At 37.4% G+C, this 144179-nt stretch overlaps 3 protein-coding genes across 10 annotated transcripts; 2 read left to right on the top strand and 1 right to left on the bottom strand.

The window, feature by feature from the left end:
• The first annotated feature begins 21194 nt into the window (after nt 1–21194).
• On the top strand, nt 21195–55398 carry LOC110800468 (uncharacterized). Its single transcript, XM_022005771.2, has 4 exons — nt 21195–21206; nt 22005–22428; nt 22524–22747; nt 53656–55398. Exons 1-4 carry the CDS (start codon nt 21195–21197, stop codon nt 55396–55398), a joined length of 2403 nt encoding a protein of 800 aa, XP_021861463.2.
• Nucleotides 55399–71944: 16546 nt separating this feature from the next.
• On the top strand, nt 71945–93547 carry LOC110800469 (pre-mRNA-processing factor 39-2). 2 transcript variants are annotated; one of them, XM_022005772.2, is made up of 12 exons: nt 71945–72136; nt 72303–72403; nt 72764–72993; nt 73717–73884; nt 74803–75157; nt 75247–75390; nt 80292–80444; nt 80530–80643; nt 84924–85019; nt 85262–85405; nt 87289–89241; nt 93060–93547. In XM_022005772.2, the coding sequence occupies exons 1-12, from the start codon at nt 72118–72120 to the stop codon at nt 93144–93146; spliced, it is 3564 nt and encodes a 1187-aa protein (XP_021861464.1). In that variant the 5' UTR covers nt 71945–72117; the 3' UTR covers nt 93147–93547. The 2 variants fall into 2 exon arrangements, with proteins under 2 accessions (XP_021861464.1, XP_056685299.1); XM_056829321.1 differs by lacking the exons at nt 71945–72136; nt 72303–72403 and having other exon boundaries at nt 72855–72993; nt 73664–73884.
• Nucleotides 93548–93995: 448 nt separating this feature from the next.
• Nucleotides 93996–107261, bottom strand: LOC110800470 (uncharacterized). Of its 7 annotated transcripts, XR_008921739.1 has the most exons (9): nt 104704–104838; nt 102517–102770; nt 101281–101417; nt 100182–100284; nt 99120–99665; nt 98349–98686; nt 96129–97941; nt 94496–94548; nt 93996–94368 (listed from the first exon to the last, which is right to left on the bottom strand). XR_008921739.1 is itself a non-coding variant. In XM_056829324.1 (8 exons), exons 3-8 carry the CDS (start codon nt 102677–102679, stop codon nt 97783–97785), a joined length of 1446 nt encoding a protein of 481 aa, XP_056685302.1. In that variant the 5' UTR covers nt 102680–102770; nt 105229–105325; nt 107127–107261; the 3' UTR covers nt 93996–97782. The 7 variants fall into 7 exon arrangements, 4 of the variants coding, with proteins under 4 accessions (XP_056685302.1, XP_056685301.1, XP_056685303.1 ...); XR_008921738.1 differs by having other exon boundaries at nt 93996–94548; XR_008921737.1 differs by having other exon boundaries at nt 94496–97941.
• Nucleotides 107262–144179: the final 36918 nt, after the last annotated feature.

Raw genomic sequence — 144179 nt, forward strand, 5'->3', positions numbered from 1 at the left:
TGAGCCTTCCTAACCCATACATTGTTCCGGCGATGATCTCCGCGAGAGCTTGCATTTCTTTTAACAACAGCAGGCCCCTTCATGTTAGGCATCTTTTTAGGCCTGAAACTGGAACGGGGAGGAACTTCCTTTCGCTTTCGATCAGGACGAGCTTTCACAGTCTTAAAACTATAGGTACGAGGTCTGGCAGAATCAGGACCCTCATACTTAACACGAATACGAGGTATCAAAAGCTCAGCCGGCTCCCCATTTCGAGCCTCGGTCCTCACATCTTTGTCATCGGAGCTCATCCACAACTTGTAGTTTTCAGAAAGACCCACAAAGCCATTTGTAGCTACGACCCAACGCGGGAGGCCATCATAATACTTGGCCCACGCTAGGACCCGTGTTTGTGCAAAGGCCGCTACCTTAGGTGGTACCGTATCAGAAAAGGGGATAGTCTGCCTTAAACCATATTGACGCATGACTCGGTAAGGGAAAATATAAATGGGACGAGATAGCCCCAACAAAGAAACATAAACCGATACATCAGACCCCCCCTGTCATGGTAGTCAAACCCCACCATGGTACCACCCACTTAATAGAACAAATGCCATAAGTAAAAAAGGAGGTCCATTCGGCCTCGTCCTGGCCTTGGTGCAAGTATTTTCGGTTACCCAAAGCTATAGGGCGATAATGTTTAGGATCGGCAGGAGCTTCCAAAAGTCTAAGTCGTTCCGCAAGCCAAATCTGCAAAAACAGGTACGATCAAATCAAAAGAATGAAAAGAAAGAAAAAAAAGGTTCCTGGGGCGCAGTTTCAACGCCCAGGACCAGGCGCCGAATATTCCAGCGCCCAGCACTGGGCGCTGAAACTCAGCCCCAGGCAGAAAGAAATATGTGCAAAAAAAATACATGTGCGCAAGGAAAAGATCGATTACCTGCAGCAATAGGGGGCTCCCCTTAAAATATTCAGATTTGGAGCCCTTCTTCAGTTCATCCGCACTCAGCAAAGTCTCAGCGACAACCAACGGCATAATAGAATAGCAACTTTCCATCTGGCTAATCAAGGGGATCAACCTTATGTCACCGAACTCACCATTATTATTCGACAGCAAATAATGATTCAACAAGCAAAATACAAGGGCTCGAATGTTCAATTTTTGTTCGGTCATATTTTTACTAGGCCTAAAGTGATGTTTTACAAGTTTTACCAAATTAACTTTATCATCTACAACAATCTCAGCAAACATGTTATCATCTAGCCCTAGGAAAGCACTTATGGTTGTTTTACCCTCTTCAACAGTGCCAGGGGTAACAGGAGTAGCATTAGTAGGATAACCAAGGATCGCAGCAAATTCATCAGGCAAAGGACATATTTCATTGCCCCGAAAGGCAAAAACATGATGATCGGAGTCCCAAAAGTCAAGGGCAGCATGCAGAAAATTATAATCAATATTAATTTGTTGTAAGCCTAAAAGTGCCTCTAAGTGGTATTCTTTTAACAAAGTTTTTTCTGTGGGAGTAAGGGACCGTAGCCAACGCCTAACAGTTCGTTGGAGTGAGAAAGTAGGGATCGACATGGCAAAAGCAGTAAATAATTAGAGCACAGCAAAAAGAGAGAAAGAATTTGAGAGTGATGGAAAATAAGGACGTATCTAGCCCCTATATATAGCTGAACGCACCCCATGAAATCCTGATCCCATTCGAAAACGTGTTAGGAAATCCGAAAGTCAAATATTACCAGGAAAGGACTTTCAGCGCCCACCCCTGGGCGCCGAAATGTTTAACGCCTGAACTTGGGCGCTGAAAATGCAGCACAAGGCCCAGATTTCACAAAACACGGAATAGGAAAGGACTTAAGACCGTGTTTCTAAAACACGAGGCCCTATTGCAAGTAAGATCAAGCCCAAAGCACCTTTAGCTCCCAAATAAGCAAAAAAAAATAATAACATTAAAACTTGGTCGAAACTTAGACTCGTCTCAGAAAGCGCTCATGTACACTTTTCAAAAAAAGCAAGTTAAATATCATGGTCATTCTTCGAAACACCAAAAATATGTGTCGTCAAGTCATTGGTTTTCCAAATAGAAAATGTCTGTCTGTTAAAGGGATAATCCGGGCCAAGCCAAAACCGGATGTCGCCTGAAAACTAAAGTCGCACTCCACTGCTTCGCTAAAATAGCACACTACTATAGGAGGTCGCTCGCACATACGAGCGTGACCCCAAACATGATTACAAGATACAAAAACAACCGACGAGCCCCAACGCTTGGGGGCTCGCAAAATATGGACTCCAACAAGGAGCGCGCAATCAAAATCACATTCCCGGACTGCGCCACACACCATATCATGTTTGGATATCTCAAAAAAAAATATTGTTAAACAAAAATATACACAGTGTGGACCCACTTATAGGACACATCTAATCAGGAAATATTACGACCCACCAACAGGTTGTAATCACAAAAGCCCTTCTACATAGGCAAAATAAGAAATTCAAAATGGGCTCGCCCACCCTCAGCGGGCGGGGTCTGCGTCACTAAGCCGCGTAGGTCCTCAGTTTTCGAAAGAAATAAAATCTTCAAATTTAAAATAGGCTCGCCATCTTCAGCCGGCGGGGTCTACGGCGCAAACCACGTAGGTCCTTATTTTCAAAAAAAAAAAAACAAAATAAATTTCAAAACAGATTCGTCCACTTCTATCGGACGGGGCGTCCACCCTCAGCGGACAGGCTCGCCCACCTTCAGCGGGCGGGGTCTGCGTCACTAACCGCGCAGGTCCTTAGTCGCTGCAGCGATAACTTTTTTCGGTTTTCCCTTTTTCCAAAAATTAAAGGATTGGTTTTCCCTTTTTTCCAAAAATTAAAGGATTGGTTTTCCGTTTTTCCAAAAAAGAACGATGTGCTGGATTTTCCTTCGTTTTACGTCCTATAAAAACAAGGGGGTTTTCTCGTTTAGCTAGCCTTGAAAATGAGAATCTTTAAAAACGTTTTACCTCGTGATTGGGCTTGGCCAGGCCCAATTACACTTTACAACTTTAATTTCGAAAACATCTGTAGCTACTCCCAATGACAATGTGAGGGAGTTTCTACGCACCTTTAGATCCTTCCAATGACAAAGTGAGGAAGTTTCTATACTATCAGTTGACAAATCCCAATGACACGTGAGGGATGTGTCGACCCTTCAAGTGATGACCCTTAAGTCAAATGTTATCACTCGGGGAATCGTGAGACCCTCGCGAAACAGGTCACATACACCATGGCTTGTGTGACGCACTCCGTCTAAAACTTTGACCATCGTCTTACTCCCAGACTCAGTCAAAGTGGGGGCTAACTGTAGACACCTACTTTTGTCCCCATTCCCGCAAGGGAAAGGTTCGATGATGAAAGCATAAAAACTCCACTTGACAACGCGTCTCCTATAAAATAAACGAATCTCGATTCCCCATTTCATTTCACCCGTAACCTGCTATTTATGGAAACCTGCTAAAAATAGTACCTGCCGTAAAAGGTAGTTTCTAAAAGTGACAAATCATAAAAGATAGAAACCTGTCAGAATTAGGTGTTGCATTCCAACATAAATCCTAAATGAGATAGAAAACTGCGAGAATCCTATTCCTAATATGATTCAGAAATAAGAGTTACGTATTAATTAAAATCCTAACGAGCCTAGAGTTCGTAACGGGCCCAGACGCATTCCGTCATAAAATTGATACGCGCTAAAAGACTAGAATTAATCTCAAACTCTACGGATTTTAGGAATCCGAATCTGACTAAACAAAACTGCCCAGACCCTATTTTCAACGCCTGGCTCTGGGCGCCGAAATCTTCGGCGCCCAGGCCTGGGCGCTGAAAATACCTGGGTACGTCTCTTTTCCTAATTCTTTGTGGATTAGAACTCTGCAATTCTATCTTTCCACGAACTCTTCCCTATAAATAGGCCCCTAGTTTTGCGTGAAACACACAACAACACATAATTATATTCTGAGTATTGACTCCCACCCTTAACCTAAGCCTCTCGCTGCGAAACTGTTCACGCGTTCTGTCACAATCGATCCATAAATCGAACAGAACGTATCCTGTCCCATAATTGAGATTCGTTAAATAAAAAGGAGAAATAGCAAAGTCAAAGTGGTTAGTTTTCTGAGAACCGTGACGCACCTCTCAAGGGTGCGTCGTAATGTGTCCCTTTTCGATGATTTAACTGCTTTCCTCGCCCTTTTTATGAACTGTTAAACTAACCTAATCTGATTTTTCTATCACGCCTAACAAATATAATATTTTAGGGAAATCGGATTATCATGCTAGGTCCCTTAATGCTACTTAAAACAGATAATCACGATCGAATTAGTATTATATGTTGCATATTGCTAAAATCAACTCAGATTAGTTTAATAGTTAACGCATGTCCCTTCAATTATTTATGCTGAGCTAGTAAGGATATCCTGCCTCTGGAGTTATCGACGAGCGAATTACTCCTCTCGGTAGTTACAGTCCCCCGAACCCTCAATCTCTACCTTGCGGGTGTATGTTGAGAGATCCCCACACCAGGGATCACAAGGGAACCTACGGCTGTCGTGGTCAAACATAATTGCACTCCCTTTATGTCACGATAACCGGGTTTTTTCAGTTTTTCTCATTGTCGTTAAAAACTGAATGACGACTCCTATATTACTAGTCAATTGGGTGTATACTCACAGGAAATCCAATTACACTTGATTGAATAAAAAAAATCGTCACACCCACGAGGGACAAGGTCACGCATTAGCCTCGCGCTTTTTCGACCCCCTCACACTTGTCATTAGGTGTGTTCCTGACATTGTGGAGAGATCTTGCTCGGTCTCACATTATCCTCGTTAGTCGAGGGCATGTTTAGCAATACCTGTCATCTGGCTCTCCTCTCCTCTCGTCGTGCTGCTGCCTGGGCTTGTTCTTTCTCGTTGAAGAGGAAGTTCAGCATGATGGTCATGGCCGCGGCGAGCTCTTCTCGAGAGGGGAGTGGTCTGCTAGTCGTGGCGGTTTCCCTTGTTGGCTGCGACCTCGCCACTAAGTAAGAACGATGCTCGGATTCTAGAGAGAGAAGTTCTCTAGAAGAGTGGTCTTAAGGCGTGAAATGGACGTACCTTGGTATGTGAGCCATGACGGCTTATTTATAGTGTTCGTGCAATGATTGCCCTTAGGTCATTTATTGCAAGTGGGCCTTGGGCCTTGATTGGTGGCTGAATAGCCTTTTGGACTGTAGTGCATGTGGGTTTGATGTTGCTATATTGAGCCTTTGGGCTTTGGACTTAGTGGCCCAATTGATGGTCAATTGGGAGCCCAAACAGAACTTATTAGGTAATCCTATCTTATTTGCCACGACATAGACTCCTTACTTATATCGTTGAGTTTCACCAAAACTAACATGTACTCACAATTATTTGTGTACCTTACCCCTTTAGGATCAATAAGTAACACCTCGCTATGGCGGAAAACTATTACTAAGATTGATGTAAAGGTTATCCAAGTAAGTGTTATTTTGGCATGGCACCTTTTAACTCAATTTTTAAAGTTTGGAACTTAAGGCTCTTACTATGGTGGTTAGATTTTAAGTGAACTAAAATCCTTAATCATGCAACATAATCAAGCCATAATCTCATGCATATTTAAGACATATTTAAAAGCAATAAATAACTTAAAGCATGCATAAGATATAAATGTGATCTAGTATGGCCCGACTTTATCTTGAAGCTTCAACTTCATGTTAGGTTATGATACATATGACAATTCATAAATCATGCGGAAAAACCATAAACCCAGGAAAACATATTATTTACACATAATCATTTAGCATAGATTAGATGCATACTCTTTGTTGCGTGCCTTCCCTAGCTGCGCCCGAACCGAACAAGAACAAGTCTTTAGGACTCCAAGTGTCGTCCCTCCGTAGATAGTCCACAGCACGTCCGGATCCGCCTTAAGATTGACCAACTAGAATCGCCCTTAAGGTACTATTATTTTCGGCACTTTATAGGCAAATGTGTGACTGAATTTTTCTCTCAAAAACTCACTTTGAATACTTTGAAACTTGTGTTAAATTGTGAACCCAGGCCACATATTTATAGGGTTATGGAAAGGGAATTGGAATCCTATTCAGATACAAATTAATTAAACCTAGAATCCTACAAGAACTCTAATTTAATTATTTTATCAAATAGAATTAGGAATTTAATCATTAACCGAACTCTGCACGATTTAGGAAACGTGCACGAACACAAACACTTACACACACACGCACGGCAGCCACGATGGGCCCCATGCGTGCGCGCGAGCAGCAGCCCACTCAGCGCCCGCGCGCGCTGCGCGCTACGCGTGCTGTGCGCGCTGTGCGCGCTGCGCGCAGCCTGCTGGGCCTGGCCTTGCGCTGGGCCTGGCGTTGCTGTTTGTGCGGCGCGCTTGGCTTGCTGGGCGATGGCCTGGCTTCGTGCTGGGCCTCGTCCGGCAGGCCTCGTCCGATGCTTATTCGTACGATGCGCTTCCGATTAAATTTTCCGATTCCGGAATTTATTTCCGATACGAACAATATTTAATATTTCCGATTCCGGAATTAATTTCCGTTTCAAACAAATATTTAATATTTCCGTTTCCGGAATTATTTTCCGATTCCGGTAATATTTCCGATTCTGACAATATTTCCGTTTCCGGCAATATTTCCGATTCTGGTAATATTTCCATTTCCGATAATATTTTCCGATACGTAGCATGTTTCCGTTTCCGGCAACATCTACGACTTGGATAATATTTATATTTCCGATATGATCCATATTTCCGTTTCCGGCAAATATCATCGTTTCCGGAGTATTCATTCCTTGCCTGTGACGATCTTAGCTCCTACTGAAACCAAGATCCGTCGGTTCCGAATATTCATAGATGGAGTATTTAATGCTATTAAATACTTGATCCGTTTACGTACTATTTGTGTGACCTTACGGGTTCAGTCAAGAGTAAGCTGTGGATTAATATCATTAATTCCACTTGAACTGAAGCGGCCTCTAGCTAGGCATTCAGCTCATTTGATTTCACTGAATTATTAACGTGTTAATTAATACTGAACCGCATTTATTAGACTTAACATAGAATGCATACTTGGACCAAGGGCATTATTTCCTTCAGTCTCCCACTTGTCCTTAGGGACAAGTGTGCATTTCCTAATTCCTTTGTCGCTCGATGCTTGCTCTTGAACATAAGGTAAGAGTTGTCATCCTTATTATGTCCAGAGGTGTTCCTCGGTTTCAGAGTTCAACTGATCAAATAAACAGATAATCATAGCCTATGATTCATCCGAGCACGGCCATGCATTTCACAGTTTCTAGCTCTCCGAGTGGCCTTGTACAACTTTTAAGCATCTCATCCCGATTTATGGGAGGACAATCCCAATCTTGCGATCTTGAGATTAGACTTCGTTTGATAGGTGATTACCTGAGCGTTGCCTTTATAGCCTCCTTTTACGGTGCGACGGTTGGTCAACGTCAAAGTAACCAGTTCTCAAACAAGTAATCTCAAATCACTCAGGTATTGAGGATTTAGTGTCTAATAATTTTAATGAAATTTACTTATGACAGATTTTCATCTCTTACAGTAAAGTTTCATAGGTCTTGTCCGATACTAGTCTTCCCAAAGTAAGTATCTATGCAAATGATTATGACATTGCCATGTCCACATAGTTCAAGAAACAGAACTACTAGTCATCTTGCATTCTAGTCGTCTAACGTTTTCTATGCGTCCAATTTTATAGAAAACTCCGACTAGGGACCATTTTCAACTTTTGACATTCAAGTTCACTTGATAGACATTTCTTAGTCACAGGACTGGTCCTGACAGTCTATCTTGAATATATTGTCAAATTGAAGGGACTCATCATTTAATACTAAACCAAGATTAAATGGAATATGAAAACTCATTTCATATATGATAAATGTTCAACCCCAATGTTTTACAACCATGGGCCTCTAACCCATCTTTAAAACATTTCATGGAATTCAAAGCTATGTTTGATTTCCAGTGCTACAACGTGAGTGTTGCTTCTCACTTGTTGCATAGGTTTAGTTATCATGCTTTGCCAATCTTAATATCCTTTTCATCGAATGTTCTTCGAGATATGATGATAAGATCTTTTGAGTTTGTTTATTATGTGATCTAGTCTTTCTTACTTCGATAGTGGTTCTACGCATTTTGCAATGAAGAATCATCAAGTTAGCAGACGTTTTTCTTGCTTCAAGAGTGGTTCTACGCATTTTTCAATGAAGAACCATCAAGCCAGCAGATAGGTGATCTACCCAAGTTCAGTGAAGAACTTTAAACAACCCTGTTTTATTGCTTCTTAGGCAATAATCACTTTTACTTCAACTGTATAGGTTGCTAGTGATGCTTTGTTTGGATTTACCTATCCAAGCAGTTCATAGATATGTGGAAGACTCTCCAACTATATCTTAGAACATAGAAATTATTATTTTAATTTCCCACGCAACAACTCATGGTCTCCAATCCATGTTGCCATTTCAAAACACGATGCTCTATAGCTCGTCCTTATTAATGGTTAACTCCAAAGGGTCTTGCTTGATCCTTTGCCAGTGTTTATGCGTGTAGCATCAATATTTAGCATATCTTTATTTCCTTGAATCAAGAACTATTCCTATGTACCTTTTCAAGTACCATAAGTATTCTTGATCTCAATCTAGTTGATCTTTACTTAGATCAATAGAGATTGGTATATGTTCGTCATGCCTAAAGTCATACGATACGTTTTTGGCGATCCTCATATTATATCATACATGATAAATTCTTTTGCAGAATATTTCCCAATTGAATTCTATTCATGTAACTTTAGCTTATCTAGTTTCAGTAGATACTAAATTCAGCTAAATTCTTTGACATATAATATAGGTTAAGAATCTCATTTAGACTCTTTGATGTTTAACTTAGTAAATGCTTATACATAGTTCAAAACATCCTTTACTTAGATTTATTCATATGGGTCGAATATCTCCAATGGAGTCTTTCGTGTTTGATTTAGTAAATGCCATTACTTAATCCAAAACAATATCATAAGATCTTTGTAAATAGATCTTAATACCCAGTATGTACTAAGTTTCGCCTTGATCCATCATTGATGAATAATTTCAAATCTAAGTCATTAGCATTTGAATGTTATTTCACAATAGAGAGATATGTGTGATATACATAGGACCAAATAAGTTTTACGTACTCCCACTAAACTTCTTATATATCTATAAGAATCATGTATATTTTATGAAACTAAAATACTTATTAGTTTCACTAAAATACAGTTCCAATTCCCAATTGCTTGCTTAAATCTGTACTTAGATTTTATAAGCTAGCTTTCCTTTTCAAGCATTTATTTGGATCCACAAACTCTATGACATACCATGTACATATTGTATTCCATCATTTGATTGAGGAATACGTTTTGTCATCCAATTGCCATATGTACCAATATGCAATCATTGCTTGAATTATAGACTTAAGCATTACGATTTTGCATGAGGTTTTAACACAATCCATGCCATGAATTTGCTTGTAACCTTTAGCAACTAATCTAGCTTTGTGTGTGAACACAATTCCATATTTGATGGTTTTTATCCTTAAAACAAACTTGCAACCAATAGGTGTGAAACTATTCTTGCAAATCAACAAAATTTCAATTTTGTCATCAAAACATTGAGTATGTTTTATGGCCTCTAACCATTTAAAACATTTGAGTCTATATATGGCCTCTAACCATTTTAGGGAATCTGGGTTTCGTCATAGCTTTCTTACAAGTCACAAACTCATTAATCTACATGATAATAGTTTGACTGCAAGTTGTAGGTTTCTTCACTATTTAATAGAAGAATCTCATAGTTTCATTGACCTGATCTCTATGTTTCTTCACTATCTAATAGAAGAATCTCATAGTTTCAGTGACTTGAATTCTATGCCTACTTGGGTATAGAACATCAAACAATAGAATATCAATAGCCACTTGAAAGTCCTTTGAATATTCTGTTCTCCTTGAAGCACTTGTAAAGTCTTCTAAGAGATATCTATTCTTTAAAGCCACTTCTAAAGTCCTTAAAGAATAAGTTCGGATTTTCTGAAGCACTTCGAAAAGCCTCCGGAATGTCCGTTTATGTTTGTTGTTCGCCTCGAAAACTTTCGAGGTCTATTTTCTCCCACTTCTCATTTTGGAAACGAATCTCCAAAAGGACATTATTTCGAGCAAACAAACATTATGTTCTCAAAAATTCGTGGTAGAAACAATACCCTTGTGTCTCATTTGAATAAATCACAATGAAACATATATCTATACTTGGACCTTAGTTTGTTGAATAACAAACACTAAGCTCCCACTGAGTTTAAGAACTCTTTAGATATATTATGAAAAGATATTCTGAAATTACTTTTCAATAGCTTTGACGAATTTGGTTTAGTTTGGTGGTAGTTGAGCATTTTGTTTTAGAAATTATAGGAAAAGTCTTTATGATCCATCATTGATTGAATCAAGTACTAATCGACTTCGATCATTCCAACTTAGATATGCCATATCTTATGGAGCTAGATTGTGAAATTACAACACACAATCATTGATGATCATATTTGGTCTCAAGTAATCATCAACATGATCTAACCTAGATCTTTATGATTTCTTGCCAAGTGGATTTTATACTTCTGAATCTTTGAACTAGCCAAACAGATTCAACTTATATCACATTTGAGTAAATAAACCTATATTCACTCAAATCCATGTGAAATAATAAAGTCATTAAATCTTTCTTTAGCTTTGAACTCTATCGTCTAGGTTTTCTAACAATAGTTCATATCTTTTGTTACTTTCAACAAGTAAGACTAGCTTGTCTTAAGTTGATCTAGAAATCAACCAACTTTCAAAAGTCCATTAAAATAGAGCTTTTGAATGTTAACTTGTTGATATGGTCTAAGCAACAATGCCAAAGATTAGTGGAACTCAAATCAAGGGGTTGATTTGAACCTAGTAAAGTTCTTTAAAGAGTTGTTTGTTTTAATCAAGCATATTGACTCATTCTGTAAATGACCATTTCATTCAAATGAACAAACAATCAAGCATTGTTTTTGTTCTTCTGAATGTGAGTCTTTCTGTGTTTGAAGCAGAAATTTAGGTATGCTGATTATGGAACAAAATAGCCATTAAGTTCCAGCCTTTGAAAGGACTTAAAACAAACTAGATGACCCTACAACTAATGTAGCATTGCCATGCTTCATTTCCCACTTGTAGGCCATTAGTGTATCCTAGCTTCCATTGTTTGAGTTATTATCGAAGTAAGAACCTCAAGCGGTATATGATACCAAGGAAGTTTGATTGCTAGGTTACTTCTCTTTAAACATAAACTTATAGGTAGAAACGGAATCGTAAATTCCTTTCATGTGTTCCTTTGTTTTCCTATTTCTTGTACCCTTTCTTATAGTCTTAAGAATTGAATTCTTTAGTGTTGACTTTTATACTTTGTTAGACATGTCCAATGTCACCAACAAGGTTCTTTACCATTTTAATTTATGTTGAATATTTTGTTTCAACTAGATGATCTTACCAGAAGCTTCTAAAGTTCTCTAAGCATCGATCTATTCGAATGTCTAGGGACTAGACTCATTCGAGAATTAAATGGACAAAGATATTAGGTTGTTAACCATTGGTAAAGCTGAGCGTATTAAACTCAATGCTTTATGATCTCAAAACTACATTGCATTTTGAATTCACAATCACCAATCGGTTTGCCATTCGATTTTGATTCTCGAAAACAACCATAAAAGTCGATATAAGAAACGTACATTTTAAATTGCTCATTTTCTCTCATTTCCGTGAATCGTTCTTGGATTCACTACCAATCGAGGAAATTTACTGTTACCTTTCTAAAAGGATTTATTGCAGTGCAAGATATTTAATTATAAACAATAATTAAAACATACATTGAAGCATGCAAAGTCTAAACATTTATCATGAATAATAACTTGAAATTAAAGCAACCATGCAATTCAAACAAGTTATTAGCATTTTATTCGATTTTATTGTTCCGGCAGGTGTGAATAAAATGATTCCAAGACCCTAAAATCATTGAAGAACTAAGCACAGTTTGTCGACTTAATCCTAAAACATCTTAGGTAAGCAAAAGCCTTTTGCTAATAGTCTAGAAACTACTCTTGGTTGATAGGTACGTCTAAGAACTTGTTAGGTAAACCTATCGATTTTGCCACGACATAAAAGGACTCCTTACTTATATCGTTGAGTTTCACCAAAACTAACATGTACTCACAATTATTTGTGTACCTTGCCCCTTTAGGACCAATAAGTAACACCTCGCTGAGCGAAAACTATTACTAGATTGATGTAAAGGATATCCAAGCAAGTGTATATTTTGGCATGGCACCTTTTAACTCAATTTTTAAGTTTGGAACTTAAGGCTCTTACTATGTTGGTTAGATTTTAAGTGAACTAAAATCCTTAATCATGCAACATAATCAAGCTTTTGATCTCATGCATTTTAAGACATATTTAAAAGCAATAAATAACTTAAAACATGCATAAGATATTTGTGATCTAGTATGGCCCGACTTCATCTTGAAGCTTTAACTTCAAAGTCCGTCTTGAAAATCTCCGTGGGAGGCACCATTTTCTTCAAATAGGATAAGCTATAACTAATTACAACTATTTGATGGTACGCAGACCATATTTGAATTGAAAAATAACTTTGGTACTTTAGACCAATTACATTCAAATTAATGGTACGCAGACCATATTTTCTATCCTATTTGGGCCATACTAGTCACTTCATAACCTGCAAAACAGTACATATACAATATATACCTTCACCCATTCATTATCATGAATGGCCCACTTAGCTGGTTAGTAAAACACATTATGCATCACGTAAATATTTGCAGCAATTAATCAAGGGCACCAATAATCTACCAATTATTCAGTCCTTATTAATTCTAATCAAGTTGTTTTAACCTTAAGGATTTGTAGACCTAATCAAGAGTTTATGACTAAAAAGCGCTCCCACTTAAACCAATAAATTCATATGCTTTACCAATTTTAAACATAAAAATGTATTTCTAGTCTAACCGGAAACATACAAATTTAATTAAAATTTAAAGCTCATATAAATTTATAATTGAATCCAAAAAGTTTAATTTAATTTCAGTCGTATTTAAATTAATTCATGATTTTAATTTTAGTAAAATAATTAGAATAAATAACATTTATTATAATTATAATATTCAAAATTAAAATCCAAGAAAATAATTTAAATTATTAATTTTAAAATTAATTAAAATTACGTGAACTGAAATTTTCAAATTAAACATTCAAAACGATCTAATCGTAACGCAAACACCCTACGCGTTGCACGCCCATGGGCCGCACGCACACAGCCATTGCTGGCCATGTGCGCGCAGCCCATGCGCTCGTCGCATAGCTGCTGCATCCCTATCGCAAGCCTCCGCACGCATTGGTGCTCGCTGCGCGCGCCAGCGCTCATCGCACGCGGGCTATCGCTCGCAATGCGCGCGCGACATCGCTCGCTGGGCGCGCGACATCGCTCGCTGGGCGCGCGACATCGCTCGCTGGGCGCGCGAGCCATCGCTCGCTGGGCGCGCAACATCGCTCGCTGGGCGGGCGACATCGCTCGCTGTGCGCGCGAGCAATGCTAGGCGCAGCGCTCGTGGCACGCCAGCTTGCGCTCGCTGCGCGCGAGGCTGCGCGCTCTTGTGCGAGGTAGCGCGCGTTGTGGCGCAGCTCGCTTGCTGCCCACACGCGACTGCCTTGGCTCGCCCTACGCCCATGCCCATTCGTTCATTGGTCGTGGCACACGACACAAGGCAGGGCTGCTGCCTTGTGCTCGTGCACTACGCCCTTGCTCATTGCATTCGTGCCGCATGGGCGACGAGCTCCCTTGCTCGTCGTCGCATGCCCGCATTATACAACACCCCTTAAGGGTAACACGAAGCGTCCATTGCTTCGTGCGTGCAAGTTATATGAACGAATCGCATAAAAATTTAAAATTTATATTTAAAATTAATGACAAATTAATAAATAATATTAATTTCATAATTTTAGGGCGAAAAATCGAAAATTTATTATCCAATTGATTTCCGATTGTTGTGGATTCAAGTCTAGGTCATAAAAATTTAAAATTTATCGTAAATTTACAATTTTTATGGTGGTTTTTAATCATAGGTTTCTAATTAAATTACAATTAATTATGAAAATCAAATTAATTCTAAATTATTCTAATTTTCAACAAATTAATCATAATTACAAATTAGATTGCATAATTAACAAGACTAGGCATTCAAACTTGTTAAATATATGCAGTAGGTCAATAAAAAATTCAAGATTTATCAACAAGAATCGCAAATATTTAATTTAACATCTTAAATTTACGAAATTTTGCATTCGAAAAACTAAAACCTTCGAAAAGTCATAGTTAGGCTTCGAATTTGAGAATTCTGGGTTCGGCAGAAAAATATTATTTTTGTCAAAATTTTAGAATGCCTTTTACATGCGGAATTGACACAAAAATCACTCAATTCGGATGAGTAACGAAGAAACTGCCGAAAAACTGCGTACGTATAATTAAATAAACGCAATTTGCAATTAATTAACAATTACGAAAATTAATCACCCCTTTTAATTCTTGCAAATTTGTAATATTTAACCATGTTCATGCAATTTAGATTATGAAAATAATAAGGGGCTCGTGATACCACTGTTAGGTTATGATACATATGACAATTCATAAATCATGCGGAAAAACCATAAACCCAGGAAAACATATTATTTACACATAATCATTTAGCATAGATTAGATGCATACTCTTTGTTGCGTGCCTTCCCTAGCTGCGCCCGAACCGAACAAGAACAAGTCTTTAGGACTCCAAGTGTCGTCCCTCCGTAGATAGTCCACAGCACGTCCGGATCCGCCTTAAGATTGACCAACTAGAATCGCCCTTAAGGTACTATTATTTTCGGCACTTTATAGGCAAATGTGTGACTGAATTTTTCTCTCAAAAACTCACTTTGAATACTTTGAAACTTGTGTTAAATTGTGAACCCAGGCCACATATTTATAGGGTTATGGAAAGGGAATTGGAATCCTATTCAGATACAAATTAATTAAACCTAGAATCCTACAAGAACTCTAATTTAATTATTTTATCAAATAGAATTAGGAATTTAATCATTAACCGAACTCTGCACGTTTTAGGAAACGTGCACGAACACAAACACTTACACACACACGCACGGCAGCCACGATGGGCCCCATGCGTGCGCGCGAGCAGCAGCCCACTCAGCGCCCGCGCGCGCTGCGCGCTGCGCGTGCTGTGCGCGCTGTGCGCGCTGCGCGCGCTGCGCGCGCTGCGCGCAGCCTGCTGGGCCTGGCCTTGCGCTGGGCCTGGCGTTGCTGTTTGTGCGGCGCGCTTGGCTTGCTGGGCGATGGCCTGGCTTCGTGCTGGGCCTCGTCCGGCAGGCCTCGTCCGATGCTTATTCGTACGATGCGCTTCCGATTAAATTTTCCGATTCCGGAATTTATTTCCGATACGAACAATATTTAATATTTCCGATTCCGGAATTAATTTCCGTTTCGAACAAATATTTAATATTTCCGTTTCCGGAATTATTTTCCGATTCCGGTAATATTTCCGATTCTGACAATATTTCCGTTTCCGGCAATATTTCCGATTCTGGTAATATTTCCATTTCCGATAATATTTTCCGATACGTACCATGTTTCCGTTTCCGGCAACATCTACGACTTGGATAATATTTATATTTCCGATATGATCCATATTTCCGTTTCCGGCAAATATCATCGTTTCCGGAGTATTCATTCCTTGCCTGTGACGATCTTAGCTCCTACTGAAACCAAGATCCGTCGGTTCCGAATATTCATAGATGGAGTATTTAATGCTATTAAATACTTGATCCGTTTACGTACTATTTGTGTGACCCTACGGGTTCAGTCAAGAGTAAGCTGTGGATTAATATCATTAATTCCACTTGAACTGAAGCGGCCTCTAGCTAGGCATTCAGCTCACTTGATCTCACTGAATTATTAACTTGTTAATTAATACTGAACCGCATTTATTAGACTTAACATAGAATGCATACTTGGACCAAGGGCATTATTTCCTTCACTTCAAACTCCGTCTTGAAAATGGATTGGAAACTTCGTCTTGAATTTCACCATGGGAGGCGCCATTTTCTTAAAATAGGATAAGCTATAATTTAAACTAATTACAACTATTTGATGGTACGCAAACCATATTTAAATTAAAACTTTGGTGCATTAGACCAATTTTACATTCAAATTAATGGTACGCATACCATATTTTCTATCCTATTTGGGCCATACTAGTCACTTTCTTTAACCTGCAAAACAGTACATATACAATGTATACCATTCACCCATTCATTTATCAATGAATGGCCCACATAGCTGGTTAGTAGAACATATTATGCATCACATAAATATTTGCAGCAATTAATCAAGGCTTCCAATAATCTACCAATTATTCAATCCTTATTAATTCTAATCGAGTTGTTTTAACCTTACAGGAATGTAGACCTAATCAAGAGTTTATGACTAAAACGCTCCCACTTAAACCAAGAAATTTACATGCTTTATAATTTTAAACATAAAATTGTATTTCCTAGTTTAACCGGAAACATACAAATTTAATTAAAATTTAAAGCTCATATAAATTATTATTTGAATCCTTTAATTTATTTTCAGTTAATTAAATTAATTAATTTAAATTTAATCAAGGTTTTAATTTTAGTAAAATAATTAGTATAAATAAAATTTATAATAATTAAATTATTCAAAATTAAATTTCGAGAAAAAATTAAATTACGAATTTTAAAATTAATTAAAATTGTTTTTCCAACTGAAAATCAAAATTAAATTAAAAAGAATCAATCGGGTCAAGACGAGTCGCCCATGCCCCGTCGAGTCCACGAGGCAGCATCGCCCCACTCGAATGATCGTACAGCAAGGCACGAGCAGCCACGTGCAAATGCAGCAAGCCAAGCAAGCCACGCTTGCGCGCAGCAGCATGCTCGTTGTGGCGCAGCATCGCTCGCTGGGCGAGGCAGCGCTCGCTGGCGCGGAGCAGCGCTCGCTAGTCGAGCCAGCTCTCGCTCTCGCGCGCGCACGCCTCGTCTTGCTTGTGCCTTTCCTCTCACCCCATCCGCCCATGCACGTCGCAACACTCGACGCAGGGCGGGGCTGCTGCCTTGTGCTCTCGTGCCACACGCTTGCTCGCTGCATACGTACCGCATGGGCGACGAGCTCCCTTGCTCGTCGTCGCATGCCCGCACTATACAACACCCCTTAAGGGTAACACTTAGCGTCCATTGCTTTGTGCGTGCAAGATTCTTGAGCGGATTTTCTAAAAATCAAAACTTTTTAATTTAAATTTATAGACGAATTAATAAATCATATTAATTTCATAAATTTAGGGCGAAAAATCGAAAATTTATTATTCAAATTAATTTCCGATCAAGTTTATTTCAAATCTAGGTCATAAAATTTTAAAAATTTTCAAATTTAACAAATTTTATGGTGGTTTTAATCATGGATTCCTAATTAAATTGCTAATTAATTATGAAAATCAAATCAAATTCTAAATTATTCGAATTTCAACAAATTAATTACAATTACAAATTAGATTGTATAATTAACAAGCTTAGGCATTAAATTTGTTAAACATATACAGTAGGTCAATCATAGATTCAAGATTTACAAACAAGAATCGCAAATATTTAATTTAACATCTTAAAAATTACAAATTTTGCGTTCGAAAAACTAAAACCTCTTAAAAGTCATAGTTAGGCTTCGAATTTGGGAATTCTGGGTTCGGCATCAAATCCCTGATTTTAGTCAAAATTTTAAAACGCCGTTTACATGCGAAATTCACTATAAAATTATACGATTCCGACCATTATTGACTAAAGTGCCGAAAATTCTGCGAACATATAATTAAATAATCGCACGAATTTGCAATTAATTACAAAAAAAACGAAATTAATCACCCCTTTAATTTATTGCAAATTTATAAAATTTAACCATGTTAACTATAATTGATTATGGAATTAATTAGAGGCTCGTGATACCACTGTTAGGTTATGACAAATATAAAGCATTTATATTTCATGCGGAAAAACCATAAAGCCAGGAATCCAAATTAATTGCCACATAACAATTAGCATAATTTAGGATACATACTTAAGAAGCGTGCCTTCCCTAGCTGCTCCCGAACCAAACAAGAACAAGTTTAGGACTCCAAGTGTCGTCCCTCCGTAGATAGTCCACAGCACGTTCGGATCCGCCTTAGATTTAATTAACTAGAATTCAACCTAAGGTTTTAAGTTATTCGAATATAATTTTTGGCAAATTAACTTTAGTTTTAACCTTAAAAACTATATGAATACTTGAATTGGGTGATAATAAATTGTGAATGCCATCACCTATTTATAGGGTTGGAATAATGGAATTAGAAGTCTACTAGGTTTCAATTAATCTAATCCTATTAGAATTAGACATTAATTAAAACTAATAAGTTAATGTTTGATTCAACAACTAACTCTAGTAGTTTTAGGAAATTAATCTTTAATCTAATCCTAATCTCTTAAGGATTCGATGCATGCACGAACTCAACGTACACACGCACACACAGCTCACAAGGGGCGCTGGGCGCGCGTGCGCGCGGAGTCTGCTCGGCCCACAGCGCTGCTCGCACCCCATTGCTTGGGCGCGCCAGCCTTGCCTTGCTCACTGGGCCTGGCCTTGCGTGCTGCTTGGCTGGGCCTGCGTGCCTTGGCGGGCTGCTGTGTTGCCTTGCGCGCATGGGCTTGCTAGGCGCAGGCCTGGCTTTGTGCTGGGCCTTGCGTCTAGCAAGCTCGTCTCATGTTTATTTCGTACGACGCGATTTCGATTAATTTTCCAATTCCGGAATTCATTTCCGATTCGAACAATATTTAATATCTCCGATTCCAGAATAATTTCCGTTTCGAACAAATATTTAATATTTACGATTCCGGAAATATTTTCCGATTCCAATAATATTTCCGATTCTGACAATATTTTCGTTTCCGGCAATATTTCCGATTCCGGCAATATTTCCATTTCCGATAATATTTTCCGATACGTACCATGTTTCCGTTTCAGGCAACATCTACGACTTGGATAATATTTATATTTCCGATACGATCCATATTTCCGTTTCCGGCAATATCATCGTTCCCGGAGTATTCATAATTTTCCTTTTGACGATTTCAGCTCCCACTGGAACCGAGATCCGTCGATTCCGAATATCCATAAATGGAGTATTTAATTCACTTAAATACTTGATCCCTTCACGTACTATTTGTGTGACCCTACGGGTTTAGTCAAGAGTAAGCTGTGGATTAATATTATTAAATCCACTTGAACTGAAGCGGCCTCTAGCTAGGCATACAGTTCACTTGATCTCACTGAATTATTAACTTGTATAATTAATTAATTAATACTGAAACGCATTTATTAGACTTAGCATTGAATGCATAATTGGACCAAGGGCATTATTTCCTTCAGCAGGCAGTGGCGTCTGGCGCAGGGGCCTGCGCCTGGCGCCAGAGCTGGCATCCAAAACTTAAGCAGATCAGTGGCTTGTTGCTCAAAGCAAGCTCGTATTTTCGAAGTTGAAATAAGGAACTCCCTAGTGGAGTCGCCAGAATTGTAGGGGTTTTTTTCGTACTTCTCGTAGTGTATTTCCCCTACGAGGGCGGTTTTAGAACCTTTGTATTTTTGGATTTTGAAGGACTCGCCACCAAACATTTTTAAGGGTCCCGTTTGGAAAGACCAAAAAATGACTCTATTAGGATAATGCATTGAATCTTAGAAACGGATGGGTGAGATCTGGGCAAGGGAACGAGATGTTTATTCCGCGAGCTTTAGAAATTATTCAAATGCATGGCACAAAACATATTCGAAATACCCTAGTTATGAAACTATGTGGGTTTGGATTTAGTACTTGAACAAATAGAATTTCTATTTTAATTTGTATCGTGACCACTTTGCTTTAAAGTTAATTTAAGGGAACCTAAGATCGGTTTGTCCAATAAAATATCTTCGTTAAGCGTGGTGTAACCTTGTATTTTATTATATTTAGCATGTGAGGTGATGAAAGCAATAAACAAGTAAAGCAACATCACAATAGAAAATAAGTGCGGAATTAGTAAAATACATCACCACCTAGAAATGGACTAGGTAGGAAACCACATTGCCTAGAAGGACTAGGCAAGTAAAATTGCGTAATTGCAAGTGCGGAATTGAAAGGTGCAATATTTAAATGCGTTATTGAAATTGCGGAATTGAAGTGCGTTATTGAAATGCATTATTGAAATTGCGGAATTGAAATGCGTTATTGAAATTGCGGAATTGAAATGCATAATTGAAAGGTGCGGTATTGCAATTGAACTTTAGCACATGAGATCCGAACGCCAAATGACTCCTTAAGAATAAGTGCGTCCGACACAGATTCAAAGCAAAAATCTCAACTTTAGGATTAGTTGCTCATCCCAAAGTGTCCTAGATTTTGAACATAGAAATTGAACTTGAAGCATTGAACTTGCAATATAGAACTTGAATATTGAACTTGAATATTGAACTTGAAATATAGAACTTGAATATTGAACTTGAAATATTGAACTTAGGAGTTTTGAATCTCAAAGATTGGACCTTTTAATGTTGAAAAGGCTTTATCTTTGATTATTCTCCTATTTTGATGTTGTTCTAGTTTAAGGGAGTGATTATGAACAACCTTAAACATCATTGAACTTGGATACTTGAACTTGAAATTTGAAAAGTGGAGTCTTGAATCTCAAAGATCATGGCCGGTTTTGGGGCGGCGCGGGGTGAGCGACGGAACAGGGCCCCCAAATTTTAAAATCGTACATAGTGTAAATAGTCTGCTTATTAACACAAAAACTGAGCTGGAGCATTGGTTAAGGCAATCTGACTATACACTAGAGGTCCCGGGTTCGATTCCTATCACAACGAAATTATCTTTTGTTTGACTTTGTCAAGTGACAGCTGTACTTTATTTTTTTATTATTTTTTTTCGGAAAGTTCAGTTATGGCATCGTATTTCGGAGATTACAATGTCGTTCCTGGTTCCCAAACAAAATCCTTCAAATCTTGTTAATTTTATCCTTCTTCAGTTCTTCCCCAAATTGAAATCTCATTTTTTTTTCCGGAAATTACCATCCTTCAATTACGGGAACGAGAAATTGACTGGGTCTCTGGGAAACAAAAAGTCATCCGTTCCTCCCCAAATTTCGTTCATATCCTTCAACTTACTCTCATCCTTATCAAATCTCAACGGAAAAATCAATAAGTCATGTTGAAATTGATAATCAACCCGTTATTTCTCACCCTAATTTTCCTATATATGCACTGCTACGGATTACAAAATCATTCACATCAACATCATCCTTTAATTTCTGGTAAGTTTTGATACTCTCATTCATTGTATTTTTAATTTAATTTTTCCAATTATTTTAATCAAATTATTCGATTTTGATTTGCGAAATTATTGGATTCTGATTTGCCGTTTGCGATAATGAAAATTTAATTAACTGTTTGAGTGTTTGAAATTTTGATTTTTTTGGTATAGAGGTAGATAAATGGATTATTCTTAGAGATCCCGGAAATCAACGAGTCGATCAACAATCAAACATATAGTCATACCTCAGACGATTAATCTGATTGTTGCACATCAACCCCTGCCTTTCTGAGTTTCTGGTGATATTTTTCCTTTCTCCCATCTTATTTATTTAATGTTTATATTTTTATTTTGTATTTAAGATGGTTTGAAATTATCCATCCGGACATGAAAAACGCACTAAAAAAGGAAAGAAGAACAATTAGAAATTTCTCAAATAGGTGCTTTAGATAAGTATTTTTTAAAGAAGCCCCAATCAAGTGAAAACGTTGTTAATTCTGATTTGCTGGACTCAAATAATGTTAATGGTGAGAATGCTGAAAATGTGGTTAATGAGAATGGTGTTAATGACAATGTTGATAATGAGAATGTTGAACAAGAAGCTGTGAATGATGACACTAATAGGGTGAATTCGAATTATTTAGATGATTCTGCACAAAACGTAGAACAAAACTCAGAAAATATTAATCAAAATGTTGAAGAAAATGAGTCTGTTTTTGTTGATATATATGATCCAAGGATATGGGAAGCTCTTGATCAGAAATCAATTGATATTTTGGCAGTCAATGGTCCTAAAAGAGACTTAACCATAATGAAAGGCCCTAAAGACAAATTGTCTAGGAGATTCTCTTCTATTTTATATACTAGATATTTGCCCAATGGTGAAGCTTGTGATAGAGATTGGCTTGTTTATTCAAAAGAACTTGACAAAGTATTTTGTTTTTGTTGTAAAATTTTCAAAAGGGTATCGGAAAAGGTAATTTAGTTAATGAAGGCTATAATTATTGGTCACATATTTGTGTTAGACTTAAAGAACATGAAACAAGTGTTGGTCATGTTTTGAATATGACAATTTGGTGTGAACTAAGACATAGATTGCAAAATAATGAAACAATTGACAAAGTTGCTCAAGAGCAATTTGGGAAAGAAAATGAGCATTGGAGAAATTTAATCGTTAGAATTATTTCCATTTTGAAGTATTGTGAGGGGGTCGAAAAAGCACGAGGCTAATGCGTGACCTCGTCCCTCGTGGGCGTGACGTTGTCAGATCAAGTGTAATTGGATTTCCTGTGAGTTTACACCCAATCGACTAGTAATATAGGAGTCGTCATTCAGTTTTTAACGACAATGAGAAAAACTGACAAAACCCGGTTATCGTGACATAAAGGGAGTGGCATTATGTTCGACCACGACGGCCATAGGTTCCCTTGTGATCCCTGGTGTGGGGATCGCTCAACGTACACCCGCAGGGCAGAGATTGAGAGTTCGGGGGACTGTAACTACCGAGAGGAGTGCTCATCGATAATACTCCAGAGGCAGGTTATCCTTACTAGCTCAGCATAAATAATTGAAGGGACATGCGTTAAACTATTAAACTACTCTGAATTGATTTTAGCAATATGCAACACATAATACTAAATCGATCGTGATTATCTTATTTAGATTGATTTAAGGTACCTAGCATGATAATTCAATTGTCCAGGTTATTATCTTATTAGGCGTGATAGATCAATCAAATTAATAGTTTGACAATTTTATAAAAGGGTGATGAAAGCGATTAAATCATATGAGGGACACATTACAACGCACCCTTGAGAGGTGCGTTGTGGTTCTCAGAAAACTAACCACTTGGCTTTGCTATTTCTCCTTTTATTTAGCGAATCTCGGGTTTCCAAGAAATGTTCCAGTATTTAGGCTTAATTCATCAAACTACAAGGGGCAGGATGCGTTCTGTTCGACTTTTAGGTCGATTGCGACAGAACGCCGGATCAATTTCGCAGCGTGAGGCTTAGGCTTAAGGCTAGAGTCAATACTCAGATTATGGAATTGTGTGTTATTTTCACGTCAGTTTTAGGCTGTATTTATAGGAAAAGAGTGTGTGGAAAGATAGATTTTAAGATACGAATCCAAAAAGAATCCGGAGATAAAACGGCCCCAGGCACTTTCAGCGCCCAGGGTTGGGCGCCGAAGATTTCGGCGCCCAGATACAGGCGTTGAAAATGGGATCTGGGCCGAGTTTTTGTCAGATTTGGACTCTTAGAACACGGAGCTTTTGGGAGATTTATCCGAGTCTTTTAGTGCGTATTAACTTATGACGGAATGCGTTTGGGCCCGTTACGAACTCTAGGTTCGTTAGGAATTTAATTAATACGTAACTCTTATTTTCGAATTATACCAGGAATGGAATTCCTTTGTAAATTCTATCTCTTTTAGGATTTATGTTGGAGTGCAACACCTAATTCTGACAGGTTTCTATCTTTTATGATTTTGCCACTTTTAACAACTACCTTTTACGGCATTTACTATTCTTAGCAGGTTTCTATAAATAGCAGCTTTGGCTGAACTGAAAGGTGAATGAGATTCGTTATTTATAGGAGATGCGTTGCCAAGTGGAGATTTATATTCTGATCATCGAACCTTCCCTTTCGGGAATGGGGACAAAAGTAGGCGTCTAAAGTTAGCCCCCACTTTGACTGAGTCTCGAGATGAGACGATGGTCAAAGTACTAGACGGAGTGCGTCATACAAGCCATGGAGTATGTGACCTATTTTGCGAGGGTCTCACGAGCCCCTGAGTGATAACATTTGACTTAAGGGTCATCACTTGAAGTGTTAACACATTCCTCACGCGTCATTGGAATTTGTTAACTGATAGTATACAAACTCCCTCACTTTGTCATTGGAAGTATCTAAAGATGTTTTTGAAATCAAAGCTATAAAGTGTAACTAGGCCTGGCCAGGCCCAATCACGAGGTAAAACGTTTTTAAAGATTCTCATTTTCAGGGTTAGCTAAACGAGAAAACCCCCTTGTTTTTATAGGACGTAAAACGAAGGAAAATCCAGCACGTCGCTCTTTTTTGGAAAAGCGGAAAACCAATCCTTTGATTTTTGGAAAAGAGAAACCATCCTTTGATTTTTGGAAAAGGGAAACCATCCTTTGATTTTTGGAAAAGGGATACCGTCCTTTGATTTTCGGAAAAGGGAAACCATCCTTTGACTTTTGGAAAAGGGAAACCAGGAAAAGTTATCGCTGCAGCGACTAAGGACCTGCGCAGTTAGTGACGCAGACCCCGCCCGCTGAAGGTGGGCGAGCCTGTCCGCTGAGGGTGGACACCCCGTCCGATAGAAGTGGACGGATCTGTTTTGATGTTTTGAAAATAAGGACCTACGCGGTTTGTGACGTAGACCCCGCCGGCTGAAGATGGCGAGCCTGTTTTTGTTTTGAAGATTTTATTTTCTTTTTATTATCGAAAACTTAGGACCTGCGCGGTTAGTGACGCAGACCCTGCCCGCTGAAGGTGGGCGAGCCCTGTCCGCTAAGGGTGGACGCCCCGCCCGCTGGAGGTGACCGAACCTGAATTCGTCTTTTCGATTTGGGACTCGCGTGGTTCGTGGCGCGATCTTGCCCGATCGAGGTGGGCCAGTCCCTATTTCATTTGTTCTTGGGATTTCTTTTGAGAATTTTTTTATTCACTCCTGTAAGAGCGAATTCTTTCGAGGGATGCTCGGATTTAGCTGCAACCTGAATGTGGGTTGGCAACGTGTCTAAACGGACCATTGTTTCGTGGTCGTCTGCCTTTCGTGGTTTTGAACAACTTTTTACGGCTCATAGGATGTATGTCGCCGTTTAGAACTGGCCTAGTTATGCCATTACTTGGGTCCTTGTGAAATGACCGGTGGGACCATATGTGAATGTTAATGGAGACCTTTTGCTTTGAGGTCGAGTTCATTTTTGAATTTGTCCAAGCACGGGACGTAGCTTGGAAACGTTGTTTCAACTTGCATCCCTTTTTTGAAAGGCATATTTTCTTTCTTTCGAGCCCCCGAGCATTTGTACTTGGTGGTCGTTCTTTACCAAGAGAAGTACGTATTTTATAACGTCCTTAATCGTGTTTAGGATCGTGCTCGTAAGTGCGAGCGATCTTTGTAGTGGTATGCTACTTTGATGAAGTCTTGGAGTGCGACTTCATTTTCCGGGCGACAAAGTTTGCTTCATTTTTCAATAATTAATACATCGAGCTTACTTTGGCCCGGATTGATCTTTTTGACAAATAAACGCTTTTTAATTTGAGAAACCAACGACTTGATTTTTTTTTTCTTTTTGTGTTTCGAAGAATGACCTTGATTTTTTTTTTATATATATATATTGCCTTGAAAAATGTACACATATTTTTTCTTGAGATGAGTCTAAGTTTCGACAAGCTTTAACATTTGTTTTCACTATTCGGGCTCTAAAGGTACTTTGGGCTTGATCTTGATTACAACAGGGCCTCGTGTCTACTAACACGGTTTTAAGTCCTTTCCTACTCCGCGTTTTGAAGGATACGGGCCTTGGGCTACCTTTCCGGCGCCCCTGGCCAAGCGTTAAAAATTTCGGCGCCCAGCCTTGGGCGCTGGAAATTCTATTTTGGCAGTTTTTTCTTAGTTCCGGATTTCTTAACGCGTTTCTGAATGGGATTAGGATGTCACTTGATGATTTTGTGTATATATAGGGGTTAAGTACGTCTTTCTTTTTCACCACTCTTAATCTTCCTCTCTTTTGCAATTGCTTAGCTTTTATTCTTCCCTACTCTTGCCATGTCGATTCCTCCCTTCTCCCTCCAACGAGTTGTTAGGCGCTGGCTAAGAGCCATTAATCCCACAGAAAAGGCTTTGTTGAAAGGATACCACTTAGAGGAATTCTTAGGATTACAACAAATTAATATTGATTATAATTTTCTGTATGCGGCCCTAAACTTTTGGGATTCTGATCACCATGTTTTTGTCTTTCGGGGCAATGAAGTATGCCCTTTGCCAGATGAATTTTCCGCGATCCTTGGTTATCCTACCAATGCTACTCCTGCTACCCCTGGCACTGTTGAAGAGGGTAAAACAACTATAGGGGCTTTCCTAGGACTAGATGCTAACATGCTCGCTGAGATCGTTGTGGGTGATAAGGTTAATTTGGCAAAGCTTGTAAAACATCACTTTAGACCTAGTAAAAATATGACCGAACATAAATTGAATATTCGAGCACTTGTATTTTGCTTGTTGAACCACTATTTACTGTCGAATAACAATGGCGAGTTCTGTGACATAAGGTTGATCCCCTTGATCAGCCAGATAGAGAGTTGCTATTCCCTTATGCCGTTGGTTGTTGCCGAGACCTTACTGAGTGCGGATGAGTTAAAAAAGGATGCCAAGTCAGAAATTTTTAAGGGGAGCCCCCTATTGCTGCAGGTAATCGATCGTTTATTCGCGCACATATTTTTTCTTTTTCTTTTCTTTTTTCGTTTTCCTCGACAGTCCCCTGCCTGGAGCTGATTTTCAGCGCCCAGAGCTGGGCGTCGGAATTTCTGGCGCCTGGTCCTGGGCATTGAAAGTGCGTCCCAGGCAGGACTTTCGTTTATTATTATTTTTCTGATCGTACCCGTTTTTGCAGATTTGGCTCATGGAACGACTTAGACTTTTAGAAGCTCCTGCCGATCCTAAACATTATCGCCCTATAGCCTTGGGTAACCGAAAGTATTTGCACCAAGGCCAGGACGAGGCCGAGTGGGCCTCCTATTTCACTCATGGCATATGCTCTATTAAGTGGGTGGTACCGTGGTGGGGTTTGACTAATATGACGGGGGGTTCCGAGGTGTTAGTTTATGTTTCTTTGTTGGGGCCATCTCGACCTGTTTACATCTTTCCTTACCGAGTCATGCGACAATACGGCTTAAGGCAGACTATCCCGTTTTCCGATACGGTACCACCTAAAGTAGCGGTCTTTTCACAAGCACGGGTTCAAGCGTGGGCTAAGTATTATGGTGGCCTCCCGCGTTGGACCGTGGCTATATATGGCTTTGTGGGTCTTTTCGAAAACTACAAGTTGTGGATGAGTTTCGATGATAAGGCTGTGAGAACTAAGGCTCGAAATGAAGAGCCGGCTAAGCTTTTGATACCTCGAGGTAGGGCTAAGTATGAGAGCCGTGATCCTGCTAATCCTCGCGACCATGGTATTAAGACTGTAAAAGCCCGTCCTGATCGAAAGCGAAAGGAAGTTCCTCCCTGTTCCAGTTCTAGGCCTAAAAAGGTGCCTAACATGAAGGGGCCTGCCGTTCACAAAAGAAATGCAAGCTCTCGCGAAGATCGTCGCCGGAATAATGTATGGGTTAGGAACGTTCAGCCCCTAGTAGAACCAGTGGCTAATCCAATTGATGTTGATAATCCTTCCCCTACCATTGTTTGTGCCCTTGAGGCTGAGCGGGCTATAGCTGTTCAAACTGAAAATGTTTCTGAGGCCTTGGCATCCTTGGAAGTTAGTGTCAATGAGCCTGTTCTTATGGAGATTGATATAGGGGAAGCGCAGAAGCCTGTGGGGGTGGACCCTGCGAATATTGCCCTCTACAAAACTTTATTTGATGATCCGGAAGAACTCGAGTAGTGTAGTTCTTGTTAGGGTGTAGGTGCCTTTTATTTATTTTAGTTGTGTTTGTTTTTCATTCCTTAGCACTTTTTGTTTTCCTTCTTATTATTTTTAAATATTAATAAAGGCGTGATATTATTTTTCTTGTTTTCGTTTTGCTTCTCTTTTTTTTATTTGCTCATTTCCAACACTTGTATATGCACATTATATTTTTTATTTGATTGGACCGAATCCATAAATAGGATTGCCTACGTATCCTTGTTAAATAACTTTAACTTAGAATCAGGTCGCGCGTAGTTCTAGCTAGAATAAATTCTAGGATGCCGAATTCGATAAGTATGTTCTGAGATGGAAACATATTATTTGAAACGGTAGAATAAGTGAAGTTTATTATTATTTTAATCTGCTGCTTTGCCGTAAGCCATGTATTTTGCACAAAAATCTTTTCATGTGTTTTTTTTTGGTACGTATATCTGAATTTTTGGTACGTATATCTGAATACTTGCTGTACCCCCCAAGTGTTCGTTATTTTTCCGTGTATGTGCGGATAAAATGACGAGCACTTCTGGCCAAAATTTGGCAAGCAGAGAGAGATTCAGCGCCCAGGCTGGGGCGTTAAAGATTTTGGCGCCCAGCTCTGGGCGCTGAAAATGATTTCTGGGCAGATTTCTTGGCGCGTTGCTTCTTTTCCTTCACATGTTCTTGCGTTTATTTCTTTCTTTTTATTCGTCAAAAATCAATTTTGACGCTATTTCGGAAGCTTTTTGGACTGTTAGCGTTTAGACGCATTTTCGTCCGGATTAATTTTTTCTATTCGTGACTCGAAACGGTTTTGAAAATGGAGTTAGGGTGCGGAAGATATGAAGATATTTGCGTAGGATTTTTGGGTGGGTTGAGGTGCGTTGTTGTTAATGATGAGAATGATAGGATTATGTTTTATGATTTTTTTTTTTGAGCAACATTTGCATTGCTTGGATTTGATTTCTTTGGTTTCTTTGGGTTGCACGGGTTTGACCCTTATGTCGTGGAAATATGAAGGGGATGGTATGGTTTATTTTGTGGATTTTCGGGAATTGGTTTCGATGTCACGATTCAAGACCGAGTGGGCCTTGCTATTGGGCCTAAAGTGGGCCGCTTCCTTACATTTTTTTGATTTTTTATATTTGCAAGTATGATTAGTGCTTATTTAGTGTTAGAATAATATTTTAGGAGAAATTTTACGCCTTTATTAATTTGGAAAGTAAGGAAAACACACTGAAATAAATTAATCAATATTTTAAGGGTTCTTAGGACCATATCTAGAGCTTTATTCTTTCTATCATCTAAAGAACTACTAGGCGTTTTGCTAAAGTGCTCTCTACGGCTCAAGCCTTGGGTTTAGTCTCGTAGAACCTTGGTCCTTCGCCTGTACTCATCTTGAACTCTATTCCCTTTGCGTTGACCCACTGACATGTCTTCACCCATCCGTTCTCTGCCTCTTCTACTGTGGATGTAGGAGCGATTAACCGAGTTGGATTGAAACCTTCATCTTGTAGAGCTAAGGTAGTCATCACAGTCTCGTCCTCCATAGGCCTCGATTCGTTAAACAATGTCCATAGAGCTTGGTTGTCCACTATTTCAGCTGTTTCAGTCTTGGTGAGGTGGGGTGCCTCATCCAAAGTATGACAGTCATGGAAAATTTCAAATCCGGGCTTTAGCAGGCCATCCTGAACGAAGGGTTCAGGGAAGTCACAGCATGGGTGTGTTAGGTTATGATTCATATGACAAAACATAAATCATGCGGAAAAACCATAAAGCCAGGAAAGCATATTATTTACACATAATCATTTAGCATAGTTTAGATGCATACACTTTGTTGCGTGCCCTCCCTAGCTGCGGCCGAACCGAACAAGAACAAGTCTTTAGGACTCCAAGTGTCGTCCCTCCGTAGATAGTCCACAGCACGTCCGGATCCGCCTTAAGCTTGACCAACTAGGATCGCCCTTAGGGTACTTAGAATTTTCGGCTATTGTAGGCAATTATGTGACTGATTTTTTGCTCTCAAAAATCACTTTGAATACTTGAATACTTCAATTGTATCTATAAATTATGACCCTAGGCACCTATTTATAGAGGTATGGAAAAGGAACTAGAATCCTATTAGGATACGAATTAATTAAACTAGAATCCTAATAGAATTCTTATTTAATTAATTCATCCTTTTAGGTTTAGGAATTTAATCATATGTCGAAACCTGATAGCTTTAGGATTCGTATAGCACACAAACACACACACACGCACGCACAGCAGCCCACGAGGGGCGCCATGCGCGCGCGCGCAGCCCGCGAGCTCGCAGCCCATTGCCACGAGGCCCACACGCTGCCGCAGCCTTGGCGCGCGCTGGGCCTGCCTTGCGGTGGGCCTGGCGCAGCCTTGGCTGGTGCGTTGTGGCGCGCTGGCTTGCTGGGCGATGGCTCGGCTTCGTGCTAGGCCTTCGTCTGGCAGGCCTCGTCCGATGCTAATTCGTACGATACGCTTCCGATTAATTTCCCGATTCCGGAATTCATTTCCGATACGAACAATATTTAATATTTCCGATTCCGGAATTAATTTCCGTTTCGAACAAATATTTAATATTTCCATTTCCGGAATTATTTTCCGATTCCGATAATATTTCCGATTCTGACAATATTTCCGTTTCCGGCAATATTTCCGATTCTGGCAATATTTCCATTTCCGATAATATTTTCCGATACGTACCATGTTTCCGTTTCCGGCAACATCTACGACTTGGATAATATTTATATTTCCGATACGATCCATATTTCCGTTTCCGGCAATATCATCGTTTACGGAGTATTCATTTCTTGCCTGTGACGATCTCAGCTCCCACTGAAACCAGGATCCGTCGATTCCGAATATCCATAGATGGAGTATTTAATGCCATTAAATACTTGATCCGTTTACGTACTATTTGTGTGACCCTACGGGTTCAGTCAAGAGTAAGATGTGGATTAATATCATTAATTCCACTTGAACTGAAACGGCCTCTAGCTAGGCATTCAGCTCACTTGATCTCACTAAATTATTAACTTGTTAATTAATACTGAACCGCACTTATTAGACTTAACATAGAATGCATACTTGGACCAAGGGCATTATTTCCTTCAGTCTCCCACTTGTCCTTAGGGACATGTGTGCATTTCCTAATTCCTTTGTCCCTCGATGCTTGCTCTTGAACATAAGGTAAGAGTTGTCATCCTTATTATGTCCAGAGGTGTTCCTCGGTTTCAGAGTTCAACTGATCAAATAGACAGATAATCATAGCCTATGATTCATCCGAGCACGACCATGCATTTCACAGTTTCTAGCTCTCCGAGTGGCCTTGTACAACTTTTAAGCATCTCATCCCGATTTATGGGAGGACAATCCCAATCTTGCGATCTTGAGATTAGACTTCGTTTGATAGGTGATTACCTGAGCGTTGCCTTTATAGCCTCCTTTTACGGTGCGACGGTTGGTCAACGTCAAAGCAACCAGTTCTCAAACAAGTAATCTCAAATCACTCAGGTATTGAGGATTTAGTGTCTAATAATTTTAATGAAATTTACTTATGACAGATTTTCATCTCTTACAGTAAAGTTTCATAGGTCTTGTCCGATACTAGTCTTCCCAAAGTAAGTATCTATGCAAATGATTATGACATTGCCATGTCCACATAGTTTAAGAAACAGAACTACTAGTCATCTTGCATTCTAATCGTCTAACGTTTTCTATGCGTCCAATTTTATAGAAAACTCCGACTAGGGACCATTTTCAACCTTTGACATTCAAGTTCACTTGATAGACATTTCTTAGTCACAGGACTGGTCCTGACAGTCTATCTTGAATATATCGCCAAATTGAAGGGACTCATCATTTAATAAACCACAAATTAATGGAAAAATGAATTCTCTTCATTTATTGTGAATGATTAACCAATAATGTTTTACAAAGATTTAAACTCTAAAACTTTAAAACATTAAACAGGGATATCAAAGCCATTCTCCAATATGCTTGATTCCCATAGATGCAGTGTGCGAGTTGTGCTTCGCCTGCGGCAGAGGTTTAGTCAATGGATCTGATATGTTGTCATCAGTTCCAATCTTGTTTATCTCGACTTCTTTTCTTTCAACGAACTCTCGTAGAAGGTGAAATCTACGAAGTACATGCTTGACTCTCTGGTGGTGTCTAGGCTCCTTTGCCTGTGCAATAGCTCCGTTATTATCACAATACAGGGCTATTGGTCCTTTAATGGAGGGGACTACACCAAGTTCACCTATGAACTTCCTTAGCCATATAGCTTCCTTTGCTGCTTCATGTGCAGCAATGTACTCCGCTTCAGTTGTAGAATCCGCAATGGTGCTTTGCTTAGCACTTTTCCAGCTTACTGCACCTCTGTTGAGGCAGAAGACAAACCCAGACTGTGATCTGAAATCATCTTTGTCGTTTTGGAAACTTGCGTCCGTATAGCCTTTAACAATTAATTCATCATCTCCACCATAGACCAGGAAGTCATCTTTGTGCCTTTTCAGGTACTTCAGAATACTCTTGGCAGCAGTCCAATGCGCCTCTCCTGGGTCTGACTGGTAAATGCTCGTAGCACTGAGTGCGTACGCAACATCCGGGCGTGTACATATCATAGCATACATTATTGAACCAATCAATGATGCATATGGAATCCCATTCATTCGTCTACTCTCATCAAGTGTTTTTGGGCACTGAGTCTTGCTTAGAGTTATTCCATGAGACATGGGTAGGTAGCCTCGCTTGGAGTCTGCCATCTTGAACCTATCAAGCACCTTATTGATATAAGTTCTTTGACTAAGTCCAATCATCTTTTTAGATCTATCTCTGTAAATCTTGATGCCCAATATGTACTTTGCTTCTCCTAGATCTTTCATCGAAAAACATTTCCCAAGCCAAATCTTGACAGAGTTCAACATAGGAATGTCATTTCCGATAAGTAATATGTCGTCGACATATAATACTAGGAAAGCAATTTTGCTCCCACTGACCTTCTTGTATACACAAGATTCGTCTGCGTTCTTGATGAAACCAAAGTCACTGACTGCTTCATCAAAACGTATATTCCAGCTCCTGGATGCCTGCTTCAATCCGTAGATTGATTTCTTTAGCTTGCATACCTTTTTAGCAGTCTTTGGATCCTCAAAACCCTCAGGTTGTGTCATAAACACAGTTTCTGTTAAAACGCCATTTAAGAAAGCGGTTTTGACATCCATCTGCCATATTTCGTAATCGTAATATGCAGCGATTGCTAACATTATCCGAATAGACTTTAGCATTGCAACTGGTGAAAAGGTTTCATCGCAATCCACACCGTGGACTTGCCTGTAACCTTTTGCAACCAATCTAGCTTTGAAAACTTCAAGTTTCCCGTCCTTGTCCTTTTTCAGTTTGAAAACCCATTTGCTTCCAATGGCTTGGTAGCCATCTGGCAAATTGACCAAATCCCATACTTGGTTTTCAGACATGGAGTCTAATTCAGATTGCATGGCTTCATGCCATTACTTGGAGCTAGGGCTCGTCATAGCTTGTTTGTAAGTCGCAGGTTCATCACTTTCAAGTAATAGAACGTCATAGCTCTCGTTCGTCAAAATACCTAAGTACCTTTCCGGTTGAGATCTATATCTCTGCGATCTACGCGGGGTTACATCTCTAGATTGACCATGATTCTCACCAGATACTTCTAAAGATCTCTGAGTTTCATCTTGAATGTCATCTTGAGCATTCTCTAGAGTTTGTTGTTCGACTCAATTTCGTCGAGGTCTACATTTCTCCCACTTGTCATTTTGGAAATGTGATTTTTTTCCAAAAAGATACCATCTCGAGCAACAAACACCTTGTTCTCAGATGTATTGTAGAAGTAAGACCCCTTTGTTTCCTTTGGATAGCCCACAAGGATACATTTGTCAGATTTTGGATGAAGTTTGTTTGAAATTAATCGCTTGACGTATACTTCACATCCCCAAATCTTAAGAAAAGACACTTTTGGAGGCTTTCCAAACCATAACTCATATGGAGTCTTTTCAACAGCTTTAGACGGAGCTCTATTTATAGTGAGTGCAGCTGTATTTAGTGCATGTCCCCAAAATTCTATTGGAAGTTCGGCCTGACCCATCATTGACCTAACCATGTCTAGCAAGGTTCTGTTCCTCCGTTCCGACACACCGTTCCATTGTGGTGTTCCAGGAGGAGTCAATTCTAATAGAATTCCACATTCTTTCAGATGGTCATCAAATTCATAGCTCAGATATTCACCGCCTCTATCAGACCGCAGTGCTTTAATCTTCTTGCCTAATTGATTCTCTACTTCACTCTGAAATTCCTTGAATTTGTCAAAGGATTCAGACTTATGCTTCATTAGGTAGACATAACCATATCTACTGAAGTCATCAGTGAAAGTGATAAAGTAGCTGAAACCACCTCTAGCATTTGTACTCATTGGTCCACATACATCTGTATGGATTAAACCCAATAGTTCATTTTCTCTTTCAACAACTTTAGAGAAAGGTTGCTTTGTCATTTTGCCAAGTAAACATGATTCGCATTTACCATAATCCTCTAAGTCAAATGGTTCTAGAATTCCTTCCTTTTGAAGTCTTTCTAAGCGTTTCAAGTTTATATGGCCTAATCGACAATGCCACAGATAGGTGAGATCTGAATCATCCTTTTTGGCTATGTTATATACTTGTTTGTCGTGATCTAAAAAATAAAGTCCATTGACTAATCTAGCAGATCCATAAAACATCTCTTTAAAATAAAACGAACAACTATTGTCTTTAATTAAAAAGGAAAATCCCTTAGCATCTAAGCAAGAAACTGAAATGATGTTTTTAGTAAGACTTGGAACATGGAAACACTCTTCTAGTTCCAAAACTAGCCCAGAGGGCAACGACAAATAATAAGTTCCTACAGCTAATGCAGCAATCCGTGCTCCATTTCCCACTCGTAGGTCGAATTCACCCTTGCTTAACTTTCTACTTCTTCTTAGTCCCTGTGGATTGGAACATAAGTGTGAGCCACAACCTGTATCTAATACCCAAGAAGTTGAATTAGCAAGTATACAGTCTATAACGAAAATACCTGAAGATGGAACGACTGTTCCGTTCTTCTGATCTTCCTTTGGCTTCAAGCAATCTCTCTTCCAATGCCCCTTATTCTTGCAGTAGAAGCATTCGGATTCAGAAGTGGGTTGACTGACCTTCCTCTTTACAGATTTGGCACCAGTTTGCTTAGTTGGGCTGGCCTTGTTGCCACCTTTCTTAGCATTCCTCTTCTTTCCAGATTTCTTGAACTTGCCCCCACGCACAATAAGCACATCCTGCTTATCACTTTTGAGCGTCTTTTCAGCGGGCTTCTGCATACCGTGAAGCTTAGTGAGCGTTTTGTCCAGACTATTCATACTGTAGTTCAGTTTGAACTGATCATACCCGCTATGAAGAGAATGGAGGATGATGTCTATAGCCATTTCCTGAGAAAATTGCTGATCCAGCCGACTCATATTCTCAATGAGTCCAATCATTTTGAGAACATGTGGACTTACGGGCTCGCCTTTCTTAAGCTTGGTCTCAAGAATTTGCCTATGAGTCTCGAATCTTTCGACTCGAGCCAGATCTTGGAACATGTTCTTCAACTCACTGATGATTGTGAAAGCATCTGAGTTGATGAACGTTTTCTGCAGATCTGCACTCATGGTGGCGAGCATTAGACATTTCACATCCTTGTTGGCATCAATCCAACGATTGAGGGCTGCCTGAGTGACCCCGTCGCCTGCGGCTTCGGGCATCGCCTCTTCTAGGACATACTCCTTTTCTTCCTGCATAAGAACTATTTGCAAGTTCCTTTGCCAGTCAAGGAAGTTTTTCCCGTTCAACTTCACCTTTTAGAGAATTGATCGAATGTTGAATGAATTGTTGTTTGCCATATTTAAAACTACAATTGAAAAGAATAAACAAATAAATAACCATTCACAGCATGGGATGTGACAGTACATACTCAAGTCCATTGAGTTTGACTATTTCAACTAGCTTAGCTTCCCATTCAAGAAAATTTGCCAGGTTCAGCTTGACCATAAGCTCAGAACCTATGATGATGTTTTGATTGTTGTTGGCCATATTTAAAACTACAATTGAAAAACAATAAACAAATAAATAACCATTCACAGTTTCTCTTAATAAACTTAAATTCTAGCATACATGCATAATTCAATGTTTATTAAGCATTTTATTCAAGTTATGTGTTCCGGCAGGTGTGAATAAAATGATTCCAAGATCCTAAAATCATTGAAGAACTAAGCACAGTTTGTCGACTTAATCTTAAAACATCTTAGGTAAGCAAAAGCCTTTGGCTAATAGTCTAGAAACTATTCTTGGTTGATAGGTACGTCTAAGAACTTATTAGGTAAACCTATCGATTTTGCCACGACATAAAAGGACTCCTTACTTATATCGTTGAGTTTCACCAAAACTAACATGTACTCACAATTATTTGTGTACCTTGCCCCTTTAGGACCAATAAGTAACACCTCGCTGAGCGAAAACTATTACTAGATTGATGTAAAGGATATCCAAGCAAGTGTATATTTTGGCATGGCACCTTTTAACTCAATTTTTAAGTTTGGAACTTAAGGCTCTTACTATGTTGGTTAGATTTTAAGTGAACTAAAATCCTTAATCATGTAACATAATCAAGCTTTTGATCTCATGCATTTTAAGACATATTTAAAAGCAATAAATAACTTAAAACATGCGTAAGATAAATGTGATCTAGTATGGCCCGACTTCATCTTGAAGCTTTTACTTCAAAGTCCGTCTTGAAAATCTCCGTGTGAGGCACCATTTTCTTCAAATAGGATAAGCTATAATTAAGACTAATTACAACTATTTGATGGTACGCAGACCATATTTGAATTGAAAAACAACTTTGGTACTTTAGACCAATTACATTCAAATTAATGGTACGCAGACCATATTTTCTATCCTATTTGGGCCATACTAGTCACTTCATAACCTGCAAAACAGTACATATACAATATATACCATTCACCCATTCATTATCATGAATGGCCCACATAGCTGGTTAGTAAAACACATTATGCATCACATAAACATTTGCAGCAATTAATCAAGGGCACCAATAATCTACAAATTATTCAGTCCTTATTAATTCTAATCAAGTTGTTTTAACCTTAAGGATTAGTAGACCTAATCAAGAGTTTATGACTAAAAAGGGCTCCCACTTAAACCAATAAATTCATATGCTTTACTAATTTTAAACATAAAAATGTATTTCTAGTCTAACAGGAAACATACAAATTTAATTAAAATTTAAAGCTCATATAAATTTATAATTGAATCCAAAAAGTTTAATTTAATTTCATTCGTATTTAAATTAATTCATGATTTTAATTTTAGTAAAATAATTAGAATAAATAAAATTTATTATAATTACAATATTCAAAATTAAAATCCAAGAAAATAATTTAAATTATTAATTTTAAAAATTAATTAAAATTACGTAAACTGAAAATTTCAAATTAAAATTTCAAAACGATCTAATCGCAACGCAACAATCCCACGCAACGCACGCCCATGGGCCACACGCACACAGCCATCGCTGGCCATGTGCGCGCAACCCATGCGATGCGTCGCATCGATCCATGCGAGCCATCGCTCGCTGCGCGCCTGCCTTTCCCGCACGCGAGCTTGCGCTCATCGCACGAGGCAGCAGTATGCGAGCTGGCGCTCGCTGCGCGCGAGGCATCGACGCTGTGCGTAGCGCTCGTGGCACGCGAGCTTGCGCTCGCTGCGCGCGAGGCTCCGCATGCTTGCGCGAGGCAGTGCGTGCTGTGGCGCAGCACGCTTGCTGCCCACACGCGACTGCTCGTGCCTTGCTCTCGCCCCTGCCCACACGCCCATTGCTCACAGCCCACGACACAAGGCAGGGCTGTTGCCTTGTGCTCGTGCACCATGCCCTTGCTCGCTGCATTCGTACCGCATGGGCGACGAGCTCCCTTGCTCGTCGTCGCATGCCCGCACTATACAACACCCCTTAAGGGTAACACGTAGCGTCCATTGCTTTGTGCGTGCAAGTTATATGAGCGAGTCGCATAAAAATTAAAATTTTATATTCAAAATTAATGACAAATTAATAAATAATATTAATTTCATAATTTTAGGGCGAAAAAATCGAAAATTTATTATTTAATTGATTTCCGGTTAACATGGATTCAAGTCTAGGTCATAAAAATTTAAAATTTAACATAAATTTACAATTTTTATGGTGGTTTTTAATCATAGGTATCTAATTAAATTATAACTAATTATGAAAATCAAATTAATTCTAAATTATTCCAATTTTCAACAAATTAATCATAATTACAAATTAGATTGCATAATTAACAAGGCTAGGCATTCAAACTTGTTAAACATATACAGTAGGTCAATCAAAATTCAAGATTTATCAACAAGAATCGCAAATATTTAATTTAACATCTTAAATTTACGAAATTTTGCATTCGAAAAACTAAAACCTCCGAAAAGTCATAGTTAGGCTTCGAATTTGAGAATTCTGGATTCGGCCGAAAAACACTATTTTTTTCAAAATTTTAGAATGCCTTTTACATGCGGAATTGACACAAAAATCACTCGATTTGGATGAGTAACGAAGAAACTGCCGAAAAACTGCGTACGTATAATTAAATAAACGCAATTTGCAATTAATTAACAATTACGAAAATTAATCACCCCTTTTAATTCTTGCAAATTTGTAATATTTAACCATGTTCATGCAATTTAGATTATGAAAATAATAAGAGGCTCGTGATACCACTGTTAGGTTATGATTCATATGACAAAACATAAATCATGCGGAAAAACCATAAAGCCAGGAAAGCATATTATTTACACATAATCATTTAGCATAGTTTAGATGCATACACTTTGTTGCGTGCCCTCCCTAGCTGCGCCCGAACCGAACAAGAACAAGTCTTTAGGACTCCAAGTGTCGTCCCTCCGTAGATAGTCCACAGCACGTCCGGATCCGCCTTAAGCTTGACCAACTAGGATCGCCCTTAGGGTACTTAGAATTTTCGGCTATTGTAGGCAATTATATGACTGAATTTTTGCTCTCAAAAATCACTTTGAATACTTGAATACTTCAATTGTATCTATAAATTATGACCCTAGGCACCTATTTATAGAGGTATGGAAAAGGAACTAGAATCCTATTAGGATACGAATTAATTAAACTAGAATCCTAATAGAATTCTTATTTAATTAATTCATCCTTTTAGGTTTAGGAATTTAATCATATGTCGAAACCTGATAGCTTTAGGATTCGTATAGCACACAAACACACACACGCACGCACAACAGCCCACGAGGGGCGCCATGCGCGCGCGCGCAGCCCGCGAGCTCGCAGCCCATTGCCACGAGGCCCACACGCTGCCGCAGCCTTGGCGCGCGCTGGGCCTGCCTTGCGGTGGGCCTGGCGCAGCCTTGGCTGGTGCGTTGTGGCGCGCTGGCTTGCTGGGCGATGGCCCGGCTTCGTGCTGGGCCTTCGTCTGGCAGGCCTCGTCCGATGCTAATTCGTACGATACGCTTCCGATTAATTTCCCGATTCCGGAATTCATTTCCGATACGAACAATATTTAATATTTCCGATTCCGGAATTAATTTCCGTTTCGAACCAATATTTAATATTTCCGTTTCTGGAATTATTTTCCGATTCCGATAATATTTCCGATTCTGACAATATTTCCGTTTCCGGCAATATTTCCGATTCTGGCAATATTTCCATTTCCGATAATATTTTCCGATACGTACCATGTTTCCGTTTCCGGCAACATCTACGACTTGGATAATATTTATATTTCCGATACGATCCATATTTCCGTTTCCGGCAATATCATCGTTTCCGGAGTATTCATTTCTTGCCTGTGACGATCTCAGCTCCCACTGAAACTAAGATCCGTCGATTCCGAATATCCATAGATGGAGTATTTAATGCCATTAAATACTTGATCCGTTTACGTACTATTTGTGTGACCCTACGGGTTCAGTCAAGAGTAAGCTGTGGATTAATATCATTAATTCCACTTGAACTGAAGCGGCCTCTAGCTAGGCATTCAGCTCACTTGATCTCACTGAATTATTAACTTGTTAATTAATACTGAACCACACTTATTAAACTTAACATAGAATGCATACTTGGACCAAGGGCATTATTTCCTTCAGGGTGTTCTTCTCCTTCCCGGACAAACATACCGTTAAGGGTTCTTTGATATGGGGGAAGAAGGGTGGAGCATGGAGTTACTAGACCTTGTGTTGGTGATGTAGCTTCGAGACGCACTAACCTTTGGTTTTCAGATCGACACCAAGTGGCAGAACCAGCCCTATGCATAAGACAAGCTAAAGTTTAGGCCCAAAGTTAAGCATTACTTAGTTTAGACTTTTGACTCTTTCTATTGGTTTTCTATTCTCACTCTTGTTGGTACACTTTTGGCTCTTCTTTTGGTCATTCTTTGGATTTTTGAAACATTTGCGGCGTGTGACATTCAAGGTTATTTTAATTAGCATGCTCGGTTTTGGTGCCGAACATTGTCGTCATAGAAGGCCTAATGACGACACAAGGAGTTGTTTAGTTTGTAAGTCGTTTTTAGAATCGAGTGCCTTTTTCATATGTCCTTGCAGCAAATCCGTTACGAATTTTTTTATTGCTACATATACTTTGTGCTCGGGTACCGAGGCTGCCGTGCCTGACCAAAAGGCCAGGCAGCAACTTCAGCGCCCAGCACGGGCGTTGAAAATGATTGGCGCCCAGCCAGGGGCGCTGAAAATGCGTCCCTGACTGGTACTCGTATTCTGTTTGCGTATCCTTTTATCGTATATACGACTTGATTTAGCGTGCTTGCCTAATAACGTCCTTTACGCGTTGTGCGGCGTTGTGGGATCCGTTACAGGCTGTCCTGGGCGTCGCTTATTTTTGTGGCGATCGCCCGGGGTTGCGGAACACGTATTTTGGTACAACTCTTTGGCCAATTGGTGTTTATGAATGTTTGGGCAATTTTTAGGGTCGTTGGTTTTCTAGTGTTATTTGTCACACACAACCACATAATTCGCTACACATAACTAACATTACAACATGAAGAAAAATAATATGTCACGTAGTTTATGATAGGCTTCTCTGGGTAATATTTGTGCCGGCTTGGTACCTCCTCTATCGTCGATCCAACACATGCCCCGGTCGGGGAAGTGCATTCACGAGCGAATTTCGTCCCAAGAGGCCAATCACGATGTAAGCCAAGGGGGCATGCACCAATGAGAGGGACCTAGTGGGCGAGCGATTTGGTTTGGGATAGGTGTACTACTAGCGAAAGTTCCGAGTGGACAACATTCGAAGCGTATGCACCCCCCGGGTGGCGATGGGTATCCTTATTCCCAACTCCTGAGATGAAACATGCCAAGGGAGCCAAGATTCGTTATGCGGTTCTGTCCGTTCACATTAATATGCTGATTTTCAGGTCGTCCCAACTTGATAGGGAAATAAACACGGGGTAGGATCGTTTCACCCTTCAGCTACTTTGATTACCTACGAGCACGAGTATTTCATTAACTTCCCCAGCGGAGTCGCCACTGTGAGGGGGTCGAAAAAGCACGAGGCTAATGCGTGACCTCGTCCCTCGTGGGCGTGACGTTGTCAGATCAAGTGTAATTAGATTTCCTGTGAGTTTACACCCAATCGACTAGTAATATAGGAGTCGCTATTCCGTTTTTAAAGACAATGAGAAAAACTGACAAAACCCAGCTATCGTGACATAAAGGAAATGCCATTATGTTCGACCACGACGGCCATAAGTTCCCTTGTGATCCCTGGTGTGGGGATCGCTCAACGTACACCCGCAGGGCAGAGATTGAGAGTTCGGGGGACTGTAACTACCGAGAGGAGTGCTCATCGATAATACTCCAGAGGCAGGTTATCCTTACTAGCTCAGCATAAATAATTGAAGGGACATGCGTTAAACTATTAAACTATTCTGAATTTATTTTAGCAATATGCAACACATAATACTAAATCGATCGTGATTATCTTATTTAGATTGATTTAAGGTACCTAGCATGATAATTCAATTGTCGAGGGTATTATCTTATTAGGCGTGATAGATCAATCAAATTAATAGTTTGAAAATTTTATAAAAGGGTGATGAAAGCGATTAAATCATATGAGGGACACATTACAACGCACCTTTGAGAGGTGCGTTGTGGTTCTCAGAAAACTAACCACTTGGCTTTGCTATTTCTCCTTTTATTTAGCGAATCTCGGTTTTCCAAGCAATGTTCCAGTATTTAGGCTTAATTCATCAAACTACAAGGGGCAGGATGCGTTCTGTTCGACTTTTGGGTCGATTGCGACAGAACGCCGGATCAATTTCGCAGCGTGAGGTTAGGCTTAAGGCTAGAGTCAATACTCAGATTATGGAATTGTGTGTTATTGTCACGTCTGTTTTAGGCTGTATTTATAGGAAAAGAGTGTGTGGAAAGATAGATTTTAAGATACGAATCCAAAAAGAATCCGGAGATAAAACGGCCCCAGGCACTTTCAGCGCCCAGGGCTGGGCACCGAAGATTTCGGCGCCCAGATACAGGCGTTGAAAATGGGATCTGGGCCGAGTTTTTGTCAGATTTGGACTCTTAGAACACGGAGCTTTTTGGGAGATTTATCCAAGTCTTTTAGTGCGTATTAACTTATGACGGAATGCGTCTAGGCCCGTTACGAACTCTAGGTTCGTTAGGAATTTAATTAATACGTATACTCTTATTTTCGAATTATACCAGGAATAGAATTCTTTTGTAAATTCTATCTCTTTTAGGATTTATGTTGGAGTGCAACACCTAATTCTGACAGGTTTCTATCTTTTATGATTTTGCCACTTTTAACAACTACCTTTTACGGCAGTTACTATTCTTAACAGGTTTCTATAAATAGCAGCTTTGGCTGAAATGAAAGGGTGATTGAGATTCGTTATTTTATAGGAGATGCGTTGCCAAGTGGAGATTTATGTTCTCATCATCGAACCTTCCCTTTCGGGAATGGGGACAAAAGTGAAGGAAATAATGCCCTTGGTCCAAGTATGCATTCTATGTTAAGTCTAATAAATGCGGTTCAGTATTAATTAACAAGTTAATAATTCAGTGAGATCAAGTGAGCTGAATGCCTAGCTAGAGGCCGCTTCAGTTCAAGTGGAATTAATGATATTAATCCACAGCTTACTCTTGACTGAACCCGTAGGGTCACACAAATAGTACGTAAACGGATCAAGTATTTAATAGCATTAAATACTCCATCTATGAATATTCGGAACCAACGGATCTTGGTTTCAGTGGGAGCTAAGATCGTCACAGGCAAGGAATGAATACTCCGGAAACGATGATATTGCCGGAAACGGAAATATGGATCGTATCGGAAATATAAATATTATCCAAGTCGTAGATGTTGCCGGAAACGGAAACATGGTACGTGTCGGAAAATATTATCGGAAATGGAAATATTGCCAGAATCGGAAATATTGCCGGAAACAGAAATATTGTCAGAATCGGAAATATTACCGGAATCGGAAAATAATTCCGGAAACGGAAATATTAAATATTTGTTCGAAACGGAAATTAATTCCGGAATCGGAAATATTAAATATTGTTCGTATCGGAAATGAATTCCGGAATCGGAAAATTTAATCGGAAGCGCATCGTACGAATAAGCATCGGACGAGGCCTGCCGGACGAGGCCCAGCACGAAGCCAGGCCATCGCCCAGCAAGCCAAGCGCGCCGCACAAACAGCAACGCCAGGCCCAGCGCAAGGCCAGGCCCAGCAGGCTGCGCGCAGCGCGCAGCGCGCACAGCGCGCACAGCACGCGCAGCACGCAGCGCGCGCGGGCGCTGAGTGGGCTGCTGCTCGCGCGCACGCATGAGGCCCATCGTGGCTGCCGTGCGTGTGTGTGCAAGTGTTTGTGTTCGTGCACGTTTCCTAAAACATGCAGAGTTCGGTTAATGATTAAATTCCTAATTCTATTTGATAAATTAATTAAATTAGAGTTCTTGTAGGATTCTAGGTTTGATTAATTTGTATCTGAATAGGATTTCGATTCCCTTTCCATACCGCTATAAATATGAGGCTAGGGCTCACAATTTATAATACAAGTTTCAAAGTATTCAAAGTGAGTTTTTGAGAGAAAAATTCAGTCACACATTTGCCTATAAAGTGCCGAAAATAATAGTACCTTAAGGGCGATTCTAGTTGGTCAATCTTAAGGCGGATCCGGACGTGCTGTGGACTATCTACGGAGGGACGACACTTGGAGTCCTAAAGACTTGTTCTTGTTCGGTTCGGGCGCAGCTAGGGAAGGCACGCAACAAAGAGTATGCATCTAATCTATGCTAAATGATTATGTGTAAATAATATGTTTTCCTGGGTTTATGGTTTTTCCGCATGATTTATGAATTGTCATATGTATCATAACCTAACAGTGGTATCACGAGCCCCTTATTATTTTCATAATCTAAATTGCATGAACATGGTTAAATATTACAAATTTGCAAGAATTAAAAGGGGTGATTAATTTTCGTAATTGTTAATTAATTGCAAATTGCGTTTATTTAATTATACGTACGCAGTTTTTCGGCAGTTTCTTCGTTACTCATCCGAATTGAGTGATTTTTGTGTCAATTCCGCATGTAAAAAGCATTCTAAAATTTTGACAAAAATAGTATTTTTCTGCCGAACCCAGAATTCTCAAATTCGAAGCCTAACTATGACTTTTCGAAGGTTTTAGTTTTTCGAATGCAAAATTTCGTAAATTTAAGATGTTAAATTAAATATTTGCGATTCTTGTTGATAAATCTTGAATTTTTGATTGACCTACTGCATATGTTTAACAAGTTTGAATGCCTAGTCTTGTTAATTATGCAATTTAATTTGTAATTATGATTAATTTGTTGAAAATTAGAATAATTTAGAATTAATTTGATTTTCATAATTAATTGTAATTTAATTAGAAACCTATGATTAAAAACCACCATAAAAATTGTAAATTTACGATAAATTTTAAATTTTTATGACCTAGACTTGAATCCATAACAATCGGAAATCAATTGGATAATAAATTTTCGATTTTTCGCCCTAAAATTATGAAATTAATATTATTTATTAATTTGTCATTAATTTTAAATATAAATTTTAAATTTTTATGCGATTCGTTCATATAACTTGCACGCACGAAGCAATGGACGCTTCGTGTTACCCTTAAGGGGTGTTGTATAATGCGGGCATGCGACGACGAGCAAGGGAGCTCGTCGCCCGTGCGGCACGAATGCAATGAGCAAGGGCGTAGTGCACGAGCACAAGGCAGCAGCCCTGCCTTGTGTCGTGTGCCACGACCAATGGACGAATGGGCATGGGCGTAGGGCGAGCCAAGGCAGTCGCGTGTGGGCAGCAAGCGAGCTGCGCCACAACGCGCGCTGCCTCGCACAAGAGCGCGCAGCCTCGCGCGCAGCGAGCGCAAGCTCGCGTGCCACGAGCGCTGCGCCTAGCATTGCTCGCACGCACAGCGAGCGATGTCGCCCGCCCAGCGAGCGATGTCGCGCGCCCAGCGAGCGATGGCTCGCGCGCCCAGCGAGGGATGTCGCGCGCGCACTGCGAGCGATAGCCCGCGTGCGATGAACGCTGGCGCGCGCAGCGAGCACCAATGCGTGCGGAGGCTTGGGATAGGGATGCAGCAGCTATGCGACGAGCGCATGGGCTGCGCGCACATGGCCAGCAATGGCTGTGTGCGTGCGGCCCATGGGCGTGCAACGCGTAGGGTGTTTGCGTTACGATTAGATCGTTTTGAATGTTTAATTTGAAAATTTCAGTTCACGTAATTTTAATTAATTTTAAAATTAATAATTTAAATTATTTTCTTGGATTTTAATTTTGAATATTATAATTATAATAAATGTTATTTATTCTAATTATTTTACTAAAATTAAAATCATGAATTAATTTAAATGCGACTGAAATTAAATTAAACTTTTTGGATTCAATTATAAATTTATATGAGCTTTAATTTTAATTAATTTGTATGTTTCCGGTTAGACTAGAAATACATTTTTATGTTTAAAATTGGTAAAGCATATGAATTTATTGGTTTAAGTGGGAGCGTTTTTTAGTCATAAACTCTTGATTAGGTCTACAAATCCTTAAGGTTAAAACAACTTGATTAGAATTAATAAGGACTGAATAATTGGTAGATTATTGGTGCCCTTGATTAATTGCTGCAAATGTTTACGTGATGCATAATGTGTTTTACTAACCAGCTATGTGGGCCATTCATGATAATGAATGGGTGAATGGTATATATTGTATATGTACTGTTTTGCAGGTTATGAAGTGACTAGTATGGCCCAAATAGGATAGAAAATATGGTCTGCGTACCATTAATTTGAATGTAATTGGTCTAAAGTACCAAAGTTATTTTTCAATTCAAATATGGTCTGCGAACCATCAAATAGTTGTAATTAGTTATAGCTTATCCTATTTGAAGAAAATGGTGCCTCCCACGGAGATTTTCAAGACGGACTTTGAAGTCAAAGCTTCAAGATGAAGTCGGGCCATACTAGATCACAAATATCTTATGCATGTTTTAAGTTATTTATTGTTTTAAATATGTCTTAAAATGCATGAGATCAAAAGCTTGATTATGTTGCATGATTAAGGATTTTAGTTCTCTTAAAATCTAACCAACATAGTAAGAGCCTTAAGTTCCAAACTTAAAAATTGAGTTAAAAGGTGCCATGCCAAAATATACACTTGCTTGGATATCCTTTACATCAATCTAGTAATAGTTTTCGCTCAGCGAGGTGTTACTTATTGGTCCTAAAGGGGCAAGGTACACAAATAATTGTGAGTACATGTTAGTTTTGGTGAAACTCAACGATATAAGTAAGGAGTCCTTTTATGTCGTGGCAAAATCGATAGGTTTACCTAATAAGTTCTTAGACGTACCTATCAACCAAGAGTAGTTTCTAGACTATTAGCAAAAGGCTTTTGCTTACCTAAAATGTTTTAGAATTGAGTCGACAAACTGTGCTTAATTCTTCAATGGTTTTAGGGTCTTGGAATCATTTTATTCACACCTGCCGGAACAATAAAATCGAATAAAATGCTAATAACTTGTTGAAATTGCATGATTGCTTTGATTTTCAAGTTATTATTCATGATAAATGTTTAGACTTTGCATGCTTCAATGTATGTTTTAATTATTGTTTATAATTAATATCTTGCACTGCAATAAATCCTTTTAGAAAGGTAACAGTAAATTTCCTCGATTGGTAGTGAATCCAAGAACGATTCACGGAAAAGAGAGAAAGTGAGCAATTTAAAATGTACGTTTCTTATATCGACTTTTATGGTTGTTTTCGAATATCAAAATCGAATGGCAAACCAATTGGTGCTTGTGAATTCAAAATACACTGTAGTTTTGAGATCATAAAGCATTGAGCTTAAACGCTCAGCTTTACCAATGGTTAACAACCTAATATCTTTGTCCATTTAATTCTCGAATGAGTCTAGTCCCTAGACATTCGAATAGATCGATACTTAGAAAACTTTAGAAGCTTCTGGTAAGATCATCTAGTTGAAACAAAATACTCAACGTAAATTAAAATGGTAAAGAACCTTGTTGGTGACATTGGACATGTCTAACAAAGTATAAAAGTCAACACTAAAGAATTCAATTCTTAAGACTATAAGAAAGGGTACAAGAAATAGGAAAACGAGGAACAAATGAAAGGAATTTACGATTCCGTTTCTACCTATAAATTTATGTTTAAAGAGAAGTGACCTAGCAATCAAACTTCCTTGGTATCATATACCGCTTGAGGTTCTTACTTCGGTAATAACTCAAATAATGGAAGCTAGGATACACTAATGACCTACAAGTGGGAAATGAAGCATGGCAATGCTACATTAGTTGTAGGGTCATCTAGTTTGTTTTAAGTCCTTTCAAAGGCTGGAACTTAATGGCTATTTTGTTCCATAATCAGCATACCTAAATTTCTGCTTCAAACACAGAAAGACTCACATTCAGAAGAACAAAAACAATGCTTGTTTGTTTGTTTATTTGAATGAAATGGTCAATTACTGGTTGAGTCAATATGCTTGATTAAAACAAACAACTCTTTAAAGAACTTTACTAGGTTCAAATCAAACCCTTGATTTGAGTTCCATTAAATCTTTGGCATTGTTGCTTAGACCATATCAACAAGTTAACATTCATAAGCTCTATTTTGATGGACTTTTGAAAGTTGGTTGATTTCTAGATCAACTTAAGACAAGCTAGTCTTACTTGTTGAAAGTAACAAAGAATATGAACTATTGTTAGAACGCCTAGACGATAGAGTTCAAAGCTAAAGAAAGGTTTTATGACTTTATTATTTCACATGGATTTGAGTGAATATAGGTTTATTTACTCAAATGTGATATAAGTTGAATCTGTTTGGCTAGTTCAAAGATTCAGAAGTATAAAATCCACTCGGCAAGAAATCATAAAGATCTAGGTTAGATCATGTTGATGATTACTTGAGACCAAATATGATCATCAATGATTGTGTGTTGTAATTTCACAATCTAGCTCCATAAGATATGGCATATCTACGTTGGAATGATCGAAGTCAATTAGTACTTGATTCGATCAATAATGAATCATAAAGACTTTTCCTATAATTTCTAAAACAAAATGTTCAACTACCACCAAACCAAACCAAATTCGTCAAAGCTATTGAAAAGTAATTTCAGAATATCTTTTCATAATATATCTAAAGAGTTCTTAAACTCAGTGGGAGCTTAGTGTTTGTTATTCAACAAACTAAGGTCCAAGTATAGATATATGTTTCATTGTGATTTATTCAAATGAGACACAAGGGTATTGTTTCTACCACGAATTTTTGAGAACATAATGTTTGTTTGCTCGAAATAATGTCCTTTTGGAGATTCGTTTCCAAAATGACAAGTGGGAGAAAATAGACCTCGAAAGTTTTCGAGGCGAACAACAAACATAAACGGACATTCCGGAGGCTTTTCAAAGTGCTTCAGAAAATCCGAACTTATTCTTTAAGGACTTTAGAAGTGGCTTTAAAGAATAGATATCTCTTAGAAGACTTTACAAGTGCTTCAAGGAGAACAGAATATTCAAAGGACTTTCAAGTGGCTATTGATATTCTATTGTTTGATGTTCTATACCCTAGTAGGCATATAGTTCAAGTCACTGGAACTATGAGATTCTTCTATTAGATAGTGAAGAAACATAGAGATCAGGTCAATGAAACTATGAGATTCTTCTATTAAATAGTGAAGAAATCTACAACTTGCAGTCAAACTATTATCATGTAGATTAATGAGTTTGTGACTTGTAAGAAAGCTATGACGAAACCCAGATTCCCTAAAATGGTTAGAGGCCATATATAGACTATATGTTTAATTGGTTAAAGGCCATAAAACATACTCAATGTTTTGATGACAAAATTGAAATTTTGTTGATTTGCAAGAATAGTTTCACACCTATTGGTTGCAAGTTTGTTTTAAGGATAAAAACCATCAAACATGGAATTATGTTCACACACAAAGCTAGATTAGTTGCTAAAGGTTACAAGCAAATTCATGGCATGGATTGTGTTGAAACCTCATGCAAAATCGTAATGCTTAAGTCTATAATTCAAGCAATGATTGCATATTGGTACATATGGCAATTGGATGACAAAACGTATTCCTCAATCAAATGATGGAATACAATATGTACATGGTATGTCATAGAGTTTGTGGATCCAAATAAATGCTTGAAAAGGAAAGCTAGCTTATAAAATCTAAGTACAGATTTAAGCAAGCAATTGGGAATTGGAACTGTATTTTAGTGAAACTAATAAGTATCTTAGTTTCATAAAATATACATGATTCTTATAGATATATAAGAAGTTTAGTGGGAGTACTTAAAACTTAATTGGTCCTATGTGTATCACACACATATCTCTCTATTGTGAAATAACATTCAAATACTAATGACTTAGATTTGAAATTATTCATCAATAATGGACCATGGCGAAACTTAGTACATACTGGGTATTAAGATCTATTTACAAAGATCTTATTTTGGATTAAGTAATGGCATTTACTAAATCAAACACGAAAGTCTCCATTGGAGATATTCGACCCATGTGAATAAATCTAAGTAAAGGATGTTTGAACTATGTATAAGCATTTACTAAGTTAACATCAAAGAATCTAATGAGATTCTTCACCTATATTATATGTCAAAGAATTTAGCTGGATTCAGTATCTACTGAAATTGAATGAGCTAAAGTTACATGAATAGAATTCAATTGGGAATTATTCTACAAAAGAATTTATCATGTATGATATAATATGAGGATCGCCAAAAACGTATCGTATGACTTTAGGCATGACGAACATATACCAATCTCTATTGATCTAAGTGAAGACCAATTAGATTGAGATCAAGAAAAACTTATGGTACCTGAAAAGGTACATAGGATTACTTCTTGATTCAAGGAAATAAAGATATGCTAAATATTGATGCTACACGCATAAACACTGGCAAAGGATCAAGCAAGACCCTTTGGAGTTAACCATTGACAAGGACGAGCTAAAGAGCATCGTGTTTTGAAATGGCAACATGGATTGAAGACCATGAGTTGTTGCGTGGGAAATTAAATATGTTCTAAGATATAGCTGGAAAGTCTTCCACATATCTGTGAACTGCTTGGATAAGCAAATCCAAACAAAGCATCACTAGCAACCTAAACAGTTGAAGTAAAAGTACTTATTGCCTAAGAAGCAATAAAACAGAGTTGTTTATATTAATGAGTTCTTCATTGAACTTGGGTGGATCACATGTCTGCTAACTTGATGATTCTTCATTGCAAAATGCGTAGAACCACTATCGAAGTAAGAAAGACTAGATCACATAATAAACAAACTCAAAAGATCTTATCATCATATCTCGAAGAACATTCGATGAAAAGGATATTAAGATTGGCAAAGCATGATAACTAAACCTATGCAACAAGTGAGAAGCAACACTCACGTTGTAGCACTAGAAATCAAGCATAGCTTTGAATTCCATGAACTGTTTTAAAGATGGGTTTGAGGCCCATGGTTGTAAAACAATGGGGTTGAACATTTATCATATATGAAATGTATTTTCATATTCCATTTAATCTTGGTTTAGTATTAAATGATGAGTCCCTTCAATTTGACAATATATTCAAGATAGACTGTCAGGACCAGTCCTGTGACTAAGAAATGTCTATCAAGTGAACTTGAAAGTCAAAAGTTGAAAATGGTCCCTAGTCGGAGTTTTCTATAAAATTGGACGCATAGAAAACGTTAGACGACTAGAATGCAAGATGACTAGTAGTTCTGTTTCTTGAACTATGTGGACATGGCAATGTCATAATCATTTGCATAGATACTTACTTTGGGAAGACTAGTATCGGACAAGACCTATGAAACTTTACTGTAAGTGATGAAAATCTGTCATAAGTAAATTTCATTAAAATTATTAGACACTAAATCCTCAATACCTGAGTGATTTGAGATTACTTGTTTGAGAACTGGTTGCTTTGACGTTGACCAACCGTCGCACCGTAAAAGGAGGCTATAAAGGCAACGCTCAGGTAATCACCTATCAAACGAAGTCTAATCTCAAGATCGCAAGATTGGGATTGTCCTCCCATAAATCGGGATGAGATGCTTAAAAGTTGTACAAGGCCACTCGGAGAGCTAGAAACTGTGAAATGCATGGCCGTGCTCGGATGAATCATAGGCTATGATTATCTGTTTATTTGATCAGTTGAACTCTGAAACCGAGGAACACCTCTGGACATAATAAGGATGACAACTCTTACCTTATGTTCAATAGCAAGCATCGAGCGACAAAGGAATTAGGAAATGCACACTTGTCCCTAAGGACAAGTGGGAGACTGAAGGAAATAATGCCCTTGGTCCAAGTATGCATTCTATGTTAAATCTAATAAATGCGGTTCAGTATTAATTAACAAGTTAATAATTCAGTGAGATCAAGTGAGCTGAATGCCTAGCTAGAGGCCGCTTCAGTTCAAGTGGAATTAATGATATTAATCCACAGCTTACTCTTGACTGAACCCGTAGGGTCACACAAATAGTACGTAAACGGATCAAGTATTTAATAGCATTAAATACTCCATCTATGAATATTCGGAACCGACGGATCTTGGTTTCAGTGGGAGCTAAGATCGTCACAGGCAAGGAATGAATACTCCGGAAACGATGATATTGCCGGAAACGGAAATATGGATCGTATCGGAAATATAAATATTATCCAAGTCGTAGATGTTGCCGGAAACGGAAACATGGTACGTGTCGGAAAATATTATCGGAAATGGAAATATTGCCAGAATCGGAAATATTGCCGGAAACGGAAATATTGTCAGAATCGGAAATATTACCGGAATCGGAAAATAATTCCGGAAACGGAAATATTAAATATTTGTTCGAAACGGAAATTAATTCCGGAATCGGAAATATTAAATATTGTTCATATCGGAAATGAATTCCGGAATCGGAAAATTTAATCGGAAGCGCATCGTACGAATAAGCATCGGACGAGGCCTGCCGGACGAGGCCCAGCACGAAGCCAGGCCATCGCCCAGCAAGCCAAGCGCGCCGCACAAACAGCAACGCCAGGCCCAGCGCAAGGCCAGGCCCAGCAGGCTGCGCGCAGCGCGCAGCGCGCACAGCGCGCACAGCACGCGCAGCGCGCAGCGCGCGCGGGCGCTGAGTGGGCTGCTGCTCGCGCGCACGCATGAGGCCCATCGTGGCTGCCGTGCGTGTGTGTGCAAGTGTTTGTGTTCGTGCACGTTTCCTAAAACATGCAGAGTTCGGTTAATGATTAAATTCCTAATTCTATTTGATAAATTAATTAAATTAGAGTTCTTGTAGGATTCTAGGTTTGATTAATTTGTATCTGAATAGGATTTCGATTCCCTTTCCATACCGCTATAAATATGAGGCTAGGGCTCACAATTTATAATACAAGTTTCAAAGTATTCAAAGTGAGTTTTTGAGAGAAAAATTCAGTCACACATTTGCCTATAAAGTGCCGAAAATAATAGTACCTTAAGGGCGATTCTAGTTGGTCAATCTTAAGGCGGATCCGGACGTGCTGTGGACTATCTACGGAGGGACGACACTTGGAGTCCTAAAGACTTGTTCTTGTTCGGTTCGGGCGCAGCTAGGGAAGGCACGCAACAAAGAGTATGCATCTAATCTATGCTAAATGATTATGTGTAAATAATATGTTTTCCTGGGTTTATGGTTTTTCCGCATGATTTATGAATTGTCATATGTATCATAACCTAACAAAAAGTAGGCGTCTACAAGTATCTTGGTAAAAATAACCTCGCATTTCGTGGAACAAACGAAAGGTTATATGAAAGTAGCAATGGGAATTTTTTAGGTTTGATTGAAATGTTGGCTGAGTTTGATCCTGTGATTATTGAGCATGTTCATCGTATCAATAGTGGAAAGATTCATCATCATTATCTTAGTCATCATATTCAAAATGAGTTGATACTCCTACTTGCTTCTAAAATCAGAAATGCTATTATCAAGAAAGTAAAAGAAGCAAAATATTTTTCTGTGATGTTGGACTGTACACCTGATGCTAGCCATCAAGAGAAAATGACTTTAATTTTTAGGTGTGTTGATGAATGTTCAAATTCTTATAAAGTTCAAGAATTTTTTATCGAGTTCTTACAAGTTAATGGTACAACTGGTCTAGGACTTTTTCAAGTGTTAGAAAATGTGTTGAAAGCTCACGATCTTGAAATAGATAATGTTAGGGGCCAAGGATATGATAATGGGTCTAACATGAAAGGTAAACATCAAGGTGTACAAAAGAGACTCTTGGATATAAATCCTAGAGCTTTCTATAGTCCATGTGGTTGTCATAGTCTTAATTTAGTTTTGTGTGACATTGCAAATGCTTCATCAAAAGCAAGAGACTTTTTCGGAATAGTCCAACGCATTTATACCATATTTGTTAATTCTACAAAGAGATGGCATATTTTAAAAGAAAATGTGAAAGGTTTAACTCTTAAATCATTATCTGCCACTCGATGGGAAAGTCGTGTTGAAATTATTAAAGCAATAAGATTTCAAGTTGCTGATATATGTGAAGCATTATATGAAGTAGCTGATGTAGGTGATGCTGAAAATGACCACAAACTACAAAGTGAAGCTAGATCTTTAGCAAAAAATGAGCTTGGTAGTTTTGAATTTTTGCTTGCTACAATCATTTGGTATGAAATTTTGTGTGCTGTGAACTTTGTAAGCAAACATTTACAGTCACAAGACATTTTAATTGATACTGCCATCAGTGAGATAAAAGGGTTGATTTCCTTTTTCAAAAAATACAGAGATAATGGTTTTTCAAATGTCATGGATACTGCAAAAAAGTTAGCTATTGAACTCGGAATTGACCCAGTATTTCCTCAAAGGCGTATAATACGTAGAAAACGACAATTTGATGAAATTGATGGTGAAGAAACATCACTATCTCCTAAGGAATCATTTAGAATTGAGTACTTTATATACATTGTGGATCAAGCTATTGCATCCTTGGAAAAAAGGTTTGAACAATATGAATCGTATGAGAATATCTTTGGTTTTTTGTTCAATTCTGATAAGTTGCAGTCAATGGATGACATTAAACTCAAATCTTGTTGTTATCATTTTGAAGGTGCTCTTAAGAAAGGTGAGGTATCTGATATTAGTGGAAATGATTTATTTGTTGAGTTAAAATTATTTAGAGAGCTTATATCCAAAGAGAAAATGGGAGCGATCGATTTATTAAAAATTTTAAAACGATTTAATTGCTTCCCAAATGTGTCTATTGCATACATGATCCTATTAACTATTCCCATTACTGTTGTTTCTGCAGAACAAAGTTTTTCGAAGTTGAAGTTGTTGAAGTCGTATTTAAGGACAACTATGTCGCAAGAAAGACTAAATGGGCTAGCTTTAATGGCTATTGAATCTGATCTTTTGGACGAAGTCAACGTCGAGGCTGTTATTGATGATTTTGCTACAAAACATGCAAGGAGGGCTACACTTTTTAAGTGATTTCATTAATGTTTTTTGGGTTATTTTTATCATTTCAACAAATTTATGTAAGGATGGTTTTTGTTTGATAAAAATCGAATTTTTTTAATTAAAGTAATGAATTAAAGGCCCCATTTTGAGAAATTGCACAGGGCCCCATTGTTATACCGTAATTATAGCCCCGGCACTCTCAAAGATTAGACCTTTAAACATTAGAAAGGCCTCACCTTTGATTACTCCATGTTTTGAAGATGATTCTAGTTTAAGGAAATTATTACAAACAACCTTAAACATCATTGAATCTTGAAATTTTGTATTTGAATCACATAAAGTGTGGATTTTGAAAAAGTGTATGATTGTTGTAAGTGACACTTTTAAGAATAAAAGTGCCAATCTTACTAATCATTTTGAAATAGAAATCATAGAAACATTGTAGATTAGTTTGGGATTTGGAAATACCTAATTAGGTTTAGGCTAAGATCCCTTTTGGAGCTCCCAATTGCTTAGAACTTTGAAATTGTATGAGATTTTTGGAGAGTTTTTGTATTTTGATTTGAGTGGCAATTTTTGTATTACGACGTTCTGTTTTCTATTTGCCCTCCCTAAATGCTCAGAATTAGGGGTTTAAATAGGAAAATTTGTAGCTAAACGCCAGCTGACGCCAGCGTCCAGCGCAGCAGCTGCGCCAGGCGCTGCTGACGTGGCGCAGAAGCTGCAAAAATAAGGACGAAGATGCCGTCCTTGCTTTTGGCTTGTAATGGGTGTACCTTTGTACGAATTGTACGAAGTTGGCACGTAGTGATTTCTTGGGGATTAAGGCTTGGTTTGCGTCTAAAAACAAGCCGTTTCGATTTTTGAATTTCGGTTTTACGGGACGAGGCCCGGCTTGCTCGATTTTTTGGGTCGGCGCCCGAATTGGGATTGCTTAGTGTCATTTCGACTGGAAAAAGGCCTTGTAAAACCAATGGAATGGTCCATTGGGTGAGATTGTACTTGGATTTTGAAATTGATTTTTGGAAATTGTATTTTGTACCGAGTTCCGGAATGGGAACGACCTCGGGTATTGGACTTTGGCTCTTGGATTTCGGAATATGTTCTCGCAATTGGTACTTCCGCATGGAGTTTTCCCAACCACCTAACAAGGATAATGGTATCGTCATCATCCCAATGGGGAGACACAATTTAGGTGTCTACACCTCCCTATCAGCAGGGACCTCAATGGCCTTTCGGTACCCTCCGCATTTCAGAGCAGGAGCCAGTTACCCCCGGGACAGAGCTAGACCAGGAGCTGGAGCGGTACATGAGCCGGAACAGGAACAAGGAGCCCGTGATTGAGATTGTAGCTGAGGATGACTCGGACTGATCTTGCATGGTAGCGAGTTCCAGCTTTGCGTCGGTTGTGCTTTTGTATGAGGATTTTTGTATGGATATTTGTGGTTGTATTTGTATTTGTATTTTTATGTTTTGTATCTTGTATTTTGTATGGTTTGAGTTGGTGTGGTTTTTAATTTGTATGGTTTGCATTTGTATGGTTTGCGTTTTGCTACGTGTGTTTTTGCAGGTTTGAATTGAATTTCGTATGCGTTGTGTGTGCATTTTGGAATTTGTGGCTATATGTATGCATGCAACATGAAAAAAAAAATTGCCCATTTTTCGGGTGTACATACCCACTATAAGCCCCCACTTTGACTGAGGTTTTTTGGTTAGAAAAAGCGCAAGTCAAAGTATATTCAACTTTTTCTTATGCATATGCTGACTCTTAAAAAAATTGCCCATCTTTTCGGGTGTACAAACCCACTATAAGCCCCCACTTTAACTGAGGTTTTTTGGTTAGAAAAAGCGCAAGTTAAAGTATATTCAACTTTTGCTTATGCATATGCTGACTCGACTTAGGACGCCGATCTGGGACTAGAATGCTTTGAATTTTGAACAAATTGGCCCGAAATTGACACGGGTGTTGATTCGGACTCCTTGAAATTGCGCTGCTTGCGGCTTCTGGAATATTCGTCATAAATTATTGGAGTTGATTTGGTTGTACAATGCCATGAGGAGTGCGTACTTGGAGTCATAAAGCGGTCGTTGGGCTAGTCCTTCTTGCAGGCCCTGCTCCTGGCGCAAGCTTGGCGCCCAGTGCAGGTGGTCCTTTCGAGTACCACCATAAGTTCTGGTTTTTGTATAAATAGGGAGCATTCCGGATCATATTTCTTGCACCAATCCTTCTCTGCTCTTCCTCACCTTCTACTTCTTCACAAAAAGAAAGCAAATGGCTGTGTCTTTTGAAAATGCCTTGAACTCTTGGCTTGGTTCGCTAGGCAAACTTGAGAAAAGGGAGCTAGATGGCATGCATCTTGGGATGCTCGTCTCCTTCCGGTTCGTGAAACTTGACATGTACTTCCTTCATGCTGTTTTGGAGGTTTGGGATCCGATTCACCACGCTTTCTGCTTTGGTAACAATGAGGTATGTCCCCTCCCTGAAGAGTTTAGTGCCATATTGGGGTGGCCCCTTATGATAGAGCCTTGCATGCCTAGTGTTGAGGAACACTTTTTCTGGGCTTTTGAGAGGTATTTGGTCCTGAAGCCCCCATTTTTTTGTGCTATTGTAAATGGACGAGGAGTGGATTTGTCCCTCTTTATCACCCATTTTGCTGGACTTGATATCCCTATGGTCTACCGCTTGAGGGCTTTGAGTTTTTGTATCTTTGCTCGCTTCCTCTTTTCGAGGCAGGGGTTTAGCAATGGCGATGCCTCCCTAATAGAGATTATGGAGAAGTTTGCTTGTAGTAGTGACCCAATGCCGCTTGTGATTGGCGAGACATTGATGGGCCTTGATATGCTGAAATCGGACCCCTCTTCCATGCCATCAGGAATCCCGGTGCTACTCCAAGTAAGAATCTAGAGTTTCTTGTATATTGAAATTTGTACTTGTATTTAGAACATTGAATTTTGAATTGCTTTCTTGTACTTTCCCCAAGGTCTGGCTTATAGAGAGACTCGTGTTGGTGGCACCACCAGAGAACATGGCAAGCTATAATAGGAAGGGATTCACTGTGCGGCCCATGATGTATGGCCGACTTTCATTGGATGAGTGGCGATGTGCAATCTCGGAGATTGGATCTTGTATTAGGTGAGTAATTCCGTGGTGGGGAATTGCTGCTATGAGATATGCACCTGACTCTACTACTTTGAGGGTGTCTATGAAGGAAATAATGCCCTTGGTCCAAGTATGCATTCTATGTTAAGTCTAATAAATGCGGTTCAGTATTAATTAACAAGTTAATAATTCAGTGAGATCAAGTGAGCTGAATGCCTAGCTAGAGGCCGCTTCAGTTCAAGTGGAATTAATGATATTAATCCACAGCTTACTCTTGACTGAACCCGTAGGGTCACACAAATAGTACGTAAACGGATCAAGTATTTAATAGCATTAAATACTCTATCTATGAATATTCGGAATCGACGGATCTTGGTTTCAGTGGGAGCTGAGATCGTCACAGGCAAGAAATGAATACTCCGGAAACGATGATATTGCCGGAAACGGAAATATGGATCGTATCGGAAATATAAATATTATCCAAGTCGTAGATGTTGCCGGAAACGGAAACATGGTACGTATCGGAAAATATTATCGGAAATGGAAATATTACTCGAATCGGAAATATTGCCGGAAACGGAAATATTGTCAGAATCGGAAATATTACCGGAATCGGAAAATAATTCCGGAAACGGAAATATTAAATATTTGTTCGGAACGGAAATTAATTCCGGAATCGGAAATGTTAAATATTGTTCGTATCGGAAATGAATTCCGGAATCGGAAATTTAATCGGAAGCGTATCGTACGAATAAGCATCGGACGAGGCCTGCCGGACGAGGGCCCAGCACGAAGCCAGGCCATCGCCCAGCAAGCCAAGCGCGCCACACAAACAGCCACGCCAGGCCCAGCGCAAGGCCAGGCCCAGCAGGCCGTGGCAGCGCGCACAGCGCGCGCAGCGCGCGCGGGTGCTTGCGTGGGCTTGTGGCTCGCGCAGGCCTCGCTGCGTGGGCTGCTGCTCGCACGCACGCATGGGCGGCCCATCGAGGCTGGCGTGTGTGTGTGCGTAAGTGTTTGTGTTCGTGCACGTTTCCTAAAACGTGCAGAGTTCGGTTAATGATTAAATTCCTAATTCTATTTGATAAAATAATTAAATTAGAGTTCTTGTAGGATTCTAGGTTTAATTAATTTGTATCTGAATAGGATTCCAATTCCCTTTCCATAACCCTATAAATATGTGGCCTGGGTTCACAATTTATAACGAGTTTTAAAAGTATTCAAAGTGAGTTTTTGAGAGAAAAATTCAGCCACACATCTTGCTCAAAAGTGCCGAAAATTCTAGTACCTTAAGGGCGATTCTAGTTGGTCAATCTTAAGGCGGATCCGGACGTGCTGTGGACTATCTACGGAGGGACGACACTTGGAGTCCTAAAGACTTGTTCTTGTTCGGTTCGGGCGCAGCTAGGGAAGGCACGCAACAAAGAGTATGCATCTAAATTATGCTATATGATTATGTGTAAATAATATGTTGTCCTGGGTTAATGGTTGTTTCCGCATGATCTATGTAATGTCATATGTATCATAACCGAACAGTGGTATCACGAGCCCCTTATTATTTTCATAATCTAAATTGCATGAACATGGTTAAATATTACAAATTTGCAAGAATTAAAAGGGGTGATTAATTTTCGTAATTGTTAATTAATTGCAAATTGCGTTTATTTAATTATATGTACGCAGTTTTTCGGCAGTTTCTTCGTTACTCATCCGAATTGAGTGATTTTTGTGTCAATTACGCATGTAAAAGGCATTCTAAAATTTTGACAAAAATAGTATTTTTCTGCCGAACCCAGAATTCTCAAATTCGAAGCCTAACTATGACTTTTCGAAGGTTTTAGTTTTTCGAATGCAAAATTTCGTAAATTTAAGATGTTAAATTAAATATTTGCGATTCTTGTTAATAAATCTTGAATTTTTGATTGACCTACTGCATATGTTTAACAAGTTTGAATGCCTAGTCTTGTTAATTATGCAATCTAATTTGTAATTATGATTAATTTGTTGAAAATTAGAATAATTTAGAATTAATTTGATTTTCATAATTAATTGTAATTTAATTAGAAACCTATGATTAAAAACCACCATAAAAATTGTAAATTTACGATAAATTTTAAATTTTTATGACCTAGACTTGAATCCATAACAATCGGAAATCAATTGGATAATAAATTTTTGATTATTCGCCCTAAAATTATGAAATTAATATTATTTATTAATTTGTCATTAATTTTAAATATAAATTTTAAATTTTTATGCGATTCGTTCATATAACTTGCACGCACGAAGCAATGGACGCTTCGTGTTACCCTTAAGGGGTGTTGTATAATGCGGGCATGCGACGACGAGCAAGGGAGCTCGTCGCCCGTGCGGCACGAATGCAATGAGCAAGGGCGTAGTGCACGAGCACAAGGCAGCAGCCCTGCCTTGTGTCGTGTGCCTCGACCAATGGACGAATGGGCATGGGCGTAGGGCGAGCCAAGGCAGTCGCGTGTGGGCAGCAAGCGAGCTGCGCCACAACGCGCGCTGCCTCGCACAAGAGCGCGCAGCCTCGCGCGCAGCGAGCGCAAGCTCGCGTGCCACGAGCGCTGCGCCTAGCATTGCTCGCGCGCACAGCGAGCGATGTCGCCCGCCCAGCGAGCGATGTCGCGCGCCCAGCGAGCGATGGCTCGCGCGCCCAGCGAGCGATGTCGCGCGCCCAGCGAGCGATGTCGCGCGCGCACTGCGAGCGATAGCCCGCGTGCGATGAGCGTTGGCGCGCGCAGCGAGCACCAATGCGTGCGGAGGCTTGCGATGGGGATGCAGCAGCTATGCGACGAGCGCATGGGCTGCGCGCACATGGCCAGCAATGGCTGTGTGCGTGCGGCCCATGGGCGTGCAACGCGTATGGTGTTTGCGTTACGATTAAAGATCGTTTTGAATGTTTAATTTGAAAATTTCAGTTCACGTAATTTTAATTAATATTAAAATTAATAATTTAAATTATTTTCTTGGATTTTAATTTTGAATATTGTAATTATAATAAATTTTATTTATTCTAATTATTTTACTAAAATTAAAATCATGAATTAATTTAAATACGACTGAAATTAAATTAAATTTTTGGATTCAATTATAAATTGATATGAGCTTTAAATTTTAATTAAATTTGTATGTTTCCGGTTAGACTAGAAATACATTTTTATGTTTAAAATTGGTAAAGCATATGAATTTATTGGTTTAAGTGGGAGCGTTTTTTAGTCATAAACTCTTGATTAGGTCTACAAATCCTTAAGGTTAAAACAACTTGATTAGAATTAATAAGGACTGAATAATTGGTAGATTATTGGTGCCCTTGATTAATTGCTGCAAATGTTTACGTGATGCATAATGTGTTTTACTAACCAGCTATGTGGGCCATTCATGATAATGAATGGGTGAATGGTATATATTGTATATGTACTGTTTTGCAGGTTATGAAGTGACTAGTATGGCCCAAATAGGATAGAAAATATGGTCTGCGTACCATTAATTTGAATGTAATTGGTCTAAAGTACCAAAGTTATTTTTCAATTCAAATATGGTCTGCGAACCATCAAATAGTTGTAATTAGTTATAGCTTATCCTATTTGAAGAAAATGGTGCCTCCCACGGAGATTTTAAAGACGGACTTTGGAGTTAAAGCTTCAAGATGAAGTCGGGCCATACTAGATCACAAATATCTTATGCATGTTTTAAGTTATTTATTGCTTTTAAATATGTCTTAAAATGCATGAGATCAAAAGCTTGATTATGTTGCATGATTAAGGATTTTAGTTCACTTAAAATCTAACCAACATAGTAAGAGCCTTAAGTTCCAAACTTAAAAATTGAGTTAAAAGGTGCCATGCCAAAATATACACTTGCTTGGATATCCTTTACATCAATCTAGTAATAGTTTTCGCTCAGCGAGGTGTTACTTATTGGTCCTAAAGGGGCAAGGTACACAAATAATTGTGAGTACATGTTAGTTTTGGTGAAACTCAACGATATAAGTAAGGAGTCCTTTTATGTCGTGGCAAAATCGATAGGTTTACCTAACAAGTTCTTAGACGTACCTATCAACCAAGAGTAGTTTCTAGACTATTAGCAAAAGGCTTTTGCTTACCTAAGATGTTTTAGGATTAAGTCGACAAACTGTGCTTAGTTCTTCAATGATTTTAGGGTCTTGGAATCATTTTATTCACACCTGCCGGAACAATAAAATCGAATAAAATGCTAATAACTTGTTTGAATTGCATGGTTGCTTTAATTTCAAGTTATTATTCATGATAAATGTTTAGACTTTGCATGCTTCAATGTATGTTTTAATTATTGTTTATAATTAAATATCTTGCACTGCAATAAATCCTTTTAGAAAGGTAACAGTAAATTTCCTCGATTGGTAGTGAATCCAAGAACGATTCATGGAAATGAGAGAAAGTGAGCAATTTAAAATGTACGTTTCTTTTAGCGACTTTTATGGTTGTTTTCGAAGATCAAAATCGAATGGCAAACCAATTGGTGCTTGTGAATTCAAAATACACTGTAGTTTTGAGATCATAAAGCATTGAGTTTAATACGCTCAGCTTTACCAATGGTTAACAACCTAATATCTTTGTCCATTTAATTCTCGAATGAGTCTAGTCCCTAGACATTCGAATAGATCGATACTTAGAGAACTTTAGAAGCTTCTGGTAAGATCATCTAGTTGAAACAAAATATTCAACATAAATTAAAATGGTAAAGAACCTTGTTGGTGACATTGGACATGTCTAACAAAGTATAAAAGTCAACACTAAAGAATTCAATTCTTAAGACTATAAGAAAGGGTACAAGAAATAGGAAAACGAGGAACAAATGAAAGGAATTTACGATTCCGTTTCTACCTATAAGTTTATGTTTAAAGAGAAGTGACCTAGCAATCAAACTTCCTTGGTATCATATACCGCTTGAGGTTCTTACTTCGGTAAAAACTCAAACAATGGAAGCTAGGATACACTAATGACCTACAAGTGGGAAATGAAGCATGGCATTGTTACATTAATTGTAGGGTCATCTAGTTTGTTTTAAGTCCTTTCAAAGGTTGGAACTTAATGGATATTTTGTTCCATAATCAGCATACCTAAATTTCTGTTTCAAACACAGAAAGACTCACATTCAGAAAAACAAAAACAATGTTTGTTTGTTTATTTGAATGAAATGGTCATTTACAGGTTGAGTCAATATGCTTGATTAAAACAAACAACTCTTTAAAGAACTTTACTAGGTTCAAATCAACTCCTTGATTTGAGTTCCACTAATCTTTGGCATTGTTACTTAGACCATATCAACAAGTTAACATTCACAAGCTCTATTTTAAATGGACTTTTGAAAGTTGGTTGATTTCTAGATCAACTTAAGACAAGCTAGTCTTACTTGTTGAAAGTAACAAAAGATATGAACTATTGTTAGAACGCCTAGACGATAGAGTTCAAAGCTAAAGAAAGATTTTATGACTTTATTATTTCACATGGATTTGAGTGAATATAGGTTTATTTACTCAAATGTGATATAAGTTGAATCTGTTTGGCTAGTTCAAAGATTCAGAAGTATAAAATCCACTTGGCAAGAAATCATAAAGATCTAGGTTAGATCATGTTGATGATTACTTGAGACCAAATATGATCATCAATGATTGTGTGTTGTAATTTCACAATCTAGGTCCATAAGATATGGCATATCTTAGTTGGAATAATCGAAGTCAATTAGTACTTGATTCGATCAATGATGAATCATAAAGAATTTTCCTATAATTTCTAAAACAAAATGCTCAACTACCACCTAACTAAACCAAATTCGTCAAAGCTATTGAAAAGTAATTTCAGAATATCTTTTCGATAATATATATCTAGAGAGTTGCTAAACTCAGTGGGAGCTTAGTGTTTGTTATTCAACAAACTAAGGCCCAAGTATAGATATATGTTTCATTGTGATTTATTCAAATGAGACACAAGGGTATTGTTTCTACCACGAATTTTTGAGAACATAATGTTTGTTTGCTCGAAATAATGTCTTTTTGGAGATTCGTTTCCAAAATGACAAGTGGGAGAAAATAGACCTCGAAAGTCTTCGAGGCGAACAACAAACATAAAACGGACATTCCGGAGGCTTTTCGAAGTGCTTCAGAAAATCCGAACTTATTCTTTAAAGACTTTAGAAGTGGCTTTAAAGAATAGATATCTCTTAGAAGACTTTACAAGTGCTTCAAGGAGAACAGAATATTCAAAGGACTTTCAAGTGGCTATTGATATTCTATTGTTTGATGTTCTATACCCAAGTAGGCATAGAATTCAAGTCACTGAAACTATGAGATTCTTCTATTAGATAGTGAAGAAACATAGAGATCAGGTCAATGAAACTATGAGATTCTTCTATTAAATAGTGAAGAAACCTACAACTTGCAGTCAAACTATTATCATGTAGATTAATGAGTTTGTGACTTGTAAGAAAGCTATGACGAAACCCAGATTCCCTAAAATGGTTAGAGGCCATATATAGACTCAAATGTTTTAAATGGTTAGAGGCCATAAAACATACTCAATGTTTTGATGACAAAATTGAAATTTTGTTGATTTGCAAGAATAGTTTCACACCTATTGGTTGCAAGTTTGTTTTAAGGATAAAAACCATCAAACATGGAATTGTGTTCACACACAAAGCTAGATTAGTTGCTAAAGGTTACAAGCAAATTCATGGCATGGATTGTGTTGAAACCTCATGCAAAATCGTAATGCTTAAGTCTATAATTCAAGCAATGATTGCATATTGGTACATATGGCAATTGGATGACAAAACGTATTCCTCAATCAAATGATGGAATACAATATGTACATGGTATGTCATAGAGTTTGTGGATCCAAATAAATGCTTGAAAAGGAAAGCTAGCTTATAAAATCTAAGTACAGATTTAAGCAAGCAATTGGGAATTGGAACTGTATTTTAGTAAAACTAATAAGTATTTTAGTTTCATAAAATATACATGATTCTTATAGATATATAAGAAGTTTAGTGGGAGTACTTAAAACTTAATTGGTCCTATGTGTATCACACACATATCTCTCTATTGTGAAATAACATTCAAATGCTAATGACTTAGATTTGAAATTATTCATCAATAATGGACCATGGCGAAACTTAGTACATACTGGGTATTAAGATCTATTTACTAAGATCTTATGATATTATTTTGGATTAAGTAATGGCATTTACCAAATCAAACACGAAAGTCTCCATTGGAGATATTCGACCCATGTGAATAAATCTAAGTAAAGGATGTTTGAACTATGTATAAGCATTTACTAAGTTAACATCAAAGAATCTAATGAGATTCTTCACCTATATTATATGTCAAAGAATTTAGCTGGATTCAGTATCTACTGAAATTGAATGAGCTAAAGTTACATGAATAGAATTCAATTGGGAATTATTCTACAAAAGAATTTATCATGTATGATATAATATTAGGATCGCCAAAAACGTATCGTATGACTTTAGGCATGACGAACATATACCAATCTCTATTGATCTAAGTGAAGACCAATTAGATTGAGATCAAGAAAAACTTATGGTACCTGAAAAGGTACATAGGATTACTTCTTGATTCAAGGAAATAAAGATATGCTAAATATTGATGCTACACGCATAAACACTGGCAAAGGATCAAGCAAGACCCTTTGGAGTTAACCATTGACAAGGACGAGCTAAAGAGCATCGTGTTTTGAAATGGCAACATGGATTGAAGACCATGAGTTGTTGCGTGGGAAATTAAATATGTTCTAAGATATAGCTGGAAAGTCTTCCACATATCTGTGAACTGCTTGGATAAGCAAATCCAAACAAAGCATCACTAGCAACCTAAACAGTTGAAGTAAAAGTACTTATTGCCTAAGAAGCAATAAAACAGAGTTGTTTATATTAATGAGTTCTTTATTGAACTTGGGTGGATCACATGTCTGCTAACTTGATGATTCTTCATTGCAAAATGCGTAGAACCACTATCGAAGTAAGAAAGACTAGATCACATAATAAACAAACTCAAAAGATCTTATCATCATATCTCGAAGAACATTCGATGAAAAGGATATTAAGATTGGCAAAGCATGATAACTAAACCTATGCAACAAGTGAGAAGCAACACTCACGTTGTAGCACTGGAAATCAAGCATAGCTTTGAATTCCATGAATTGTTTTAGAAGATGGGTTTGAGGCCCATGGTTGTAAAACATTGGGGTTGAACATTTATCATATATGAAATGTGTTTTCATATTCCATTTAATCTTGGTTTAGTATTAAATGATGAGTCCCTTCAATTTGACAATATATTCAAGATAGACTGTCAGGACCAGTCCTGTGACTAAGAAATGTCTATCAAGTGAACTTGAATGTCAAAGGTTGAAAATGGTCCCTAATCGGAGTTTTCTATAAAATTTGACGCATAGAAAACGTTAGACGATTAGAATGCAAGATGACTAGTAGTTCTGTTTCTTGAACTATGTGGACATGGCAATGTCATAATCATTTGCATAGATACTTACTTTGGGAAGACTAGTATCGGACAAGACCTATGAAACTTTACTGTAAGAGATGAAAATCTGTCATGAGTAAATTTCATTAAATTATTAGACACTAAATCCTCAATACCTGAGTGATTTGAGATTACTTGTTTGAGAACTGGTTGCTTTGACGTTGACCAACCGTCGCACCGTAAAAGGAGGCTATAAAGGCAACGCTCAGGTAATCACCTATCAAACGAAGTCTAATCTCAAGATCGCAAGATTGGGATTGTCCTCCCATAAATCGGGATGAGATGCTTAAAAGTTGTACAAGGCCACTCGGAGAGCTAGAAACTGTGAAATGCATGGCCGTGCTCGGATGAATCATAGGCTATGATTATCTGTTTATTTGATCAGTTGAACTCTGAAACCGAGGAACACCTCTGGACGTAATAAGGATGACAACTCTTACCTTATGTTCAAGAGCAAGCATCGAGCGACAAAGGAATTAGGAAATGCACACTTGTCCCTAAGGACAAGTGGGAGACTGAAGGAAATAATGCCCTTGGTCCAAGTATGCATTCTATGTTAAGTCTAATAAATGCGGTTCAGTATTAATTAACAAGTTAATAATTCAGTGAGATCAAGTGAGCTGAATGCCTAGCTAGAGGCCGCTTCAGTTCAAGTGGAATTAATGATATTAATCCACAGCTTACTCTTGACTGAACCCGTAGGGTCACACAAATAGTACGTAAACGGATCAAGTATTTAATAGCATTAAATACTCTATCTATGAATATTCGGAATCGACGGATCTTGGTTTCAGTGGGAGCTGAGATCGTCACAGGCAAGAAATGAATACTCCGGAAACGATGATATTGCCGGAAACGGAAATATGGATCGTATCGGAAATATAAATATTATCCAAGTCGTAGATGTTGCCGGAAACGGAAACATGGTACGTATCGGAAAATATTATCGGAAATGGAAATATTACCCGAATCGGAAATATTGCCGGAAACGGAAATATTGTCAGAATCGGAAATATTACCGGAATCGGAAAATAATTCCGGAAACGGAAATATTAAATATTTGTTCGGAACGGAAATTAATTCCGGAATCGGAAATGTTAAATATTGTTCGTATCGGAAATGAATTCCGGAATCGGAAATTTAATCGGAAGCGTATCGTACGAATAAGCATCGGACGAGGCCTGCCGGACGAGGGCCCAGCACGAAGCCAGGCCATCGCCCAGCAAGCCAAGCGCGCCACACAAACAGCCACGCCAGGCCCAGCGCAAGGCCAGGCCCAGCAGGCCGTGGCAGCGCGCACAGCGCGCGCAGCGCGCGCGGGTGCTTGCGTGGGCTTGTGGCTCGCGCAGGCCTCGCTGCGTGGGCTGCTGCTCGCACGCACGCATGGGCGGCCCATCGAGGCTGCCGTGTGTGTGTGCGTAAGTGTTTGTGTTCGTGCACGTTTCCTAAAACGTGCAGAGTTCGGTTAATGATTAAATTCCTAATTCTATTTGATAAAATAATTAAATTAGAGTTCTTGTAGGATTCTAGGTTTAATTAATTTGTATCTGAATAGGATTCCAATTCCCTTTCCATAACCCTATAAATATGTGGCCTGGGTTCACAATTTATAACGAGTTTTAAAAGTATTCAAAGTGAGTTTTTGAGAGAAAAATTCAGCCACACATCTTGCTCAAAAGTGCCGAAAATTCTAGTACATTAAGGGCGATTCTAGTTGGTCAATCTTAAGGCGGATCCGGACGTGCTGTGGACTATCTACGGAGGGACGACACTTGGAGTCCTAAAGACTTGTTCTTGTTCGGTTCGGGCGCAGCTAGGGAAGGCACGCAACAAAGAGTATGCATCTAAATTATGCTATATGATTATGTGTAAATAATATGTTGTCCTGGGTTAATGGTTGTTTCCGCATGATCTATGTAATGTCATATGTATCATAACCGAACAGTCTAGCCTTTCAATGTTAGTCTTCTACTCTCCTGCTCGAGTGCTTGACCGTTCTTGGTCCAAAGCAGGTTCGTCATCCTCTCGTCTTGAAAGACTAGCAAGTTCCTTCTCCCGCCGCTTGGGCAAGGGGAAGATTGATGAATGATTGCAAGGAAGGGCAAGGGGATAGTACTCAAGGTGCCAAGACTCAAGAGCATAGTCGCCCAACCCCAGATCTTTGTAGGCTTGATGTGTTTGAAATCGTATTTGTAGGAAATGTGTTTTAGAGTGTGTTTAGAAAATGTATTCAGAAAGTGAAAAGGCCTTGAACTTTGCTTCACTTGATTCCAACCTTGTAATCGAATTAGCTTTAATGGAGGCTTTAGAACCAAATAAAGTCATTGTGTTAAATTCCGCTTGAACATGCTTTTCATTTTATTTGCACATTTGGAATAAGAACAACAACAACAATTGAATTGAATTTTGAATTTTGATATGATTTTTAGGATGCCATTAATTGAGGAAACTTTGAATTTTTTTTTGTATTAAGGTGGCCGGGCCTCAGAATGAGGTTGCCTACGTGTCTCGTTAAGGAATCAGGCCAAACGTAGTTCTAACTTACAGAACTTTTGATTTTTGAATTTTTGAATTTTGAATTTTGAATTTTGAATTTAGACATAGAATTTCTTGAGCTGATCCAGGTTCGTCAAAGAACGGAACTCAGTCCCATCGACATCTGTTAATTCGATTGCTCCCCCGGAGAGGATTTTCTTGACGATGTATGGCCCACCCCAGTTAGGACTGAATTTTCCCTTTGGGTCCATGACGCTCTTGCGAAGGGCTTTCAGGACAAGATCCCCTTCCTTGATGTTTCCGGTTCTTACCCTCTTGTTGAAATGTCTGGCCACTCGGCGCTGATAGACTTGTACATGGTGAGCGGCTTGAAGCCGACGCTCATCGAGCATGACTATCTCGTCGTATGTTGATTGTACCAATGCAGTTTCTAGTATTTTGCTTTCGAGGACTATTCTTAGAGAAGGTATTTCCAGTTCAATAGGTTGTACCGCTTCCACTCCATAGACCAATGAAAATGTAGTTGCGCCAGTTGAAGTGCGAATTGAAGTTCGATACCCCCACAATGCAAAGTGCACCTTCTGGGGCCAGTATTTGTAACTTGTTGTCATTTTCATGATGATGGCTTTGACATTCTTGTTGGTTGCTTCGACTGCCCCATTAGTTTGCGGGAGGTAAGGAGAAGAACGGCGATGTTGAATTTTGTACTTGGTGAATGGATCTTCACACTCTCCTTGGAAATGGCTTCCCTGGCCACTAATGAACTCGGAGGAACGCCGTATCTGCATATGATGTTTTCTTGTATGAACTGGGCCACTTGCTTGGAACCCAAGACTTTGAATGACCTGGCTTCGACCCACTTGGTGAAATAATCGATTGCTACCAGTATGAATTCATGACCCCCGGTGCCTGTTGGAGTGACTTTGCCGATGACGTCGATACCCCAAGCTGAGAATGGCCATGGTGATGATTGAGAATATAGAAAGGATGGGGGAATGTACTTCAGGTTCGCACACTTTTGACAGATAGGACATTTCTTGACAAAGAAGTAGCAGTCCCGCTCGAGGGCGGTCCAGTAATACCGAGCCCTAATGACTTTGAGGGCCAACATCTTCCCATTCATGTGAGTACCACAGACCCCGGCATGTACGGTGTCCATGACTCTTTGTGCTTCATGTTTCTCAACACATCGGAGATTGGGGCCGTTAGAGGACCTCTTGTATAGAATTTCGCCTTCTAGGACGAAGTTGGCTGATTGTATGCGTAAAGCCCTTTGACTTTTGCTTGAAAAATGCGGTGGATACTCAGAGTTTTGTAGATACCTTTGGATATCTGTAAACCAAGGCTCATCTTTGTCAGGCTCGACGTCGTCAATACCATGGACATACGCTGCTTCTTGACGTGTTTCAATTGTAAGGGGCATTTCAGCCATACCATTTGGAATGTTAATCATTGATGCCAGCTTTGCTAGTGCGTCGGCGAATTGGTTCTCCTCTTTTGGGAGGTATGTGTAACGAAGCTCTTCCACTTTCTCAGATAGCTTCTCGAGATAGGACTGGTATGGGGCTAAGCATTCGCTTCTGACTTTCCATTTCCCTGAAATTTGATCGATGATTAGGGAGGAATCCTCGTATACTCGAAGTTTCGGGACGTCCAATGCTAAGGCGGCTTCCAGGCCCATAATATATTCGGCTGCATTGTTTGTAACATTGAATTGTAACTTCGCTGATATGGAAATGTGAGTGCCGTCAGGAGCTACTAGGATTACCCCGACACCACATCCGTTTTGATTAGAGGCACCGTCAAAGTGCATCGACCAACTGTCATCGCTTGTCATTAGAATTTTCTCATCGGGTAGGTCGTAATCCTCCTCTTCTGCCTCGATGGAACAATCGGCTAGGAAATATGAGACCGCTGAACCCTTGATAGATTTTTGTGGAATGTATTTCAGATCGAATTCAGCTAACATAACCAACCTCTGCCCATCCGTCTGTTGAGAGTTGGTTTTTCGAACAGGTACTTGAAAGGATCTGCTTTGCAAACCACGTGCACTGTGCGATAATAACGAAAGTGATAATTTTTAACCAATAAAAAGTCAAGGCTCCAATATTGTTCAATTACTTACAAAATAAAAAAATAATACAAGTATAATCGACTAACTAAAAAATTATAAATAAATTTATTTTTTCTATAATTGTGTCCGGGAAAAATTTATCTCGCTCATATCTCTCCATCCAATTTTTTTATTTTTCTTCCAAATCATTGTCCAACCCATTTAAACGGACCGGACGGATCGAATTTAGCGAGTCCTACCGCCCATGATCAGCTCTATTTCATAGATTTTTTTTTTTTGTTTTTTTTGTTTTTTGAGGGATCAGTGAGCCGTTCAAATAGGATTAAAAAAAATATAGACGTTCAAATATTTCCTAGTGAGCCGGATATCGAAATTTTATCAAGTGCCAAACAATTTAGAACCCTAGAGAATGTAGACTGCAGATACTAGAGTTTTGTGACCAAAAACACTTTGCACTCTCATGAATTTTTTCCTCCATTTTTAACCCTTAATTCTTGCTCTTCAGAGTTGCATATTTCCATGGCAGTTGGCTCCATTGGTAAATTCCATTTCATTGTTTCCATTTTAATACTGTCACTATTACTGTTGTATTTCATTTCCATTTCTGTATTTTTTCTGTTTTTCATTTCTGTTTTCATATTATCGATTTCCAGCAATTTATTGTAGATTTTCCTTTTAATTAGCTTTTTGATTTATTTCGGCAGATGGGTTGGATGAAAGTTTACTCAATGAAGTTGTTGCTCAGGGTTCGTTGGACTTCGAGGATTGGATAAAGTTCATCGCTAGTGTTGATCGAATATACCATGTTTGTAGCTCCTTCAATTAGTTTTTTTTTAATTGATTATCTGATTTATGCTTTTTTTTTCATGGTTATATGTTTTTGTCTTGGGTGGAAAAACATGATGAGCAAGAAAGTATTAATTTAGGACCCTTTAGGATACTCTACTAGGGTGTGGGTGGGACAGGTATATTGTAATTGATGACATTGTAGCCTTGCTTTCCCCCAAAAAAAAGAAATGGGGGGTTGATGAGTGTTATTAATGTTCAATGTTTCCACTTTTAGCTTCTTTGAGGGGTACATTTGTTGTTTTCCGGTGTCTAGATACTGCTTTTGATAATTTTTCTATACCCTTGAAATACGAAATTATATTTGTAATTACTGCAGGGTGATATAGATAAAATCAGTTTGGTATATGACTCGTTTTTATCGGAGTTCCCTCTTTGCTATGGTTACTGGAAGATGTACGCTGAGCACACGGCACGTTTATGCAGTGTGGAAAACGTTGTTCAGATCTTTGAAAGGGCAGTCGAAGCAGTGCCTTACTCTGTTGGTGTATGGGTTGAGTACTGCAGCTTCAGTATTTCATCTTTTGCGGATCCATTGGATGTTTGCAGGTAGAACTTTAGAAGTAATTATGAAGTTTCAACAATAAAGCCTACTTATTGCAGATATTTTGAGTGCCATGCCATGCTTGAGAAAGTTTATATACGGAGTAGTTAATTTTCAATTGAAGATACTGGTGATAGTTTTAGGTACAGTGGATGAGCTTCTATTCATTCTCCATTAAGTGACTAGAGGATTTTGCTTTGTATACTCAAGGTCTCAAGCTACTTGAAGTCGGCATTTTGTGTGGTTTTACTAGTGTGATGAAGTTTGCCTTTCTCTACACTGCTTCCCATATCAATAAAATGACTAATTTCTATGAAAAGAAATCCTGTATTCAAGTTCCGAAAGTAATAAGGTCTAAATGTCTAATCAGTAAGATGAGAAGTAAAAGGACTTTTCCCCTCGAGGCCGTATGATATGAACTGCTTTTTGTAGTCTTCAAATGTACTTCTATAATTCAGTAATAGTCTAATCAGTAATAGCTAATGCGATACACAATTTCTAGTGGTGATATTACATGCTATGTAAAATTATGGCAATATGTACTTCTATATTTCAAGTGCATCTAATAAGTTTTTGAGTGAAATTCTTTTGTGCCTGCATTGCTGTCAATAATTATGAATATTTTCATCTCTATCTTTTCTATGTGTGTCTGAGTATTGCCATTTTGTTGTCAAGGTGATTGTGGTCTGGGAATGGTGATTATTGCTGAGATACTTCCCTTCGTGCAGATTATTTGAAAGAGGGCTGTCCTTTGTGGGGAAGGATTACCAATGCCATAATTTATGGGACAAATACATTGAATTCGAGTATTCTCATGAACATTGGAATTCTTTGGCTAGCATCTATATCCAGACATTAAAGTTTCCAACAAAGAAGTTGCATCAATATTATGAAAGGTATTCTCGGCATTGTCCCTCAAAGTTTTTTAGGAAGCATATAAGTTAAAGGTGACATGTTATGTTAATTGGTTACTTATAATTTTTTGAGTTGTAGTTCTTTGTAATTTTGTAATCCTGGTCAAGGCTAGAGATAGGATTTTCAATATGATATTGACAGGCTGCTTTAGTTAAATGTTGACGCAGGCATTCATAAGATAATCTTGCTAACTTATGCTTATATTTTTTTATTACTCCGTAGTTTATTGTAATCAACACTGACCAGGGAAGCGTGAGTTTGGGTTTAGTGAATTAAGCATGACCTCTGATAAATACATTTAACCAATTACCATGACCAGGAAGTTGCTTATAATAGCTCATAGAGACCTGAAGATTGTTTCTGAAATATTTGCCATTGAATGGCAATGAAAAAGGTAGATGGACGCGTATGAATCTAACGTAGACAAGGTACCACATAAGATGCTCTATGAAGAAGCAATCCACCTCAAAGAACTGAGTAAATCTGACCTTGGTAGTCTATTCTCAACTCTAGTTCCCGTGAATATCTCTTTTTTAAAGGTAATACAAAAGGTTGCGCTAGAAAAACTTTGCCTTCTCAAAATTTGTTGAAATAGCATTTACACATGCTAATGAGTTGTGGTGGTCTTTTGAAGAAATATACGAGCTTCAATATTCAGCATAAAGTTGGAGTTCCGTTACAGAGCTTATCTAGATCTTCTGTTTGATTACATTACCAGTTTTATTTTTTCTCAAACCCTGACGAAGATTGCTAATTCTATTGACATGTGTGTACTTCACCTGTAAATCATATTGTTGCTACAGTGTTACTTTAATGTCTATTCTGTATCTATTCAATAGCCTTGCATCTATATAATTGTGCTAATTTTTGCACGTATTTTTTTCTTCATAAAATATTAGTTTCAAGAAATTGGTTGCCATCTGGAAGGAGGATATGAAAGTCCAGGGAAATTCTCGAACGGAAGAGCAGCCAGAACATGATATGGATAGTGAAATTATGCTATCTGAAGATGCTGAAATCTCTCATGTTATAAGTGACTTGATTGATCAATCCACTAGAAGTAAAGCATTGCAGAAATATATTACTGTTGGAGAATTCTTTTATCAAAAATCCTGTGACTTGGATGCAAAAGTGCAAAAGTTTGAGCAAAACATACGTAGGCCTTATTTTCATGTGAAGCCACTTGATGACAATCAGCTGCGTAATTGGCATCGATACTTGGATCTAGTTGAGATGGAAGGTGATTTTGACTGGGTATAAGACTGCTCTCGCCATGATTGAGGGTTTCAGGTCTTCTCTTTTGTTTACAAACATCTAACTATGCTTGGCTTTATGGATGATAGGGTGTGAAACTGTATGAAAGATGCTTAATTTCTTGTGCTCATTACCCTGATTTCTGGATGCGTTATGTGGATTATGTGGAGTCTAAGGGAGGAAGGGAAATAGCAACTGATGCTCTGGGAAGAGCAACACAAATATTTTTGAAGGTATGATCTATAACTGTTGATACTTCCTCCACTTTTTTTATTTTTTATTTTATTTTATATATATATATGCAACGTCTCCCTTTTTTGAAAGTTACATATTAGTTGCGACATCTGGCTTCTCTCTATCTTTCTCCTTATCACATTGGACTACCAGCGTATCTCTCTCCTCTCTAATTTTTTTATAACCCCATCATGTTGCAATTATGAATAAATAGAGGAAGTATATCTTGAAATTTTTTACGACGGTGTTCCTGAACTTTTTTTTTCGATAAAGAAATTATACTGAAAAAATATAATCAAATGTCTTAATTCCAATGTGTAAGTCTGATTTGTGGAATTCGTTTTTTAAAGGAATATCAAATGTTATCCAAATCAAACACGGGCTGGATTATTTGGAGCAAGTAGTCAATGAAAGTTTACATGAACATTTTAAGACATTAAAATACAGTTTATTTATTTATATTACAAGTCAAATCACTTTGCAAGTAAAATTGATAGACACGTAGATGAACCAAGGGAAGTAAATATTTGGGCGACCTCTTGCCTTAAGCAATAGGGATTAATGTTGGTTTTTCTCTTGAGCCATTTTTGTTTGATCAATCTTGCCACAGAGACGGTAGACTCCCCAGTAAAGAAAACCTTCAAGGCCTTTCTCGATCTTAAGTTACAACAGTAGCGACCAAATTTGGATAACGGCTCTCTAATGTAAATAAAATAAAGGGACTAGTATCATTCCCTACTCTCAAAGAAAAGTTATCAATTACAGTAGATCATTAAAACAGTTTTATTTGCACAATTAGTTATATAGTTTGTTACATTATATAGCATGTACAATCTAATCAAATTGAAGTGAGGTAGATTGGCTGGGAGGGGGATAGTGGGAAATAGAAAGTAGCAGAGTTGGAAGTGGGGTTAAACAGTAGAGTGCCTTTAGATTTAGGGGCTTTTGTTTTTCTTCATATTAAATCTAACCTCGAGGGTACAATGAGATCATTGGGGTACATGGTGAATTTCGTTTAACCTTAGGGGTACATAGTAAAAATTCCCATAATAATACTTCCTCTTCTTTTTTACTTGCAACACTTTGCTTTTTGCACTATTCACATACTCTACTTTGTTTAATTTTTTATGACCCATACTTAATAAAAAACATATTCACGTGAGATCTAGTTAGATTCGTCTTAATGTATATATTCCGAATGTCAACTTTTTATAATTTTTACTTTTCGATAATTAAAGATATTAATTGTTCAAGTTATGCATTGGCAAACGTGAAAAACAAAGTGTTGCAAATAAAAGAAATGGAGGAAGTACTACGTATTTGATAAGAGAAACAAATCAACAATAGCATGATTTGGTCGACATTTTGTAATTCATTAAAATATTAAACAGGTTTCGAAGATATTATATTTAGAGACTGAGTTGCTGGTAACAACTTGAAACAGTGAAGGAAAATTCTGATTTGAGTGTAAGTAGGAGGTGGCTATTTATAGAAGTCAAGGATAAGTCTCGGATATGGCTAAGAATTTCGCAAATGGGTGCAAGCAGGAATGCATTGGCATTGGCGCTCTGCTAACTTTAACCCATCAACTACCTAACTTTTCCTTGTTGACCATTTTACCCTCAATCCTTATCTGAGCTCCATTTGATCATATACTAGGTTAGGTCCCGTGCAACGCACGAATGAGACTAAATAATTTGTTTTCTCTATTCTGACTAATTTATTTAAAATATTTTTTTAATAAAACAAAATCATATAAAATTTTATTACGGGTTGTTGGAAAATTAGAGAATTTTATTATTTTATTCGAATTATAAAGTGATTAGTGCAATCTTAGGTGTTTAGGGTTTCGAAAAAAATACTTAATTTGGGGAAAAAAAACTTATCATCGCTACATAAAATGGAAGAAAATAATAATAAAAAATGCTTGTTTGGGTATGGACATATAATAACACATTAAAAAAAAAAACTATTGCATGTAGGCTAAGAGTATAATTAACTTTTTTTGAAAAAGGTTTATGAAAATCAAAATACTATCTTGCTATAATGGGGTAGCAACTTACTACGTATATTATAAAAACTATTATATCATAAAAATTGTGATTTTTCCATTACTGACATATATTTTTCAAATTAGTATTATTATATTATGTTAGATTCTTGTCATGATACACATGAAATCGTAATTTTGAAAAAAAAAAAGAAAAAAAATTAGGAAATTAGATATTTTAAAAGATCCTTTAATTAAAATTCTATTTAAAAAAAAAAATCTAAGGACACACCAGGAGATGACATGTGTCATTCCTAGTGTGTCTTTTAGTATATATTATTGATTTTTAGCCCATTTTATTTGTGTAATGGCAAGACACGCGTGAGAATGGAGAATAATACTAGTCTGTTACTGCTTTCGCATTTACTGCTTTCGCATTTATATGTTGCTATTTCACCAGCCAAGTGAGTTATTAACTTATTATGTTTAATTTTGGATTTTATGCAAATAACGTTTGAAAAATACATAAAAATCAGATTTGCTTCCAAAAATGTATTACTCTTTGTTTTAACAAAAATAAAACGTAACATAGTGTTTATCAAGAAGCCCTTTCTTGTCTTCTTTTTCCTTTTCTTTTGGACTCTTTTCCCACTTTCTATTGTTAAGGATTAATAGGGCATGGTTCAAAACACAATAACAACATAGAAAAAGAAGCTTCCAACATAAAATAAAAAAAGAGAGTGAATTTCAATGAAGCGCAAAAAAACACGCGTCGTGCGCTTCTTCCAAAAAGCTTCGCTTAGGCCTAATCAAGTGCTTTGCTTCAGCGCTTAAAGCGCGCTTTTTTAAAAACTGGTTTCATCTTTGACTTTGAAGGGGACAAAAAGGTCCTTACATCTCTAACAGAGACAGCTGTGGTGCCGGTCTGCATCTGGCTACTGTTGACTGTTGTTCCCTAACTGACATTCTGTTCTCTCGACCTTTCTCTGGTGCCAACAAACAATGATATTTATAGCTCTAAATGAAGCTCCTCTTAAGGTAGGAGTAGCATAAGGGGAGCAAGGTAGATAATTATTGATGGTTAGGTGACAATGGAAAGAAAACCTCCTGAATTAACGGCTAAGCATTGCATTTTCATCATAGAGAAAGGGGGAGAGATATACAGAAGTGTTAGTTGTATCTTTTACTTGTAACAAGGGGGAAAATGTCATGGCGACAAATAAATGGCCAAGATTTTGGGGTAAATAACTTGATAGTCGAGACCTTTTTCTAAACGGTGTTCCACCATATAACCCTCAGGTTTAACTTAATTCCCCGTATACCCTCGTGTTTTAAGTAATTCAGCATGTACCCTTGAGGTTTTAAAAAATTCACTATATACTCCTAAGGTTTTCAAAAATTAACGTCTTGCCCTTACTGCCTTAATGGTGTCAAGTTTCCGTTAGTTTACGCATCTTCCACTCCACCTTCACCTAACCAGGCCCCCACGTTAATCCTCAAACCAGAGCCTTTCCCAACGCCCACCTCCATCCATACTTTACCGCCACTGACGTCACTCCTCAACCACCACCATCCCCACCTTTTTTCTCTCCTCCCTAAGGGAAAACAAACACGAAGAGAGTAGCTAAATGATGCCCGATGAAGAGAATGATTAGCAAGGTGGAAGAAGCAGCCGCTACAGCCTCCAAAGCCTATATCACGGGACTGTCAGAATAACATTTCAGTTGTAAAACCAATAGGAACATGGTTAATGATGCAAATTATCAATGCATTAGAAATAGCAAAAGGCACCAGCTTAGAGTAATATTAATTCAGAGCCACTGAGCCACCAAGCCCGTATACATAGGGAGAGTGTTTTCCTTGCTTCAGTAGTGACTAGTGACCGCATGTAGGAATCCCGCAGCAGGCAAATGGTATCTTAAAAGGAATATCTAATCAAAATGAAGGTATTTCCATCTTTCATGTAAAATTTTTTTGCACAATTTCATGAGAGAAACGATGAGTAAATAAAGAGGAGTAAAAGAGAAGAGCAGGGGAGGGTAATATCTAAATATTCCTAATGGAAGAGACCTAAATTAGCATCTTAAGAGACTTTCTTGCAGTATCTCTTTGATCTCCAGTTTGAGTCCGCACAAAAAAAAAAAACATTCACACGCTTGTAATTTAAACCTCCGTTTCCATTGGAGTAAAAAATTTATGACTTATAGCCCTCTCCAAACCCCCACAATCATTACTAATTGCGAATATGCATTTTAGCCAAAACATAGTATAGAATTTCAGATGCTTGAAGTACAGAAATCCAATGTCAGACCTTAATTAGTTTGAGATCAAAGATAGAGTTGTGTTTTTTTAATCGATGGACAACACAATATTTCTGAAGAACAGAGTTAGTTAAATTGTGAGGCAAATTGGTAAGAATATCAAGGTGATGGGGTTATTTAATTTGACGAGATTTCCATTTGGTTTTTTTACGATTAATCTAGGGTTCTTATGAGAAAATTGGGGTTTTTTTGAGATTGATAAAATGGGGGAAATTGAAAAAAGTGGGAGTGAGGGGTTTTGAAGACGGTGTGGGGTATGAGGAAAGATAAGGGGGCTGACATGGGAGGCAGTGGTGGTTCTTTGCATTTTTATTCTTTTGGGGTGTGGGCGCCATTTTCGGGGGGAGGATAGACAATAGGAAGCCATGGGAGGTGGAAGGAGGGAGATCATAGAAGAGTGGAAGTACTTCATTGGTGACGAATGCATGCGTGGTTTATATTAGATGAACCTTAATGTTTTCTTTTCTGACTGGGCTACAAAATATAATCTTATTCCTCTGAACCTAGCCGATGTTTTTTTGTATAGGGTGCTTTAACTGAAATTCTCTATACATGCTTAGAGATTTTATGGTTCTTTGAATTGTTGCAGAATATGCCCGAAATTCATCTTTTCAATGCTTGGTTTAAGGAGAAGATTGGTGATGTTGATGGTGCACTTGCAGCATTTCCGCAATGTGGCCAAGATAATGGATCTTATTTCATTGAAACAATCCGAAGGAAAGCCAATATGGAAAGACGCATGGTATGCAGTTACTAACTTTCCTATAATGTCAATTATCTAGGATAAAGGAGAAATAATGTCTGTATATTCATGGTTGAATTGCCAGGGAAATCATGCCGTGGCATCGAGTATATACAAGGAAGCACTTGATTTGTCTGCAAAGAAGAGACCTGATCTGCTTCCAATGCTGTATGTGCATTTTGCACATCTTCAATATATGGTGAGTATTGCTTCATTCCATAATTTCTTCGGGCAAGAGTTAGTTTCTGTGCAATTAAATGTTCTCCATTTCAAATTATGAGGGGGCACATAAACCGAATTCTTTTTTACCCGCGTCATTTTGCTAATACAAACACAACACTCAATGTGATTGGTGAAACACAACACTCAATGTGATTGGTGAGTGGTGTAGCTGGAAGCAGGAGATGGACCAGGTGACACACCTCGTTATAGTAGACAGCACATTAACGTAATTCTGTTTGATTACAAGTCTGCAGTGGTCAATTTTCTTTTAGCTCGGTTTGATCAAACTGGAAATAAGCGTAGTCATTTTTGTTTTGATTAAATTGGAATTACATGTGAAGGATGTGAATCTAACTTAGAACTAGGAAGCCTTACTGCCTAAGATAGAAATTAAGTAAGAAACTAAACTAACCTTCAAGTATTACAGTACATACAATTTCTAGAAGGGTTGCAAGTCCAAATTACACTTACAAAGAGAATAATAGAGAGTAGAGGCTAAAATCTGAGAGACTCTCTCAATAATACCTTTAACGCAAAAATAATTCAGTTTATGGAACAACTCTTTTATTTACTAATAAATTCCGAACTTACTAAGAAAAGTACTCCCTTTGTTCATGTATAAATGCAACACTTGCCTTAGACGTCTGTTCCCGAATAAGTGCAACACTTCTACTTTTTGCTACTTTCTAATATTTTATTCTCTCTCTCTTCACTTACCGCACTTCCCATTATTTTATTATTGCTCTCTCCTCCCACCTAGCCCACTACCTTTGTTTTAATTTCTCACTCACTAAGGGTATGTTCTCTTCAACGTATAAGACCTGAAATTATCTAAACTGGACTGAACTTATAGGACCTTGTTTGACTTATAGGATCTTATTTAACTTATAAGAATTTATACGACCTTATAGGACCTTATTATAACTTATAAGACCTTATAAGACCTTATATAACCTAATTGAACCTTATTAGACTTTATTTAAAGTTTATTAGATTATTACTTAACTTTAAGCCATTAGAATATTAATAATAGTTGATTGCAAATATTAATAAATGTAAATTAATAAATTAGTTATTATGTAGTTCTAATATTAATAATATAAATTATTACTCCGTGATAATAATAAAAATTTTATAAAATCCAAGTACAAATTCGACCCGTTTGTAAAATAGTTGTGATTGGCTCTTTAATAAACATTTTTATATTCCGTAATGGTATTTTATCACGAACGAAAAATAATTCTTTGGTACTCCCTACGAGTATTTCAAAAGTCACAGGTCTAGGGAGAAAAGAAAGTAAGTCTGGAAGTTATTACTTTTAACTAATGCATTGATGTAAAAAAGTAATAAGTATTATTATTTGCGTGTCACTAAAAAGATCACCCACTAGTTTGTGATGTACACGTAATTTTAAAAGTGCTTATTAAGTTTTCCCCATATAATTATATTGATGGTAATTAACAATAACATATTAATTAATACTTACGTATCATTGCTAATTATTATCGTCATTTAGTAACCACAAATTATTTTAGTATAATATTATAAATATGATTTGTTTAACATAACAATGCAAATAATCATAATATTACATATTTTATTAATTGAAACTTATAGGATTTTATTGGAACTTATTTGACCTTATTAGAACTTTTAGAACTTTATTGGAACTTATAGGACCTAATTAGACCTTATTGGAATTTATAAGACCTTATTTAACTTATAAGACCTTATAGGACCTTATTTAACTAATAAAACTTATTTGAACTTTTATAGGACATGAAACTTATTTAAATAAGGTCATATAAGTTAAAGAGAACAAGGCCTAAGTGTGGATAAAATAATATTCCACTCACCTTTCACCAACATATTTAATTCTCAACTTTACCCACTTGCATATTAATATGACGAACTTAATTCAATTGCCTAAAACTTTATGCCCATGTAAGTGTTGCACTTATTTAGGAACCAGAGGGAGTAGGAAACATAAATCATCAAAAGTTGAGGATAATGGATCTCGAATTCACAACTCATGGCCCATATTCAATCAGGCCCATATTCCGTCCACTTAGCTTATTTGAGATTAGTTTGTTAGTTAGTACTTTGTAAACATATATATACTACATTAAGGTGAATATTTCATTAAGTAAAAAATATATTCTATGGATGTGTTTCAAATCTTCTCTCTAGTCTCTCAGAGCTACAAACTTCTTGTTTGCCAATTAATTTTCTTCCGCATTTTGTCATTGCAATCATCATGACGTCATCATGACGAAAAGATGAAGTATGTGCTGGCCATAACAAGAGAAATGCTTGCACCTATACAAACACGTTCTTCCCAAATATATTATCTTAAAATGATTTAAATTGGTGAAGTTCACTTTTACTGGGACTAGTATAGAAATTTTCCAATGGAGGATGATTTCATACTCGTAAAATCTACATAAATTGATGAAGTTAATCATAACTTCAATATGATGTACAAACTTCAAACCTTTTACGAGAAGGCTGAAGCCAAATTAGATTCTAATTTTGGACTGGGCAGAGGATAAGACCGTCATACTTCTTCCGTTCTTATTTAATTGATATGGTTTGACTTTAGCACTATTCATACACCCTCCTTTAACTGGATATTGTTATTTATGCGTAAGGTAAATATATGCTTGTGAGATTTTGTTAAATTCGTCTTGATAAATACTTTTAAAAAACTTTTTATAATTTTGTCTTTTACATAATTAAAGATAGTAATGATAAAACATGTGAATTGGTAAACGTGACTAAGGAATTGTGTCAACTAAATAAGAATAGATGAAGTATAATTTTAAGGACATTGCATTATGTTAGGACAAAAGTTCATGCCTAGGTTTATGGGCCTTGACTTGGGAAACAAAAGCATACCCTATGCTTGGTGCTCCAGACCCAATGTCTTTTACCCTTTTCTTTCTCAAGGGAGAAAAGGGAACTTTTATCAAAGAGAAAGGAAATACAAGGAAAAGGGAAGACGAGCCCGAAATAAAATAACTAAAGCAGTGAAGTTGTAAATCCTTCCAATTAAAATGGCCTAATCGTCTACTTTACAACTTTTTTTAGTGTTCATATGTTCAGATACCATTGTTTTGTTCAAGTGAGGGAGATGAGAGAATGAGGTAAGGGGGAGAGAAGAGCAAGAGGAGAGAGAAAACTCATGTGGAGGGAGGAGGGAGGAGGGAGATGAAAGTATTGTTTTGGGAAGATACACCCCAAAGCTTGCTGAATTATTCAGAGATGATACTGTTTTTAGAAAGCCGGACAAATGTTGGATTATCTTTTACAAATTTTCCTTTCAAAAAAAAGAATTTTTATCCACATTAATTATTGTTAAATCGCGTGCATGATACAAAACTTAAAGGTCAAAAAGGGACGGAGGCAATGTTAATTATTTAACCCAGAGTTACAGTGATTTGCTATTTTATATTTGTGATATTTCTATTTGCAAATTGGTTAGTTAAAATATGACATCAAATTTACTCATCAAATGAAACTAACTAAAAGACAAAAAGCGTGAGATGCTATATACTACATCGGTTCCTTTTTGTTGGTTACACTTTCTCCACTTGTCGTTCTTTTTTGTTACATCGCGCAAACGTCGCAAAACTTTAATTTCTGTTTGTTAGGGGATTTTATATACTCCCTCCGTCCCGGAATACTCGACCCGGTTTGACCGGCACAGAGTTTAAGGGACTTGAATTGACTTATTTAATTTAATAGGTAGTAGTTGATAGTGGGGTATTATTTTAATGTAGTTAGTGGGAAATATGTAAAGGGGTGGGGTTGGGGGAGAGTAGGGGTTGAATTTTTAATTATTTTTTGTATGGGGTAGGGGGTAGGTGGGTTAATAGGGGTGGAGTGAGAAATAATATAATATTGTTAGAATATTTCCATTTTTAGAAACAGGTCAAGTATTAAGGGACGGCCCGATAAGGAAAACAGGTCAAGTATTCCGGGACAGAGGGAGTAGTTAGAGTGAAATCACTTGGTTGTATTGGTTTGGTTTTACCCTCACCTTGACATGCCCTTGACTTCCTTCAGAAAAAGGAAAAAAGAATCTTGACTGGTGTTTCCTTTATGATTCCAGATATTCATTCTTTTGTGTTCTGTGATAACATTATTCACATTATTGACATGTATTCCCTGGAAAAGCTTTTAATGTTCTTATGCTTATTGTTAGATCACAGATAGTAAGGAAGAAGCTTTTAATGTTCTTATGTTTATTGCTAGATCACAGATAGTAAGGAAGAAGCTAAGGAAGAAGCTGCCAGAGAGGTTTTGTTAAATGGTATTCGACGTGTGCCTCACTCAAAATTACTCATTCAGGTAAATGGTCTCTTAAAGATGCATATATTGAAGTGTTTCAATATCAGGTACTCATAGTATCTGAAAAGCGAGGAATGAAGATAAGTCATTGTTGCTCCATTAACGTGATTGAGCCTTGGTTTCCCAAAACAAAAAGGAGCGTTGGTGAAATTTTTATGACATTATTTGAAACTCCGGTTAGGTTTATGGTAGAGTATTCAGCACATATGAAAACAATCAATCATGATTCTCCTATTTTACAGGAACTTATACTTTTTGCACTGAGGCATGATGGAGCAAGGCAAGTAGAATTTCTGGATTCTGTTATGGGTCAGACGCTTGGGGCAGATGTTTCTGGTGGTCTCAGTAATAAAGAACGGGAGGACATATCAATATTGTATCTAGAGGTTTATCACATTCTACTTAATCTTTTGTCCAATGATTCAATGGGCTTCTGTGATCGTTGCTTAATTTATATTGCATGTTATCTTGGTTGAAGGCTCTATTGGAAGAGTTGAACTTGATGATTCACTTAGCATGCTTAAACTGAACTTTGTAGTCATCTTTCTGAAATTGAAACCCTTAGAATGATTAACTTTGTTTTGACCACCAGAAAGAAATATATATTAGTTTGATTTTTTTTTTTGGTTCAGAGCAGACTTTGATTTGTGTAAAAGGTTGTATTTATCACATCCCAAAAAATCTGATCCTTGCACAACTCAAAGATGAATAACCTTGTCCAGGGACGGCTAGATGTTCCAACTTTTTAAGATGTCTCACTTACTGTTACTACCATTATACTTACAATGTCTTTCATTTTTTCCAATACAATATGCATTCTACTTTAAGAACATACATATTGGACCCAAAGAGTGCCATCTTCATGGACAGAAGAAAGACATTAAAAACATCTAAATAATTAGGCATTTTTGTTCAACATACATCATCTAATAAACTTTATACCATTGTTGTTAGAAGACTTACAATTAGAGTTTTAAAAACAAAGAAGATTTACAATTATGCACCTTTCTTGGAAAAGAAAGATCTAGAAAAGGGAGTAAGTAAGAAATTATCATTTGGGAATTAACATAAGTGGATAAAGAGAGAAAAATTAAAAAAGATGGGGCAACCTATTTATAGGCACCCAAGTCCTTACTCCCTAGAGCCTTCTACCCAACTTCCGATGGAACACCACGTTGTCCGGTGGTGCCCAACGACCTTGCCGCCAACTTTGGTGATGCACCGTGATGCCTTGCGATGCTCGATGCCTTGCATGCGATGGTGTGGGAGGCCATCCATTACATTTCTGAGTAGAACGTCGCAATGCAGAGGGAGTACTAATTTACTGATTTATGCTATTTCGTTTTGCCCTTGTTTAGGAAAACCTTATAATGGCGCCAATGATTTTCTAGTATAACCCATATTTGGTAAAGAGACAGTTGGCAAACAAATTCAGGGATGGGGTATTTTTAGTAGTTTGCTTATGTCAAGCCCTGTAAATCGTGATAGTTTGATAGTTAGTTGTTTAGAAGAGAGGCTCAAGTTCAATCCTCTAATTCTCAAAAACTGAAAGTTTAGGAGCTTTTTCATTAAAGTTGACATTATTTTTGTGGCTTAAATGACAACTTTGTCCAAAACTTGCCAAAATATACTTTTACCAAATTAAATTATTGGAGACATTTTAATAATAAATGATATCGTTATCTGCAAGTCATTCTGTTAGTGACTCCTACTAACTCTCAGGTGAGTTTTACCTAATAACTCTTTTCGATGAACACAATCAACTGATGCTACCCACTTGTCAAACCAATTAATAAAATCAACAACCTGCTAAAGACACAAGCTTTGAGCTAATTGCTAAAGAAGGCTTATTTGTTTGAGCATTGAGATTGTTATCCATTTGAGACCTCAAGGCCGGTCTTGTGTGTTTTGGCCTTTTGGGATACTTCAGAGTTCAGAGTTATGATGTTTTGTCCTACATATTGAGAGTCCATAGCAAGTGCAAATAACAGAACATATTTCTATTAAATAAATACAGTTTAGAAACTGTAGTATATAATTGACCGAAAAATATCATCTCACAGCCCACTGTCTGGCTGATTGATTCCTGAAAGTACTTGTTTTCTTCTATATTATAAAGAATATAAGACTTATCTTAATGGAGCAATATTTTACTGCTAAATATGAAAGGATGGGCTTGATAACTAGTTTTTATGATCGTTTTCAATTTTTTTTTTTGTCTAATAATAGCGAAACTTATATATGTTTCTTTAATATTTGTCAATGGCAGTTCATAGACTCTTGCGGAAGTATCAATGATATAAGAAGGGCATGGAATCGTCATTTGAAATTTTTCCCACACCTGGTAAGAGGACAGTCTTCCCTCAAGAAGCCTGATAATAAAGCTGGTGATATGTGGAAAAAGGTTATTGAAGGTAGACCTGATAGTGTTAGTTCTTATCCTCCAAAGTCTCCAAAGAAGCTTGACGAAAATGATTTAATCCAGTTGTCTCCTGCAGAGACAGTAGTAGTGTCAGAGAATATTGATAATTCTGAACAGGCTATCCGTGAGCAGACACATTTTGAAAATGGTAACAGAAATCCAAATGATTTGAGTCTGGTGACTTCAGAAGTCACAAAGACCTTTGCAGAGGATGAGTGTAAAGCAAATGAGTCAGGTATTGGACTCTTATATCAGGCTGTTGATGACAGAAACCCTGCGGAAGTTGTCAAGGACTCTAGATCGCTTGGCATCCAGGAAGAACAAGAGCAAGATCGAAAGTTTCAACAACAAAATCCGGATTCACTAGGGGGTCATTCTTTTAATCCTCGGGACGACGAATATCAAAATAGAAATGCATCATGTTCTCGAGGACTTGAGGCTCCTCGAGAAGCCGCTCAATCAAATGGAAGCACACCAGTTGGTGGCGATGATACTAATGAAATCCCCTCAACATCGTGTCCTATAAGTCCTCGGAGTAATAATGCTGCCGTAACATGCAATGAGTCTCCTTGTCCCTCTAGAATGACATGTAAGGATCCCTCATCAGTACTATCACCAGATCATCCTTCAGATAAAGAAGGCAACCAGCACCGATTCAATTCATCTGGTAAGAGTCGTTCAAGACTTGGTTCCCCTGCTGATTCAGGAGAACGCCTGGAAAGATCACTTTCTCCAAGAAGACGCAATTCTCACGGGTATTTAATTGACCGACGCCATAGAGATCGATCTCTTTCTCCAAGAAGGCACAATTCTCGGTGGAATTCAGATGAGCGCTGGCCTCGTGATAGACGGCATCGCCGTTATCCCCGATATCAAGATAATTCACGAGGTTACAGAGATGGCCGGGTGCAAAATCAAAATATAGTGGTCATTGGCAACAAAGGGCAAACACAGAACTCCCAACAGCAGCCTACTGGGTCTGTATCTCAGACCCAGCTCCCTGTCCAACACGTTGGTTACCCTCAACCTCAGACAAACCAGTATATGCCTATAAACGAGCAATTTGGCAATTTGCAGAATAACCAATCATACAATCAGATGATGCAATATTATTACTACAACCACCATCAGCAACAGCTTTTACTGCAACAACCATTAGGTTCACAACAACTGCAACAGATGCAGCCTCCTGAGCAACTGCAGCAACAGATTCAAAATCCAGCACAGCAGCAGCTAGTGCAAAATCCTCAGCAGCCACAAGGCCTACAACAGACACTTCCTCATCAGCAACAGCTTTCGATCCTGCAATATCAACAGCAACAGTTGTATCAGCAGCTACAATTCCAGCAGCAGCCAACTAATGAACAGCCACAGTCTCAGCAGCAACATGTGCAATTACAGCAGCAGACACAGCTTCCTCAACAGCATGTGTTCCTACAGCAGCAGCAGCAGCCGCCAGAGCAACAAGAACAGCAGGTACACATTCAACAACAGCAGCAGCAAACACAGCCACAGAAACAGGAGGAAGCCTATCTTCAGCAGCAACAACAGCAATCATATCAGTACCAGCAAGCTCAGCAGCAACAGTATTTACTCTACCTCCAGCAGCTGCACCAATATCAACTGTCACAGCAGCAACCAGGGCTAGCTTTAGACCAGAAGTCATTCCAGCAGCAATATAAGTTACCTGAAGAGCAGCAAAAGGAATTATCAGAGCTGCTCTGTATGAATGAGAAATCACAGATACAGAAAGATGATGGTTCAGCAGAAGTTACTTTAATAAGCAGTCCGCAACAACAGGTGTTGACTCTTTCTCTTCCATATTACATATAACTTTCTAGTGTTTATACTTGATATATTTATTCACACGCTTCTCTATTTATCTTTCATCATCAATTGAACTCTTTTATTTCCTCTAGCTTGGAAAGAGATTAACTAGGTGACATTTTGTAGTCTTCTAGATGCATCTTTCAGTCTTTGACCAATGGTTTCTCTTTTATAAATTCATATTTGGGGAAGTGGCAAATTAACCCCTGTCTATTATGTGTGCAATTTACCCTCCCACCTTTTGATTCTAACAAAGTGACTCACAAACTTCGAAGAAATGTGTAATTGACCCTAGTTTCATTTTGATAACTTAAAAAAAAATTCTTCTTTTTTTAAATGGTTAAAAATATTTACAAGTTGTATGCACTAATAAAGATCTACATTTGTTATAATAAGACATGCAAACTCTACACGATGATAAAATGGAAAATCACCATTCTAATCAACAAAGTTATACTTGCAACTACTCGGATGGGAGGTTTATTTTTCTGTTGAGTCGTTATGTTGATTTTACACTTTTGAAAGGGTAGCATATTAAAATAATTTATTTCCTTAGTTGTATGGAGATGTGTTTTGCGTGTATTTGGATAATTTAAATATATTTAGTAGTGTGTGACCCGAGCGATGCCCAGGTTGTTATTTTGAATATCAACTCGTATTATTTACACCTTTTAGATAGGCGGATTAATATTATAAATGCAATGAAAATAAAGATAAAATTTTGAAATTTTAGAGTTGCTATCGCTATTTAATGACTAGATTTAAATTCTCTTGCAACCGTGATGAAAATTAGCAAAAGATAGAAGAACTAATGAAAATAAAAGGAAAATTTGTCAAATACAACGACAACAACAACAACAACAACAACAACAACAACAACAACAACAACAATAACAACAAAGCCTTAGTCCCAAAATGATTTGGGGTCGGCTAACATGAATCGTCGTAGGAGATCGTCATTGTCACCAATCAAACCAAAAAGGAGCAAGAAATAATAAGAAAAACAAGGAAGAGAAAGTGGAATTAATGAAAGTAAGATAAGAGAAAAATGTATATATATTATAGAAGAAATATTGTAAGAGATAATAAAAAATAAGTAAAGTTTAAAATAAATGAATAAGTATATTTCAAAATAGCATGTAAATTAAAAAAAAATTTAAAAGAATTTTAAAAATAAAATAAAAATAAAAATAAGAATAAAAAATAGAAAGAAACAAAAACATGAAATTTGTATAAATCAACTGAAGTCATCAATGTATATTCTCTCCCTCCACTTTGTCCTATCCAACGCCATTTTTTCCTCAATCCCAAGAAAGCTCATATCGTGCTCAATCACCTTCCTCCATGTTTTCTTAGGTCTTCCCCTACCCCTTGCAATTCTATCACTTTGCCACCCTTCTATCCTCCTAAGCTCATATCGTGCTCAATCACCTTCCAAGTTTTTTTTGTCAAATACAACCCAAAAAATTACCACTTTGCCAGTTACCACCTCAAACTTCCACTTCTGTAAATTACAACCTCAAACTTAATCTCCCACTTTATATTACAACCGCGGGTCACCTTCCGACGAAAATAATCAAAAAATGATGTCATTAATACATTTAAACCCAATTAAATGGTTAAAAAAAAAATTAGACCCATTAATCAAAAATTAAAATTCAGAAACTCATTACTTTCTTACCCAATTTAAAATATGGGTTCTTCTTTTAATTTTGGAATTTCTAAATAATTATTACTCCATTGATTTTGGTAGTTCCCCAAATCAGAAAAATCGTTTCGTTGTTCATCAGAAAATCCAGAAGTTCTGTGTTCATCCCCAAATCAGAAACTCAATAACTACAGAGACACCAAAACACACCGAAGAATTATCATGCATCCCCATCAACTTCCTCACCTCGCCCGATTTTTCTCTCTTCCGTAGCTATTCCACTGTCGTTGAAGGTGTGCCGCTGTCGCCGCTCCTACCGAGTGCTCGATCTTCCGCCTCTTCTCCTCTCCGATGTCGCTGATTAAAGATCACATTCACCTTTCTCTATCATCACTTCAATTTTCTTTTGCCTACTAGGGGTGCCTCCCTTATTCTAGGTGGTCTATGGCCGTCCTGTTCGGCATTTATCACCATCTGCCAATGTCAGTGGTGTGTGCATTGTTCATGTTGTTGTCGTTGAAGGATCTGGAATTTTGGTTTCTTATACTGAAGACACTCGATAATATTTGCAAGAAGTTGTATTAGTGAGCACATATTATTAATCGTCTTGCAGACTTGCGGCATGGTGCTTGACTATTAATTATTACCTTCAATGTTTTTTTAAATAAAAAATTAAGTTTGATTAATTGTTTTTGTTTGGAATTACAGGCAGTTTCTAATTTTTTTTTTTGGATTGATGGTTTTTATTTCAGAAATAATTTAATTGGATTTATATTAATGACATCACTTTTCGATTATTTTCACTGGAATGTGGGCTGAGGTGTAATTTCAAATGCGGGATTAAGTTTGTGGTTGTAATTCACAAAACTGAAAGGTTGAGGTGGTAACGCGTAAAGTGACAAGTTTATTTGGTTGTATTTGGCTAAAATTTTCCAAATAAAAATGCAAAATAAACATCCCCTAGTTCAACTAATATATATTTGAGTTAAGCAGAAAGCATAATTAAAAGATGGCTAAGATTTTCAGACTTCCTATTTATTTGTTATTGTTCTCAAGTTCAAACTCTACAATAATCATTTTTATTGTCATAAAAAAATGTTCATAGTTGTGTGGATGACGTGGCATGTTTATAGTGTAGAAGAGTGGTGTCAGTCACGTGGCACATATACTTTCTTAGGAACGTTTTTCTTTTATTAATATATTAGTATAGATTTTTGTTTTTGTATCACAAATATTGAATTTGATTTGAAAATGAAACTGGGGTCAAGTAAACATATAACAAAAGTTGGGGGTTGATTTGCTTCAAGAACATAGGGGGTTGGACTTCTATGCTAATGCCTTTTAGTCCTTAACTACCATAGAGCTCGTTTTGCTGAGACTCTCGCGTTGTCTTCTTGCTTATGCCATGCAACAAACTTGGAGATTATAAGATGAGCAGAAATTTTCTAGAGTTCATCTTATTCTCCCTGTTGACTTCTGCTTGATCAGAACCTGTTGGCTGCGGACTGCAGCAATGGGTCTAACATTAACCTTGCTAGAGACTAAGCTCCTGTAATAATTTGTTAATTAGTTTAGGCCAATGGAAGAATGGGTGGGTTATGATACCTTTTAAGGGGGTAGTGATACCTTGATGACTGATGTTGCTAAATTTGGTTGTGATACAGAGGACTGAATATCCTTAGGCATAGTTGTCTGTTCTTTAATTATGCTAGACTTTAGCTTCACTTTCGTGATTTCTAGCTTCTCACTACGATTCTGTTACATTTACTTGAACTTACAAGATGCTTCAACTGAAAAACTCGTATGCACATATTCTTTATTACCTATGATTGATTTTTTGTGGGGACAGTACTTAAAAGTTGGTCTCTTCACTGGACTACCTTAATGCTAAAGGTGATGTGTGTTCCATTTCTTTATAATTTGGGTTTCCAAGATTGTGGTGTTTGGAATGGTAGTCTATCCCCATCAATTAGAGTCTTATGCGAATGTATTGTTGGAGGAACCAACACTACAATGATTAGGAGTCTGGAGTTTGAAATGTCAATGCATACCAGCTTTGATGGTATGCTGAATTGATTGTAGTTTCATGTAAACTGGGGAAAACATTTTGTGAACTTTTTATCTAATGGTATCTTGATAACAGGACGAAGGAATGAAACATGGTCATGGTTCAACTGCCGGAGCTCCATCCCAAGATGAGTTGCCTGAAATTGATGGGACAGATATTTGATGCTTCAATGAAATAACTAATGTCAAGCTTGATATTTTCCACGTTTTTGGCCCAAAGCAAAGTATCGTATTGTATCGTTGTCATATAGACTGTAGGTGAAATTAAGAGGTTGTAGAACGGTAGCAAATTAGCGTAACTTGTGCATGATTCGGAAGCATGATTACGTGTAATTTTGCTCAGCACATTTGTATCTACCTACAAGGCTACGACCTGTTATCTTCCTACGAGGCTACGACCTGTTATGCTTGGAAAAGGTTGTTATACCAAAACTAGCCTTGTCGTATCAAATTTGGCTTGACCCTAAGTGCTCGTGTTGTTTTTATAAGCATTTCATAATGTAAACAGAATCACAATTATCAACCCTTACAAAATATGTTTCGTAATTGCTTAGGAATGAACAATTGAGAGGGAAGATATGAATGAGGAAATGGTGGGAGCAGGATGGTGTGTGTAAAGTGTAAACACATCATTGAGTTGTTGTCGGATGTTTGGTTGATGTTCGGCTGTTGTGTTTATAGAATACACATCATATTACAGTGTATCATTCCTGCACAGATTGGAAGGTAATTTTGAGCACTTGCGAGCCAAAGCCGATTATAGAAACTTGAAAGTCAAATCTCTACTTTTTTCAATCAACGGCACAGGTTTTTAATTACTCTTACTAATTACGAAGTATGTAAAAACAACGCCATTTGGTGTGGTGTCGTATTGTATGACATTATAAATCAGAAGACGTTCTTAATAACAATAGTACAAACTACCGATTTCGTTTGGCTAGAGAATGTCGTATCCAAAACAAAGCGACATAAAACACTCGGTATAATTACAAATTAGATATACTTAACTAAATAAACCCAACAAATTTAGTTGCACTACATTAACATCTGAGTAATAACAAAATTAGTCATACTACATCAAATATCAGAAGGCTAGACACAATAATAAAGAAAATCAAATTAAATCCGTCACAATTCATAACTAAGAAACTGGTGGACGAGCTTAAATCCACAATCCAAATTACAAAACTGAACCATCTATTATATTATAATAAAAAATCACCCATCAGAAAAAGATTGTGCTCATCCTCTGTAATCTACACATTACATTGGCCAAGGAAGATGCCCACCGGAACTTTCGCCCCAAAATGGGCAATTGCAAGACAGACAAAAGGTTTAGAAAAAGATGTAGCGTCTCAAGGTTTCTCTCTGGAGTTAGGCAACTTCTGTTTAGGGTATGCAAGATTACAACAAATGTAAAACAAACACAATTGTAGGGAAACAAAACAAAATGCCGATGGCCATCAGCATTATGACAGTCAACAAAAATGACGGAAATTTGATTTGGCGTACCTAGTACGGTATTATTTGCATATGTAGCTAGTCCATTAAGATCTCTATATAACCTGCAATAATGCATGCAAGCTAGTAAACTGCAGAAATTATGGTTCTGACAAATCATTTTCACTTACAGAATATCAACTGGCATCTGCTATTAAGAACAGGTCTCTCTTATGAAACTTCATCAAGAAAACAAGACCAGTAAAAATGACAGTCTCATCAAACACTAAAATGGAATTTCATTAGTATGGACACATTATAATACTCTTAACTTATATTACCCTTAATGAGAGGCTCTCTTCTACATCAAGAAAAGCTAAGAATAGGACTATAGCTTCCCCGCCACCTAATTCTAATCAAGCAAACAACAAAACAGTTAAAGAGAGCTTCAGGAACCTGAGATCGATGATACTAGAAAGCATCTCATGGATGCCTAAGCTCACAAACCTGAACCTTGATGTTGCTGCCTCGAGCACTTTGTTATGTGGTTTTCAAGCAATATAATAAGTAGGCTTGTGTTTGGAAACGGTGCTATCATGAGTGGCTAAGAGCTGCAAAATACCAGCTTCAACTGTTCAATCTGGCAGGGCTTTTCATCAACAAAATATCTTCCACTATACAGAAAGATGAGAACACCATATGTTGAGCTGATTATCTATGAGAGGCCTTCAGAAAGAGCTTCAAAGAGCAGGAGCAGTAACAGAGAGACTCAAGTACGTCCCTTTCCTGTATCACTGCTTTTCTTTACTTGTTTTGAGGTTTTTTAATTTGGGTTCATGATTATTCTGGAATGCTTGCTATTCCAAGCTAAGTTCTAGTTCTCTTTTGAGAAGAAAATGGTACTACAGAATGGCGTTCACGTGGTTATTGACTCAAACTCCAACAAGGGTATGAAATCCTTACCTGACAATTTGATTTTTACTATAACACCTCAATTATATTAATCCACACATTTGTACAGAAAAACCATAAAATTAGGGGAAAAGGGACTTGGAATTTCATATTATGGGTTTATTCCAACATTACCACATTAAGGTATGTCAAAGACGATCCTGATACAGCAACTCAAAACACGTAAACTTCAGTCAGAAAACCACTCTAGAGTTTTTCTTTCAGACCTTTCCTCTGTGTCAGAAAATCCCCAAGTTACATCTCTTCCTAGCTTTAAGCATATACAGAGACTACAACTCCAACAATCAAGATCTGGCATGGGCTTTATCAGCATAATTTCTTAGAAGAAGCACAAAAAGAAGACAGCCTGGAAAAAGTTTGTCATACAAGCTCTGGAGATGATAAGACAGGATCATAGAGAGTTCAAGGCCAAATATCCAGATTCTTAAAGCCAGGCAGGCAAGCAGCCTGCTGGTAAATTGATTACTACAGAAGTTGTAAACTTGTAAAATAGCACCTTAATTGATTCCTGTCCCTTTTCTTGTTAGTCTAAGCCTGAACTTGTACATTTACCAGTTTATAAATATTTCAATAACAGCACTCGCCAACTGGCGATGGAAGCTATAGATTCTATACATGAATAAGACAATTATACAGCTAAAGAAAGCATGCAGTCACCAGATCACCCGGAGTAAAAAAAATCTGTAAATCATACAGTTTAACAAAACAAAACAACAACAAAAACAAAACTTACATTATCTAAATCGGTGTAGAACATCATGAGCTGGTTCATCTTGTTTTTCTCTACAAATCCAGAGCCATTCAGCAGCTGTAGTACTGTTTAACAGATTAAAGTTCTTGTACAACCTAACCTATAAAGTGTTACTGACATGGGGCCTCAACCACAAATTATTCTCACACTAATACCCCAAATTTCCTCTCAAAAGACTACAAACAACCCTAACGAGGATCAACCATCACAATCAACACATCTTTTTTAGGTACTAATTGAGGACAAAAGATCTGTCAGACTTTGCTCAAACGGTGCTTTCATGGCTTATAAGACAAGCTTCAATAATACACTAGTTTAGACAAGATCTACTCCTAGAGAAAAATATTGTGTCGACTGTTTGTTCTATTTCTATGACATGCTAGCTTACAGTTTACAAACAAACATCCAAATTGACACTCGCATACAGTTTGATGTCTGTAAACTGAATTTCCAGTTACAAATTCATCCTTGTCTAAACATGTCAAATACTTGCAAGTTTGTTAGATTAAATAGGACCAATTATCCAAATGCAACAACTAATTACCAAGAGGTACACACTTAACTGCTCAACAACTTCAAAATTCACAAACTGAAGAACAGACTTTTTCTAAATATATATCAACCAGCCAACTTAATTTTCACCCCCTCCCCCCAAGGAGGAGGGATGATTCTTTAAGAAGGAAGCACACAAGAGAACTGTTTGCAAATAAAAATAAAAAGGAGGTGAAAACTCAAAATTAATATGCACAACACTGTAAGAAAAACACATTTCCCTTATCTCCTATAGTTCTTCCCACTTTCTTTCTTTACCCTTTCTTCTGATCTCTTTTCATTTTTCTTTCTTTCCCTTTCGGGGGGCACAGCTGCATGGTACATACTTTTTACTCTTGCTGATCTTCAAGTCAACGCCTCACCAAACCTTGGCTAACTCTTTTTTGGTGCTTTCTCCGTGTTCTTTTGTTTTTTTCCCCTCCATTTTACTCTCCTTTTCTTTTTTCTCTATCTTCCCTTTTCTTTTCTTTTCTTTTTTGCAAGATGATGTGAATAGAAACGTATTCAGGTAAGGCAATAAGGAAACCCCATGCATGGTGAAGCTTAGTGGATGGAAGCCCTATTTAAGGTGTTAACTAGCAAAGACCAGTTCGATATTTTGGGCTGCCTTATTATTGCAATCAAAACAAATGCAATTGGCTATTTGAGCCGCTACTATATACTACTCTATCAATTAAAATGATATCAACACTTGTTTCTGAATTCAAATCATACCCAAAAGAATCATCTTAGGCATGTCTATCATTGATATCTAATGGTTCATAAAGGACTGAAGAATATTTCCACATTATTTACAAATTTCAAGCAAAATAATAGCATCTTTAACTGTACAAGAACGTAATTAAAAGTGTTCCTGGAACTACCTTAGAAATCAATCATATACTCAGGTTGTAGCCAGGAGAAGAGAGGAACAAAGACAGACAGAAAACCTACCTCAAGCAGAAAACTAATTATTTAACATAACTATGGCAAGAAAGATAAATAGGAATGGCGCATCTGACTGGTTGCTTGCTTTTGCAAAAATGGGGTGATGAAAGAGTTAATCAGCGATGAACTCTAAATAAAATGAGAGAACAAGGGACTTTTATTCCTTGTTACCGAATTTCTTTGCAATAAGAGGGCGCACATCATCAACATCAGCCATGTTCTCCAGGAATGGAACTAATGACATTAGCTCATTGTCTGATCGGTCATCAAACCAGCTCTTTATAGGAATTCCATTATTGATTTGTAACCTGAAAACCTGTCAGCACAACAGAGATGGTGTCAAAACACAAACACTGCAAGGTTGTGATCATGTAACTTGACCAACTTCGTGGTTTTCCATTCTTATGCATAACTACCAATCTTAAATTTGTCGCAGTACCTTCTTTCAAAATTATAATGGAAGTTGATGCCACAGTTCATCAAAAAGTGAAAAGACAGCATAGCCATGCAGTACACAGGATACCCCCTACCTCCCAAAAAAACACTCCTGTATGACTCTACCAGCTAAATTCTCATCATTCCAGTTAATTCAAACTTATGATTTGAGATTTTTTTTTTTAAAAACCAAGCAGAAACATAAAAGTTATTGCAGAAAGAAGGGGTAAGCAGCAGGATATGATCTCACACAACATAACTGATAGGAGAAAGCGGTACATGAAGTACCTGAGGGGAATTATCTACTATCAGAACCTTAGCAAGATCAAGACCTAACACTGTCAAGTCTTTAGTATAACTTCCATCAGAGAAAATGCATGATTCCCGATAAAGTCGACCAGAGATAAGCTTCCCATCAGGATCCAGTATGTCCAAAAGTTGTTCTGCATATATGCTTTGACTAGCAGTGAAAACAATAATTTCAAACATCTCTGCAACTTTCTTCAAGAAAATCCGGAGGTGAGGTCTTTCTTTTACATACACAGTATGCTCCTTCATGTTGAAGAAAACTGCAAAGGTAAAATCTGCATCCTCACAATGTTCCAATGTACTGTGGACAAGGGTTTCTGCAACAAATGGAAGTCATTGTTAACAATATACAAAGTGAGATGACAAGTTAGGAACAGTGTTGCTTTGCATCCAAATTACTCTTTGAGTAGGAGAGGCATGCTAACTGCACAGGGAGATTACAAAGAAGAGCCTATGATTAATCCCACTGCAGAAAGGGTCTGGCAAAAGGTCTAGAAAAACATAACTCACCCTTACTAGTCAAATAAAAGTAAGTACATGGTAGAATTAGCCAAAACCATTAGGAATTTACAGTCCAGTTATCTAGGAAAGCCAATAATCAAGTTCAGCTAAGATCCAAGAAATAAATTCAGCGCTCATTTGCATGATTACAGTCACGTGCAAATCATTGAACATTTCGGAAAAGAAAAGGTCATCCGATGTACATACTAAAAAAACAAGCCTTTGGCATATCGACAAATAGAAACTCACCATCTAAGTCAAGTACTAAAGTAATGGGCTTTCTTTTCCGTGATTCCTTTGGCAAAATAGTTGGACGAGTACTAGGTACAACCTCTGACAGGTCAGGCAAGTTTCTAATGAAGGAGTGTGGATCAAAATATTGTGCCACATCTGAGTCATCACAAGATCTACGATCTGCTTCTTGTTCACCAGGACGAACCTGATGGATAGCTAACAAAAAGCTTGAGTTATCAGAGTCCATCCTCGCTTCTTCAGCTGGTCGTGAATGTAGAATTTCACTCAACTCCACAGAATCACCAAGGAAGGGAAAAGTTATGTGTCTTTCGTTACCGTCCAAGAAGATGTTAGACGCTGCTGCCTCATGCATAGGAATAGTGAGCTTCTCAGCAATATCACCACACATGAAACTCGCATCAAATGTTGAACCTGCAAGAACCATGTCCGAAATGTAGAAATCTGATATGTTGCAAGTTCGGTAGTCAGATGAACTTCCACTATTACCATCACTTTCATCTACCGTGCTGAAATAAAATGGATCTGGATGAATATTAGCTCCTGTGCAAAAGAACAGTAGACATTAAGCATTCAAAAACCACATGTTGTAAACATAAAAATGAAGATGGGCACATAGAAATCACCTATGTATCATAATGAACCAACCCACCTCTCTTAACTAACAAATAAAAATATAATTCTTTGAGCCACGAGTGGAGGTAGAAGCATAAATAAGGTTGTACAGACTATAGCCTGCAGAAAAAAATATCCTATTCATTCAGTTTGCTTTCTTGCTTAACTGGTCATTTTCTTATCTAGTTAATGGGTTATGTAAATACAATCCCACTATTGTTAGATGTTCTGTAGAACCTTTTCAATGTGCACTAGACTCTAGACATCATTACAATATTGATAACTGAGTCAAATATTGCTTGCCCAACTGTGATATACCAAAAGTTGATTGAGTAAACGGAAGAAAGTAGAATACAATATAAAAGGAAAGCACATCTCAGCAGCCCGTGACATGAAGAAAAAATGCCAGAAAAATGCCAAAATCAGTGAGGTGTACGGTTGTACCTCCATTACTGTATGGATTTTGAATATCCCGAACATCAAATTTATGAAAGGCAGGGGAGAAGATTGTCCCAAAATTTGTGGAGCATGAGACTGGGGGTAATTCCTGCACAGAAGATCATTTTTTTTATGAAAATTTACATAAAGAACATATCAGTTGCAAGGAAATCACATTGTATCCAACCTTCCGCATTACGTATACACTTACATTTATTATTATGATATCCAGATTGGATGAAAGCACATTAGCAAAAGTAAAAGTAAGGACTTAAAAAAAGAGGGACAAACACAGAATAACAAGGTTTCGCCTTAAGCCTTATGGACACGGAGGACATAAGAACTTAAGAATGCTGTTTTTTCAACTCATATCATAGTGAGTCCGCTTCACCAAGTACTCTAAATCACTGTTAAGTACACTGCTTAGACTTGGATATGACTATCTGACTGAGGTGTGGATCCAACAGCAATGCATGGAAAATTATAAACATAATATTATGAGGAGCGCAAACTCTACCTCTGAAAACATTGATGAATCCTTGATTTTAATCAACCCAAAAACTATTGTCTTGGCATCAAAACAGCAAGGAAGAATCTATATATTTACGTTTATATCTTAACTTTAGAGTATTATTCTACCCGACAGATGGATCTACATATGTTGTCAAGTATTTGTCCGATAAACTTCCATTCAACAAGGTCCATAGATATAATTAAAATCAATTCGTGATGTAAGCATACTTCAGCCAGCTTGAAACTGAATTATATCTCAAGATCATAGAAAGTAATTAATTACAGAATTTAACAAGGTTGCCAGGAAAATTTTACAGATTTCTGATACAGCAAAGCTTGTGGTTCCACATTTTTCTTTGCTTATTTATACTTTTGAGCTTGATAAGGAAAAACAACTAGAAAAACTTTATTCACACACGAAGCTCATATACTTCATGCCTCAAAAGGTGGACTGGGCCAGCAATTGTAATAAAATCAAAGTAGTGTAAGAAGAAGTTACGTATATATCAGCATCTATAGCAATGCCTACAATTGCATTAATTTAAGCAAGAAAGGATTAGTATAAAAGAAGGATTCTTGGACTATGATTTACCATTCCCTCAATCACTGCAGAATCATTGAAAGAGATGGCTAGCTGCTTAAAGATATCTTCACTGCTTTGCAATTCATCAGAGTTCGTAGCTTCAATATTTCCAGTGTCTTGGATATTTACTTCACTGTTTGGTGATACTGCACAAATTATAAATAGGTGACAATGAGTATTTTGGTATACAATTAAAATTTAAAAGTGATTCTGAATGAACGAAAACAGGAAAATGTGTCATTCTTCTCATAAGGTGTTCCATTTCTGAATATGGTTATAAGACAGAAAACAAGCTATTATTACAAGGCCCAAAAATTAAATTGAAACGTCTGAATTTTGCTATATGCTTTCGCGAAAATATTTGCTATTAACAGGAACAAAAATATAAAATGTAAACAAAGATAAATTTGCAAACTATCCAACTGTATTACCTAATTCTCTAATCAACCCACAAACCGCAAACCGAAAAGGCGAATTCTAACATGAAAATGGTACAATTTTGGTCTAATTTAGCAAAACAGGCAGCGAATTGCCAACTTGTATCCAATCTCATATTAACGAATCAGGTAACAGTATTCCAACATCTCTACTTATTGAAAGTGTAATGAGAAGTGGAGAACAGAAGTTATTGATGAATATTAATTCATCTCTAAGGACAGAATCTATCACATATCACACATGGGTCACAAGCTAAGATTTCATTGTGAGCAGCTCATATTTCACACATGAGCTGCACAACTATGTATATCCCGTAGGTGTCTGGGGCAGAACTGCAATGTTGGTCAAATATCTCTTCAAGATTACATTGGCACCAGCACACAGTTTAGTCTTTAAACTTTTCTGATGACAAATAATTCCATCAAAAACTCACATCTGCATTCTAAACTGCAAAATTATACTTCGACCTAATTCTCCTTCAAATCTCCGGCTTACAAAAATAATAATAAAATAAAAAAAAACAAAAAAAACCCTATGAGACTCATATTCACTAACCTTTTGCCAATCAAGTGGCTATGAAAAACCAGCTCTAGGGGATGTGTCTTTAAACAGGAATTATGTAAAGTTATTTCAAACTATGACAAAAGAAATAAGTTTTTCCTTTAAAAAAGTACTCTTTTATGAGCAATAAGTATGAAAATGTGTGCCAAATTAAACTTATATTTGGGTCAGCTTCCACGGGTTTTCTAATACTTTCCTGAGTACTCGCTCAAAAATTATACACAATCAGACTCAAGGGTTGCTTACCTTCGTGGCAGCTCTGACAGCAAGTGTCAGCTTCAGCTGCTATCTGAGAAGTCTTGTCATACGACTTTTTGGATATTGTGCTTGACTTGTGACTTACTCGCAGACAGGTTTTCTCTTTCACACAACAAACACTTGACTTCATCTTCATCCTTAGTGATGGCATTTGCTCTATGCTTGAAATTTTGAGAGCCTTTACTGCGTAACATCAATGGGGACAATGCACCCCAGTATAAGTTTCTATCAGCCGCAACAGACTGCAAAGAGACATCAATGGAAGTAAGCAACGAAGGACACGAGTCGATCATTGATAACCTAAGTAGTTAGTAGTGATAATAAGGTTCAAGAGAATGTTTCAAAACCATTTCAGAAGCTGAACAGCGTGAACAGCTTCTTTTCCTTAGGTCACTGAACTAGCTAAAACCTTACAATTTAAACCAATTCCCATGAAAGTAACATAAGCATAAAAACATAACATTAGGAGTTTTAAGAGCATCAAATCATCTTCTAGCAGTGAAGTAGCAGCAAAAACTACTAAGACTGTTAAGACCACAGATCATGGACACAGAGTAGAGGCATGCAGGGATAGCGGAGAGAGAGAGAGGACAATGACTAAAAATGTAAAATCAATATGTCCCCCGTGTACATCGATGTAGTAATCTACTAATCTGCATGCAAAACACAAAGCAATTGGGCAGGAATGCAGGATCTCAATTATTGGTTGCTTAACATGGTTGAACCGTCACCTCTTTCACATAATAATACTCCCTCCGAACCTAAATGTTATTCCCGTTTGTCATTTTACGAGGTTATTAAGGAAAAAGAAACATTATAAGATTAACTATTATTAATGTAGTTTTATGGGAAATTGTTGCTTTTTGATTCCATTTTCACAAGAAAACAAAATAGTTGAACCAATAGAATTTAAGGAATAAAAATGCCAACTCATTAATCCATCCAAACTTAAATCAACCAATGAGACTACAAGGTTTTGTATTGATAAACCAATAGAATTACAAAGTTAAAATTACAAGGAATAGATTAAAAAGGAAATAAAAGAAATGGGAAGATTATTTTGGGACACTAAAAAAGGAAACGGGAATAACATTTAGATTCGGAGGGAGTATATTTTTTCATAATATAACAGTATACACCCACTTAAGAGTTACGATAAGTTACTAAATTAAACTGCATACTACAATTTTACCAGATTGTCCGCCAAAATTATGAATCTATCCACTTACTATAATATTCAATCTATGAACTTGTCCACCAGAACTCAAATTTTTCGAAAGGAAAGATGAACAGAAGGACAACTTGAGTTATGCCAAGTAGTCTCTAACCAATTAGAGTCAGAAACTACAACCAAGAATATTACCATATTGTGAATTAGAGGTGGGCAACAACACAATTGTGCTCAAACATTAAGAAGGAGCCTCAACCACACACTTTAACCATGCACAGCCGAAAAGGGAGGGAAAAGAACAACAAAACTGTCCATTGGAAAGCATAAGAATTCAGATCAACAACTTCAAAGTAAGACGGAACAAAACTCCAGTAAAGTAAAAATCAAGCCCAACCCCAAAACCGGGAAAAAAAATTAAATAAAATTTGAAGTAGCAGAATCTAACAAAAATCGCTTGCTTAACCTACTAAATACGGAGTACATCATCAATTATTACTTAATTCAATTGGAAACACAACTGGAAACACGGAACATAACCAAAAATCAATAAGAACACCCCAAATTAACATCCAATCGACAAAAACTAAAACCCCAAACCCACAAAATCAAACTGTAATTCTTCTTTTCACCTAATAAAAATATCAACTGTTACTCAGTACAACAAGCAAAACTAAAATATCAACAAGAAAACCCCAAATTAATATTGGATTCACACGAACTAAACCCACAAAATCACTCAAAGAAATAGAAAATTTTATTCAATATACTTCAACCAATAATAATTCATCAAAACACTAACAATTTCATTTAAAAAACAACATAGAATTCACGAGCTTAAAATTCAAAAATTCAGCAAAATTACAAGTCAACAAAAAAAACATAATTAACACATTAATCAAATAAATAAATAAAAAAATAGTTGAGCTAATGATTAAACAAATTAATCGACTTATAATACTAAATAACAATTCATAATTAAGATTAACTACTCAAGTAATAATTACCTTCTGTTCTTGAGTTTCTCTCTCTAAAAAATTTTTCTCTTTCTTTTTCTCTTTCTTTTTCTCTCTCTAGGATTGAGGAGGAGTGAGAGAAGAGAAGACTTTGAGGGGTTAACTTCGAGTTAAGCATACAACTAGGGACTCACGTTTGAATTTTTTCACCGTTAAGGACCTCATAAGTTTTTTTTCACCTTTAAGGACCTCATTAACTTTTCCGGTGAGTTAACTACACCCTTAACTCAAGTGGTGGGCCCCTAATTTAATAAATCAGTAGACACTAATAAGTTAACAATTTCTTAATTCTGTTTAACACTAAAACGGTTCTCATTTCTCTAAAAAACGAACGTTTCTCATTCAACATCACTGTAACAAATAGTAATTACACAATTCCACAAGATAAAAACCCATGAAAAGGAAGAAACTCCATTGTTGCCTACTGCAATGCATCCTCACCATATTGTACTTCATTCTAACCAAAAACAATACAACCTTTCTTTTACTAAAAATGCTTAAACAATACAACCTTACTTTTACTAACTAAATAAGGTTGCACCAACTCCGTATCAACTCCGCATGAACTCCGTATCAACTCTGTATCAACTCATAGCGCACCAAAAATATAATCCTTGCAAAACAAAATTAACACTGATCACTTGTTAATATCTGATCGTTACAGTATAGAGTAACAAGAACAATTTGTCACCACTTATGAGATTATACTCCCTGGAAGTTGGGAAAAAACTATAGGCAAATGCAAAAGTTAACCACTTTCTATCCCTATATGCACTTAGATACTAATAAATGTCATCAATCTTGATGAAGCAAGCAAGCAACACGATTAACTTTCATCAAAAAATTAAGATGGATCAGTTCTCTTTTACTATGCTCCAAAATTGAACTATTAACATGCATGATACAAATTTACCAAGAAAGACAAAGTGTTTATCATAAATATTCTAAAAGGAACAGGGACTGTAGATTTATACTCCGTAGTAGTAATTACCTTAATTTGTGCTCAAATATCATGCAAATCTATCTATATAAGGAACTTTCCTTCGATTCCCTCAAAAAAAAAAAAAAAGGAACTTTCCTCCGAAGTTAAATTTGATCTTGTGCTTGTTTGAGTTCCACTTGTATTGATGAACTGTAACAATATTAAATATATAAGATATACTTCATGTGTTAATTTATTGATGTAAATAAAACATTTGCATAAATTAGAGAGGTTTTTTATAAAACTGACCATGGCTTGCCTCTGGACAATTTCACTTCGCCACCCACATATTTCAAATTTGGTTTATTGATCCATAAATCCATTTTCCCCCGTGATGTAGTATAATACACTAGTATTTTATGCACGCGATGCGTGCAGAATTTTACAAATATTAGGGCACTCAATACGTGCGATATTAAATTGAAACGTCACATTATTGCATCTAATAACCTCAAATAAATTTTGGACATTTTCTAGTCCATTTACAACCCGGGTTTTGAATGCATGAAGGACAAATAAAAGTGTGTTTTTATTTTTTACCAACTTAGACGTCATCAAATGGATGAAAAGAAACAGAAACAGAAACAGAAACGCTTCTAACAATCAGTATCGAACCAAATCCTTGAAATCACAAAATAACCAAGGCTGCTTGTTTCAAAAACAAATGTATAAATTATTATAGGAAATAGTCCATTCCCACAATAGTTGTGGAAAGGTAACAAAAGAACAAAATATAAATTGATTATATCATTACAATCAGCTTCACAAAATGCCAGAACTTCTGCCAGGCTCTGTTAGGTACTAACACAGTTTATAGTTAGACTAACTTTCCCGATACTGCCCAGTTGGGCAATGTTTGTACTGCAGAAGAGAATGACACCCTTTGCAGTCTATCATTCCCTTTTCCCCAAACTTTTTTGTTTTCTTGCTATTTTGTTCATACATTTGGATGAAAATGACATTTCTTTCATTTTTTTTCCCTTGGACACACCCATATTATTATTGTTAATTTAACATTGGGACAAAAATATTTAATTTTATTATATTTTTTCTCCTTTTAATGATATGAATAACTAAGTTGTGTCATGTTCGAAAAGTTCGAACCCGTAATGAAAATTTTCTGGAGCCGTCACTGCCCATACTACTCCGTCGAATATTAGCAAGTACCCACCCCTCTTTACAATTGATGAGTTCGTCTTAGTAAAATCAAAAAGAAATCCTAATTAACCAAAGAAAAATTCAATATGATTTCAATAAATAGTTATACAACACAAACAAGATGATAATTTATGCACTTTAATAAATAATTAGCTGAAAATTCAGCATATTTCATTCAAAAGTTCCAAAAACTAAAAACCCTAACTATACCCACCAAAAAAAAGGTTGAACTTTTAGCCAAAACAAAACAAATTAGTAAATATGATGGTCATACCTTGTTTTTGATCTAAACATCAACTGCAATTTCCTTTTCAATTTCGTAATCGCATTTAACAACTATCTTGAAGATGAGAGTAAACGGAGAGAACGTCGTGTTTAGCTGTTGGAGTTTTTTTTTTTCTTTTCTGGATTGGGAAGAGTTAAACAGAATTAAGAAAATAAGAAATTGTTAACTTATTAATTTTTACTGATTTATTAAATTATGGGCCCACCACTTGAGTTAAGGGTGTGGTTAACTCACCGGAAAAGTTAATGAGGTCCTTAAAGGTGAAAAAAAACTTATGAGGTCCTTAACGGTGAAAAAATCTAAACATGAGTCCCTAGTTGTATGCTTAACTCGGTTAACTTCTTCTTCTTCCGAAGTCAGGTGGTCTGACTTTTGTTGAAGAGAGAGATAGACGGTCAGGATTTGATCTTTCTGTAACTAATATTGTCCAATGGGATATTAACACGTGGAATGTTCTTAGAGGTCAGTGGTTGTGAGCTGACACGTGCTGTTTCGCGGAATGAGAGGAAGAGAGAGAAAATTGAAATAACGCGGCTGAGAACGGTGAGAAGAAGAAGGGGGATGTTACACGCGCGTACTCGAGCACGTTGGTAGTGGTTGTTGCTACTCCGTAGTTGGTAGCTCTTTTTTCTGTGCTTAATCCACCATTTAGATACCTTTTCCTTTTATTTTCTCGTTATTTTTTTCTTTCGTATCCCCTTCAGTCTCTAACTGTTTGTCCCATGCTTTAAATATGGTTTTATTAAGAGTTTGGGTTGGTGAGATGGAAAAGAGACAAAATAATGGGAACAAATGTAATTTATGTGAGTAAAAGATGTAGTCTTATGAATAATTTTTGAAATGGAGTAATATTTTGGGGACGGACCAAAATGACAAATAAGGCAAACAAAAAAGACGGAGAGAGTATACATCTTTTCAACATTTAGAAACTCAGGTTATTTGCATTACTAGTTGTTTGATCGTGCACTAGCGCGCACGATCGCTCAAGGTATACATATTTATTTTGCAGAAATTTTACGAAAAAGCGGATATTTACAAATTTATGCTAAATGCCAGTAAATCAATTCTAATATTTGTTTTTCAAGTAATTGATAATATGAAATCATAAATACGTTGAGTCGTTGACATTGTAGCTTGAACGAAACCTATATTTACAAAAGTACTACGTGTATATCAATGACTACACCTACGTTTATAGCTAGTACTCCCTCCGTCCCGGAATACTTGACCTGTTTTCCTTATCGGGCCGTCCCTTAATACTTGACCTGTTTCTAAAAATAGAAATATTATAACAATATTATATTATTTCTCACTCCACCCCTATTAACCCACCTACCCCCTACTCCATACAAAAAATAATTAAAAATTCAACCCCTACTCTCCCTCAACCCCACATCTTAACCCACCTCCCACTAACTACATTAAAATAATACCCCACTATCAGCTACTACTTACTTCCTCCATTTTTTATTATTATTGCACCATCTACCTTGGGCACAAGAATTAAGAAAGGAGGTAAATGTGAGAGATTGACAAAAATACCCATGTGATTAAGTACAAGTTTTTATGTAAAGAACAAGTGGAGTTTGGTCCCCACCACCCATATAAGGATACAAATGTCATTTCATGTAGGTAAACTTGCCAAAAAAGGAAATGGTGCAATTAATATGCAACTTCCGAAAAAGGAAAACGGTGCAATAATTAAAAAATGGAGGAAGTATTAAATTAAATAAGTCAATTCAAGTTCCTTAAACTCTGTGCCGGTCAAACCGGGTCGAGTATTCCGGGACGGAGGGAGTATTATGTAACCTACATGGCCGTAGAATAAGTACTTGAAGGAAATATGGCTTTGATCCAAATTTGCATTTAATGTTAAATCTAATAAATGTTGTTCAATATTAATTAAGCAAGTTAATTATTCAGTGAGATTACGTGATTTAAATGCCTAGCTAGAGGCTGCTTCACTTCAAGTGGAATTAATATTATTAATGTCACAACTTACTCTTGACTGGGCCTGTAGGGTCACACAAATTGTACGTGAACGGATCAAGTATTTAGGTGAATATTATATTTAGTAAAATACTATAATAATGAACATTAAAAAATGATGGTTGTTGATTTCAGTGGGAGCTAAACAAATCATCAAAATGCAAAACGAGAATATTTGTCTTAAACAAATATGTTGCCGGAAGCGAAAATATGGTTCGTATCTGAAATATTATCGGAATTATAAATATTATCCGGATTGAAGATATTGCCAAAACGGAAATATGGTTCGAATCGGAAAATTTTATTGGAAGTAGAAGTATTGCAATAATCGGAAAAATTATCAGAATCGGAAAAATGATCGGAAACGGAAATATTGATCAAATCGGAAATATTACCGGAATCGGAAAACGAGCGCAAACCCGCAACGAGCAACAGGTCAAAGCACCAGCGCTAACCCATCGCCCAAAGCGCCAGCACACAAGCAGCGAACAGCGTAAGGAACAAGTCCCAGCGCCAGTGTCAGTGCACAAGGCACAAGGCCCTGCACGACAGCATAACACAAAGGCCCATCCCCCATGCGCGGAAGGCTGTCGCGGCTAGCATGTTGTTGGGTTGTGCACTTGGCTTGGGCGCCATGGTTACTTGCACGGCAAGTAACTTGGGCCACAAGTGTTGTGTTGGTTAGCTGTCATAAGGGATTAGGGTTTTTGGGATTCTCCTAAAATTGCCTAATCCTAATCTAGGTTTTTGGTATCCTAGGGTTTTCCTATTTCCTATATACTTCCTCCGTTCCAGAAATATCGCACCATTTTTTTACACTATTTACACTACGACTTTGGCCATTTTTTGTGATTAGTACGTAAGAAAATTTTAGTCATGTGGGGTCATAGTAGATTCGTATCGATATATATTTTCTAAATATAATTTGTTTATAATTTTTACTTGCACACGATTTGAGATATTAAGAGTCGAAGTAACAGTTAGAGGAGTAAAAGTCAACTATGGTGTGATATTTCCAGAACGGAAGAAGTATATGTATTATATGCACATAAAATACACACGAGTTTTCATACTTTGCCTATCACCATTAAAGTGAGATCCCGAATTCCTTATACCTTATATTAAGATCCTAGTTGATCGATTTTAAGGCGAATCCGAATGTGATGTGGACTATCTATAGATGGACGACGTTTGGAGTCTTAGAACTTGTTCTTGTTCGGTTCGGGAGCAGCTAAGGGAAGACACGCATCATTAACTGTATGTCAACTAAATTATGCTAATTGATTATGTGATTTACATGGATTTTGGCAATTATGGTTTTTTCTCATGTCAATTAGATTGTTCATAACATAACAGTACGTGGTATTAGAGCCTTTTATTTAATTGTATAACCAATTATTAACATGGAATAAATTATATAAATTTGCACGGAATTAAAGGGGTGAATTGATTTCGTGGCAATTAATTACAAATTCTAAGTGATTATTTAATTATATGTTCGCTAGAATTTCGGTTGTTCTGTCAATGATGGTCCGAATTTTATGATTTTATAGTGAATTCTACATGTAAACGGTGTTTTAAAATTTTGACAAAACTACTATTTTTCCGCTAAACCCCAGAATTCCCAAATTCGAAGCATAACTGTGACTTTTCGGAGGTTTTAGTTTTTTCTAATGCATAATTATATTTTTTTAATGATGTTGAATTTAATATTTCCGAATCTTGTGTGTTTTTCTTAATTTAATAAATGACCTACTGCATATAACTATCAATTTTAAGAATTAAATTCGTTACTTATACTGAAGGAAATAATGCCTTTGGTCCAAGTTTGCCTTTGATGCATTTAATGCTAAATCTAATAAATGCAGTTCAGTATTAATTAAGCAAGTTAATTATTCAGTGAGATCAAGTGATCTGAATTCCTAACTAGAGGTCACTTCAGTTCAAGTGGAATTAATATTATTAATGCCACAACTTACTCTTGACTGAACCCGTAGGGTCACACAATTAGTACGTGAACGAATCAAGTATTTAGGTGAATATTATATTCACCAAATACTCTAACACATGGTGACAGGATAAAGTCGTATCACCTAATCAAAGATAAACCTAAAATCACTAGCTAAATAGCAAGGGAAGTCAGGATCGAATCCACAGGGAAACATCGTTCTTTTCACTATTAAAATAAAGGTCTAGACTATTGGGAAACAGATAAAAGGGTTGGTTTTTATAACTATAACTACGACAATAAATAAGTCGAAAAATATCAGTATTAAAGGAATCTAGGGAAATCGGCTCACCACAAATGCAGACTAGGATTGGACAACGGACAATAATAATCAATCAATAACCATAACTAGGAAAACATGCATCTCTCGAATCTTATGGATTCATTAGGTAATTATAACTAGCAGGCTCTCGCAATGTACTAGAAACAATTCCTATCTAATAGCCACATATCATAAACATCAGATTTATACCTCTCGGCGCATAACCTAAGATTCATCAAACTCAATTAAAATAGTCCGGCCGAACAGAATTGACGAACAATTAAAACAGGCTATAGAAATTACAATCAACAATCAATAATCAAATCCAATCCCAATCATACATTCATAGATCCCCTAAACCCTAGAAATTAAATTACTCACACATATTTAAATTAAACAAGATAAACATGATTAATGGAAGCATGATCATAATCGAATAATAAAATAAAGAACGAATTACAAAATTGAATAATAAAGATAAGAAATCAATTAAAACCTAATTGAAGAACGAGGAAATAGTCGAAAGATTGAAACTTGAATTGAAACTTAAATTAAGTATTTGACAAAGTTTGGAGAATAAAAACTAAGTAAAAGTTCTAATACTAGCTACTAGAGTACCAAATTCAGAGAGAATTTTCTAAGAAAAACTAATTTAATATATATAGCTTCCCCATAAAGCATACGGAGAAAAACGAGCAAAAGTGAGGGTCGTGACCGAAAACCGGTGCCCCAGGTTTTGGGAAACCGGCCGGTTTTCGGGCTAGCGCAGCATACTAAACCCATCAGGTACCAAAAACCGGTACCCCAGGTTTGTGAAAACCTCCCGGTTTCATACCTAAAACTAAATTCCCCCTCTTTTCAAAACCTGTCGGTTTGCGTAAACCGGTGCCCCAGGTTTTGAGAATATTTTCCCGTATTTTCCATGTTTTGAATCTTGAGGCCCAAGCCTAACTCATTTGGGCTTAATTTGCTGTTTATGGCCTCTTGAAGTTGCCTAGATCATCTCGTACATGCTCGGGATCCGTGTAGTCATCCAGGAGCAATAGAAAATGGGTCTCCAAAGACCAATTATCATCAAAAAGCGGTCCTGCAACTAAAAACACTACACAACAAATATTAGCACTAAAATAGGCTCCGAAGATCTCAAATGAGATAAAATTAAAGTGCATACGGGACTGTAGGGCTATGAATAATATAAACAATATAATTCATGCGGGAAAAACCATAAATCCAAGAATCCAAATTAATTCCACATAATCAATTAGCATTATTAGGATACATACAATGTGATGCGTGCCTTCCCTAGCTTCTCCCGAACCGAACAAGAACAAGTTTAGGACTCCAAATGTCGCCCCTCCGTAGATAGTCCACAGCACGTTCAGATCCGCCTTAGATTCAACCAACTAGAATATTCTCTAAGGTTTTATGTGCACTCGGGAAACTCAAAATAATGTTAGGCAAATATTAAATTCTCTCTTGAACTTAATGTATTGGAATACTATTGAATTGCATTATAATTTGTGATCATGAACCACATATTTATAGGGTGGAAATAACGAAGTTTGAATTCTACTAGGAATCGAATAACTAAATCCATTAGGATTCTAGTTAAATCATATCATTAGAATTTTAGGTTTAATCAAATACCTAGGTATTTCAGATTTAACTAAAATATCCAAATTGAGTAGAATCAAAAAAACACGATTACTTGACAACCAAGTAATCCTAACCGGCCAAGGCATTGCTTGCGTGGCCTTAATCCCATGCTGCTACGCAGCCTGCAGCCCACGAGTGGGCGCTGCTTCTCGGCTCGGCCCAAGAGTGTTGGGCGCTGGCAGCAAGCACGCGGCCCATCTCGTTGGGCGCTGCTTTGCTCGGCCTGCTTTTCTCGCTGCTCCCGCGCGCGGGCTTGCTGGGCGCTGGTGTAACACCCTAATAATTCCTTGCTTTTATAAAACCATTTTCCAACTTAAAATAAAGGAATTACTAAAGTATTACCGCCACCGTGATAACGGTTAAGGCTATTACCAGAATTACGCAGCGGAATTTAATGTCAACTAACTTTTCAAAAACATAAATAATAAATTATCGAGGCCTCCTACAAGTTGGAACCATAACGGCCCAAAAACCAAAGTATTAAAAGTTCAACAAATTCAAAACATAATTAAAGTATAGATAAAATAGTTTTAAAGTACGAAAGCATGCAACTCTCTCAATCATCCCAAGCCACGTGATTTCGATCGTACTTCGATCTACCAACCTTCTATATTATTCTACTCCCCAACAATGCAAGTGCAAATGATGGATCATCATAGGGTCATTAAGGCAAAGGCCATGACCAAAAGACACAAAGCACGTAGTCAGCAAAAAGCTGAGTACTTACAAGGCTAGAGTGAAATAAAACTATAAACATGCATCACTCACTAGTACTAATCAACATGCAAAAGCCATTTAATAATCAACACGCAAATCATGAATACAAGACTCGACTCTTGACTCGACTCTTACTCACAATTTAATTTAGAATAAGCTTCGAACGGGCCAAAAGAATATTCCATAAAGGAAGGGTGTTGGGAGCCCAACAAACACCATAATAAATAATAAAATATCGGACCATACCTAGTGTCGGGCCATACCGACGGAATTCCAGCGCATAATATGAATGAAACAACGTCTTGTATCATTAGTACGTAGGAGATCAAGCTTTCCGGCAAGTCTCCCCCCATTGTTCATACTCAAGGTATATTCGTTCCAAGAGTTTTGAAGCTTGTTCTGATTGCACTTTACGTTTATTAATATTTTATTAAGGAGAACTCGAGACTTGAACACACTTACATACATACAATTAATAAACGACAACCAAAACGATCTCATTTTAATCTTTTAGGACTTGTGATCAACAAAGCAAGGCACAGTGAAATTACTACTAGGTTCCTTCTAACAAAAGTGAGATACCACATCATGCCTATTAACATGAGGGTTGTGCCCTTGCACGATAAATCATAATTCATTTCATACACAATATTCCCAACTGAACCCTACATGTGCGGTGGCTTACATGAGCTAACCCTTCACATGTGGTAAAATAAATAGTACAACGTGGTACGAATAATTGGCTCAAAGGTATGCTAGACATCCCGTACAATAGCATAACAATAAATAATTCATCCCTTGCATGTGAAACCAAACCATACATGCATATATATTGAACAACATGATTGACAATGAAATCCATACTCATAATAATCCCAACATGCTTGTTCAACCAATAATTCAATAATTCCAATATAATAATTCACATGATCGTTCACCAAATACAAATATGAATCCACATAATATAATTCACATCAACAACAGTCATGTAATGTCCTTGACAAATAGTGTGGTCGCCCTAGACTTGTACGTACCTTGAATACCTAATCGTAGGGGCCACTTTGCAAAAACGAGCACTCACTTAGAAATCACCTCCTATCATCAAAATAATGAAACTTTAATTATTTCCATGTTCATTAAATTCCAGCAACTTTATAAAATATTAAACCTTGTTTAAACTTTAGAATTCAATCGTTCTTTAATAAAATAATCGTCTTAATTTGCAAAACTAATTCCTAGTACGATAACATACTTTTTCCGTCCTTAAAATCAATAAAAATCAACGCTTTAAGCCTTTATATAAATCTGAAAATATAATTGATTATCATAATTAAATCCATCACCTAATTATGCTAATCAATTGACCCATTAGGTCTAGGTTAAAACCCTAACTTGAAATTCTCAATAAAACCAATTTAACATCATAAAAATCAATTCTTTATTAAATCAACGAATCTGAAAATTCATGCTTTAATAATTAAAAAAAGCCTCATGAATCAAAACATATAAATCCTCAAAGTACGGTGTTCATAACCGATTCCCAGCATTTTAATTATTCAAAACAATAATAGTAATATAATTTAAAATACGAAATTGAAATAGAATAGGTAAGGAAGAAGAGTTTTATACCAATCCGACCTATAACACGGAACAACCACGAAAATTGTGATTGGGCGGAAGAATTGAATGAACGAACGAACAAAACACACACACACACACTCGACGTGTGTGCGCCCGGCAGACGGGCGACGAGCAAGGCACAGCAGCGCTGAGCGCGAGGAAGAGACGAGAGAGCAGTGACGCGCGCGCTGGGCGAGAGGGGCAGTAGGAAAGCCGGGCGAGAGGGGTAGCAAGCAGAGCAGCAGTGCAGGGCACTCGACTGCGGGCTGCGAGGCAAGAGAGGGAGTGGGCGAGCGAGAGGTTGCGACGAGCGAGCACGAAGGCACGAGGCTGCTCGTGCTGTGCGGGGCTGCGGGCCGGACAAGAGGGAGAGGAGAGGAGAAGTGTGGAGCAAGAAAAGTAAGAGGTGTTTATGAAAATTAAGGGGGATCATTTAATAAGGAGAGTCCTATTTATAGGCTCTCACATCCTTAGTGGACTAGGCTTGGCAATTTGACATTGGGCTTAGCATTTAAATGGTTGGGCTAGCCTTAAGTTTAGAATTAAATTCTTTTGATTGGGCTTGATTAATAAAACGAGTTGGACTTTTCATTTAAAACCCAAACCTTTTAAAATTACTCGCGACCCATTAAATTTCCCGACTCGAAAATTAAATTCGTTTCGTAATTAATTAAAATAATAAATATTCTAATTAATTAAAATACATTTAAATAATATTTAAATGCGAAATAAATTATAAAAATCATAAAATGCTTTATAAATATAATCAAATATATTTATAAATATTATAAAAATACGAGGTATTACAGTCTACCCTCCTTAAAAGAAGTTTCGTCCCGAAACTTGGGTTCGGAAATCAAAATTCAAACTCAAAACTTGAGACTTTATGAGACTTTAATGCGTTCACTTGCCAAAATATTAAGTTGCTGTACTCTTTACATGATTAAACAGGACAATAATAAGTGCAAATTCAATAGAAAGCACTAAATTGAGCATAAAATAGGGGAAAACAAGTTAAAAAGCGCGAAATTCTACCGCACTCTACCTGTAACACCCCGACAATTCTCCATTTTCTAAACTAACCTTTTTATAAATATAAACATAAAGAATTATCAAAGTATTATCGCCCGTGTGAAAACGTAACGGCTTATTCAGAATTTTGCAGCGGAAAACATAAAACTAACTTTTAGGTTTATAAATAATCGATTACAGATTTAATCCCAAAAACCAATCAACGAAAATAAGGAAATGTAAATAGTACGACAAGTTTTAAGTCCAAATTAACAAACCCAAGTCAATTAGCAAAACAAAATAAATACAAGCTCTCTAATCCCGATCCCAATGATGCATCATCTTCAAACCTGTAGATGGACAATGCTTATTGATCCTTAGAGATTGCTCACCAAAATGGGTCATCACAGGATCAATAAGGCATAGCCATGATCAACACACACAAACAAAGCACGTAATCAGCAAAGATGAGTATTACATACTAAAACAATAATAATCCTAACATGATTTTATGAAACGAACAACCCTAACATGATGCTAATAAAACATAAGTAAGGGCAAACAAAACATATTAATTTGAAGACCACACTTGACTAGACTAGGCTAGACTGGACTAGACTTTTATAACAATAACATTATTTTAATTGAAATAGTCAATGGACCGAGTTGCTACTAGAAGTCTTCACTAAGGAAGACGAGGTACGGGCGCGACTCCGTAACCCCAATGACCTGCGTTATCGAGGAACTTTTGACTGAAATAGGACCGGTGATCAATCCGGTCCCGGGAAAAGCCATAGGCGACCTATGACCCCAACTCCTAATTGTCCATCACTTTAGACGTGCACAGTCTAAAGCTATTGCTACTCGGTTTCACTTTACATGATTTACAGATTAAAACTTTGTTATGACTCAACAATCACATAAGTCATACAATCAACAATTATTCACAACTATTTTTATCTTGGAATTAAGTAAGTGATCACAAAGGTATCAATCAAGACTTATTCCAATTAAATTCAACCTTTCCTTTAATACTGATCAACCCCTCTATATGGGTATAAGGTTTCAACTTACTAAACAAGGTCCTCAGCCCTCATAAAGTAGTGAAAAGCTAAAAGGGAACAACGATCAATCGATCTAAACCAATATATATATAAAATAATCTAGTGTTCCCAACCGACATGTTTGCATCAATCAACCATACTAACATGTTATAATTCTCATAACGAAATATATGTTCAACATGTTCATCCAACAATATTAAACATGTAAATTTCAACATAACCAAGTTCATCGACAATTCAACATGGTTTCATTCATAACACACATCTCCAAGCACAGAGGTATGTACGTACCTTGTGTAAACAAACTGCGAGACCACTTTAATAATTCAAAAGTCGCCTAAAGAGAATTCTCCGCCTAAAACAACCAACAAATAATCCCAATCAATTTCTAATCATTCGCAACCATAATAAAGCATTCTAAATGCATCCTAAACATATTTAGAACCTTCCCCAATATCAAAACTTGAATATTTGATTTCCTAGCATCATAAATATCGAATTAGTGATTGAAATTCGTTGAAAACTCTTTGCAAACGTCGTACTTTAAATTTCCAGCAATATGAAATCGTTTAAAGCTTTCCCAAAACTAAATTATCATGCTTAGAACATAAAAATAATAGTTTTAATAGTTCCTAATCATTCTACCATGGTTTAAAACCATCAAAACTTAAAATCCATGCTAAAAATAATTGATAATCCTTATTTCAATGCAATTACATAATCTGGAAATCAAATTTATTATTTAAACATAATACATAATCTGAAAATTCTAACAAAATCATTAAAACTTATAATTTAAATTCAATAACATAATTTAAATTCTTAAAACTTAATTAAATTCATTAATTAGTTTAGGGTTTAAAGAAATAACCAAATAAAGATTCAAGGGGGTGCTGCCCGGCGGCAAGGGAGGCGCGGCAGCGCGCGGCGGTGGTGGCTGGGCGCAGAGCGAAGGTGGTCGCGTTCGGTGGTTGAACGGTGGTGGTTCGTGTGCAAAAAATCCGGAAAACCGAAACCGAACCCGAAAACCGAAATAACTGAACCGAAAAAGCTGGTAACCGAACCGAAATAATAGGGTTAGGGTCAGATTTTTTGCTTTTAAAAAATACCCGAACCGAACATGCGGGTAACCGACCCGAAAAGCGGGTAACCGAACCGACCGAAATTATAAAATTTTATTTAAAAAAAATAAAAAAATATAATTTTATCCATTTTTTCCAATCAGTTTTTGTTTACAGTATTGAAAAAATAAGTTACTCAGGCTGATGTATGCATTCTGCTTACTCTTGTAGTCTTGCTAACCTGATGATGAATTGATGATGTTAAACGTTGGGTATTCTTATGTTATTGAATCTGTGAAAATATATAGAAATTGATACTCTCGTAAAATTTGCTAAGCTGATGTGTTACAAGTTGTATGCAAATGATTTGGTAAGCTGATGTATGTCAGGTTGTATGCAAATTATTTGCTAAGCTTGATGATGTTTAACGTTGACTATATTCTTATGTGATTGAATTAGTTATTGTATACTACGTTAATCAGATATTAATTTGAACTATTACCCGACCGAACCGGCCGGAAAAAACCCGATACCCGAAAAAGCGGGTACCTGTAGTTATGGATACGGTTTAGGGTCGGCATTTTTGTAACCCGAAACTAACGGTTACCCGAAATAAATTCATAACGGGTAACCAAACCCGCATTTGCACACCCCTAGTGGTGGTTGTTGCTGGTGACGAGAGAGGAAGAAACGAGGAGTGCAGGAAGCCAACGACTCTGCAGGTCGGCGGCACAACTTGGAGGAGCACGGCGAGTGTGTTGGTGGTGGCTGACCCGAGAAACAAAGCAACGAGGTGATGAGGAGCAAAAAAGAAAAAAAACAAAAGAAAGAAAAAGAGAAACGAAAGGGAAGAAGGAGGAGGAGGATGGCGAGGAGTACCGTACAGAGGGGACCGGCGGCGCATGCGGCGGCGGTCCGGCGTGGCTGTGCGACGAATGCAAGGAGAGAAGCAAGGTTGAGGGTTTTGGCTGGTTCACGTAAAGGAATAGGAGGGAAGATAGTTTTTGTTGTTTTGTTTGTTTTACGTGAAATTGAAAGAGAAGTGAATAAAGAGTTTTGGGTTTTATTATTTGGGCTTCACCCAATTGGGCTAGAATTAGGATTTAGTTTTAGAATTTGAATCCAAAACCGATTAGGATTGCTTTCAAAAATTAAAACATTTTCGTAATTCAAATTCTTTTCAAAATAAAATTCTAATTTTTTTTTTTTGATTTCGTAAATTCTTAAAATATTTAAAATGCATTTGAATAAGTAAATATACATTAAATACGTATTTTTATTACTAAAATTCACCAATATAATTTAAATATAATTAATTATTCGTAAAACTATATTAATAAACTTTATAAATATACGGGGGATTACAATCTACCCCTCTTAAAAGAAGTTTTGTCCCGAAACTTGACACGAGAACTCACACATCTTTCAAAAGTCTTTAACTTATTCTTGCTAGAGAAATACTTGTGCCACTCATGTGCACTCTTTTGCCAACTTAAAGTTGCTTGTGTTACTCATGAACATCTTTTTCTTATGCGGAGAATCTATTTACTTTGCACCAACATGTATAAGTTGCTAAAAATGAGCATAAAATGCATAAACTTGCTATAAAAATAGGTTAAAAGCGCGAATTTCTATCGCATTCTACCCCTCTTAGAGAAAACGAGTTACGCCCTCGTAACTCATCTCAGGGAAACTCTGGGTATTTTCGTTCAACGAATTCCGCCCCTTATACTATATTTTCACTCAACATTCAAGCAAGTGGAACTTCTACACTTCTTTCCCATACAATGCCTCAACATGTGACATCTTACTGCTCGCATGGTAACTATTGTTGCACGAAAACAATCAAATATAGATGGTGTTCCCAACTGTCCTTTAAAGTCAATAGTACAGGCTCTCAACATATTTCCATGGTTTAGTTAGTCCTCTCAGTTTGACCATCGGTTTCAAGGTGGAAAGCAGTACTCATTTTCAATGTTGTCCCATTCAACTGGACCTTTTTCCCAAATTTCAGACTTTTATGGTCGGTAAGGATCCTGCATGTTGCCCATAAAGGTAATGTCTCCAAATCATCAAACAGAACACAATAACAGCTAGTTTTAGGTCATGGGTAGGGTAATTAATCTCATGAGGTTTCAACTGACGCGACAACAGGTGCGGAGGCCAAATGCTCTTTTACAATCTGGAAAGTTTTCACACATTTCTCACTTCACTCAAATTTTGATTCCTTTTTTTTTCATCAGATTGGTCATTGGTCTTGCTATCTTCGAAAATTCTCTCACAAACCTCCTATAATAGCCAGCTAGGCCTAGCAAACTTCGGGTATCAGACACATTTGTTAGGGTAGGCCACTCACTCACAGCTTCAATCTTAGCAGGATCTACATAGACTCCTTCTGCTTAACTTTCCCTTTTTACCGAACCTCATTACGTCTTTCATGGATGTATAAATTTTGGGCTTAACTCTTAACACTTTCACCAATTTAATAGATTTCCTCCCATCATTTCAAGACAACCAATGATTTCTAACGACCCTGGACCACTCGAATCTTCTCTTAGATTTATTCCCTTACGTAACATAGTTTTCAATCAATTTAGTCCTCAAACGTCTTTCCTGTCGGTGTCACTTCTACACACATGGCTTCAAGATTTGTATACTTCATTTACATAAAACCAGATTCTTGCTAAGCATCTCCAGTATAATCCTCAAGTGTTCTTCATGCTCTTTCTCATTCTTTGAATATATCGGCATACCATCAATGAATACAACAACAAACTTATCTAGGAATTCTTGGAAAATCCTATTCATTAAATCCATAAACATGGCAGGTGCATTGGTTAACCCAAAAGACATTACTCTAAACCCATAATGACAATACCGAGTCCTAATGAGGTCTTAGGCCCTTATCAGCTATCCTCAATTGGTGAGACTTCAAACACAAATCAGTCTTCAAGAACACACTCGCCCAATTCAATTGGTCCAATATGTTATCTATCCTAGGAAAAAGATACTTGTTCTTGATGGTGTTTAGCTCCCTAAAATTGATGCATAATTCCATACTCTTATCTTTCTCCTTAACAAACAACACAGGAGCTCCCCACGGTGATGCACTAGGCCTAATATACCCCTTAACTAAATAACTCTTGCAATTGTGTCTTAATTCGCTCATTTCAAGTGGTGTCATTCCATATGGTGCTTTAGATATAGGTGTCGTTTCAGGATTTAACTCTATAGTGAACTCAAAGGCTCTAATAGGTAACATACTTGCAATTTCACTCGGAAACACATCAATGAATCCACTCACAATGGAAACATCCTCGATTTTCACATCAACTTCTTTACTCACCTCTAACACACTACAGAAAAACAGTTCACACTCTCTATATCATCAATTTCCTCACTTGTATTACGAAAATAACTAAAGGTTCTTGGACTTCTCAAAACATCTATATGAGGTCAACCTTCCAATAGGGTTCCTTAAACTTATTTTCTGAATTTCGCAATCTACCTTAGCCTTGTACAAACTTATCCAGTCCATCCCCGAAATTACATCTAGGTCCATCAGATTAAACTTTTATCAAATCAGAATGAAAACGCAATATTTTATCTTCAAAGGCATGTTCTTAAACAACTTGGCGCACCTTAAGGTTACACCAGTAGGTATACTAACAGATAAATCAATCACCTCAAAATCTACTAAATTCAGACTCTTAACAACATATGACGAACAAAAGAATGAGTTACCCCTGAATCAAACAATGTTTAAACTAGTATGGAGTTAATAGAAAAAGTACCATGAACTACGTCTGCAGAATGTTCAGTTTCATTTGTACTCACCACGAACAGTTTTCCCGGAGCCTTATTCTGGTTTTTGTTCTCATTGACAGACTTATTGTAGTTTCCCTGGGTATTTTGCGACCCTATAGGCTTCAAACTCTGATTTCCGAATTGGTTAAACCCTGGTTTTCCTTGGTTACCACTCTCACTACCATTTTGCTCCATCTTCTTCTTAGTGAAGCACTCAAACTCTCTATGCCCCTTTTTCTGACAGTAGTGGTAATTCACCAATTTTCCTTTACAGTCCTTCCCAGGGTGGTTATTGTTGCACCTCTTGCAGTGATACACTCTCTCGGATTGACTCCTATTGTTGTGCCCCTCACTGTTTCTTCCTTGAAAATTTCGATTTCCATTCCCATTCCTATTTTCATTCATATTCCTCTTGAAATTCCCTTGGTTTTCCCGGGCATTAAACTCTTTTCTTTTCTCCCCAACAACATTTTTCTTGTCCCTTCTGGACTGCAAACCATAAATATGAGCGGTTCTCTCATACACATTATCTAAAGATGTAAAGGTTTCTCCACCTAATCCCAACTGGATCTCATCGGTCAACCCTTGCTCAAACCTCTGAGCCTTTATCTCCTCTGTGGCTACAACCTCAGGTGCAAACCTCGACAGCGCTATAAATTTTCTATAATATTCAGCGATGGTCATACTCCCCATCCCAAGGTTTATGAATTCCTGCGCTTTTCGTTTTGTTATAAAAGGAGGATAAAACTTTTCCCTCAATGAAACAACAAATGAGTCCCAATTAAATCCTTCAACAACACTTAGGCTAGTTCCATTCTCGTTCCACCATAGATCGACCTCATCTTTTAGGTAAAGGACAACTTGACTTACTTTCATGTTTTCAGGACAGTTTACCGCCCCAAATGGTTTTTCGAACTCCCTAATCCAGTTTTCTAGGAAGGTCGGATCTGCTTGCCCCTTAAAGTATGGTGGCTTAATTTTCGCAAGCCTTTCAAACATGTTCCCTGCAGAATCGGGGCGCTCAGTTCTTTCTTGGGTGAGTATTTCCGCCAAGAGGCGAATAACAACAGCTAGGTCATTAATATTGGTCATCCTAGAGCGCGACCTGAAATTAATACATTCTACTTTAGGTTCAAAACTTCACTTAATATTACCCTAACAATGTAATATCACACCAACATCCAGAATTCACATAAAATAAACAATCATTTATGAATGTGCAACAGTTATTTACGATGGTTATCCCCTCGATCATTTATGAATGATATTCACATACAAGACATTCAATTGAGAAACAAGGAACAACATTCAATAATCACGAATAATAAGGTAGAATAAAAGAAGAAAACATTCCCCTTGCGTCCTAAAATAAACTCTTGATCCTTTGGATAATCAATAACCTAACTTTTATTCCTCAAAAGAGTGTTAATAACAATTTCTAAACCAGAATAACGCACTTGTCCTCAAAATAACATAAAGGTTCTATGATATAAACATAAACTATTATTGGCGAATTATGGAGTTCTCAAATTGGAAACGAATACTTAAACTTTTATTGCTAACTCTATAAAGGTTTAGTACATCCTTGAAAAGAATAACGAATAACCAAACTTCTATTGCTTTAACTTTAAACTGATGTAGCTTTGCTACTTATTCTTTAACATATAAAAGACCTAACTAACTATTACAACTTCAAATGTTTAAGGCATCTTGCCTATCTGTTCTTTCCTTGGAAACTTGTTTTCAGTATTCATCGAACTCTTCCTCCGGGTCTGAGTCTTCTTACATGCCTTCATCTTGATGAGGCTCACTTGTCATTTCACCATCAGCTTAAGGCTCCACATCTGAATCACTAGATATTTCAATGGTAGGCTCATGGACCTCTAGGTTAGGGTTTTCTGCCTCAATCCCTACATTCTCATTCTCAACGGCTACATCATTTCCTTCTAGATCGTTGTTTATACCAACTCCCATAGGCTCCTCAATAAATGCGTCCCAAGCATGACTCCCTATGTCTTTACCCTCCTTAAAACTACTTTCTACTGCTTCAATAATGGTGGTAATAATCTCAGAGTCGTATCTCCTGAAGGAAATAATGCCCTTGGTCCAAGTATGCATTCAATGTTAAGTCTAATAAACGCGGTTCAGTATTAATTAACAAGTTAATAAATTCAGTGAGATCAAGTGAGCTGAATGCCTAGCTAGAGGCCGCTTCAATTCAAGTGGAATTAATGATATTAATCCACAGCTTACTCTTGACTGAACCCGTAGGGTCGCACAAATAGTACGTAAACAGATCAAGTATTTAATGGCATTAAATACTCCATCTATGGATATTCGGAATCGACGGATCTTGGTTTCAGTGGGAGCTGAGATCGTCACAAGCAAGAAATGAATACTCCGGAAACGATGATATTGCCGGAAACGGAAATATGGATCGCAAGAAATATAAATATTATCCAAGTCGTAGATGTTGCCGGAAACGGAAACATGGTACGTATCGGAAAATATTATCGGAAATGGAAATATTGCCGGAATCGGAAATATTGTCGGAATCGGAAATATTATCGGAATCGGAAAATAATTCCGGAAACGGAAATATTAAATATTTGTTCGAAACGGAAATTAATTCCGGAATCGGAAATATTAAATATTGTTTGTATCGGAAATGAATTCCGGAATCGGGAATTTAATCGGAAGCGTATCGTACGAATTAGCATCGGACGAGGCCCGCTAGACGAAGGCCCAGCACGAAGCCAGGCCATCGCCCAGCGAGCCACACGCACCATCGCACGCCAAGCCTCGACCAGGCCCAGCGCAAGGCCAGGCCCAGCCAAGGCCTGGGGCGCGCGCGCGAGAACACAACAACAATGGGCCGAGCGCTGTGCGCCTAGCGTGGGCCGCAAGGCTTGCGCGGGTGTACGGTGCTCGTGCAATGCTCGTGCGGGAATCCTAAGACAATCGGGATTCGAAATATGATTAAATCCTAAAACTATTAGATAATGATTATTTAATAGAGTCCTAGCAGGATTCTAATTAAACTAATTAATATCCGAATAGGATTATAATTCTTTTTCCATACCTCTATAAATAAGTGCCTAGGGTCATAATTTATAGAAACAATTGAAGTATTCAAAGGGTAAGTTTTTGAAAGAAAAATCAGCCATACACTTGCAAACACAATAGCCGAAATTCCTAGTAACCTTAAGGGCGATTTTAGTTGGTCTAACTTGAGGCGGATCCGGACGTACTGTGGAATATCTACGGAGGGACGACATTTGGAGTCCTAAAGACTTGTTCTTGTTCGGTTCGGGCGTAGCTAGGGAGGGCACGCTACAAAGTGTATGCTCCTAAATTATGCTAAATGATTATGTGTAAATAATATGAATCCTGGCATTAAGGTTTTTCCGCATGATTTATGTTTTGTCATATGTATCATAACCTATCAGTGGTATCACGAGCCTCTTATTATTTTCATAATCTAAATTGCATAAACATGGTTAAATATTACAAATTTGCAAGAATTAAAAGGGGTGATTAATTTTCGTAATTGTTAATTAATTGCAAATTGCGTTTATTTAATTATATGTACGCAGTTTTTCGACAGTTTCTTCGTTACTCATCCAAATCGAGTGATTTTTGTGTCAATTCCGCATGTAAAAGGCATTCTAAAATTTTGACAAAAAGAGTATTCTTCGGCCGAACCCAGAATTCTCAAATTCGAAGCATAACTATGACTTTTCGGAGGTTTTAGTTTTTCGAACGCAAAAGTTTGTAAATTTAAGATGTTAAATTAAATATTTGCGATTCTTGTTGATAAATCTTGAATTTTTGATTGACCTATTGTATATGTTTAACAAGTTTGAATGCCTAGCCTTGTTAATTATGCAATCTAATTTGTAATTATGATTAATTTGTTGAAAATTGGAATAATTTAGAATTAATTTGATTTTCATAATTAATTAATAATTTAATTAGATACCTATGATTAAAAACCACCATAAAAATTGTAAATTTATGTTAAATTTTAAATTTTTATGACCTAAACTTGAATCCATGGAATCGGAAATCAATTAATTAATAAATGTTCGATTTTTCGCCCTAAAATTATGAAATTAATATGATTTATTAATTTGTCATTAATTTTGAAAATAAATTTTTTAATTTTTATGCGATTCGCTCATATTACTTGCACGCATATACTGTCATTAATATGATTTATTAATTTGTCATATTCGCTCATATAACTTGCACGCATATAACGGGTATGATCAGTTCAAACTAAACTACAGTATGAATAGTCTGGACAAAACGCTCACTGAGCTTCACGGTATGCTGAAGACCGCTGAAAAGACGCTCAAAAGTGATAAGCAGGATGTGCTTATGGTGCGTGGGGGCAAGTTCAAGAAATCTGGAAAGAAGAGGAATGCTAAGAAAGGTGGCAACAAGGCCAGCCCAACTAAGCAAACTGGCGCCAAGTCTGAAAAGAGGAAGGTCAGTCAACCCACTTCTGAATCCGAATGCTTCTACTGCAAGAAGAAGGGGCATTGGAAGAGAGATTGCTTGAAGCTAAAGGAAGATCAGAAGAACGGAACAATCGTTCCATCTTCAAGTATTTTCGTTATAGACTGTACACTTGTTAATTCAACTTCTTGGGTATTAGATACAGGTTGTGGCTCACACTTATGTTCCAATTCTCAATGACTAAGAAGAAGTAGAAAGTTAAGCAAGGGTGAAGTCGACCTACGAGTGGGAAATGGAGCACAAATTGCTGCATTAGCTGTAGGAACTTATTATTTGTCGTTTCCCTCTGCGCTAGTTTTGGAACTGGAAGAGTGTTTCCATGTTCCAAGCCTTACTAAAAACATCATTTCAGTTTCTTGCTTAGATGCTAAGGGATTTTCCTTTTTAATAAAAGACATTAGTTGTTCGTTTTATTTTAAATAGATGTTTTATGGATCTGCTAGATTAGTCAATGGACTTTATTTATTAGATCACGACAAACAAGTTTATAACATAAATACCAAAAGGGCCAAAAAGGATGATTCAGATCTCACCTATCTGTGGCATTGTCGATTAGGCCATATTAACTTGAAACGCATGGAAAGACTTCAAAATGAAGGAATTCTAGAACCATTTGACTTAGAGGATTATGGTAAGTGCGAATCATGTTTACTTGGCAAAATGATAAAGCAACCTTTCTCTAAAGTTGGAGAAAGAGCAACTAAACTATTGGGTTTAATCCATACAGATGTATGTGGACCAATGAGTACAAATTCTAGAGGTGGTTTCAGCTACTTTATCACTTTCACTGATGACTTCAGTAGATATGGTTATGTCTACCTAATGAAGCATAAGTCTGAATCCTTTGATAAATTCAAGGAATTTCAGAGTGAAGTAGAGAATCAATTAGGCAAGAAGATTAAGGCACTGCGCTCTGATAGAGGCGGTGAATATCTGAGCTATGAATTTGATGACCATCTGAAAGAATGTGGAATTCTATCAGAATTGACTCCTCCTGGAACACCACAATGGAACGGTGTGTCGGAACGGAGGAATAGAACCTTGCTAGACATGGTTAGATCAATGATGGGTCAGGCCGAACTTCCAATAGAATTTTGGGGACATGCACTAAATACAGCCGCACTTAATATAAATAGAGTTCCGTCTAAAGCTGTTGAAAAGATTCCATATGAGTTATGGTTTGGAAAGCCTCCAAAAGTGTCTTTTCTTAAGATTTGGGGATGTGAAGTATACGTCAAACGATTAATTTCAGACAAACTTCATCCAAAATCTGACAAATGTATCCTTGTGGGCTATCCAAAGGAAACAAAGGGGTATTACTTCTACAATACATCTGAGAACAAGGTGTTTGTTGCTCGAGATGGTATCTTTTTGGAAAAGAATCACATTTCCGAAATGACAAGTGGGAGAAAAGTAGACCTCGAAGAAATTTGAGTCGAACAACAAACTCTAGAGAATGCTCAAGATGACATTCAGGATGAAACTCAGAGATCTTTAGAAGTTTCTGGTGAGAATCATGGACAATCTAGAGATGTAACCCCCCGTAGATCGCAGAGATATAGATCTCAACCGGAAAGGTACTTAGGTATTTTGACGAACGAGAGCTATGACGTTCTATTACTTGAAAGTGATGAACCTGCGACTTACAAACAAGCTATGACGAGCCCTAGCTCCAAGCAATGGCAAGAAGCCATGCAATCTGAATTAGACTCCATGTCAGAAAACCAAGTATGGGATTTGGTCGATTTGCCAGATGGCTACCAAGCCATTGGAAGCAAATGGGTTTTCAAACTGAAAAAGGACAAGGATGGGAAACTTGAAGTTTTCAAAGCTAGATTGGTTGCAAAAGGTTACAGGCAAGTCCACGGTGTGGATTATGATGAAACCTTTTCACCAGTTGCAATGCTAAAGTCTATTCGGATAATGTTAGCAATCGCTGCATATTACGATTACGAAATATGGCAGATGGATGTCAAAACCGCTTTCTTAAACGGCGTTTTAACAGAAACTGTGTTTATGACACAGCCTGAAGGTTTTGAGGATCCAAAGAATGCTAAAAAGGTATGCAAGCTAAAGAAATCAATCTACGGATTGAAGCAGGCATCCAGGAGCTGGAATATACGTTTTGATGAAGCAGTCAGTGACTTTGGTTTCATCAAGAACGCAGACGAATCTTGTGTATACAAGAAGGTCAGTGGGAGAAAAATTACTTTCCTAGTATTATATGTCGATGACATATTACTTATCGGAAATGACTATGTTGAACTCTGTCAAGATTTGGCTTGGGAAATGTTTTTCGATGAAGGATCTAGGAGAAGCACAGTACATATTGGGCATCAAGATTTACAGAGATAGATCTAAAAGGATGATTGGACTTAGTCAAAGCACTTATATCAATAAGGTGCTTGATAGGTTCAAGATGGCAGACTCCAAGCGAGGCTACCTACCCATGTCTCATGGAATAACTCTAAGCAAGACTCAGTGCCCAAAAACACTTGATGAGCGTAGACGAATGAATGGGATTCCGTATGCATCATTGATTGGTTCAATTATGTATGCTATGATATGTACACGCCCGGATGTTGCGTACGCACTCAGTGCTACGAGCAGATACCAGTCAGACCTAGGAGAGGCACATTAGACTGCTGCCAAGAACATTCTGAAGTACCTGAAAAGGCACAAAGATGACTTCCTGGTCTATGGTGGAGATGATGAATTAATTGTTAAAGGCTATACGGACGCAAGCTTCCAAACCGACAAAGATGATTTCAGATCACAGTCTGGGTTTGTCTTCTGCCTCAACGGAGGTGCAGTAAGCTGGAAAAGTGCTAAGCAAAGCACCATTGCGGATTCTACAACTGAAGCGGAGTACATTGCTGCACATGAAGCAGCAAAGGAAGCTATATGGCTAAGGAAGTTCATAGGTGAACTTGGTGTAGTCCCCTCCATTAAAGGACCAATAGCCCTGTATTGTGATAATAACGGAGATATTGCACAGGCAAAGGAGCCTAGACACCACCAAAGAGTCAAGCATGTACTTCGTAGATTTCACCTTCTACGAGAGTTCGTTGAAAGAAAAGAAGTCGAGATAAGCAAGATTGGAACTGATGACAACATATCAGATCCATTGACTAAACCTCTGCCGCAGACGAAGCACAACTCGCACATTACAGCTATGGGAATCAAGCATATTGGAGAATGGCTTTGATGTCCTTATTTAAATCTTTGTAAAACATTATTGGTTAATCATTCACAATAAAGGAATAGAATTCATTTTTCCATTTAATTTGTGGTTTATTAAATGATGAGTCCCTTCAATTTGACGATATATTCAAGATAGACTGTCAGGACCAGTCCTGTGACTAAGAAATGTCTATCAAGTGAACTTGAATGTCAAAGGTTGAAAATGGTCCCTGGTCGGAGTTTTCTATAAAATTGGACGCATAGAAAACATTAGACGACTAGAATGCAAGATGACTAGTAGTTCTGTTTCTTGAACTATGTGGACATGGCAATGTCATAATCATTTGCATAGATACTTACTTTGGGAATACTAGTATTGGACAGACCTATGAAACTTTATTGTAAGAGATGAAAATCTGTCATAAGTAAATTTCATTAAAATTATTAGACACTAAATCCTCAATACCTGAGTGATTTGAGATTACTTGTTTGAGAACTGGTTGCTTTGACGTTGACCAACCGTCGCACCATAAAAGGAGGCTATAAAGGCAACACTCAGGTAATCACCTATCAAACGAAGTCTAATCTCAAGATCGCAAGATTTGGATTGTCCTCCCATAAATTGGGATGAGATGCTTAAAAGTTGTACAAGGCCACTCGGAGAGCTAGAAACTGTGAAATGCATGGCCGTGCTCGGATGAATCATAGGCTATGATTATTTGTTTATTTGATCAGTTGAACTCTGAAATCGAGAAACACCTCTGGACATAATAAGGATGACAACTCTTACCTTATGTTCAAGAGCAAGCATCGAGCGACAAAGGAATTAGGAAATGCACACTTGTCCCTAAGGACAAGTGGGAGACTGAAGGAAATAATGCCCTTGGTCCAAGTATGCATTCAATGTTAAGTCTAATAAATGCGGTTCAGTATTAATTAACAAGTTAATAAATTCAGTGAGATCAAGTGAGCTGAATGCCTAGCTAGAAGCCGCTTCAGTTCAAGTGGAATTAATGATATTAATCCACAGCTTACTCTTGACTGAACCCGTAGGGTCACACAAATAGTACGTAAACGGATCAAGTATTTAATGGAATTAAATACTCCATCTATGGATATTCGGAATCGACGGATCTTGGTTTCAGTGGGAGCTGAGATCGTCACAAGCAAGAAATGAATACTCCGGAAACGATGATATTGCCGGAAACGGAAATATGGATCGCATCGGAAATATAAATATTATCCAAGTCGTAGATGTTGTCGGAAACGGAAACATGGTACGTATCGGAAAATATTATCGGAAATGGAAATATTGCCGGAATCGGAAATATTGCCGGAAACGGAAATATTGTCAGAATCGGAAATATTATCGGAATCGGAAAATAATTCCGGAAACGGAAATATTAAATATTTGTTCGAAACGAAAATTAATTCCGGAATCGAAAATATTAAATATTGTTCGTATCGGAAATGAATTCCGGAATCGGGAATTTAATCGGAAGCGTATCGTACGAATTAGCATCGGACGAGGCCCGCTAGACGAAGGCCCAACACGAAGCCAGGCCATCGCCCAGCGAGCCACACGCACCATCGCACGCCAAGCCTCGACCAGGCCCAGCGCAAGGCCAGGCCCAGCCAAGGCCTGGGGCGCGCGTGCGAGAACACAGCAGCAATGGGCCGAGCGATGAGCGTTTAGCGTGGGCCGCAAGGCTTGCGCGGGTGTACGGTGCTCGTGCATTGCTCGTGCGGGAATCCTAAGACAATCGGGATTCGAAATATGATTAAATCCTAAAACTATTAGATAATGATTATTTAATAGAGTCCTAGCAGGATTCTAATTAAACTAATTAATATCCTAATAGGATTATAATTCCTTTTCCATACCTCTATAAATAAGTGCCTAGGGTCATAATTTATAGAAACAATTGAAGTATTCAAAGGGTAAGTTTTTGAAAGAAAAATCAGCCATACACTTGCAAACACAATAGCCGAAATTCCTAGTAACCTTAAGGGCGATTCTAGTTGGTCTAACTTGAGGCGGATCCGGACGTACTGTGGACTATCTACGGAGGGACAACATTTGGAGTCCTAAAGACTTGTTCTTGTTCGGTTCGGGCGCAGCTAGGGAGGGCACGCTACAAAGTGTATGCTCCTAAATTATGCTAAATGATTATGTGTAAATAATATGAATCATGGAATTAAGGTTTTTCCGCATGATTTATGTTTTGTCATATGTATCATAACCTATCATCTCCACCTACCATTCCTAGTCCCATACTTGGTCAAATTTGGTGTTCCATCCTCAAAAGCATGTCTTTAAACCTATCTTTGAGCTCTAGGTACGGCATTTTGTTAGGTAAGCAATGAACGATAGTGGATGCTATGGTGTCTTCCCTCATTAGGATGGGTTGGTTTTGTATTCTAGCAAAATATTCACATCCAAACACGACTTTCTTTACAAATAGACGAGGTGTTTCTTCGTCGATCTTTTCAAGGGATCCTATGTTGGTGTACTTGGAAAGAAACATTTTATTCCTAAAGAGACAACTTAAGGTCTTACTAACGATTTCCCAACCAAAACATAACCAGAATTCAATAAAACAATAAGTTTGGTGGAATCAAACAATTTTTATGCACATTTAAATGCAACACCTAAACATTTAACTCATGCACATAGCAATTAACTTCTTAAGCTAGAAATTAACTACTAATGCACATATAATTCTATCCTATATGTCCTTTCCTATATTACCCATCTCTCGTAATAAATCAAAATAAGTAAAACATTGAGACACTTAAGGAATAAAACAAGAACGATTAATAAGAAAAGAAATTTTTATTAAACGAATAAACAAAAACAAATAAATAGAAAAATATTTTTTTAAAACTTTTTTTATTTTTATTTATACATATATGTATATATATTTCGAATATATTTAATTAAAGGAAAATTTGTAATTATTAATCCAACATTTGTCCGGTTTTCTTTAATTAAGCCTACCTATGCGATATTTCTAAATAATCCAACCTTTATGACCCAACTACTATTATTAAGCTTGGATGACCGGTTACCTGCTACAAAGTCAAGGAAAATTTGTAATTATTAATCCAACCTTTGCCCGATTTTCTTTAATTAAGCCTACCTATGCGATATTTCTAAATAATCCAACCTTTATGACCCAACTACTATTATTAAGCCTAGATAACCGGTTACCTGCTACAAAGTCAACGTTAAAAATGTTGACAACCTAAAGTTGGTTTCCCTCCTAAAATATTGGACACGTCATCATCACTTGCCACCTAAACAAGGATTTCATTTTTTTTCAAAAAACCCTTAACCCTTCTCTTCTCTGTACCGTGTTTCAATTCCTCTCTCCTCCATTACTGCTGCTTCAACCACAATTGTACTGGTTCATGACATCATCAGCGATTTTCTTATGGAAATAGGTGACTTCATCCACGCGCATTCAAATTTCGTCTCTAAAATCGTACAATTGAAGGTGAACTTACGAACCTTAGCGTTTTTGTTCCTTTTTTGGTAAATTTTGAATTTTGGGCTTCCTTGATGGTCAGTTCGTAAAAACCCGAGCTGTTGCAATAATATAGTTTTTTTTTATGTTATGGGATGTTGGTTATTGTGGTCTTGTTGAAAATTTAGAAAGAAAAAAAAACCTTGAATTTGAAGAAGATCCAGATCCAACAGGCAATTGCTTTACCCCAGCCATAGCAATTGCTGATTATTTTTGATGAACTTCGAATGGAGAGGTATGACCGTATGAGGGGTCGACAATGGTGGAGAAGAGGTAGAAGAGAAATAATGGAGAGGAGTGCAGAGATGAAGCAGAAAATCGCAGAGGAGAGAGGAACGGAAATTAAAATAGCAATTAAAGAAAATAAGGGGAAAAAATATAAAAAATTATAATTGTTATATGCCACGTAAGGGTGAATACCGCCTATAGCAGGTTAGTAACTTGTTAGGCTTAATAATAGTAGTTGGGTCATAAAGGTTGGATTATTTAGAAATATCGCATAGGTAGGCTTAATTAAAGAAAATCGGGCAAAGGTTGGATTAATAATTACAAATTTTCCTTAATTAAATTCGAAAAGAAAAAGAACGTACTTAATTCACATAAACGAAAAGTTTCAGTAAATAAGTTAATTTCGAACTTAAATAAGAAATATTAATATGCTTTCAAACAAAATAAAATGAATTTGGTCCCCCAAAAAAAAGTACGCATTTTTTGAATGATATAATAAGTAGGAGTTCAATTCTAGGAAATTCGTTTTAGGAAACTAGCTAGTTTAGGCGCCTAAAAATTATTGAAGTAAAACCATAAGCTTCTAGATACCACTTTGTAACACCCCGACAATTCTCCATTTTCTAAAATAACCTTTTTATAAACATAACCATAAAGAATTATCAAAGTATTATCGCCCGTGTGAAAACGTAACGGCTTATTCAGAATTTTGCAGCGGAAACATAAAACTAACTTTTAGGTTTATAAATAATCGATTACAGATTTAATCCCAAAAACCAATCAACGAAAATAAGGAAATGTAAATAGCACGACAAGTTTTAAGTCCAAATTAACAAACCCAAGTCACTTAGCAAAACAAAATAAATGCAAGCTCTCTAATCCCGATCCCAATGATGCCTTCATATTCAAACCTGTAGATGGACAATGCTTATTGATCCTTAGAGACTGCTCACCAAAATGGGTCATCACAGGATCAATAAGGCATAGCCATGATCAACACACACAAACAAAGCACGTAATCAGCAAAGCTGAGTACTACATACTAAAACATTAATAATCCTAACATGATTCTATTAAACGAACAATCCTAACATGATGCTAATAAAACATAAGTAAGGGCAAACAAAACATATTAATTTGAAGACCACACTTGACTAGAATAGGCTAGACTGGACTAGACTTTTATAACAATAACATTATTTTAATTGAAATAGTCAATGGACCGAGTTGCTACTAGAAGTCTTCACTAAGGAAGACGAGGTACGGGCGCGACTCCGTAACCCCAATGACCTGCGATATCTAGGAACGTTTGACTGAAATAGGACCGGTGATCAATCCGGCCCCGGGAAAAGCCTTAGGCGACCTATGACCCCAACTCCTGATTGTCCGTCACTTTAGACGTGCACAGTTTAAAGCTATTGCTACTTAGTTTCACTTTACATGATTTACAGATTAAAACTTTTTTATGACTCAACAATCACATAAGTCATACAATCAACAATTATTCACAACTATTTTTATCTTGGAATTAAGTAAGTGATCACAAAGGTATCAATCAAGATTTATTCCAATTAAATTCAACCTTTCCTTTAATACTGATCAACCCCTCTATATGGGTATAAGGTTTCAACTTACTAAACAAGGTCCTCGGCCCTCATAAAGTAGTGAAAAGCTAAAAGGGAACAACGATCAATTGATCTAAACCTATATATATATATATATATATATATATATATATATATATATATATATAAAATAATCTAGTGTTCCCAACTAACATGTTTGCATCAATCAACCATACTAACATGTTATAATTCTCATAACGAAATATATGTTCAACATGTTCATCCAACAATATTAAACATGTAAATTTCAACATAACCAAGTTCATCAACAATTCAACATGGTTTCAATCATAGACACATCTCCAAGCACACAGGTATGTACGTACCTTGTGTAAACAAACTGCGAGACCACTTTAATAATTCAAAAGTCGCCTAAAGAGAATTCTCCGCCTAAAACAACCAACAAATAATCCCAATCAATTTCTAATCATTTGCAACCATAATAAAGCATTCTAAATGCATCCTAAACAAATTTAGAACCTTCCCCAATATCAAAACTTGAATATTTGATTTCCTATCATCATAAATATCGAATTAGTGATTGAAATTCGTTGAAAACTCTGAAAATTCTGAAAATTCTAACTAAATCATAAAAACGTATAATTTAAATTCAATAACATAATTTAAATTATTAAAACTTAATTAAATTCATTAATTAGTTTAGGGTTTAAAGAAATAACCAAATAAAGATTCAAGGGAGTGCTGGCCGGCGGCAAGGGAGGCGCGGCAGCGGCGGTGGCGGCTGGGCGCAGAGCGAAGGTGGTCGCGTTCGGTGGTCGAACGGTGGTGGTTTTTGCTGGTGACGAGAGAGGAAGAAACAACGAGTGCAGGAAGCCGACGACTATGCAGGTGGGCGGCACAACTTGGAAGAGCACGACGAGTGTGCTAGTGGTGCTCGGTGGTGGCTGACCCGAGAAACAAAGCAACGAGGTGAGGAGGAGCGAAAAAGAAAAAAAACAAAAGAAAGAAAAAGAGAAACGTAAGGGAAGAAGGAGGAGGAGGATGGCGAGGAGTACCGTATAGAGGGGGCCGGCGGCGCATGCGGCGGCGGTCCGGCGTGGCTGTGCGATGACTGCAAGGAGAGAAGCGAGGTTGAGGGTTTTGGCTGGTTCACGTAAAGGAATAGGAGGGAAGATAGTTTTTGTTGTTTTGTTTGTTTTACGTGAAATTGAAAGAGAAGTGAATAAAGAGATTTCGGTTTTATTATTTGGGCTTCACCCAATTGGGCAAGAATTAGGATTTAGTTTTATAATTTGAATCCAAAACCGATTAAGATTGCTTTCAAAAATTAAAACATTTTCGTAATTCAAATTCTTTTCAAAATAAAATTCAATTTTTTTTTTTGATTTCGTAAATTCTTAAAATATTTAAAATGCATTTGAATAAATAAATACACATTAAATATGTATATTTATTACTAAAATTCACCAATATAATTTAAATATAAGTAATTTTTCGTTAATCTATATTAATAAACTTTTTAAATATACGGGGAATTACACTACCCCCTTAAAAGACACGAGTTACGACCCCGTAACTCAACTAACCTCGGGAAAAAGCTCAGGATATTTCTTTCTCATTTTGTCCTCCGTTTTTCAAGTTGCTTCCTCATATTCTTGATTAGACCACAACACTTTGACAATTTTCACATCTTTAGTACGTGTAATACGCACTTTACTATCCAGGATTTTGACAGGTCTTTCCTCGAAAGTTAAACTTTGGTCTGATTCTATGGTCTCCGGTTGCAACACATTCGACTTATCCAAAACATATTTCCTTAACTGAGATATGTGGAATACATTATGCACTCTATGCAAGTCCATAGGCAAGGCTAGTCTATAGGCTACCTTTCCAATTCTTTCTAAGATTTCATATGGGCCTATGTACTTAGGGCTTAACTTCCCTTTCTTTCCAAATCTCATGACACCTTTCATTGGTGACACTTTGAGCAACACCTTATCACCTATGTTGAACTCTTCATCCCTACATTTCAAGTCCGCATAACTCTTTTAGCGATCATGCGCCGCTTGAATTTTCGATTGGATGGTTCGGATTTGGTTCATGCTGTCCTCTATCATTTGAGGTCCCAACACTACGGTTTCACTAATGTCATTCCAACAGAGGGGACTTCTACACTTCCGTCCATACAGGGCCTCAAATGGTGCCATCCCTATACTAGCATGATAGCTATTGTTATATGAAAACTCAATCAAATCCAGGCTATCTTCCCAACTTCCTTTGAAATCGATAACGCATGCTGGAAGCATGTCCTCAAGGTTTTGGATGGTTCTCTCAGTTTGTCCATCTGTGGCTGGGTGGAAGACTGTACTCATTTTCAATGTCGTACCAAAGCTCTTCTGCACACTTTTCCAGAAATTCGAAAGAAACCTTGAATCCCTATCTGATACGATATCCTTAGGAACTCCATGTAACCTCACAACATTCTTTATGTAAGCTTTAGCAAGTTGTTCCATTTTCCAGGTTTTCTTCATTGGTATAAACACTGCTGACTTGGTCAACCTATCTACCACAGCCCAAATTGTATCATTTTCGGTTTTCGACTTAGGCAAACAAGTGACGAAGTCCATAGAAATACAGTCCCATTTGCAGCTTGGAATCTCCAAAGGTTGGACCTTTCCTTGAGGTCTCCTGTGCTCTATCTTAACCTTCTGACAAATCAGGCATCTAGCCACAAATTCGGCCACCTCATTCTTCATCCTTGGCCACCAATAGATCTTTTTCAAATCTTTATATAACTTGTCACCACCTGGGTGCACAGAATATGGCGTATTGTGCCCTTCCTTCATCAATTTCTCCTTCAATTCTCCACACTTTTGAGGCACGCACCACCTGCCTTTGTACCTCAAACTTCCATCATCATGGATTCTGAAATCTAATTCCTTACCTTGCAAAATCTTTTCCTTGATTCGCTCCAACTTCACACCACCAGCCTGATTCTCCCTAATCTCATCAAATATTGACGGCTGGATAGTTAACGTATTCATCATTCCCTCAAGCCACCATTCACTATTTCAAGATTCAAACGCTGCATGTCCTTACACAGCTCGTTAGCAACTACTAACGCGTTAACACCATGACTTGATTTCCTACTCAAGGCATCCGCAACTACATTGGATTTTCCTTCATGGTACTGAATATCCAAAACATAGTCCTTGATTAAATCCAACCACCTCCGTTGGCGCATATTCGGGTCCTTTTGTGTGAAAATGTACTTTAAACTCTTAGGATCCGTGAATATCCTACATTTCACACCATACAGATAGTGTCTCCATATCTTTAATGAAAACACTATGGCGGCTAGCTATAAATCATGGGTAGGGCAATTGGATTCATATGGCTTCAACTGCCTCGACGCATACGCAATAACCTTTTCGTTCTGCATCAATACACACCCTAAACCATTCTTAGAGGCATCACTATATACATCATAGGTACCATTTTCATCTGGTAAGGTTAACACTAGCGCGGTTGTCAATCACGTCTTCAAGGCTTGGAACGCCTTCTCACACTGGTCATTCCATTCAAACTTTGCTTCCTTCTTCATCAAGGTTGTCATTGGCTTGGCTATCCTAGAAAAGTCTTGCATAAAGCGTCTATAGTAGCCAGCTAATCCCAAAAAACTTCGAATGTCAGTCACACTCTTGGGTGTGGGCCATTCACTAATAGCTTTGATCTTAGCAGGGTCTACTGCCACTCCTTCTTTAGACACAAAATGTCCCAAAAATGCAACTCTTTCCAACCAAAACTCACACTTTGAGAACTTGGCATACAACTGGTTATCTCTTAGGGTACTGAACACAGATCTCAAGTGTTCAGTGTGATCTTCTTCACTCTTTGAATACACTAGGATGTCATCTATAAAAACCACTACAAACTTGTCCAAATAGGCATGGAACACACGGTTCATTAAGTCCATAAATAGTGCGGGTGCATTGGTTAACCCAAAAGGCATAACAGTGAACTCATAATGTTCGTGTCTAGTCCTGAATGCGGTCTTTGGTATATCGTGATCAGCGATTCTCAATTGATGATAACCCGAGCGCAAATCGATCTTTGAAAAGATTCCTTCTCCTTTCAGTTGATCAAATAGGTCCTCTATCCTGGATACTTATTCTTGATCGTGATCTTATTGAGTTCCCTGTAGTCTATACAGAGCCTCATACTTCCATCATTCTTCTTCACAAACAAGACTGGTGCTCCCCAAGGCGATGCGCTTGGCCTAATCTAACCTTTCTCCAATAGATCCTCCAACTGGCCTTTCAACTCATTCATTTCTGCTGGAGCCATTCGATATGGTGCGTTCGAGATAGGCGCAGTTCCAGGCACTAAGTCTATGGTAAAGTCAATAGGTCGATTGGGAGGCATCGCCAGGATCTCTGCCGAAAACACATCGAGGAATTCATTCACTACTGCAATGTCCTCACGTTGATCTTTGATTACATGCTCTAGGTTTCCCACATTGCATAAGAAGACTGGGTTCCTTTACCAACTAGCTTCACGAGTTCCATTTCCGTGATAATCCCTATGTTCTTAGGCTTACCAAAACGACGATACGACATTACTTTTCCTAAGCTAGACCTCAAGTGAACCTTCTACTTCTCACAATCTATTTTGGCTTTGAACATGGCCAACCAGTCCATTCCTAGGATTACATCTAGCTCTCCTAACTCAAACTCGATTAGGTTAGATAAGAATACGGTCTTGGCTATGGTCAAAGGCACATCTCTATGGATTTTGGTACACTTCACTATGCTACCAGTAGGTATGACTATAGCTACTTCAATTGCTTCAGGCTTTTTCAAACCTAATTTCTCCAAAGCGTCTACTGAGATAAACAAATATGTTGCACCAGAATCAAATAGAACTTTAACTAAAATGGAGTTAATAGAGAAAGTACCTGCTATGACGTCAGAGGAAGTCTCCTCTTCTTGCCTAATATAACATTCAGCTTCCCTTGGGCAACTCCTTTGTTATAGCCACCTCCATTGGTGTTTCCATTGTTGTTTTGGTTCCCATTGTGCTGTTGATTTCCTCCAGGCTTTCCATGGTTCTGGTGATTTCCATTGCTATTACTATTGTTACCACCTTGGTAATTCCTTTGGTTTCCACCTCAATTTCCTCCATTTCGGTTCTGATTATTCCGATTATTGTTCTGGTGGTTACCTTGGTTAGGCTTCCCATTCTTAGAATAGCATTCGCACTCCCTATGTCCTAACTTCTGACAGAATCTACAAGTCACTAGGTTTCCGTCACACTCCTTTCCAGGGTGATTCATGTTACAGCGCCTACAGTCGTAGGTCCTTACTCCATTCCTTCCAGGCTGATTTCCACCACCTTGGTTGTTGCGGTTTCCACCATTGTTAGCTCTAAACTGGAAATTCCCATTCCCTTTGTGCTTCTTAAAATTTCCTTGGTTCTGTTGGTTACTCCCTTGATTCGAGTTCCCAACATCCTTTCTTTTCTCAGTACTTCCATTCTTCAGTTCCTTTGTTGTAACCCATACAGGTGAGCAGCTTTTTCGTACAGGGTGTCTAATAAGGTAAATGTCTCTCCAGACAACAACAATTGTAAGTCCATGGTCAATCCATTCTCAAATCTTTGAGCCCTGAGTTCTTCCGTTGCCACCACTTCAGGTGCAAACCTAAACAACTCTATGAACTTAGAATAGTATTCCGTTACAGACAAACCCTCCATTTTGAGGTCGATGAACTCCTGCGCCTTTTGCTTCTTCAGATAAGTTGGGTAAAACTTGTTCCTCAACGCGGTTTTAAATGCTTCCCACCCAAAGTTAGGTGTGGCTCTAAGGGTATTCTCACATCGTTGCCACCATAAATCAGCTTCACCTCTAAGGTAGTACACATCACTGTTTACCCTAAGGTTTTCGGGGCAGTTCACAGCTACGATAAGCTTATCAAATTCTCTCAACCAGTTTTCAAGCACACTTGGTTCAATCTCTCCGCTATACAGTGGAGGCTTGCTTTGAGCTATTTTCTTAAATATTTCCCCAGTCGGATCATGCACTGGGTTGGCTCTAGTTTGAGCTAGGTCTCGAACTACCTTAGCTAGTTGTCTAACCACTTCAGAAATCTCTTGGTTAGCCATATCCCTTCTCCTGAATAGAATAAAAGAAAGTCTTTAATATTGGTTGGACACGACATTACTAAGGCACTAGTTCGACAACGAACCCACTCACAACAAGAACACAGACCACACGTGCCCTAGGGGAGTTGGCGCCACTTTGGGGCCTTCTCTCCCACCTATTCGATGCATGTAATTTTAGATGGTTGCTACTTTGACCACCTTGCACATAAAGTTTCATTGAAGAAATAACAATTAATCCCTTTGCGATACCCACGAAACTTAGAATTGAAAATTGAACTTAAGAGATAATGAAAAGGAAATTCTATGCTTTTATTAATGCTTCAATGATAAAGTCTTACATCCATCAATGATATAACTTTTATTTCTCCAAACTATAATAGACCTAATAACCATAAGTAGTAGCTTTGCCACTTTATTATTCAACAAAATAAATAACTAAGGATTACATTACTCTAAAGACTAATGTCATCACGACGATCATTTCTTTCCTTGTATTGCTCTGGAGCAAAGTCTTGATCATTAGGATCATCCAAGTCTTCTTCCGGATCAAATTCTTCATCCATAGCCTCATCTTCCTGTTGTGGCTCACTATCAACCACATTATTCTCTTCAAGCTCATCCTCAGATCCACTAGATATCTCAATTGTTGGTTCAGGAACTACAGGATTAGGATTTTCAATCTCCACTACATCATCATCATCCTCGTCATATCATTAGCTTGCTCATCATGGATCATGCCATCTTCACCATCACTTTCTACTCCTCCATAGCCCATACCTAGACCCGCAGAGTATTTCCCATCCCCATAGCTATTCTCCGCAACCTCTAAGATAGTAGTGAGAACCTCAGTATCATACTTCCACCTACCATCTCCAGTCCCATATTTGTACCAATTAGGGGTACCATCATTATAGTGCATATCACTGAACTTGTTCTTAAGGTCTATGTAAGGGTTCTTATGGGGCAAACAATGAATAACCATACTAGCCATCATATCCTTATGCTTAAGATGGGGCATAGCCTTGGTTGAAGCAAAATAGTTGCAAGCAAACACGATCTTCTGGACATACATATGAGGAGGCTCGTTATCCAGCTTCTCTAGGTATTCTAGACTTGAGAACTTAGAAGGTAGCATCTTAATTCCTGAAAATTCACAACTAGAAAGTCTTACTGACGTGTTCCCATAGAAATTCCAACCCAAAAAGGATACAATAAATAGTTTGTGGAGCCATACAATTTCAATGCACACGTATATGCTCAACATGATTTATGATGCAAATAATCATACAAGGCAAGATAAGGCATGGTTAACACACATACATGGCAATTATTAGCTCACATAATCACATAAAATGCATTCTTATTAATTCGAATTTATTTCGAAAATTTCCAATAATTAAGGATTTCGAAAAAAATTTGATTAAATTAAATAAAAATCCAAGCTTTTCAACTTGTTTCAAATGACCCAAAATAATTGATATTTGATCTTTAAAATATTGAGCACTCAAAATAATACGTTTTGACTTTAGGAAAAATAATATTTTAAAAATCCTAAAGTTCCGCATTAGTCTCCGATTACCACTTTGTAGTATTGCTTAAAACAAAGAAGGAATGAAACTAAGCTCTAGTATACCACTTTGTAGTATTACTTACTACAAAGTAGCCTTAAGCTCTGATACCACTTTGTAACACCCTAATAATTCCTTGCTTTTATAAAACCATTTTCCAACTTAAAATAAAGAAATTACTAAAGTATTACCGCCACCGTGATAACGGTTAAGGCTATTACCAGAATTACGCAGCGGAATTTAATGTCAACTAACTTTTCAAAAACATAAATAATAAATTATCGAGGCCTCCTACAAGTTGGAACCATACCGGCCCAAAAACCAAAGTATTAAAAGTTCAACAAATTCAAAACATAATTAAAGTATAGATAAAATAGTTTTAAAGTACGAAAGCATGCAACTCTCTCAATCATCCCAAGCCACATGATTTCGATTGTACTTCGATCTACCAACCTGCTATATTTTTCTACTCCCCAACAATGCAAGTGCAAATGATGGATCATCATAGGGTCATTAAGGCAAAGGCCATGACCAAAAGACACAAAGCACGTAGTCAGCAAAAAGCTGAATACTTACAAGGCTAGAGTGAAATAAAACTATAAACATGCATCACTCACTAAGTACTAATCAACATGCAAAAGCCATTTAATAATCAACACGTAAATCATGAATACAAGACTCGACTTTTGACTCGACTCTTTACTCACAATTTAATTTAGAATAAGCTTCGAACGGGCCAAAAGAATATTCCATAAAGGAAGGGTGTTGGGAGCCCACCAAACACCATAATAAATAATAAAATATCGGAGCATACCGAGTGTCGGGCCATACCGACGGAATTCCAGCGCATAATATGAATGAAACAACGTCTTGTATCATTAGTAGGAGATCAAGCTTTCCGGCAAGTCTCCCCCCATTGTTCATACTCAAGGTATATACATTCCAAGAGTTTTGAAGCTTGTTCTGGTTGCACTTTAATTTTATTAATATTTTATTAAGGCGAACTCGAGACTTGAACACACTTACATACATACAATTAATAAACGACAACCAAAATGATCTCAT

This window comes from Spinacia oleracea, chromosome 5 (assembly GCF_020520425.1).
Source record: "Spinacia oleracea cultivar Varoflay chromosome 5, BTI_SOV_V1, whole genome shotgun sequence".
Lineage (NCBI taxonomy): Eukaryota > Viridiplantae > Streptophyta > Magnoliopsida > Caryophyllales > Amaranthaceae > Spinacia > Spinacia oleracea.

Excerpts from the sequence above, each read along its gene's own strand:
- LOC110800468 (XM_022005771.2), top strand. Across the intron at positions 22,429-22,523 it reads TTTGCCCAATGGTGAAGCTT|TTAATGAAGGCTATAATTAT; the intron begins GTGATAGAGATT and ends AAGGTAATTTAG. Across the intron at positions 22,748-53,655 it reads TTTTGAAGTATTGTGAGGGG|TATCTTGGTAAAAATAACCT; the intron begins GTCGAAAAAGCA and ends GGCGTCTACAAG.
- LOC110800469 (XM_022005772.2), top strand. Across the intron at positions 75,391-80,291 it reads CAACACAAATATTTTTGAAG|AATATGCCCGAAATTCATCT; the intron begins GTATGATCTATA and ends GAATTGTTGCAG. Across the intron at positions 85,020-85,261 it reads ACTCAAAATTACTCATTCAG|GAACTTATACTTTTTGCACT; the intron begins GTAAATGGTCTC and ends CCTATTTTACAG.
- LOC110800470 (XM_056829324.1), bottom strand. The coding sequence starts at position 102,679 with ATGCCATCACTAAGGATGAAGATGAAGTCAAGTGTTTGTTGTGTGAAA. Across the intron at positions 101,418-102,516 it reads CTGTCAGAGCTGCCACGAAG|TATCACCAAACAGTGAAGTA; the intron begins GTAAGCAACCCT and ends TAATTTGTGCAG. Across the intron at positions 98,687-99,119 it reads TTTAGTACTTGACTTAGATG|AAACCCTTGTCCACAGTACA; the intron begins GTGAGTTTCTAT and ends CATTTGTTGCAG.